Genomic DNA, 144,179 nt, shown 5'->3' with positions numbered 1-144,179 from the left:
ACAGGGACAGAGAGAGAGACAGACACAGAGACTGAGACAGAGACAGAGACAGAGATAGCGAGAGAGACAGATATAGAGACAGAGACAGAGATTGAGACAGAGACAGAGACAGACAGAGACAGAGACAGAGACAGAGACAGAGACAGAGACAGAGACAGAGACAGAGAAAGAGACAGAGACAGAGACAGAGACAGAGACAGAGACAGCGACAGAGACAGAGACAGAGACAGAGACAGAGACAGAGACAGAAACAGAGACGGAGACAGAGACAGAGACAGAGACAGAGACAGAGACAGAGACAGAGACAGAGACAGAGACAGCGACAGCGACAGAGACAGGGACAGAGAGAGAGACAGAGACAGAGACTGAGACAGAGACAGAGACAGAGATAGCGAGAGAGACAGAGATAGAGACAGAGACAGAGACAGAGACGGAGACGGAGACAGAGACCGAGACAGAGACAGGGACAGAGACAGAGACAGAGACAGACAGAGACAGAGAAAGAGACAGAGACAGAGACAGAGGCAGAGGCAGATGCAGAGACTGCGACAGAGACAGTGACGGCGAGAGAGACAGAAACAGAGACAGAAACAGAGACAGACATAGAGACAGAGACAGAGGCAGAGACATAGACAGAGACAGAGACTGCGACAGAGACAGAGACCGCGAGAGAGACAGAGATAGAGACGGAGACAGAGACAGAGACAGAGAGAGAGACAGAAACAGAGACAGAGACGGAGACAGAGACAGAGACAGAGACAGAGACAGAGACAGCGACAGCGACAGAGACAGGGACAGAGAGAGAGACAGAGACAGAGACTGAGACAGAGACAGAGCCAGAGATAGCGAGAGAGACAGAGATAGAGACAAAGACAGAGACAGAGACAGACACAGATACAGACACAGAGACAGAGACAGAAGCAGAGACAGAGACAGAGACAGAGACGGAGGCAGAGACAGAGACAGAGACAGAGACAGAGACAGAGACAGAGACAGAGGCAGAGACAGAGACAGAGACAGAGACGGAGGCAGAGACAGAGACAGAGACAGAGACAGAGACAGCGGCAGAGGCAGAGAGGTCGAGAGAGACAGAGATAGAGACGGAGACAGAGACAGAGTCAGAGACGGCGAGAGAGACAGAGACAGAGACGGAGACAGAGTCAGAGGCAGAGACAGAGACAGAGACAGCGACAGCGACAGAGACAGGGACAGAGAGAGAGACAGACACAGAGACTGAGACAGAGACAGAGACAGAGATAGCGAGAGAGACAGATATAGAGACAGAGACAGAGATTGAGACAGAGACAGAGACAGACAGAGACAGAGACAGAGACAGAGACAGAGACAGAGACAGAGACAGAGACAGAGACAGAGACCGAGACAGAGACAGAGATAGAGACGGAGACGGAGACAGAGACAGAGACAGAGACAGAGACAGAGACAGAGACAGAGACAGAGACGGAGACAGAGACAGAGACAGAGACAGAGACAGAGACAGAGACGGAGACACAGACAGAGACAGAGACAGACACAGAGACAGAGACAGAGACGGAGACGGAGACAGAGACAGAGACAGAGACAGAGACAGAGACGGAGACAGAGACAGAGACAGAGACAGAGACAGAGACAGAGACAGAGAAAGAGACAGAGACAGAGACAGCGACAGCGAAAGAGACAGATACGGCGAGAGAGACAGAGACAGCGAGAGAGACAGAGATAGAGACAGAGACAGAGACAGAGACAGAGACAGAGACAGAGACAGAGACAGAGACAGAGACAGAGACAGAGACAGAGACAGAGACAGAGACAGAGACAGAGACAGAGACAGAGACAGAGACAGAGACAGAGACAGAGACAGAGACAGAGACAGATACAGAGACAGAGACAGAGACGGAGACAGAGACAGAGACAGAGACAGAGACAGCGACGGCGACAGAGACAGGGACAGAGAGAGAGACAGAGACAGAGACTGAGACAGAGACAGAGACAGAGACAGAGATAGCGAGAGAGACAGAGATAGAGACAGAGACAGAGATTGAGACAGAGACAGAGACAGACAGAGAGAGAGACAGAGACAGAAACAGAGACAGAAACAGAGACAGACATAGAGACAGAGACAGTGGCAGGGACAGAGGCAGAGACAGAGACAGAGACAGAGACAGAGACAGAGACAGAGACAGCGACAGCGACAGAGTCAGGGACAGAGAGAGAGACAGAGATAGAGACAGAGACAGAGACAGAGACAGAGACAGAGACAGAGACAGAGACAGAGACAGAGACAGAGACAGAGACAGAGACAGAGACAGAGACAGAGACAGAGACAGAGACAGAGACAGAGACAGAGACAGATACAGAGACAGAGACAGATACAGAGACAGAGACGGAGGCAGAGACAGAGACAGAGACAGAGACAGCGACAGCGACAGAGACAGGGACAGAGAGAGAGACAGAGACAGAGACTGAGACAGAGACAGAGACAGAGACAGAGATAGCGAGAGAGACAGAGATAGAGACAGAGACAGAGATTGAGACAGAGACAGAGATTGAGACAGAGACAGAGACAGAGACAGAGACAGAGACAGAGACGGTGTGAGAGACAGAGATAGAGACATAGACAGAGACAGAGACAGAGACAGAGAGGTCGAGAGAGACAGAGATAGAGACGGAGACAGAGACAGAGACAGAGGCAGAGGCAGAGACTGCGACAGAGACAGTGACGGCGAGAGAGACAGAGATAGAGACAGAGACAGAGACAGAGACAGAGACAGAGACAGAGACGGAGACAGAGACAGAGACAGAGACAGAGACAGAGACAGCGACAGCGACAGAGACAGGGACAGAGAGAGAGACAGAGACAGAGACTGAGACAGAGACAGAGACAGAGATAGCGAGAGAGACAGAGATAGAGACAGAGACAGAGATTGATACAGAGACAGAGACAGACAGAGACAGAGACAGAGACAGAGACAGAGACAGAGACAGAGACAGAGACAGAGACAGAGACAGAGACAGAGACAGGGACAGAGACAGAGACAGAGACAGCGAGGGAGACAGAGATAGAGACAGAGACAGAGACAGAGACAGAGACTGCGACAGAGACAGAGACCGCGAGAGAGACAGAGATAGAGACAGAGACAGAGACAGAGACTGAGACAGCGAGAGAGACAGAGACAGAGACAGAGACAGAGACAGAGACAGAGACAAAGACAGAGGCAGAGACAGAGACGGCGAGAGAGACAGAGATAGAGACAGAGACAGAGACAGAGGCAGATACAGAGACAGAGACAGAGACAGAGACAGAGACAGAGACAGAGACAGAGACAGAGACAGATACAGAGGCAGAGGCAGAGGCAGAGACTGCGACTGAGACAGTGACGGCGAGAGAGACAGAGATAGAGACAGAGACAGAGACAGAGACAGAGACGGAGACAGAGACAGCGAGCGAGACAGAGACAGAGACAGCGACAGAGACAGGGACAGAGAGAGAGACAGAGACGGAGACTGAGACAGAGACAGAGATAGCGAGAGAGACAGAGATAGAGACAGAGACAGAGGCAGAGACAGAGGCAGAGACAGAGGCAGAGACAGAGACAGAGACAGAGACGGAGGCAGAGGCAGAGACAGAGACAGAGACAGAGACAGCGGCAGAGGCAGAGAGGTCGAGAGAGACAGAGATAGAGACGGAGACAGAGACAGAGACAGAGACGGCGAGAGAGACAGAGACAGAGACAGAGACAGATACAGAGACAGAGACAGAGACAGAGGCAGGGACAGAGGCAGAGACAGCGAGAGAGACAGAGACAGAGACAGAGACAGAGACAGAGACAGATACAGAGACAGAGACAGAGACAGAGACAGAGGCAGGGACAGAGGCAGAGACAGAGACAGAGACAGAGACAGCGACAGAGACAGAGACCGCGAGAGAGACAGAGATAGAGACAGAGACAGAGACAGAGACAGCGAGAGAGACAGAGATAGAGACAGAGACAGAGACAGAGACAGAGACAGAGACAGAGACAGAGACAGAGACAGGGACAGAGACAGAGACAGAGACAGCGAGGGAGACAGAGATAGAGACAGAGACAGAGACAGAGACAGAGACAGAGACTGCGACAGAGACAGAGACCGCGAGAGAGACAGAGATAGAGACAGAGACAGAGACAGAGACCGAGACAGCGAGAGAGACAGAGACAGAGACAGAGACAGAGACAGAGACAGAGACAGAGACAGAGACAGAGACAGAGACAGAGACAGAGACAGAGACAAAGACAGAGGCAGAGACAGAGACGGCGAGAGAGACAGAGATAGAGACAGAGACAGAGACAGAGACAGAGATAGAGACAGAGACAGAGACAGACACAGATACAGAGACAGAGACAGAGACAGAAGCAGAGACAGAGACAGAGACAGAGACGGAGGCAGAGACAGAGACAGAGACAGAGACAGAGACAGATACAGATACAGAGACAGAGACAGATACAGAGACAGAGACAGATGCAGAGACAGACACAGAGACAGAGACAGATACAGAGACAGAGACAGAGACAGAGACAGAGACAGAGACAGAGACAGAGACAGAGACAGAGACAGAGACAGAGGCAGAGGCAAAGGCAGAGGCAGAGACTGCGACAGAGACAGTGACGGCGAGAGAGACGGAGATAGAGACAGAGACAGAGACAGAGACAGAGACAGAGACAGAGACGGAGACAGAGTCAGAGACAGAGACAGAGACAGAGACAGCGACAGCGACAGAGACAGGGACAGAGAGAGAGACAGACACAGAGACTGAGACAGAGACAGAGACAGAGATAGCGAGAGAGACAGATATAGAGACAGAGACAGAGATTGAGACAGAGACAGAGACAGACAGAGACAGAGACAGAGACAGAGACAGAGACAGAGACAGAGACAGAGACCGAGACAGAGACAGAGATAGAGACGGAGACGGAGACAGAGACAGAGACAGAGACAGAGACAGAGACAGAGACAGAGACGGAGACAGAGACAGAGACAGAGACAGAGACAGAGACAGAGACGGAGACAGAGACAGAGACAGAGACAGACACAGAGACAGAGACAGAGACGGAGACGGAGACAGAGACAGAGACAGAGACAGAGACAGAGACGGAGACAGAGACAGAGACAGAGACAGAGACAGAGACAGAGAAAGAGACAGAGACAGAGACAGCGACAGCGACAGAGACAGAGACAGAAACAGAGACAGAGACAGAGACAGACATAGAGACAGAGACAAAGGCCAGGGACAGAGGCAGAGACGGAGACAGATACAGAGACAGAGACTGAGACAGAGACAGAGACAGAGACGGCGTGAGAGACAGAGATAGAGACCGAGACAGAGACAGAGACGGAGACAGAGACAGAGACGGAGACAGAGACAGAGAAAGAGACAGAGACAGAGACAGCGACAGAGACAGAAACAGAGACAGAGACAGAGACAGAGACAGAGACAGTGACAGAGACAGAGGCAGAGACAGAGACGGCGCGAGAGACAGAGATAGAGACAGAGACAGAGACAGAGACAGATACGGCGAGAGAGACAGAGATAGAGACAGAGACAGAGACAGAGACGGAGACGGAGACAGAGACCGAGACAGAGACAGAGACAGAGACAGAGACAGAGACAGAGACAGAGACAGAGACAGAGACAGAGACAGAGACAGAGACAGAGGCAGAGACAGAGACAGAAACAGAGACAGAGACAGCGACAGAGACAGAGACAGAGACAGAGACAGAGACAGAGACAGAGACAGAGACAGAGACAGAGATAGAGACAGAGACAGAGACAGAGACGGAGACAGAGACAGAGACGGAGACAGAGACAGAGACAGAGACAGAGACAGAGACAGCGACGGAGACAGAAACAGAGACAGAGACAGAGAGGTCGAGAGAGACAGAGATAGAGACGGAGACAGAGACAGAGACAGAGACGGCGAGAGAGACAGAGACAGACACAGAGACAGAGACAGACACAGAGACAGAGACAGAGACAGAGACAGAGACAGATACAGAGACAGAGACAGAGACAGAGACAGAGACAGAGACAGAGACAGAGACAGAGACAGAGAAAGAGACAGAGACAGAGACAGAGACAGAGACAGAGACAGCGACAGAGACAGAGACAGAGACAGAGACAGAGACAGAGACAGAAACAGAGACGGAGACAGAGACAGAGACAGAGACAGAGACAGAGACAGAGACAGAGACAGAGACAGAGACAGCGACAGCGACAGAGACAGGGACAGAGAGAGAGACAGAGACAGAGACTGAGACAGAGACAGAGACAGAGATAGCGAGAGAGACAGAGATAGAGACAGAGACAGAGACAGAGACGGAGACGGAGACAGAGACCGAGACAGAGACAGAGACAGAGACAGAGACAGAGACAGACAGAGACAGAGAAAGAGACAGAGACAGAGACAGAGGCAGAGGCAGATGCAGAGACTGCGACAGAGACAGTGACGGCGAGAGAGACAGAAACAGAGACAGAAACAGTGACAGACATAGAGACAGAGACAGAGGCAGAGACATAGACAGAGACAGAGACTGCGACAGAGACAGAGACCGCGAGAGAGACAGAGATAGAGACGGAGACAGAGACAGAGACAGAGACAGAGAGAGAGACAGAAACAGAGACAGAGACGGAGACAGAGACAGAGACAGAGACAGAGACAGAGACAGCGACAGCGACAGAGACAGGGACAGAGAGAGAGACAGAGACAGAGACTGAGACAGAGACAGAGCCAGAGATAGCGAGAGAGACAGAGATAGAGACAAAGACAGAGACAGAGACAGACACAGATACAGACACAGAGACAGAGACAGAAGCAGAGACAGAGACAGAGACAGAGACGGAGGCAGAGACAGAGACAGAGACAGAGACAGAGACAGAGACAGAGACAGAGGCAGAGACAGAGACAGAGACAGAGACGGAGGCAGAGACAGAGACAGAGACAGAGACAGAGACAGCGGCAGAGGCAGAGAGGTCGAGAGAGACAGAGATAGAGACGGAGACAGAGACAGAGACAGAGACGGCGAGAGAGACAGAGACAGAGACGAGACAGATACAGAGACAGAGACAGAGACAGAGACAGAGACAGAGACAGAGACAGAGGCAGATACAGAGACAGAGACAGAGACAGAGACAGAAACAGAGACAGATACAGAGGCAGAGGCAGAGGCAGAGACTGCGACTGAGACAGTGACGGCGAGAGAGACAGAGATAGAGACAGCGACAGAGACAGAGACAGAGACGGAGACAGAGACAGACATAGAGACAGAGACAGCGGCAGGGACAGAGGCAGAGACAGAGACAGAGACAGAGACTGCGACAGAGACAGAGACCGCGAGAGAGACAGAGATAGAGACAGCGACAGAGACAGAGACAGAGACAGCGAGAGAGACAGAGATAGAGGCAGAGACAGAGACAGAGTCAGAGATAGAGGCAGCGGCAGAGGCAGAGACTGCGACAGAGACAGTGACGGCGAGAGAGACAGAGATAGAGACAGCGACAGAGACAGAGACGGAGACAGAGACAGAGACCGAGATAGAGACAGAGACAGAGACAGAGGCAGACGCAGAGGCAGAGGCAGAGGCAGAGACTGCGACAGAGACAGTGACGGCGAGAGAGACAGAAACAGAGACAGAAACAGAGACAGACATAGAGACAGAGACAGCGGCAGGGACAGAGGCAGAGACAGAGACAGAGACAGAGACTGCGACAGAGACAGAGACCGCGAGAGAGACAGAGATAGAGACAGCGACAGAGACAGAGACAGAGACAGCGAGAGAGACAGAGATAGAGGCAGAGACAGAGACAGAGACAGAGACAGAGACAGAGACAGAGACTGCGACAGAGACAGAGACCGCGAGAGAGACAGAGGTAGAGACAGAGACAGAGACAGAGACTGAGACAGCGAGAGAGACAGAGACAGAGACAGAGGCAGAGACAGAGACAGAGACAGAGACGGAGGCAGAGACAAGGACAGAGACAGAGACAGAGACAGAGGCAGTGACAGAGACAGAGACAGAGACAGAGACAGAGACGGCGCGAGAGACAGAGATAGAGACAGAGACAGAGACAGAGACAGATACGGCGAGAGAGACAGAGATAGAGACAGAGACAGTGACAGAGACGGAGACGGAGACAGAGACCGAGACAGAGACAGAGACAGAGACAGAGACAGAGACAGAGACAGAGACAGAGACAGAGACAGAGATAGAGACAGAGACAGAGACAGAGACAGAGACAGAGACAGAGACAGAGACAGGAACAGAGACAGAGACAGCGACAGAGACAGAGACAGAGACAGAGACAGAGACAGAGACAGAGACAGAGACAGAGACGGCGCGAGAGACAGAGATAGAGACAGAGACAGAGACAGAGACAGATACGGCGAGAGAGACAGAGATAGAGACAGAGACAGTGACAGAGACGGAGACGGAGACAGAGACCGAGACAGAGACAGAGACAGAGACAGAGACAGAGACAGAGACAGAGACAGAGACAGAGACAGAGACAGAGACAGAGACAGAGACAGAGACAGAGACAGAGACAGAGACAGAGACAGAAACAGAGACAGAGACAGCGACAGAGACAGAGACAGAGACAGAGACAGAGACAGAGACGGCGTGAGAGACAGAGATAGAGACAGAGACAGAGACAGAGACGGAGACAGAGACAGAGACGGAGACAGAGAGGTCGAGAGAGAGAGAGATAGAGACGGAGACAGAGACAGAGACAGAGGCAGAGGCAGAGACTGCGACAGAGACAGTGACGGCGAGAGAGACAGAGATAGAGACAGAGACTGAGACAGAGACAGAGACAGAGACGGAGACAGAGACAGAGAGCGAGACAGAGACAGAGACAGAGACAGAGACAGAGACAGAGACAGAGACAGAGACAGATACAGAGACAGAGACAGAGACAGAGACGGAGACAGAGACAGAGACAGAGACAGAGACAGCGACAGAGACAGAGACAGCGAGAGAGACAGAGATAGAGACAGAGACGGAGACAGAGACAGAGAAAGAGACAGAGACAGATACAGAGACAGAGACAGAGACGGAGACAGAGACAGAGACGGAGACATAGACAGAGAAAGAGACAGAGACAGAGACAGCGACAGAGACAGAGACAGAGACAGAAACAGAGACAGAGACAGAGACAGACATAGAGACAGAGACGAAGGGCAGGGACAGAGGCAGAGACAGAGACAGAGACAGAGACAGACACTGCGACAGAGACAGAGCCAGCGAGAGAGACAGAGATAGAGACAGAGACAGAGACAGAGACAGAGACAGAGACAGAGACAGAGACAGAGACAGAGACAGAGACAGAGACAGATACAGGGACAGAGACAGAGACAGGGACAGAGACAGAGACAGAGACAGAGAAAGAGACAGAGACAGAGACAGAGACAGAGACAGAGACAGAGACAGAGACAGAGACAGCGACATACAGAGACAGAGACAGAGACAGAGACAGAGACAGAGACAGAGACAGAGACAGAGACGGAGACAGAGACAGAGACAGAGACAGAGACAGAGGCAGAGACAGAGACGGAGACAGAGACAGAGACAGAGACAGAGACAGAGAAAGTGACAGAGACAGAGACAGCGACAGCGACAGAGACAGAGACAGAGACAGAGACAGAGACAGACATAGAGACAGAGACAAAGGGCAGGGACAGAGGCAGAGTCAGAGACAGATACAGAGACAGAGACTGAGACAGAGACAGAGACAGAGACAGAGACAGAGACAGAGACAGCGACAGAGACAGAGACAGCGAGAGAGACAGAGATAGAGACAGAGACGGAGACAGAGACAGAGACAGAGACAGAGACAGAGACAGAGACAGAGACAGAGACAGAGACGGAGACAGAGACAGAGACGGAGACATAGACAGAGAAAGAGACAGAGACAGAGACAGCGACAGAGACAGAGACAGAGACAGAAACATAGACAGAGACAGAGACAGAGACAGAGACAGAGGCAGAGACAGAGACAGAGACAGAGACAGAGACAGAGACAGAGACAGAGACAGAGACAGAGACAGAGACAGAGACAGAGACAGAGACAGAGACAGAGCCAGAGACAGAGACAGAGACAGAGACAGAGACAGAGACAGCGACAGACACAGAGACATAGACAGAGACAGAGGCAGAGGTGGAAGCAGAGACAGAGACAGCGGGAGAGATAGAGATAGAGGCAGAGACAGAGACAGAGACAGAGATAGAGGCAGCGGCAGAGGCAGAGACTGCGACAGAGACAGTGACGGCGAGAGAGACAGAGATAGAGACAGCGACAGAGACAGAGACAGAGACGGAGACAGAGACAGAGACCGAGATAGAGACAGAGACAGAGACAGAGACAGAGGCAGAGGCAGAGGCAGAGGCAGAGACTGCGACAGAGACAGTGACGGCGAGAGAGACAGAAGCAGAGACAGAAGCAGAGGCAGACATAGAGACAGAGACAGAGGCAGGGACAGGGGTAGAGACAGAGACAGAGACAGAGACTGCGACAGAGACAGAGACAGCGAGAGAGACAGAGATAGAGACAGAGACAGAGACAGAGACAGCGAGAGAGACAGAGACAGAGCCAGATACAGAGACAGAGACAGAGGCAGAGACAGAGGCAGAGACAGAGACGGCGAGAGAGGCAGAGATAGAGACAGAGACAGAGACAGAGACGGCGAGAGAGACAGAGACAGAGACAGAGACAGATACAGAGACAGAGACAGAGACAGAGACAGAGACAGAGACAGATACAGAGACAGAGACAGAGACAGGGACAGATACAGATAAAGAGACAAAGACAGAGACGGAGGCAGAGGCAGAGGCAGAGACTGCGACAGAGACAGAGACAGAGACAGAGACAGATACAGAGGCAGAGGCAGATACTCGGCCTTTAGGATATCGGCCTTTGGGATGTCGACATTTGCTATCTCGGCCTTCGGTATTTCGACATTTGGGATTTGCACCTTTGGGATTTCGGGCTCTTGGGATTTCGGCGTTTGGAATTGCGGTCTTCGAGATTTCGGCCTATCGGATTTCGGCCTTTGGGATTTCAGCCTTTAGGATTTTTGCCCCTTGGGATTTCATCCTTTGGGATTTCGGCATTTGGGATTTCGGCCTTGGGGTTGTCGACATTTAGGATTTCGGCCTTTGGGATTTCGGGCTTTGAGATTTCGGCCTTTCGGATTTCGGACTTTCGGATTTCGGCCTTTGGTATTTCGGCCTTGAGATTTTGGCCTTAAGGATATCGGCCTTTGGGATTTCGGCCTTTGGGATTTCGGCCTTTGGGATGTCGGCCTTTCGAATTTCAGCCTCTAGGATATCTGCCTTTGGGATGTCGAACTTTGGGATCTCGGCCTTCGGTATTTCGACATTTGGGATTTCGGCCTTTGAGATTTGGACCTTTGGCACTACGGCCTTTGGGATTTCGGCCTTTGGGACGTCGGCCTTTGGAATTTCAGCCTCTAGGATATCGGCCTTTGGGATTTCGACCTTTGGGATTTCGGACATTGAGATTTCGGACTTCGGGATATCGGCCTTTGGGATGTCGACCTTTGGGATTTGAACCTTTAGGATTTCGGGCTTTAGGATTTCGGGCTTTGGGATTTCGGCCGTTGGGATTTCGGCCTTTGGGATTGTCGGCATTTAGGATTTCCGCTTTTGGGATTTCGGCCTTTGGGACGTCGGCATTTAGGATTTCGGCCTTTGGGATATCGCCATTTGGGATTTCGACCTTTGTGATTTCGGCCTTTGAGATTTCGGCCTTTGGGATATCGGCCTTTGGGACATCAGCCTATGGGATTTCGAAATTTGGGATTTCGGCCTTTGGAATTTCGCTCTTCAGGATTTCGGCCTTTGTGATTTCGGCCTTTCGGATTTCGGCCTTTGGGATTTCGGGCTTTCCGATTTCGACCTTTGGGATTTCAGCCTTTAGGATAGCGGCCTTGGGGATGTCGACCTTTGGGATTTCGACCTTCGGTATTTCAACATTTGGGATTTCGGCCTTTGGGATTGTCGGCATTTAGGATTTCGGCCTTTGGGATTTCGACCTTTGCGATTTCGGCCTTTGAGATTTCGACATTTAGGATATCAGCATTTGGGATTTCAGCCTGTAGGATATCGGCCTTTAGGATATCGGCCTTTGGGATGTCCACCTTAGGGATTTCGGCCTTTGGGATCTCGACCTTTGGGATTTCGGCCTTTGATATTTCGGCCTTCAGGATATCGGGTTTTGGGATTTGGATGCTTTGGGACTTCGCCCTTTGGGATTTCGGCGTTTGGGATTTCGACCTTTGAGATTTCGGCCATTGGGATTTCGGCCTTTGGGATTTCGGCCTTGAGATGTCGGCCTTTAAGATGTGGGCCTTTGGGATTTCGGCCTTTCGGATTTCGGCCTTTGAGATTTCGGCCTTTAGGATATTGGCCTCTGGGATTTCGGCCTGTAGGATTTAGGCCTTTGGGATTTCGCCCTTTGGGATTTCGGCATTCGGGATGTCGGCCTTTGGAATTTCGGCCTTTGGGATGTCCACCTTAGGGATTTCGGCCTTTGGGATTTCGTCCTTTCGGATTTCGACCTTTGGGATCTCGACCTTTGGGATTTCGACCTTTGTGATTTCGGCCTTTGGGATTTCGGCCTTTAGGATATCGGCCTTTGGGATTTCGGCCTTTGGGATGTCGGCATTTGGGATGTCGGCATTTGGAATTTCGGCCTTTGGGATTTCCACCTTAGGGATTTCGGCCTTTGGGATCTCGACCTTTGGGATTTCGGCCTTTGATATTTCGGCCTTCAGGATATCGGCCTTCCGGATATCGGCCTTTGGGATTTGGATCCTTTAGGACTTCGCCCTTTGGGATTTCGGCCTTTGTTATTTCAGCCTTTAGGATATCGGCCTTTGGGATGTCGTCCTTTGGGATTTCGGCCTTTGGGATTTCGACCTTTGGGATTATGGCCTTTGGGATTTCGACCTTTAGGATATCGGCCTTTCGTATGTCGGACTTTGGAATTTCAGCCTCTAGGATATCGGCCTTTGGGATGTCCACCTTAGGGATTTCGGCCTTCGGGATTTCGACATTTGGGATTTCGGCCTTTGGGATTTCGGCCTTTGGGATTTCGGCCTTTGGGATTTCGACCCTTGGGATTTCGGCCTTTGCGATTTCGGTTTTTGGGATTTCGCCCTTTGGTATTTCGGCGTTTGGGATTACGGCCTATGGGATTTCGGTATTTGGGATTTCGGCGTTTAGGATTTCGGCCTTTCGGATTTCGGCCTTTGGGATTTCGACCGTTGCGATTTCGGCCTTTGATATTTCGACTTTTAGGATATCGGCCTTTGGGATTTCGGCCTGTAGGATATCGGCCTTTAGGGTATCGGCCTTTGGGATGTCCCCCATAGGGATTGCGGCCTTTGGGATCTCGACCTTTGGGATTTCGGCCTTTGATATTTCGGCCTTCAGGATAACGGCCTATGGGATTTGGATCCTTTGGGACTTCGCCCTTTGGGATTTCGGCCTTTGGGATTTCAGCCTCTAGGATATCGGCCTTTGGGATGTCCACCTAAGGGATTTCGGCCTTTGGGATTTCGACCTTTGCGATTTCGGCCTTTGGGATTTCGGCGTTTGGGATGTCGGCCTTTGGAATTTCAGCCTCTAGGATGTCGGCCTTCGGGATCTCGACCTTTGGGATTTCGATCTTTGGTATTTCGACCTTCGGGGTATCAGCCTTTGGGATGTCGGCCTTTGGGATTCTGTCTTTTGGGATTTCGGCCTTTGAGATTTTGGCCTTCAGGATATCGGCCTTTGGGTTTGGTTCCTTTGGGACTTCGGCCTTTGGGATTTCGACATTTCGAATTTCGGCCTTTGGTATATCTGGCTTTGGGATTTCAGCCTTTGGAATTTCGGCCTTTGGGATTTCGGCCTTTGGAATTTCAGCCTCTAGGACGTCTGCCTTTGGGATGTCGACCTTTGGCATTTCGGATGTCGGCCTGTGGAATTTCAGCCCCTAAGATATCGGCCTTTGGGATGTCGACCTTTGGGATTTCGACCTTTGCGATTTCGGCCTTTGGAATTTCGGCCTCTAGGATATCGGCCTTTGGATTTCGGCCTGTAGGATTTCGGCCTTTGGGATATCGACATTTGGGATTTCGGCCTTTTGATATTTCGGCCTTTATGATATCGGCCTTTGGGATTTCGATCCTTTGAGACTTCGGCCTTTGGGATTTCGACCTTTGGCATTTCGGCCTTTGAGATTTCGGCCTTTATGATATCAGCCTTTGGGATTTGGATCCTTTGGGACTTCGGCCTTTGGGATTCCGGCCTTTCTGATTTCTACCTTTGGGATTTCGGCCTTTGGGATTTCGACCTTTGGGGTATCGGCCTTTGGGATGTCGACCTTTGGCATTTCGGCTTTTAGGATTTCGGCCTTTGGGATTTCAGCCTTTAGGATATCTGACTTTGGGATGTCGTCCTTTTGGATGTCGGCCTTAGAAACTTCAGCCTCTAGGATATCGGCCTTTCGGATTTCGGCCTTTGGGATTTCTGCCTTTAGGATATCGGCCTTTGGGATATCGACGTTTGGGATCTCGGTCTTTAGGATTTCGACATTTGGGATATCGGCCTTTGAGATTTCCGCCTTAAGGATTTCGGCCTTTGGAATCTCGACCTTTGGGATTTCGGCCTTTGAGATTTCGGCCATTAGGATATCTGCCTTTGGGATTTGGTTCCTTTGGGACTTCGGCCTTTGGGATTTCGACATTTGGGATTTCGGCCTTTGGGAATTCGGCCTTTGGGTTTTCGGCCTTTGGGTGTTCGTCTTTCGGGATTGCGGCCTTTCGGATTTCGGCCTTTTGCGATTTCGGTCTTTGGGATTTCGGCCTTTGAGATTTCGGACATTGGGATTTCGGCCTTTGGGATGTCGTCATTTGGGATTTCGGCCTGTGTGATTTCGGCCTTTGGGATTTCGGCTTTTGGGATTTCGCCCTTTGGGATTTCGGTCTTAGGGATTTCGGCCTTTGGGATTTCGGCCTTTGAGATTTCGGCCTTTGGGATTTCCACCTTAGGGATTTCGGCCTTTGGAATCTCGACCTTTGGGATTTCTGCCTTTAGGATATCGGCCTTTGGGATGTCGGCCTTTGGGATTTTGTCTTTTGGGATTTCGGCCTTTGAGATTTTGGCCTTCAGGATATCGGCCTTTGGGTTTGGTTCCTTTGGGACTTCGGCCTTTGGGATTTCGACATTTCGAATTTCGGCCTTTGGTATATCTGGCTTTGGGATTTCAGCCTTTGGAATTTCGGCCTTTGGGATTTCGGCCTTTGGAATTTCAGCCTCTAGGACGTCTGCCTTTGGGATGTCGACGTTTGGCATTTCGGATGTCGGCCTTTGGAATTTCAGCCCCTAAGATATCGGCCTTTGGGATGTCGACCTTTGGGATTTCGACCTTTGCGATTTCGGCCTTTGGAATTTCGGCCTCTAGGATATCGGCCTTTGGATTTCGGCCTGTAGGATTTCGGCCTTTGGGATATCGACATTTGGGATTTCGGCCTTTTGATATTTCGGCCTTTATGATATCGGCCTTTGGGATTTCGATCCTTTGAGACTTCGGCCTTTGGGATTTCGACCTTTGGCATTTCGGCCTTTGAGATTTCGGCCTTTATGATATCAGCCTTTGGGATTTGGATCCTTTGGGACTTCGGCCTTTGGGATTCCGGCCTTTCTGATTTCTACCTTTGGGATTTCGGCCTTTGGGATTTCGACCTTTGGGGTATCGGCCTTTGGGATGTCGACCTTTGGCATTTCGGCTTTTAGGATTTCGGCCTTTGGGATTTCAGCCTTTAGGATATCTGACTTTGGGATGTCGTCCTTTTGGATGTCGGCCTTAGAAATTTCAGCCTCTAGGATATCGGCCTTTCGGATTTCGGCCTTTGGGATTTCTGCCTTTAGGATATCGGCCTTTGGGATATCGACGTTTGGGATCTCGGTCTTTAGGATTTCGACATTTGGGATATCGGCCTTTGAGATTTCCGCCTTAAGGATTTCGGCCTTTGGAATCTCGACCTTTGGGATTTCGGCCTTTGAGATTTCGGCCATTAGGATATCTGCCTTTGGGATTTGGTTCCTTTGGGACTTCGGCCTTTGGGATTTCGACATTTGGGATTTCGGCCTTTGGGAATTCGGACTTTGGGTTTTCGGCCTTTGGGTGTTCGTCTTTCGGGATTGCGGCCTTTCGGATTTCGGCCTTTTGCGATTTCGGTCTTTGGGATTTCGGCCTTTGAGATTTCGGACATTGGGATTTCGGCCTTTGGGATGTCGTCATTTGGGATTTCGGCCTGTGTGATTTCGGCCTTTGGGATTTCGGCTTTTGGGATTTCGCCCTTTGGGATTTCGGTCTTAGGGATTTCGGCCTTTGGGATTTCGGCCTTTGAGATTTCGGCCTTTGGGATTTCCACCTTAGGGATTTCGGCCTTTGGAATCTCGACCTTTGGGATTTCGGCCGTTGAGATTTCGGCAGTTAGGATATCGGCCTTTGGGATTTGGTTCCTTTGGGACTTCGACCTTTGGGATTTCGACATTGGGAATTTCGGCCTTTGGGATTTCTGCCTTTGAGATTTCGGCCTTTGGGATTTCGGCCTTTGGGATTTCGGCCTTTTGGGATTTCGGCCTTTGGGATATCGGCCTATAGGATATCGACGTTTGGGATCTCGGCCTTTAGGATTTCGACATTTGGGACATCGGCCTTTGAGATTTCGCCCTTTATGATATCGGCCTTTGGGATTTCGGCCTTTGAGATTTCGGCCTTTGGGATTTCCACCTTAGGGATTTCGGCCTTTGGAATCTCGGCCTTTGGGATTTCGGCCTTTGAGATTTCGGCCATTGGGATTTTGGCGTTTTGGATTTAGGCCTGTAGGATTTCGGGCTTTAGAATATCGGCCTTTGGGATTTGGATCCTTTGGGACTTCGGCCTTTGGGATTTCGGTCTTTGGGATGTCGACCATTGGCATTTCGACATTTCGGATTTCGACCCTTGGGATTTCGGGCTCTGGGATTTCGGCCTTTGGGTTTTCGGCCTTTGGTATTTCGGTCTTAGGAATCTCGACCTTTGGGATTTCGGCCTTTAAGATTTCGGCCTTTTGGATATCGACCTTTGGGATTTGGTTCCTTTGGGATTTCGGCCTTTGGGATTTCGACATTTGGGATTTCGGCCTTTGGGATTTCTGCCTTTGGGATTTCGGCCTTTGGGATGTCGTACTTTGGCATTTCGACATTTGGAATTTCGGCCTTTGAGATTTCGGCCTTTAAGGTATCAGCCTTTGGGATTTCGGCCTGCAGGGTTTCGCCCTGTAGGACTTCGGCCTTCGGAATTTCAGCCACTAGGACATCTGCCTTTGGGATGTCGACCTTTGGCATTTCGACCTTTCGGATGTCGGCCTTTGGAATTTCAGCCCCTAAGATATCGGCCTTTGGGATGTCGACCTTTGGGATTTCGACCTTTGCGATTTCGGCCTTTGGAATTTCGGCCTCTAGGATATCGGCCTTTGGATTTCGGCCTGTAGGATTTCGGCCTTTGGGATATCGACATTTGGGATTTCGGCCTTTTGATATTTCGCCCTTTATGATATCGGCCTTTGGGATTTCGATCCTTTGAGACTTCGGCCTTTGGGATTTCGACCTTTGGGATTTGGGCCTTTGAGATTTCGGCCTTTATGATATCAGCCTTTGGGATTTGGATCCTTTGGGACTTCGGCCTTTGGGATTCCGGCCTTTCCGATTTCTACCTTTGGGATTTCGGCCTTTGGGATTTCGACCTTTGGGGTATCGGCCTTTGGGATGTCGACCTTTGGCATTTCGGCTTTTAGGATTTCGGCCTTTGGGATTTCAGCCTTTAGGATATCTGCCTTTCGGATGTCGTCCTTTTGGATGTCGGCCTTAGAAATTTCAGCCTCTAGGATATCGGCCTTTGGGATTTCGGCCTTTCGGATTTCGGCCTTTGGGATTTCTGCCTTTAGGATATCGGCCTTTGGGATATCGAAGTTTGGGATCTCGGCCTCTAGGATTTCGACATTTGGGATATCGGCCTTTGAGATTTCGGCCTTTATGATATTGGCCTTTGGGATTTGGATCCTTTGGGAAATCGGCCTTTGGGATTTCGACATTTGGGATTTCGGCCTTCGGGATTTCGGTCTTAGTGATTTCGGCCTTTGGGATTTCGGCCTTTGAGATTTCGGCCTTTGGGATTTCCGCCTTAAGGATTTCGGCCTTTGGAATCTCGACCTTTGGGATTTCGGCCTTTGAGATTTCGGCCTTTAGGATATCTGGCTTTGGGAATTGGTTCCTTTGGGACTTCGGCCTTTGGGATTTCGACATTTGGGATTTCGGCCTTTGGGATTTCGGCCTTTGGGTTTTCGGCCTTTTGGGAATTCGGCCTTTTGGGATTTCGGCCTTTTGGGATTTCGGCCTTTGGGATGCCGGCCTTTGGGATGTCGGCCTTTGAAATTTCAGCCTCTAGGATATCGGCGTTTGGGATTTCGGCCTTTCGGATTTCCGCCTTTGGGATTTCGCCCTTTGGGATTTCGGTCTTAGGGATTTCGGTCTTAGGGATTTCGGCCTTTGGGATTTCGGCCTTTGAGATTTCAGCCTTTGAGATATCGGCCTTTGGGATTTCGGCCTTTCGCATTTCGGCCTTTGGCATTTCGGCCTTTGAGATTTCGACCTTTAGGATATCGGCCTTTGGGATGTCGAACTTTGGGATTTCGACATTTGTAATTTCGGCCTTTGGGATTTCGGCCTTTCGGATTTCGGCCTTTGGGATTTCTGCCTTTAGGATATCGGCCTTTAGGATATCGACGTTTGGGATCTCGGCCTTTAGGATTTCGACATTTGGGACATCGGCCTTTGAGATTTCGGCCTTTATGATACCGGCCTTTGGGATTTGGATCCTTTGGGAAATCGGCCTTGGGGATTTCGACATTTGGGATTTCGACATTTGGGATTTCGGCCTTTGGGATTTCGGCCTTTATGATATTGGCCTTTGGGATTTGGATCCTTTGGGAAATCGGCCTTTGGGATTTCGACATTTGGGATTTCGGCCTTTGGGATGTCGTCATTTGGGATTTCGGCCTTTGTGATTTCGGCATTTGGGATTTCGGCTTTTACGATTTCGCCCTTTGGGATTTCGGACTTAGGGATTTCGGCCTTTGGGATTTCGGCCTTTGAGATTTCGGCCTTTGGGATTTCCACCTTAGGGATTTCGGCCTTTGGAATCTCGACCTTTCGGATTTCGGCCGTTGAGATTTCGGCCTTTAGGATATCGGCCTTTGGGATTTGGTTCCTTTGGGACTTCGACCTTTGGGATTTCGACATTGGGAATTTCGGCCTTTGGGATTTCTGCCTTTGAGATTTCGGCCTTTGGGATTTCGGCCTTTGGGATTTCGGCCTTTTGGGATTTCGGCCTTTGGGATATCGGCCTTTAGGATATCGACGTTTGGGATCTCGGCCTTTAGGATTTCGACATTTGGGATATCGGCCTTTGAGATTTCGGCCTTTATGATATTGGCCTTTGGGATTTGGATCCTTTGGGAAATCGGCCTTTGGGATTTCGACATTTCGAATTTCGGCCTTCGGGATTACGGTCTTAGTGATTTCGGCCTTTGGGATTTCGGCCTTTGAGATTTCGGCCTTTGGGATTTCCGCCTTAAGGATTTCGGCCTTTGGAATCTCGACCTTTGGGATTTCGGCCTTTGAGATTTCGGCCTTTAGGATATCCGCCTTTGGGACTTCGGCCTTTGGGATTTCGACATTTGGGATTTGGGCCTTTGGGATTTCGGCCTTTGGGTTTTCGGCCTTTTGGGATTTCGGCCTTTTGGGATTTCGGCCTTTGGGATGCCGGCCTTTGGGATGTCGGCCTTTGAAATTTCAGCCTCTAGGATATCGGCGTTTGGGATTTCGGCCTTTCGCATTTCGGCCTTTGGCATTTCGGCCTTTGAGATTTCGACCTTTAGGATATCGGCCTTTGGGATGTCGAACTTTGGGATTTCGACATTTGTAATTTCGGCCTTTGGGATTTCGGCCTTTCGGATTTCGGCCTTTGGGATTTCTGCCTTTAGGATATCGGCCTTTAGGATATCGACGTTTGGGATCTCGGCCTTTAGGATTTCGACATTTGGGACATCGGCCTTTGAGATTTCGGCCTTTAGGATACCGGCCTTTGGGATTTGGATCCTTTGGGAAATCGGCCTTTGGGATTTCGACATTTGGGATTTCGGCCTTTGGGATTTCGGCCTTTGGGTGTTCGTCTTTCGGGATTACGGCCTTTCGGATTTCGGCCTTTGGCATTTCGGTCTTTGGAATTTCAGCGTCTAGGATGTCGGCCTTTGGAATTTCAGCCTCTAGGATATCGGCCCTTGGGATGTTGACGTTTGGGATTTCGACCTTTGGGATTTCGGGCTTTGGGATTTCGGCCTTGAGATATCGACCTTTATGATATCGGCCTTTGGGATTCCGGCCTTTGGGATTTCGGCCTTTTGCGATTTCCGTCTTTGGGATTTCGGCCTTTGAGATTTCGGACTTTGGGATTTCGGCCTTTGGGATGTCGTCATTTGGGATTTCGGCCTTTGTGATTTCGGCCTTTGGGATTTCGGCTTTTACGATTTCGCCCTTTGGGATTTCGGACTTAGGGATTTCAGCCTTTGGAATTTCGGCCTTTGAGATTTCGGCCTTTGGAATCTCGACCTTTGAGATTTCGGCCGTTGAGATTTCGGCCTTTAGGATATCGGCCTTTGGGATTTGGTTCCTTTGGGACTTCGACCTTTGGGATTTCGACATTGGGAATTTCGGCCTTTGGGATTTCTGCATTTGAGATTTCGGCCTTTGGGATTTCGGCCTTTGGGATTTCGGCCTTTTGGGATTTCGGCCTTTGGGATATCGGCCTTTAGGATATCGACGTTTGGGATCTCGGCCTTTAGGATTTCGACATTTGGGACACCGGCCTTTGAGATTTCGGCCTTTATGATATCGGCCTTTGGGATTTCGGCCTTTGAGATTTCGGCCATTGGGATTTTGGCGTTTTGGATTTAGGCCTGTAAGATTTCGGGCTTTAGAGTATCGGCCTTTGGGATTTGGATCCTTTGGGACTTCGGCCTTTGGGATTTCGGTCTTTGGGATGTCGACCATTGGCATTTCGACATTTCGGATTTCGACCCTTGGGATTTCGGGCTCTGGGATTTCGGCCTTTGGGTTTTCGGCCTTTGGGATTTCGGCCTTAGGAATCTCGACCTTTGGGATTTCGGCCTTTAAGATTTCGGCCTTTAGAATATCGGCCTTTGGGATTTGGTTCCTTTGGGATTTCGGCCTTTGGGATGTCGAACTTTGGGATTTCGACATTTGGAATTTCGGCCTTTGAGATTTCGGCCATTAGGGTATCAGCCTTTGGGATTTCGGCCTGCAGGGTTTCGCCCTGTAGGATTTCGGCCTTTGGGATTTCGGCCTTTGGGATTTCGACCTTTGGGATTTGGGCCTTTGGGATTTCTGCCTTTGGGATTTCGGCCTTTCGGATTTCGGCCCTTGGGATTTCGGCGTTTCGGATTTTGGCCTGTAGGATTTCGGGCTCTAGGATATCGGCTTTTGGGATTTGGATCCTTTGGGACTTCGGCCTTTGGGATTTCGACATTTGGGATTTCGGCCTTTGGGATTTCTGCCTTTGGGTTTTCGGGCATTGGGATTTCGGCCTTTGAGATTTCGACATTTGGGATTTCGGCCTTTGGGATTTCTGCCTTTGGGATTTCGGGCTTTGGGGTTTCGGCCTTTGGGTTTCGGCCTTCGGGATTACGGACTTTCGGTTTTCGGCCTTTGGGATTTCGGCCTGTAGGATTTCGGCCTTTGGGATTTGGACCTTTGGAATTTCGGCCTTTGAGATTTGGGCCTTTATGATATCGGCCTTTTGGGATTTCGGCCTTTGGCATTTCGGCCTTAGGGATTTCGGCCTTTGGGATTTCGGCCTTTGAGATTTCGACCTTTCGGATATCGGCCTTTGAGGTGTCGAACTTTAGGATTTCGACCTTTGGGATTTCGGCCTTTGAGATTTCGGCCTTTATTGTATCGGCCTTTGTGATTTGGGCCTGTAGGATTTCGGCCTTTGGGATTTCGGCCAGTAGGATTTCGGCCTTTGGAATTTTGGACTTTGGGATTTCGGCCTTTGGAATTTCAGCCTCTAGGATATCTGCCTTTGGAATGTCGACCTTTGGCATTTCGACATTTCGGATTTCGGCCTTTGTGATTTCGGCCCTTGGGATTTCGGCGTTCTGTATTTCGGCCTTTAGGATATCGGCCTTTGGGATTTCCACCGTAGGGATTTCGGCCTTTGGAATCTCAACCTTTGGGATTTCGGCCTTTGAGATTTCGGCCTTTAGGATATCGGCCTTTGGGATATCGACGTTTGGGATCTCGGTCTTTAGGATTTCGACGTTTGCGATATCGGCCTTTAAGATTTCGGCCTTTATGATGTCGGCCTTTGGGATTTGGATCCTTTGGGACTTCGGCCTTTGGGATTTCGGAATTTGGGATTTCGGTCTTTGGGATTTCGGCCTTTGGGATTTCGGTCCTTGGGATTTCGGCCTTTGTAATTTCAGCCTCTAGGATATCTGCCTTTGAAATGTCATCCATTTGAATTTCGAACTTTGGGATTTCGACCTTTGAGATTTCGGCCTTTAGGATATCGGCCTTTGGGATGTCGAACTTTGGGATTTCGGCCATTGGGATTTCGACCCTTGGGATTTCGGCCTTTGGGATTTCGGCCTTTTTGTTTTCGGCCTTTGGGATGTCGGCCTTTGGGATGTCGTCCTTTGGGATTTCGAACATTGGGATTTCGGCCTTTGGGATTTCGGACTTTGGGATTTCGGCCTGTGAGATTTCGGCCTTTAAGATATCGGCCTTTGGGATTTCGGCCTTTGAGATTTCGGCCTTTAGGATATCGGCCTTTGGGATATCGACGTTTGGGATCTCGGCCTTTAGGATTTCGACGTTTGGGATATCGGCCTTTAAGATTTCGGCCTTTATGATATCGGCCTTTGGGATTTGGATCCTTTGGGACTTCGGCCTTTGGGATTTCGACATTTGGGATTTCGGTCTTTGGGATTTCGGCCTTTGAGATTTCGGTCCTTGGGATTTCGGCCTTTGGGATTTCAGCCTCTAGGATATCTGCCTTTGGAATGTCATCCATTTGGATTTCGACCTTTGGGATTTCGACCTTTGAGATTTCGGCCTTTAGGATATCGGCCTTTGGGATTTGGTTCCTTTGGGACTTCGGCCTTTGGTATTTCGTCATTTCGGATTTCGGCCTTTGGGATTTCTGCCTTTGGGATTTCTGCCTTTGGGATTTCGGCCTTTGGGATATCGGCCCTTGGGATGCAGGCCTTTGAGATGTTGGCCTTTGAAATTTCAGCCTCTAGGATATCGGCCTTTGGGATTTCTGCCTTTCGGATTTCGGCCTTTGGGATTTCAGCCTTTAGTATATCGGCGTTTGGGATCTCGGCCTTTAGGATTTCGACATTTGGGATATCGGCCTTTGAGATTTCGGCCTTTATGATATCGGCCTTTGGGATTTGGATCCTTTGGGACTACGGCCTTTGGGATTTCGACATTTGGGATTTCGGCCATTGGGATTTCGACCCTTGGGATTTCGGCCTTTGGGATTTCGGCCTTTTTGTTTTCGGCCTTTGGGATGTCGGCCTTTGGGATGTCGGCCTTTGGAATTTCAGCCTCTAGGATATCGGCCTGTGGTATGTCGGCATTTGGAATTTCAGCCTCTAGGATATCGGCCTTTGGGATGTGGACCTTTGCGATTTCGACCTTTGGGATTTCGGCCTTTGGGTTTTCGGCCTTTGGGATTTCGGCCTTTGAGATTTCGGACTTTGGGATTTCGGCCTTTGGGATGTCGGCCTTTGGGATGTCCACCTTAGAGATTTCGGCATTTGGGATTTTGGCCTTTGGAATTTCAGCCTCTAGGATATCTGCCTTTGGGATATCGACCTTTGGCATTTCGACCTTTCGGATTTCGGCCTTTGGGATTTCGGCCTTTGGAATTTCAGCCTCTAGGATATCGGCTTTTTGGATTTCGGCCTTTGGGATTTCGGCCCTTGGGATTTCGGCGTTTTGGATTTCAGGCCTTTGGGATTTCGGCCTGTAGGATTTCGGCCTTTAGGATATCGGCCTATGAAATCTGGATCCTTTGGGACTTCGGCCTTTGGTATTTCGGCCTTTGGAATTTCTGCCTCTAGGATATCTGCCTTTAGGATGTCGACCTTTGGGATTTCGACCTTTGGGATTTCGGCCTTTGGGATTTCTGCCTTTGGGATTTCGGCCTTTAGGATATCGGCCTGTGGGATATCGACGTTTGGGATCTCGGTCTTTAGGATTTCGACGTTTGGGATATCGGCCTTTGAGATTTCGGTCTTTATGATATCGGCCGTTGGGATTTGGATCCTTTGGGACATCGGCCTTTGGGATTTCGACATTTCGGATTTCGGCCTTTGGGATTTCTGCCTTTGGGATTTCGGCCTTTGGGATTTCGGCCTTTTGGGATTTCGGCCTTTGGGATTTCGGCCTTTGGGATATCGGCCTTTGGGATGCAGGCCTTTGAGATGTTGGCCTTTGAAATTTCAGCCTCTAGGATATCGGGCTTTGGGATTTCGACCTTTGGGATTCGACCCTTGGGATTTCGGGCTTGGGGATTTCGGCCTTTGAGATTTCGACCTTCATGATATCGGCCTTTGGGATTTCGGCCTTTTGGGATTTCGGCCTTTGGGATTTCGGCCTTTGAGATTTCGGACTTTGGGATTTCGGCCTTTGGGATGTCGGCCTTTGGGATGTCGGCCTTTGGGATTTCGAACATTGGGATTTCGGCATTTGGGATTTCGGACTTTGGGATTTCGGCGTTTGAGATTTCGGCCTTTAAGATATCGGCCTTTGGGATTTCGGCCTTTCGCATTTCGACCTTTGGGATTTCGGCCTTTGAGATTTCGACCTTTAGGATATCGGCCTTTGGGATTTCGGCCTCCAGGATTTCGGCCTGTAGGATTTCGGCCTTTGGAATTTCGGCCTTTGGGATGTCCACCTTAGGGATTTCGGCCTTTGGGATTTTGGCCTTTGGAATTTCAGCCTCTAGGATATCTGCCTTTGGGATGTCGACCTTTGGCATTTCGACCTTTCGGATTTCGGCCTTTGGAATTTCAGCCTCTATGATATCGGCTTTTTCGATTTCGGCCTTTGGGATTTAGGCCTTTGGGATTTCGGCCTGTAGGATTTCGGCCTTAAGGATATCGGCCTTTGGGATGTCCACATTAGGGATATCGGCCTTTGGGATTTCGACCTTTGGGATTTCGGCCTTTGGGATTTCGGTCTTTGGGATTTCGGCCTTTCGGATTTCGGCCTTCGGGATTTCGACCTTTGGGATTTCGACCTTTGGGAATTCGGCCGTTGGAATCTCGACCTTTTGGATTTCGGCCTTTGAGATTTCGGCCTTTAGGATATCGGCCTTTGGGATTTGGATCCTTTGGGACTTCGGCCTTTGGGATTTCGATATTTGGGATTTCGGCCTATGGGATTTCGACCTTTGGGGTATCGGCCTTTCGGATGTCGACCTTTGGGATTTCGGCCTTACGGATTTCGGCATTTTGGATTTCAGCCTTTCGGATTTCGGCCTTTGGGATTTCGACTTTTAGGATATCGGCCTTTGGGATTTCGGCCTGTCGGATTTCGGGCTTTAGGTTATCGGCCTTTGGGATGTCCACCTTAGGGATTTCGGCCTTTGGGATCTCGAACTTTGGGATTTCGGCCACTGGGATTTCGGACTTTGGGATTTGAGCCTTTCGGATGTCGGCCTTTGGGATTTCGACATTTGTGATTTCGGCCTTTGGGATTTCGGCCATTGGGATTTCGGCCTTTGGGATTTCGGCCTTTGGGATGTCGGCGTTTGGGATTTAGGCCTTTGGGACTTCGGCCTTTGGGATGTCGGCCTTTGGAATTTGAGCCTCTAGGATATCCGCCTTTGGGATGTCGATCTTTCGGATTTCGACCTCAGGGAGTTCGAACTTTGGGATTCCTGCCTTTGGAGTTTCGGCCTTTGGGATTTCGACCCTTGGGATTTCGGCCTTTTGGTATTCCGGTATTTATGATTTCGGCCTTTGGGATTTCGGCCTTCAGGATTTCGGCCTTTCGGATTTCGGCCTTCGAGATTTCGGGCTTTAGGATGTCGTCCTCCGGGATTTGGATCCTTTGGAACCTCGGCCTTTGGGATTTCGGCCTTTGGGATTTCAGCCTTTAGGATATCGGCCTTTGGGATGTCGACCTTTGGGATTTCGGCCACTGGGATATCGGACTTTGGGACTTCGGCCTTTGGGATTTCAGCCTTCAGGATATCGGCCTTTGGGATGTCAACCTTTGGGATTTCGGCCATTGGGATTTCGGCCTTTTGGTATTCCGGTATTTATGATTTCGGCCTTTGGGATTTCGGCCTTCAGGATCTCGGCCTTTCGGATTTCGGCCTTTGGGATTTCGACCTTTGGGATTTCGGCCTTTGAGATTTCGGCCTTTAGGATATCGGCCTTTGGGATGTCCACCTTAGGGATTTCGGGATTTGGGATTTCGGCCTTTCGGATTTCGGCCTTCGAGATTTCGGCCTTTAGGATGTCGGCCTCCGGGATTTGGATCCTTTGGGACCTCGGCCTTTGGGATTTCGGCCTTTGGGATTTCAGCCTTTAGGATATCGGCCTTTGGGATGTCGACCTTTGGGATTTCGGCCACTGGGATTTCGGACTTTGGGACTTCGGCCTTTGGGACTTCGGCCTTTGGGATCTCGACCTTTCGGATTTCAAACTTTAGGATATCGGCCTTTGGGATGTCAACCTTTGGGATTTCGGCCATTGGGATTTCGGCCTTTGGGTTCTCGACATTTGGGATTTCGGCCTTTGGGATTTCTGCCTTTGGGATTTCGGCCTTTGGGATGTCGAACTTTGGGATTTCGACATTTGGAATTTCGGCCTTTGAGATTTCGGCCATTAGGGTATCAGCCTTTGGGATTTCGGCCTGCAGGGTTTCGCCCTGTAGGATTTCGGCCTTTGGGATTTCGGCCTTTGGGATTTCGACCTTTGGGATTTGGGCCTTTGGGATTTCTGCCTTTGGGATTTCGGCCTTTCGGATTTCGGCCCTTGGGATTTCGGCGTTTCGGATTTTGGCCTGTAGGATTTCGGGCTCTAGGATATCGGCTTTTGGGATTTGGATCCTTTGGGACTTCGGCCTTTGGGATTTCGACATTTGGGATTTCGGCCTTTGGGATTTCTGCCTTTGGGTTTTCGGGCATTGGGATTTCGGCCTTTGAGATTTCGACATTTGGGATTTCGGCCTTTGGGATTTCTGCCTTTGGGATTTCGGGCTTTGGGGTTTCGGCCTTTGGGTTTCGGCCTTCGGGATTACGGACTTTCGGTTTTCGGCCTTTGGGATTTCGGCCTGTAGGATTTCGGCCTTTGGGATTTCGGCCAGTAGGATTTCGGCCTTTGGAATTTTGGACTTTGGGATTTCGGCCTTTGGAATTTCAGCCTCTAGGATATCTGCCTTTGGAATGTCGACCTTTGGCATTTCGACATTTCGGAATTCGGCCTTTGTGATTTCGGCCCTTGGGATTTCGGCGTTCTGTATTTCGGCCTTTAGGATATCGGCCTTTGGGATTTCCACCGTAGGGATTTCGGCCTTTGGAATCTCAACCTTTGGGATTTCGGCCTTTGAGATTTCGGCCTTTAGGATATCGGCCTTTGGGATATCGACGTTTGGGATCTCGGTCTTTAGGATTTCGACGTTTGCGATATCGGCCTTTAAGATTTCGGCCTTTATGATGTCGGCCTTTGGGATTTGGATCCTTTGGGACTTCGGCCTTTGGGATTTCGGAATTTGGGATTTCGGTCTTTGGGATTTCGGCCTTTGGGATTTCGGTCCTTGGGATTTCGGCCTTTGTAATTTCAGCCTCTAGGATATCTGCCTTTGAAATGTCATCCATTTGAATTTCGAACTTTGGGATTTCGACCTTTGAGATTTCGGCCTTTAGGATATCGGCCTTTGGGATGTCGAACTTTGGGATTTCGGCCATTGGGATTTCGACCCTTGGGATTTCGGCCTTTGGGATTTCGGCCTTTTTGTTTTCGGCCTTTGGGATGTCGGCCTTTGGGATGTCGTCCTTTGGGATTTCGAACATTGGGATTTCGGCCTTTGGGATTTCGGACTTTGGGATTTCGGCCTGTGAGATTTCGGCCTTTAAGATATCGGCCTTTGGGATTTCGGCCTTTGAGATTTCGGCCTTTAGGATATCGGCCTTTGGGATATCGACGTTTGGGATCTCGGCCTTTAGGATTTCGACGTTTGGGATATCGGCCTTTAAGATTTCGGCCTTTATGATATCGGCCTTTGGGATTTGGATCCTTTGGGACTTCGGCCTTTGGGATTTCGACATTTGGGATTTCGGTCTTTGGGATTTCGGCCTTTGGGATTTCGGTCCTTGGGATTTCGGCCTTTGGGATTTCAGCCTCTAGGATATCTGCCTTTGGAATGTCATCCATTTGGATTTCGACCTTTGAGATTTCGGCCTTTAGGATATCGGCCTTTGGGATTTGGTTCCTTTGGGACTTCGGCCTTTGGTATTTCGTCATTTCGGATTTCGGCCTTTGGGATTTCTGCCTTTGGGATTTCTGCCTTTGGGATTTCGGCCTTTGGGATATCGGCCCTTGGGATGCAGGCCTTTGAGATGTTGGCCTTTGAAATTTCAGCCTCTAGGATATCGGCCTTTGGGATTTCTGCCTTTCGGATTTCGGCCTTTGGGATTTCAGCCTTTAGTATATCGGCGTTTGGGATCTCGGCCTTTAGGATTTCGACATTTGGGATATCGGCCTTTGAGATTTCGGCCTTTATGATATCGGCCTTTGGGATTTGGATCCTTTGGGACTACGGCCTTTGGGATTTCGACATTTGGGATTTCGGCCATTGGGATTTCGACCCTTGGGATTTCGGCCTTTGGGATTTCGGCCTTTTTGTTTTCGGCCTTTGGGATGTCGGCCTTTGGGATGTCGGCCTTTGGAATTTCAGCCTCTAGGATATCGGCCTGTGGTATGTCGGCATTTGGAATTTCAGCCTCTAGGATATCGGCCTTTGGGATGTGGACCTTTGCGATTTCGACCTTTGGGATTTCGGCCTTTGGGTTTTCGGCCTTTGGGATTTCGGCCTTTGAGATTTCGGACTTTGGGATTTCGGCCTTTGGGATGTCGGCCTTTGGGATGTCCACCTTAGAGATTTCGGCATTTGGGATTTTGGCCTTTGGAATTTCAGCCTCTAGGATATCTGCCTTTGGGATATCGACCTTTGGCATTTCGACCTTTCGGATTTCGGCCTTTGGGATTTCGGCCTTTGGAATTTCAGCCTCTAGGATATCGGCTTTTTGGATTTCGGCCTTTGGGATTTCGGCCCTTGGGATTTCGGCGTTTTGGACTTCAGGCCTTTGGGATTTCGGCCTGTAGGATTTCGGCCTTTAGGATATCGGCCTATGAAATCTGGATCCTTTGGGACTTCGGCCTTTGGTATTTCGGCCTTTGGAATTTCTGCCTCTAGGATATCTGCCTTTAGGATGTCGACCTTTGGGATTTCGACCTTTGGGATTTCGGCCTTTGGGATTTCTGCCTTTGGGATTTCGGCCTTTAGGATATCGGCCTGTGGGATATCGACGTTTGGGATCTCGGTCTTTAGGATTTCGACGTTTGGGATATCGGCCTTTGAGATTTCGGTCTTTATGATATCGGCCGTTGGGATTTGGATCCTTTGGGACATCGGCCTTTGGGATTTCGACATTTCGGATTTCGGCCTTTGGGATTTCGGCCTTTGGGATTTCGGCCTTTTGGGATTTCGGCCTTTGGGATTTCGGCCTTTGGGATATCGGCCTTTGGGATGCAGGCCTTTGAGATGTTGGCCTTTGAAATTTCAGCCTCTAGGATATCGGGCTTTGGGATTTCGACCTTTGGGATTCGACCCTTGGGATTTCGGGCTTGGGGATTTCGGCCTTTGAGATTTCGACCTTCATGATATCGGCCTTTGGGATTTCGGCCTTTTGGGATTTCGGCCTTTGGCATTTCGGCCTTTGAGATTTCGGACTTTGGGATTTCGGCCTTTGGGATGTCGGCCTTTGGAATGTCGGCCTTTGGGATTTCGAACATTGGGATTTCGGCATTTGGGATTTCGGACTTTGGGATTTCGGCGTTTGAGATTTCGGCCTTTAAGATATCGGCCTTTGGGATTTCGGCCTTTCGCATTTCGACCTTTGGGATTTCGGCCTTTGAGATTTCGACCTTTAGGATATCGGCCTTTGGGATTTCGGCCTCCAGGATTTCGGCCTGTAGGATTTCGGCCTTTGGAATTTCGGCCTTTGGAATGTCCACCTTAGGGATTTCGGCCTTTGGGATTTTGGCCTTTGGAATTTCAGCCTCTAGGATATCTGCCTTTGGGATGTCGACCTTTGGCATTTCGACCTTTCGGATTTCGGCCTTTGGAATTTCAGCCTCTATGATATCGGCTTTTTCGATTTCGGCCTTTGGGATTTAGGCCTTTGGGATTTCGGCCTGTAGGATTTCGGCCTTAAGGATATCGGCCTTTGGGATGTCCACATTAGGGATATCGGCCTTTGGGATTTCGACCTTTGGGATTTCGGCCTTTGGGATTTCGGTCTTTGGGATTTCGGCCTTTCGGATTTCGGCCTTCGGGATTTCGACCTTTGGGATTTCGACCTTTGGGAATTCGGCCGTTGGAATCTCGACCTTTTGGATTTCGGCCTTTGAGATTTCGGCCTTTAGGATATCGGCCTTTGGGATTTGGATCCTTTGGGACTTCGGCCTTTGGGATTTCGATATTTGGGATTTCGGCCTATGGGATTTCGACCTTTGGGGTATCGGCCTTTCGGATGTCGACCTTTGGGATTTCGGCCTTACGGATTTCGGCATTTTGGATTTCAGCCTTTCGGATTTCGGCCTTTGGGATTTCGACTTTTAGGATATCGGCCTTTGGGATTTCGGCCTGTCGGATTTCGGGCTTTAGGTTATCGGCCTTTGGGATGTCCACCTTAGGGATTTCGGCCTTTGGGATCTCGAACTTTGGGATTTCGGCCACTGGGATTTCGGACTTTGGGATTTGAGCCTTTCGGATGTCGGCCTTTGGGATTTCGACATTTGTGATTTCGGCCTTTGGGATTTCGGCCATTGGGATTTCGGCCTTTGGGATTTCGGCCTTTGGGATGTCGGCGTTTGGGATTTAGGCCTTTGGGACTTCGGCCTTTGGGATGTCGGCCTTTGGAATTTGAGCCTCTAGGATATCCGCCTTTGGGATGTCGATCTTTGGGATTTCGACCTCAGGGAGTTCGAACTTTGGGATTCCTGCCTTTGGAGTTTCGGCCTTTGGGATTTCGACCCTTGGGATTTCGGCCTTTTGGTATTCCGGTATTTATGATTTCGGCCTATGGGATTTCGGCCTTCAGGATTTCGGCCTCTCGGATTTCGGCCTTTGGGATTTCGACCATTTGGGATTTCGGCCTTTGAGATTTCGGCCTTTAGGATATCGGCCTTTGGGATGTTCACCTTAATGATTTCGGGCTTTGGGATTTCGGCCTTTCGGATTTCGGCCTTCGAGATTTCGGCCTTTCGGATGTCGGCTTCCGGGATTTGGATCCTTTGGAACCTCGGCCTTTGGGATTTCGGCCTTTGGGATTTCGACCTTTGGGATTTGGGCTTTTGGGATTTCGGGCTTTGGGATTTCGACCTTTGGGATTTCGACGTTTGGGATTTCGGCCTTCGGGATTTCGGCCTTTGGGATTTGGATCCTTTTCAACTTCGGCCTTTGGGATGTCGATCTTTGGGATTTCGGCCTTAGGGAGTTCGAACTTTGGGATTCCTGCCTTTGGAGTTTCGGCCTTTGGGATTTCGACCCTTGGGATTTCGGCCTTTTGGTATTCCGGTATTTATGATTTCGGCCTTTGGGATTTCGGCCTTCAGGATTTCGGCCTTTCGGATTTCGGCCTTTGGGATTTCGACCTTTGGGATTTCGGCCTTTGAGACTTCGGCCTTTAGGATATCGGCCTTTGGGATGTCCACCTTAGGGATTCCGGGCTTTGGGATTTCGGCATTTCGGATTTCGGCCTTTAGGATGTCGGCCTCCGGGATTTGGATCCTTTGGGACCTCGGCCTTTGGGATTTCGGCCTTTGGGATTTCAGCCTTTAGGATATCGGCCTTTGGGATGTCGACATTTGGGATTTCGGCCACTGGGATTTCGGACTTTGGGACTTCGGCCTTTGGGATCTCGGCCTTTGGGATTTCAGCCTTTAGGATATCGGCCTTTGGGATGTCAACCTTTGGGATTTCGGCCATTGGGATTTCGGCCTTTGGGTTCTCGGCCTTTGTAATTTCGACCTTTGGGATTTCGAACTGTGGGATTTCGCATTTTGGGATTTCGGGCTTTGGGATTTTGACCTTTGGGATTTCGACCTTTGGGATTTCGGCCTTCGGGATTTCGGCCTTTGGGATTTGGATCCTTTGGGACTTCGTCCTTTGGGATTCCGGCCTTTGGGATTTCAGCCTTTAGGATATCGGCCATTGGGATTTCGGCCTTTGGAATTTCGGCCTTTGGGATTTCGGCCATTGGGATTTCGGCCTTTGCGATTTCGGCCTTTGGGATTTCGGCCTTTGAGATTTCGACCTATGGGATTTCGGCCTTTGAGATTTCGGCCTTTAGGATATCGGCCTTTGGGATTTGGATCCTTTGGGACTTCGGCCTTTGGGATTTCGATATTTGGGATTTCGGCCTATGGGATTTCGACCTTTGGGGTATCGGCCTTTCGGATGTCGACCTTTGGGATTTCGGTTTTTGGGATTTCGGCCTTTCGGATTTCGGCCTTTTGGATTTGAGCCTTTCGGATTTCGGCCTTTGGGATTTCGACTTTTAGGATATCGGCCCTTGGGATTTCGGCCTGTCGGAGTTCGGGCTTTAGGTTATCGGCCTTTGGGATGTCCACCTTAGGGATTTCGGCCTTTGGGATCTCGACCTTTGGGATTTCGGCCTTTGATATTTCGGCCTTTAGGATATCGGCCTTTGGGATGTGTATCCTTCGGGACTTCGGCCATTGCGATTTCGGCCTTTTTGGATTTCTATCTTTGGGATTTCGGCCTTTAGGATTTCGGCCTTTCGGATTTCGGCCTTTGGGATTTCGACCTTTAGTATATCGGCCTTTGGTATTTCGGCCTGTAGGATTTCGGCCTTTAGGATATCGGCCTTTGGGATGTCCACCTTAGGAATTTCGGCCTTTGGGATTTCGGCATTTGGGATTTCAGCCTTTAGGATGTCGGCCTTTGGGATTTAGGCCTTTGGGACTTCGGCCTTTGGGATGTCGGCTTTTGTAATTTGAGCCTCTAGGATATCCGCCTTTGTAATTTCGACCTTTGGGATTTCGACCTTTGGGATTTCGAACTGTGGGATTTCGCATTTTGGGATTTCGGGCTTTGGGATTTTGACCTTTGGGATTTCGACCTTTGGGATTTCGGCCTTCGGGATTTCGGCCTTTGGGATTTGGATCCTTTGGGACTTCGTCCTTTGGGATTCCGGCCTTTGGGATTTCAGCCTTTAGGATATCGGCCATTGGGATTTCGGCCTTTGGAATTTCGGCCTTTGGGATTTCGGCCATTGGGATTTCGGCCTTTGCGATTTCGGCCTTTGGGATTTCGGCCTTTGAGATTTCGACCTATGGGATTTCGGCCTTTGAGATTTCGGTCTTTAGGATATCGGCCTTTGGGATTTGGATCCTTTGGGACTTCGGCCTTTGGGATTTCGATATTTGGGATTTCGGCCTATGGGATTTCGACCTTTGGGGTATCGGCCTTTCGGATGTCGACCTTTGGGATTTCGGTTTTTGGGATTTCGGCCTTTCGGATTTCGGCCTTTTGGATTTGAGCCTTTCGGATTTCGGCCTTTGGGATTTCGACTTTTAGGATATCGGCCCTTGGGATTTCGGCCTGTCGGAGTTCGGGCTTTAGGTTATCGGCCTTTGGGATGTCCACCTTAGGGATTTCGGCCTTTGGGATCTCGACCTTTGGGATTTCGGCCTTTGATATTTCGGCCTTTAGGATATCGGCCTTTGGGATGTGTATCCTTCGGGACTTCGGCCATTGCGATTTCGGCCTTTTTGGATTTCTATCTTTGGGATTTCGGCCTTTAGGATTTCGGCCTTTCGGATTTCGGCCTTTGGGATTTCGACCTTTAGTATATCGGCCTTTGGTATTTCGGCCTGTAGGATTTCGGCCTTTAGGATATCGGCCTTTGGGATGTCCACCTTAGGAATTTCGGCCTTTGGGATTTCGGCATTTGGGATTTCAGCCTTTAGGATGTCGGCCTTTGGGATTTAGGCCTTTGGGACTTCGGCCTTTGGGATGTCGGCTTTTGTAATTTGAGCCTCTAGGATATCCGCCATTGTAATTTCGACCTTTGGGATTTCGACCTTTGGGATTTCGAACTGTGGGATTTCGCATTTTGGGATTTCGGGCTTTGGGATTTTGACCTTTGGGATTTCGACCTTTGGGATTTCGGCCTTCGGGATTTCGGCCTTTGGGATTTGGATCCTTTGGGACTTCGTCCTTTGGGATTCCGGCCTTTGGGATTTCAGCCTTTAGGATATCGGCCATTGGGATTTCGGCCTTTGGAATTTCGGCCTTTGGGATTTCGGCCATTGGGATTTCGGCCTTTGCGATTTCGGCCTTTGGGATTTCGGCCTTTGAGATTTCGACCTATGGGATTTCGGCCTTTGAGATTTCGGCCTTTAGGATATCGGCCTTTGGGATTTGGATCCTTTGGGACTTCGGCCTTTGGGATTTCGATATTTGGGATTTCGGCCTATGGGATTTCGACCTTTGGGGTATCGGCCTTTCGGATGTCGACCTTTGGGATTTCGGTTTTTGGGATTTCGGCCTTTCGGATTTCGGCCTTTTGGATTTGAGCCTTTCGGATTTCGGCCTTTGGGATTTCGACTTTTAGGATATCGGCCCTTGGGATTTCGGCCTGTCGGAGTTCGGGCTTTAGGTTATCGGCCTTTGGGATGTCCACCTTAGGGATTTCGGCCTTTGGGATCTCGACCTTTGGGATTTCGGCCTTTGATATTTCGGCCTTTAGGATATCGGCCTTTGGGATGTGTATCCTTCGGGACTTCGGCCATTGCGATTTCGGCCTTTTTGGATTTCTATCTTTGGGATTTCGGCCTTTAGGATTTCGGCCTTTCGGATTTCGGCCTTTGGGATTTCGACCTTTAGTATATCGGCCTTTGGTATTTCGGCCTGTAGGATTTCGGCCTTTAGGATATCGGCCTTTGGGATGTCCACCTTAGGAATTTCGGCCTTTGGGATTTCGGCATTTGGGATTTCAGCCTTTAGGATGTCGGCCTTTGGGATTTAGGCCTTTGGGACTTCGGCCTTTGGGATGTCGGCTTTTGTAATTTGAGCCTCTAGGATATCCGCCTTTGTAATTTCGACCTTTGGGATTTCGACCTTTGGGATTTCGACCTTTGGGATTTCGAACTGTGGGATTTCGCATTTTGGGATTTCGGGCTTTGGGATTTTGACCTTTGGGATTTCGACCTTTGGGATTTCGGCCTTCGGGATTTCGGCCTTTGGGATTTGGATCCTTTGGGACTTCGTCCTTTGGGATTCCGGCCTTTGGGATTTCAGCCTTTAGGATATCGGCCATTGGGATTTCGGCCTTTGGAATTTCGGCCTTTGGGATTTCGGCCATTGGGATTTCGGCCTTTGCGATTTCGGCCTTTGGGATTTCGGCCTTTGAGATTTCGACCTATGGGATTTCGGCCTTTGAGATTTCGGTCTTTAGGATATCGGCCTTTGGGATTTGGATGCTTTGGGACTTCGGCCTTTGGGATTTCGATATTTGGGATTTCGGCCTATGGGATTTCGACCTTTGGGGTATCGGCCTTTCGGATGTCGACCTTTGGGATTTCGGTTTTTGGGATTTCGGCCTTTCGGATTTCGGCCTTTTGGATTTGAGCCTTTCGGATTTCGGCCTTTGGGATTTCGACTTTTAGGATATCGGCCCTTGGGATTTCGGCCTGTCGGAGTTCGGGCTTTAGGTTATCGGCCTTTGGGATGTCCACCTTAGGGATTTCGGCCTTTGGGATCTCGACCTTTGGGATTTCGGCCTTTGATATTTCGGCCTTTAGGATATCGGCCTTTGGGATGTGTATCCTTCGGGACTTCGGCCATTGCGATTTCGGCCTTTTTGGATTTCTATCTTTGGGATTTCGGCCTTTAGGATTTCGGCCTTTCGGATTTCGGCCTTTGGGATTTCGACCTTTAGTATATCGGCCTTTGGTATTTCGGCCTGTAGGATTTCGGCCTTTAGGATATCGGCCTTTGGGATGTCCACCTTAGGAATTTCGGCCTTTGGGATTTCGGCATTTGGGATTTCAGCCTTTAGGATGTCGGCCTTTGGGATTTAGGCCTTTGGGACTTCGGCCTTTGGGATGTCGGCTTTTGTAATTTGAGCCTCTAGGATATCCGCCTTTGGGATGTCGATCTTTGGGATTTCGACCTTAGGGAGTTCGAACTTTGGGATTCCTGCCTTTGGAATTTCGGCCTTTGGGATTTCGACCCTTGGGATTTCGGCCTTTTGGTATTCCGGTATTTAGGATTTCGGCCTTTGGGATTTCGGCCTTTGGGATTTCGGCCTTCAGGATTTCGGCCTTTCGGATTTCGGGCTTTGGGATTTCGACCTTTGGGATTTCGGCCTTTGAGATTTCGGCCTTTAGGATATCGGCCTTTGGGATGTTCACCTTAGGGATTTCGGGCTTTGGGATTTCGGCCTTTCGGATTTCGGCCTTCGAGATTTCGGCCTTCAGGATGTCGGCCTCCGGGATTTGGATCCTTTGGGACCTCGGCCTTTGAGATTTCGGCCTTTGGGATTTCAGCCTTGAGGATATCGGTCTTTGGGATGTCGACCTTTGGGATTTCGGCCACTGGGATTTCGGACTTTGGGACTTCGGCCTTTGGGACTTCGGCCTTTGGGATCTCGACCTTCCGGATTTCAACCTTTAGGATATCGGCCTTTGGGATGTCAACCTTTGGGATTTCGGCCATTGGGATTTCGGCCTTCGGGTTCTCGGCCTTTGGGATTTCGACCATTGGGATTTCGGCCTTCGGGATTTCGGCCATTGGGATTTAGGCCTTTGGGACTTCGGCCTTTGGGATGTCGGCCTTTCGAATTTGAGCCTCTAGGATATCCGCCTTTGGGATGTCGATCTTTGGGATTTCGACCTTAGGGAGTTCGAACTTTGGGATTCCTGCCTTTGGAGTTTCGGCCTTTGGGATTTCGAGCCTTGGGATTTCGGCCTTTTGGTATTCCGGTATTTATGATTTCGGCCTTTGGGATTTCGGCCTTCAGGATTTCGGCCTTTCGGATTTCGGCCTTTGGGATTTCGACCTTTTGGGATTTCGGCCTTTGAGATTTCGGCCTTTAGGATATCGGTCTTTGGGATGTTCACCTTAATGATTTCGGGCTTTGGGATTTCGGCCTTTAGGATGTCGGCCTCCGGGATTTGGATCCTTTGGAACCTCGGCCTTTGGGATTTCGGCCTTTGGGATTTCGGCCTTTGGGATGTCGGCCATTGGGATTTCGGCCTTTGGGATTTCGGCCTTTGGGATGTCGGCCTTTGGGATTTCGACATTTGTGATTTCGGCCTTTGAGATTTCGGCTTTTGGGACCTCGGCCTTTGGGATTTCGGCCTTTGGGATTTCAGCCTTTGGGATATCGGCCTTTGGGATGTCGACATTTGCGATTTCGGCCACTGGGATTTCGGACTTTGGGACTTCGGCATTTGGGATCTCGGCCTTTGGGATTTCAGCCTTTAGGATATCGGCCTTTGGGATGCCAACCTTTGGGTTCTCGGCCTTTGGGATTTCGACCTTTGGGATTTCGACCTTTGGGATTTCGGCTTTTGGGATTTCGGGCTTTGGGATTTCGACCTTTGGTATTTCGACCTTTGGAATTTCGACCATTGGGATTTCGACCTTTGGGATTTCGGCCTTCGGGATTTCGGCCTTTGGGATTTGGATCCTTTGGGAATTCGGCCGTTGGAATCTCGACCTTTTGGATTTCGGCCTTTGAGATTTCGGCCTTTAGGATATCGGCCTTTGGGATTTGGATCCTTTGGGACTTCGGCCTTTGGGATTTCGATATTTGGGATTTCGGCCTATGGGATTTCGACCTTTGGGGTATCGGCCTTTCGGATGTCGACCTTTGGGATTTCGGCCTTACGGATTTCGGCATTTTGGATTTCAGCCTTTCGGATTTCGGCCTTTGGGATTTCGACTTTTAGGATATCGGCCTTTGGGATTTCGGCCTGTCGGATTTCGGGCTTTAGGTTATCGGCCTTTGGGATGTCCACCTTAGGAATTTCGGCCTTTGGGATCTCGAACTTTGGGATTTCGGCCACTGGGATTTCGGACTTTGGGATTTGAGCCTTTGGGATGTCGGCCTTTGGGATTTCGACATTTGTGATTTCGGCCTTTGGGATTTCGGCCATTGGGATTTCGGCCTTTGGGATTTCGGCCTTTGGGATGTCGGCGTTTGGGATTTAGGCCTTTGGGACTTCGGCCTTTGGGATGTCGGCCTTTGGAATTTGAGCCTCTAGGATATCCGCCTTTGGGATGTCGATCTTTGGGATTTCGACCTCAGGGAGTTCGAACTTTGGGATTCCTGCCTTTGGAGTTTCGGCCTTTGGGATTTCGACCCTTGGGATTTCGGCCTTTTGGTATTCCGGTATTTATGATTTCGGCCTTTGGGATTTCGGCCTTCAGGATTTCGGCCTTTCGGATTTCGGCCTTCGAGATTTCGGGCTTTAGGATGTCGTCCTCCGGGATTTGGATCCTTTGGAACCTCGGCCTTTGGGATTTCGGCCTTTGGGATTTCAGCCTTTAGGATATCGGCCTTTGGGATGTCGACCTTTGGGATTTCGGCCACTGGGATATCGGACTTTGGGACTTCGGCCTTTGGGATTTCAGCCTTCAGGATATCGGCCTTTGGGATGTCAACCTTTGGGATTTCGGCCATTGGGATTTCGGCCTTTTGGTATTCCGGTATTTATGATTTCGGCCTTTGGGATTTCGGCCTTCAGGATCTCGGCCTTTGGGATTTCGACCTTTAGTATATCGGCCTTTGGTATTTCGGCCTGTAGGATTTCGGCCTTTTGGATTTGAGCCTTTCGGATTTCGGCCTTCGAGATTTCGGGCTTTAGGATGTCGTCCTCCGGGATTTGGATCCTTTGGAACCTCGGCCTTTGGGATTTCGGCCTTTGGGATTTCAGCCTTTAGGATATCGGCCTTTGGGATGTCGACCTTTGGGATTTCGGCCACTGGGATATCGGACTTTGGGACTTCGGCCTTTGGGATTTCAGCCTTCAGGATATCGGCCTTTGGGATGTCAACCTTTGGGATTTCGGCCATTGGGATTTCGGCCTTTTGGTATTCCGGTATTTATGATTTCGGCCTTTGGGATTTCGGCCTTCAGGATCTCGGCCTTTGGGATTTCGACCTTTAGTATATCGGCCTTTGGTATTTCGGCCTGTGGGATTTCGGCCTTTTGGATTTGAGCCTTTCGGATTTCGGCCTTTGGGATTTCGACTTTTAGGATATCGGCCCTTGGGATTTCGGCCTGTCGGAGTTCGGGCTTTAGGTTATCGGCCTTTGGGATGTCCACCTTAGGGATTTCGGCCTTTGGGATCTCGACCTTTGGGATTTCGGCCTTTGATATTTCGGCCTTTAGGATATCGGCCTTTGGGATGTGTATCCTTCGGGACTTCGGCCATTGCGATTTCGGCCTTTTTGGATTTCTATCTTTGGGATTTCGGCCTTTAGGATTTCGGCCTTTCGGATTTCGGCCTTTGGGATTTCGACCTTTAGTATATCGGCCTTTGGTATTTCGGCCTGTAGGATTTCGGCCTTTAGGATATCGGCCTTTGGGATGTCCACCTTAGGAATTTCGGCCTTTGGGATTTCGGCATTTGGGATTTCAGCCTTTAGGATGTCGGCCTTTGGGATTTAGGCCTTTGGGACTTCGGCCTTTGGGATGTCGGCTTTTGTAATTTGAGCCTCTAGGATATCCGCCATTGTAATTTCGACCTTTGGGATTTCGACCTTTCGGAATTCGAACTGTGGGATTTCGCATTTTGGGATTTCGGGCTTTGGGATTTTGACCTTTGGGATTTCGACCTTTGGGATTTCGGCCTTCGGGATTTCGGCCTTTGGGATTTGGATCCTTTGGGACTTCGTCCTTTGGGATTCCGGCCTTTAGGATTTCAGCCTTTAGGATATCGGCCATTGGGATTTCGGCCTTTGGAATTTCGGCCTTTGGGATTTCGGCCATTGGGATTTCGGCCTTTGCGATTTCGGCCTTTGGGATTTCGGCCTTTGAGATTTCGACCTATGGGATTTCGGCCTTTGAGATTTCGGCCTTTAGGATATCGGCCTTTGGGATTTGGATCCTTTGGGACTTCGGCCTTTGGGATTTCGATATTTGGGATTTCGGCCTATGGGATTTCGACCTTTGGGGTATCGGCCTTTCGGATGTCGACCTTTGGGATTTCGGTTTTTGGGATTTCGGCCTTTCGGATTTCGGCCTTTTGGATTTGAGCCTTTCGGATTTCGGCCTTTGGGATTTCGACTTTTAGGATATCGGCCCTTGGGATTTCGGCCTGTCGGAGTTCGGGCTTTAGGTTATCGGCCTTTGGGATGTCCACCTTAGGGATTTCGGCCTTTGGGATCTCGACCTTTGGGATTTCGGCCTTTGATATTTCGGCCTTTAGGATATCGGCCTTTGGGATGTGTATCCTTCGGGACTTCGGCCATTGCGATTTCGGCCTTTTTGGATTTCTATCTTTGGGATTTCGGCCTTTAGGATTTCGGCCTTTCGGATTTCGGCCTTTGGGATTTCGACCTTTAGTATATCGGCCTTTGGTATTTCGGCCTGTAGGATTTCGGCCTTTAGGATATCGGCCTTTGGGATGTCCACCTTAGGAATTTCGGCCTTTGGGATTTCGGCATTTGGGATTTCAGCCTTTAGGATGTCGGCCTTTGGGATTTAGGCCTTTGGGACTTCGGCCTTTGGGATGTCGGCTTTTGTAATTTGAGCCTCTAGGATATCCGCCTTTGTAATTTCGACCTTTGGGATTTCGACCTTTGGGATTTCGAACTGTGGGATTTCGCATTTTGGGATTTCGGGCTTTGGGATTTTGACCTTTGGGATTTCGACCTTTGGGATTTCGGCCTTCGGGATTTCGGCCTTTGGGATTTGGATCCTTTGGGACTTCGTCCTTTGGGATTCCGGCCTTTGGGATTTCAGCCTTTAGGATATCGGCCATTGGGATTTCGGCCTTTGGAATTTCGGCCTTTGGGATTTCGGCCATTGGGATTTCGGCCTTTGCGATTTCGGCCTTTGGGATTTCGGCCTTTGAGATTTCGACCTATGGGATTTCGGCCTTTGAGATTTCGGCCTTTAGGATATCGGCCTTTGGGATTTGGATCCTTTGGGACTTCGGCCTTTGGGATTTCGATATTTGGGATTTCGGCCTATGGGATTTCGACCTTTGGGGTATCGGCCTTTCGGATGTCGACCTTTGGGATTTCGGTTTTTGGGATTTCGGCCTTTCGGATTTCGGCCTTTTGGATTTGAGCCTTTCGGATTTCGGCCTTTGGGATTTCGACTTTTAGGATATCGGCCCTTGGGATTTCGGCCTGTCGGAGTTCGGGCTTTAGGTTATCGGCCTTTGGGATGTCCACCTTAGGGATTTCGGCCTTTGGGATCTCGACCTTTGGGATTTCGGCCTTTGATATTTCGGCCTTTAGGATATCGGCCTTTGGGATGTGTATCCTTCGGGACTTCGGCCATTGCGATTTCGGCCTTTTTGGATTTCTATCTTTGGGATTTCGGCCTTTCGGATTTCGGCCTTTGGGATTTCGACCTTTAGTATATCGGCCTTTGGTATTTCGGCCTGTAGGATTTCGGCCTTTAGGATATCGGCCTTTGGGATGTCCACCTTAGGAATTTCGGCCTTTGGGATTTCGGCATTTGGGATTTCAGCCTTTAGGATGTCGGCCTTTGGGATTTAGGCCTTTGGGACTTCGGCCTTTGGGATGTCGGCTTTTGTAATTTGAGCCTCTAGGATATCCGCCTTTGGGATGTCGATCTTTGGGATTTCGACCTTAGGGAGTTCGAACTTTGGGATTCCTGCCTTTGGAGTTTCGGCCTTTGGGATTTCGAGCCTTGGGATTTCGGCCTTTTGGTATTCCGGTATTTATGATTTCGGCCTTTGGGATTTCGGCCTTCAGGATTTCGGCCTTTCGGATTTCGGCCTTTGGGATTTCGACCTTTTGGGATTTCGGCCTTTGAGATTTCGGCCTTTAGGATATCGGTCTTTGGGATGTTCACCTTAATGATTTCGGGCTTTGGGATTTCGGCCTTTAGGATGTCGGCCTCCGGGATTTGGATCCTTTGGAACCTCGGCCTTTGGGATTTCGGCCTTTGGGATTTCGGCCTTTGGGATGTCGGCCATTGGGATTTCGGCCTTTGGGATTTCGGCCTTTGGGATGTCGGCCTTTGGGATTTCGACATTTGTGATTTCGGCCTTTGAGATTTCGGCTTTTGGGACCTCGGCCTTTGGGATTTCGGCCTTTGGGATTTCAGCCTTTGGGATATCGGCCTTTGGGATGTCGACATTTGCGATTTCGGCCGCTGGGATTTCGGACTTTGGGACTTCGGCATTTGGGATCTCGGCCTTTGGGATTTCAGCCTTTAGGATATCGGCCTTTGGGATGCCAACCTTTGGGTTCTCGGCCTTTGGGATTTCGACCTTTGGGATTTCGGATTTTGGGATTTCGGGCTTTGGGATTTCGACCTTTGGTATTTCGACCTTTGGAATTTCGACCATTGGGATTTCGACCTTTGGGATTTCGGCCTTCGGGATTTCGGCCTTTGGGATTTGGATCCTTTGGGAATTCGGCCGTTGGAATCTCGACCTTTTGGATTTCGGCCTTTGAGATTTCGGCCTTTAGGATATCGGCCTTTGGGATTTGGATCCTTTGGGACTTCGGCCTTTGGGATTTCGATATTTGGGATTTCGGCCTATGGGATTTCGACCTTTGGGGTATCGGCCTTTCGGATGTCGACCTTTGGGATTTCGGCCTTACGGATTTCGGCATTTTGGATTTCAGCCTTTCGGATTTCGGCCTTTGGGATTTCGACTTTTAGGATATCGGCCTTTGGGATTTCGGCCTGTCGGATTTCGGGCTTTAGGTTATCGGCCTTTGGGATGTCCACCTTAGGGATTTCGGCCTTTGGGATCTCGAACTTTGGGATTTCGGCCACTGGGATTTCGGACTTTGGGATTTGAGCCTTTGGGATGTCGGCCTTTGGGATTTCGACATTTGTGATTTCGGCCTTTGGGATTTCGGCCATTGGGATTTCGGCCTTTGGGATTTCGGCCTTTGGGATGTCGGCGTTTGGGATTTAGGCCTTTGGGACTTCGGCCTTTGGGATGTCGGCCTTTGGAATTTGAGCCTCTAGGATATCCGCCTTTGGGATGTCGATCTTTGGGATTTCGACCTCAGGGAGTTCGAACTTTGGGATTCCTGCCTTTGGAGTTTCGGCCTTTGGGATTTCGACCCTTGGGATTTCGGCCTTTTGGTATTCCGGTATTTATGATTTCGGCCTTTGGGATTTCGGCCTTCAGGATTTCGGCCTTTCGGATTTCGGCCTTCGAGATTTCGGGCTTTAGGATGTCGTCCTCCGGGATTTGGATCCTTTGGAACCTCGGCCTTTGGGATTTCGGCCTTTGGGATTTCAGCCTTTAGGATATCGGCCTTTGGGATGTCGACCTTTGGGATTTCGGCCACTGGGATATCGGACTTTGGGACTTCGGCCTTTGGGATTTCAGCCTTCAGGATATCGGCCTTTGGGATGTCAACCTTTGGGATTTCGGCCATTGGGATTTCGGCCTTTGGGTATTCCGGTATTTATGATTTCGGCCTTTGGGATTTCGGCCTTCAGGATCTCGGCCTTTCGGATTTCGGCCTTTGGGATTTCGACCTTTGGGATTTCGGCCTTTGAGATTTCGGCCTTTAGGATATCGGCCTTTGGGATGTCCACCTTAGGGATTTCGGGATTTGGGATTTCGGCCTTTCGGATTTCGGCCTTCGAGATTTCGGCCTTTAGGATGTCGGCCTCCGGGATTTGGATCCTTTGGGACCTCGGCCTTTGGGATTTCGGCCTTTGGGATTTCAGCCTTTAGGATATCGGCCTTTGGGATGTCGACCTTTGGGATTTCGGCCACTGGGATTTCGGACTTTGGGACTTCGGCCTTTGGGACTTCGGCCTTTGGGATCTCGACCTTTCGGATTTCAAACTTTAGGATATCGGCCTTTGGGATGTCAACCTTTGGGATTTCGGCCATTGGGATTTCGGCCTTTGGGTTCTCGGCCTTTGGGATTTCGACCTTTGGGATTTCGGCCTATGGGATTTCGGCCTTTGGGGTATCGGCCTTTCGGATGTCGACCTTTGGGATTTCGGCCTTTCGGATTTCGGCATTTGGATTTCAGCCTTTCGGATTTCGGCCTTTGGGATTTCGACTTTTAGGATATCGGCCTTTGGGATTTCGGCCTGTCGGATTTCGGGCTTTAGGTTATCGGCCTTTGGGATGTCCACCTTAGGGATTTCGGCCTTTGGGATCTCGAACTTTGGGATTTCGGCCACTGGGATTTCGGACTTTGGGATGTCGACCTTTGGCATTTCGACCTTTCGGATTTCGGCCTTTGGGATGTCGGCGTTTGGGATTTAGGCCTTTGGGACTTCGGCCTTTGGGATGTCGGCCTTTGGGATTTCGGCCACTGGGATTTCGGACTTTGTGATTTCGGCCTTTGGGATGTCGGCCTTTGGGATTCCGACATTTGTGATTTCAGGCTTTGGGATTTCGGCCTTTGGGATTTCGGCCTTTGGGATGTCGGCCGATGGGATTTAGGCCTTTGCGACTTCGGCTTTTGGGATGTCGGCCTTTGGAATTTGAGCCTCGAGGATATCCGCGTTTGGAATGTCGATCTTTGGGATTTCGACCTTAGGGAGTTCGAACTTTGGGATTCCTGCCTTTGGAGTTTCGGCCTTTGGGATTTCGACCCTTGGGATTTCGGCCTTTTGGTATTCCGGTATTTATGATTTCGGCCTATGGGATTTCGGCCTTCAGGATTTCGGCCTCTCGGATTTCGGCCTTTGGGATTTCGACCATTTGGGATTTCGGCCTTTGAGATTTCGGCCTTTAGGATATCGGCCTTTGGGATGTTCACCTTAATGATTTCGGGCTTTGGGATTTCGGCCTTTCGGATTTCGGCCTTCGAGATTTCGGCCTTTCGGATGTCGGCTTCCGGGATTTGGATCCTTTGGAACCTCGGCCTTTGGGATTTCGGCCTTTGGGATTTCGACCTTTGGGATTTGGGCTTTTGGGATTTCGGGCTTTGGGATTTCGACCTCTGGGATTTCGACGTTTGGGATTTCGGCCTTCGGGATTTCGGCCTTTGGGATTTGGATCCTTTTCAACTTCGGCCTTTGGGATGTCGATCTTTGGGATTTCGGCCTTAGGGAGTTCGAACTTTGGGATTCCTGCCTTTGGAGTTTCGGCCTTTGGGATTTCGACCCTTGGGATTTCGGCCTTTTGGTATTCCGGTATTTATGATTTCGGCCTTTGGGATTTCGGCCTTCAGGATTTCGGCCTTTCGGATTTCGGCCTTTGGGATTTCGACCTTTGGGATTTCGGCCTTTGAGACTTCGGCCTTTAGGATATCGGCCTTTGGGATGTCCACCTTAGGGATTCCGGGCTTTGGGATTTCGGCCTTTCGGATTTCGGCCTTTAGGATGTCGGCCTCCGGGATTTGGATCCTTTGGGACCTCGGCCTTTGGGATTTCGGCCTTTGGGATTTCAGCCTTTAGGATATCGGCCTTTGGGATGTCGACATTTGGGATTTCGGCCACTGGGATTTCGGACTTTGGGACTTCGGCCTTTGGGATCTCGGCCTTTGGGATTTCAGCCTTTAGGATATCGGCCTTTGGGATGTCAACCTTTGGGATTTCGGCCATTGGGATTTCGGCCTTTGGGTTCTCGGCCTTTGTAATTTCGACCTTTGGGATTTCGACCTTTGGAATTTCGAACTGTGGGATTTCGCATTTTGGGATTTCGGGCTTTGGGATTTTGACCTTTGGGATTTCGACCTTTGGGATTTCGGCCTTCGGGATTTCGGCCTTTGGGATTTGGATCCTTTGGGACTTCGTCCTTTGGGATTCCGGCCTTTGGGATTTCAGCCTTTAGGATATCGGCCATTGGGATTTCGGCCTTTGGAATTTCGGCCTTTGGGATTTCGGCCATTGGGATTTCGGCCTTTGCGATTTCGGCCTTTGGGATTTCGGCCTTTGAGATTTCGACCTATGGGATTTCGGCCTTTGAGATTTCGGCCTTTAGGATATCGGCCTTTGGGATTTGGATCCTTTGGGACTTCGGCCTTTGGGATTTCGATATTTGGGATTTCGGCCTATGGGATTTCGACCTTTGGGGTATCGGCCTTTCGGATGTCGACCTTTGGGATTTCGGCCTTTGGGATGTCGGCCTTTGGGATTTCGACATTTGGGATTTCGGCCTTTGGGACTTCGGACATTGGGATGTCGGTCTTTAGGATTTCGGCCTTTAGGATTTCAGCCTTTAGGATATCGGTCTTCGGGATGTCCACCTTAGGGATTCCGGCCTTTGGGATCTAGACCTTTGGGATTTCGGCCTTTGAGATATCGGAATTTAGGATATCGGCCTTTGGGATGTCGGCCTTTGGGATTTCAGCCTTTGGGATTTGGATCCTTTGGGACTTCGGCCTTTGGGATTTCGGCCTTTAGGATTTCGGCCTTTGGTAATTTCAACCTTCAGGATTTCGGCCTTTCGGATTTCTTCCTTTGGGATTTCGGCCTTTGGGATTTCGGCCTTTGGGATGTCGGCCTTTGGGATTTCGGCCTTTGGGATTTCGGCCTTTGGGTTTTCGACCCTAGGGATTTCGGCCTTTTGCGAATCCGGTATTTAGGATTTCGGCCTTTGGGATTTCGGCCTTTGGGATTTCGGCCTTTGGAATTTCGGCCTTTCAGTTCTCGGCCTTTAAGATATCGGCCTTTGGGATTTCGGCCTTTCGGATTTCGGCCTTTGGGATTTCGACCTCTGGGAATTTCGGCATTTGGGATGTCGGCCTTTGGAATTTCTGCATTTGGAATTTCAGCTTCGAGGATATCTGATTTCGGGATATCGACCTTTGGGATTTCGACATTTGGGATTTCGGCTTTTGGGATTTCGGGCTTTGGGATTTCGACCTTTGGGATTTCGACCTTTGGAATTTAGACCATTGGGATTTCGACCTTTGGGATTTCGGCCTTCGGTATTTCGGCCTTTGGGATTTGGATCCTTTGGGACTTCGGCCTTTGGGATTTCGATATTTGGGATTTCGGCCTTTGGGATTTCGGCCTTTGGGATTTCGGCCTTTCGGATTTCGGCCTTTGGGATTTCGGCCTTTGGGACTTCGGCCTTTGGGATGTCGGCCTTTGGGATTTCGACATTTGGGATTTCGGCCTTTGGGATTTCGGCATTTGGGATGTCGGCCTTTGGAATTTCTGCATTTGGAATTTCAGCTTCGAGGATATCTGCTTTCGGGATATCGACCTTTGGGATTTCGACATTTGTGATTTCGGCCTTTGGGATTTCGGCCTTTGGGGTGTCGGCCTTTGGGATTTCGGCCCTTGGGATTTCGGCCTTTGTGATTTCTGCCTTTGGGACTTCGTCCTTTGGGATTCCGGCCTTTGGGATTTCAGCCTTTAGGATATCGGCCATTGGGATTTCGGCCTTTGGAATTTCGGCCTTTGGGATTTCGGCCATTGACATTTCGGCCTTTTTGATTTCGGCCTTTGGGATTTCGGCCTTTCGGATTTCGACCTTTGAGATCACGACCTTTGGGATTTCGGCCTTTGAGATTTCGGCCTTTAGGATATCGGCATTTGGGATGTTCACCTTAGGGATTTCGGCCTTTGGGATTTAGGCCTTTCGGATTTCGGCCTTTAGGATTTCAGCCTTTAGGATATCGGTCTTCGGGATGTCCACCTTAGGGATTCCGGCCTTTGGGATCTAGACCTTTGGGATTTCGGCCTTTGAGATATCGGAATTTAGGATATCGGCCTTTGGGATGTCGGCCTTTGGGATTTCAGCCTTTGGGATTTGGATCCTTTGGGACTTCGGCCTTTGGGATTTCGGCCTTTAGGATTTCGGCCTTTGGTAATTTCAACCTTCAGGATTTCGGCCTTTCGGATTTCTTCCTTTGGGATTTCGGCCTTTGGGATTTCGGCCTTTGGGATGTCGGCCTTTGGGATTTCGGCCTTTGGGATTTCGGCCTTTGGGTTTTCGACCCTAGGGATTTCGGCCTTTTGCGAATCCGGTATTTAGGATTTCGGCCTTTGGGATTTCGGCCTTTGGGATTTCGGCCTTTGGAATTTCGGCCTTTCAGTTCTCGGCCTTTAAGATATCGGCCTTTGGGATTTCGGCCTTTCGGATTTCGGCCTTTGGGATTTCGACCTCTGGGAATTTCGGCATTTGGGATGTCGGCCTTTGGAATTTCTGCATTTGGAATTTCAGCTTCGAGGATATCTGATTTCGGGATATCGACCTTTGGGATTTCGACATTTGGGATTTCGGCTTTTGGGATTTCGGGCTTTGGGATTTCGACCTTTGGGATTTCGACCTTTGGAATTTAGACCATTGGGATTTCGACCTTTGGGATTTCGGCCTTCGGTATTTCGGCCTTTGGGATTTGGATCCTTTGGGACTTCGGCCTTTGGGATTTCGATATTTGGGATTTCGGCCTTTGGGATTTCGGCCTTTGGGATTTCGGCCTTTCGGATTTCGGCCTTTGGGATTTCGGCCTTTGGGACTTCGGCCTTTGGGATGTCGGCCTTTGGGATTTCGACATTTGGGATTTCGGCCTTTGGGATTTCGGCATTTGGGATGTCGGCCTTTGGAATTTCTGCATTTGGAATTTCAGCTTCGAGGATATCTGCTTTCGGGATATCGACCTTTGGGATTTCGACATTTGTGATTTCGGCCTTTGGGATTTCGGCCTTTGGGGTGTCGGCCTTTGGGATTTCGGCCCTTGGGATTTCGGCCTTTGTGATTTCTGCCTTTGGGACTTCGTCCTTTGGGATTCCGGCCTTTGGGATTTCAGCCTTTAGGATATCGGCCATTGGGATTTCGGCCTTTGGAATTTCGGCCTTTGGGATTTCGGCCATTGACATTTCGGCCTTTTTGATTTCGGCCTTTGGGATTTCGGCCTTTCGGATTTCGACCTTTGAGATCACGACCTTTGGGATTTCGGCCTTTGAGATTTCGGCCTTTAGGATATCGGCATTTGGGATGTTCACCTTAGGGATTTCGGCCTTTGGGATTTCGGCCTTTCGGATTTCGGCCTTTAGGATTTCAGCCTTTAGGATATCGGCCTTCGGGATGTCCACCTTTGGGATTCCGGCCTTTGGGATCTAGACCTTTGGGATTTCGGCCTTTGAGATATCGGAATTTAGGATATCGGCCTTTGGGATGTCGGCCTTTGGGATTTCAGCCTTTGGGATTTGGATCCTTTGGGACTTCGGCCTTTGGGATTTCGGCCTTTAGGATTTCGGCCTTTGGGATTTCAGCCTTCAGGATTTCGGCCTTTCGGATTTCCTCCTTTGGGATTTCGTCCTTTGGGATTTCGGCCTTTGGGATGTCGGCCTTTGGGATTTCGCCTTTGGGATTTCGGCCTTTGGGTTTTCGACCCTAGGGATTTCGGCCTTTTGCGAATCCGGTATTTAGGATTTCGGCCTTTGGGATTTCGGCCTTTGGAATTTCGGCCTTTCAGTTCTCGGCCTTTAAGATATCGGCCTTTGGGATTTCGGCCTTTCGGATTTCGGCCTTTGGGATTTCGACCTTTGGGAATTTCGGGGTTTGAGACTTCGGCCTTCAGGATATCGGCCTTTGGGATTTCGGCCTGTAGTATTTCGGCCTTTGGGATTTCGCCCCTTGGGATTTCGGCATTTGGGATGTCGGCCTTTGGAATTTCAGCCTCTAGGATATCGGCCTTCGGGATGTCGAGCTTTGGGATTTCGACCTTTGGGATTTCGACCTTTGGGATGTCGGCCTTTGGGATTTCGACATTTGAGATTTTGGCCTTTGGGATTTGGACCTTTGGGACTTCGGCCTTTGGGATTTCGACATATGCGATTTCGACATATGCGATTTCGGCCTTTGGGATTTCGGCCTTTGGGATTTCGGCCTTTGGGATGTCGGCCTATGGGATTTCGGCCTTCGTGATTTCGGCCTTTGGGATTTGTCTCCTTTGGGACTTCGGCCTTTGGGATTTCGACATTTCAGATTTTGGCCTTTGGGATTTGGACCTTTGTGATTTGGACCTTTGGGACTTCGGCCTTTGGGATTTCGACCTTTAGGATGTCGGCTTTTGGGATTTCGGCCTTTGGGATTTCGGCCTTTGGGATTTCGGCCTTTGGGATTTCGGCCTTTGGGACTTCGGCCCTTGGGATTGCGGCCTTTGTGATTTCGGCCTTTAGGACTTCGTCCTTTGGGATTCCGGCCTTTGGGATTTCAGCCTTTAGGATATCGGCCATTGGGATTTCGGCCTTTGGAATTTCGGCCTTTGGGATTTCGGCCATTGGGATTTCGGCCTTTGGGATTTCGGCCTTTCGGATTTCGGCCTTTGAGATTTCGACCTTTGGGATTTCGGCCTTTGAGATTTCGACCTTTGGGATTTCGGCCTTCGGGATTTCGGCCTTTGGGATTTGGATCCTTTGGGACTTCGGCCTTTGGGATTTCGACATTTGGGATTTCGGCCTTTGGGATTTCGGCCTTTGGGATTTCGGTCTTTGGGACTTCGGCCATTGGGATGTCGGCCTTTGGGATTTCGGCCTTTAGGATTTCAGCCTTTAGGATATCGGCCTTTGGGATGTCGGCCTTCGGAATTTCAGCCTCTAGGACATCGAACTTTGGGATGTCGAACTTTGGGATTTCGATCTTTGGGATTTCGGCCTTTTGGGATCCCGGTCTTTAGGATTTCGGCCTTTGGGAGTTCAGCCTTCAGGATTTCGGCCTTTCGGATTTCCTCCTTTGGACTTCGGCCTTTGGGATATCGACATTTGGGATTTCGGCCTTCGGGATTACGGCTTTTGGGATGTCGGCCATTGGGATTTCGACATTTGAGATTTTGGATTTTGGGATTTGGACCTCTGTGATTTGGACCTTTGGGACTTCGGCCTTTGGGATTTCGACATTTGGGATTTCGGCCTTTGGGATTTCGGCCTTTGGGATGTCGGCCTTTGGGATTTCGACGTTTGGGATTTCGGACTTTATGATTTCGGCCTTTGGGATTTCGGCCTTTGGGATTTCGGCCTTTGGGTTTTCGAGCCTAGGGATTTCGGCCTTTTGCGAATCCGGTATTTAGGATTTCGGCCTTTGGGATTTCGGCCTTTGGGATTTCGGCCTTTCAGTTCTCGGCCTTTAAGATATCGGCCTTTGGGATTTCGGCCTTTCGGATTTCGGCCTTTGGGATTTCGACCTTTGGGAATTTCGGGGTTTGAGACTTCGGCCTTCAGGATATCGGCCTTTGGGATTTCGGCCTGTAGTATTTCGGCCTTTGGGATTTCGCCCCTTGGGATTTCGGCATTTGGGATGTCGGCCTTTGGAATTTCAGCCTCTAGGATATCGGCCTTCGGGATGTCGAGCTTTGGTATTTCGACCTTTGGGATGTCGGCCTTCGGGATTTCAGCCATTGGGGTTTGGATCCTTTGGGACTTCGGCCTTTGGGATTTCGACATATGCGATTTCGGCCTTTGGGATTTCGGCCTTTGGGATTTCGGCCTTTGGGATGTCGGCCTTTGGGATTTCGGCCTTTGTGATTTCGGCCTTTGGGATTTGTCTCCTTTGGGACTTCGGCCTTTGGGATTTCGACATTTCAGATTTTGGCCTTTGGGATTTGGACCTTTGTGATTTGGACCTTTGGGACTTCGGCCTTTGGGATTTCGACCTTTGGGATGTCGGCTTTTGGGATTTCGGCCTTTGGGATTTCGGCCTTTGGGATTTCGGCCTTTGGGATTTCGACCCTTGGGATTTCGGCCTTTGGGATATCGGCCTCTGGGATTTCGGCCTTTGGGATGTCGGCCTTTGGGATTTCGACATTTGAGATTTTGGCCTTTGGGATTTGGACCTTTGGGACTTCGGCCTTTGGGATTTCGACATTTGGGATTTCGGCCTTTGGGATTTCGACCTTTGGGATTTCGACCTTTGGGATTTCGGCCCTTGAGATTTCGGCCTTTAGGATATCGTCCTTTGGGATGTCCACCTTAGGGATTTCGGGCTTTGGGATTTCGGCCTTTCGGATTTCGGCCTTCGAGATTTCGGCCTTTAGGATGTCGGCCTCCGGGATTTGGATCCTTTGGGACCTCGACCTTTGGGATTTCGGCCTTTGGGATTTCGGCCTTTGGGATTTCAGCCTTTAGTATATCGGCCTTTGGGATGTCGACCTTTGGGATTTCGGCCACTGGGATTTCGGACTTTGGGACTTCGGCATTTGGGATCTCGGCCTTTGGGATTTCAGCCATTAGGATATCGGCCTTTGGGATGCCAACCTTTGGGTTCTCGGCTTTTGGGATTTCGGGCTTTGGGATTTCGACCTTTGGGATTTCGACCTTTGGAATTTCGACCATTGGGATTTCGACCTTTGGGATTTCGGCCTTCGGGATTTCGGCCTTAGGGATTTGGATCCTTTGGGACTTCGGCCTTTGGGATTTCGATATTTGGGATTTCGGCCTTTGGGATTTCGGCCTTTGGGATTTCGGCCTCTGGGATTTCGGCCTTTGGGATTTCGGCCATTGACATTTCGGCCTTTTTGATTTCGGCCTTTGGGATTTCGGCCTTTCGGATTTCGACCTTTGAGATTACGTCCTTTGGGATTTCGGCCTTTGAGATTTCGGTCTTTAGGATATCGGCATTTGGGATGTTCACCTTAGGGATTTCGGCCTTTGGGATTTCGGCCTTTCGGATTTCGGCCTTCGAGATTTCGGCCTTTAGGATATCGGCCTCCGGGATTTGGATCCTTTGGGACCTCGGCCTTTGGGATTTCGGCCTTTGGGATTTCAGCCTTTGGGATATCGGCCTTTGGGATGTCGACATTTGCGATTTCGGCCACTGGGATTTCGGACTTTGGGACTTCGGCATTTGGGATCTCGGCCTTTGGGATTTCAGCCTTTAGGATATCGGCCTTTGGGATGCCAACCTTTGGGTTCTCGGCCTTTGGGATTTCGACCTCTGGGATTTCGACCTTTGGGATTTCGGCTTTTGGGATTTCGGGCTTTGGGATTTCGACCTTTGGTATTTCGACCTTTGGAATTTCGACCATTGGGATTTCGACCTTTGGGATTTCGGCCTTCGGGATTTCGGCCTTTGGGATTTGGATCCTTTGGGACTTCGGCCTTTGGGATTTCGACATTTGGGATTTCGGCCTTTGGGATTTCGGCCTTTGGGATTTCGGCCTTTGGGATTTCGGCCATTGACATTTCGGCCTTTTTGATTTCGGCCTTTGGGATTTCGGCCTTTCGGATTTCGACCTTTGAGATCACGACCTTTGGGATTTCGGCCTTTGAGATTTCGGCCTTTAGGATATCGGCATTTGGGATGTTCACCTTAGGGATTTCGGCCTTTGGGATTTCGGCCTTTCGGATTTCGGCCTTTAGGATTTCAGCCTTTAGGATATCGGCCTTCGGGATGTCCACCTTTGGGATTCCGGCCTTTGGGATCTAGACCTTTGGGATTTCGGCCTTTGAGATATCGGAATTTAGGATATCGGCCTTTGGGATGTCGGCCTTTGGGATTTCAGCCTTTGGGATTTGGATCCTTTGGGACTTCGGCCTTTGGGATTTCGGCCTTTAGGATTTCGGCCTTTGGGATTTCAGCCTTCAGGATTTCGGCCTTTCGGATTTCCTCCTTTGGGATTTCGTCCTTTGGGATTTCGGCCTTTGGGATGTCGGCCTTTGGGATTTCGCCTTTGGGATTTCGGCCTTTGGGTTTTCGACCCTAGGGATTTCGGCCTTTTGCGAATCCGGTATTTAGGATTTCGGCCTTTGGGATTTCGGCCTTTGGAATTTCGGCCTTTCAGTTCTCGGCCTTTAAGATATCGGCCTTTGGGATTTCGGCCTTTCGGATTTCGGCCTTTGGGATTTCGACCTTTGGGAATTTCGGGGTTTGAGACTTCGGCCTTCAGGATATCGGCCTTTGGGATTTCGGCCTGTAGTATTTCGGCCTTTGGGATTTCGCCCCTTGGGATTTCGGCATTTGGGATGTCGGCCTTTGGAATTTCAGCCTCTAGGATATCGGCCTTCGGGATGTCGAGCTTTGGGATTTCGACCTTTGGGATTTCGACCTTTGGGATGTCGGCCTTTGGGATTTCGACATTTGAGATTTTGGCCTTTGGGATTTGGACCTTTGGGACTTCGGCCTTTGGGATTTCGACATATGCGATTTCGACATATGCGATTTCGGCCTTTGGGATTTCGGCCTTTGGGATTTCGGCCTTTGGGATGTCGGCCTATGGGATTTCGGCCTTCGTGATTTCGGCCTTTGGGATTTGTCTCCTTTGGGACTTCGGCCTTTGGGATTTCGACATTTCAGATTTTGGCCTTTGGGATTTGGACCTTTGTGATTTGGACCTTTGGGACTTCGGCCTTTGGGATTTCGACCTTTAGGATGTCGGCTTTTGGGATTTCGGCCTTTGGGATTTCGGCCTTTGGGATTTCGGCCTTTGGGATTTCGGCCTTTGGGACTTCGGCCCTTGGGATTGCGGCCTTTGTGATTTCGGCCTTTAGGACTTCGTCCTTTGGGATTCCGGCCTTTGGGATTTCAGCCTTTAGGATATCGGCCATTGGGATTTCGGCCTTTGGAATTTCGGCCTTTGGGATTTCGGCCATTGGGATTTCGGCCTTTGGGATTTCGGCCTTTCGGATTTCGGCCTTTGAGATTTCGACCTTTGGGATTTCGGCCTTTGAGATTTCGACCTTTGGGATTTCGGCCTTCGGGATTTCGGCCTTTGGGATTTGGATCCTTTGGGACTTCGGCCTTTGGGATTTCGACATTTGGGATTTCGGCCTTTGGGATTTCGGCCTTTGGGATTTCGGTCTTTGGGACTTCGGCCATTGGGATGTCGGCCTTTGGGATTTCGGCCTTTAGGATTTCAGCCTTTAGGATATCGGCCTTTGGGATGTCGGCCTTCGGAATTTCAGCCTCTAGGACATCGAACTTTGGGATGTCGAACTTTGGGATTTCGATCTTTGGGATTTCGGCCTTTTGGGATCCCGGTCTTTAGGATTTCGGCCTTTGGGAGTTCAGCCTTCAGGATTTCGGCCTTTCGGATTTCCTCCTTTGGACTTCGGCCTTTGGGATATCGACATTTGGGATTTCGGCCTTCGGGATTACGGCTTTTGGGATGTCGGCCATTGGGATTTCGACATTTGAGATTTTGGATTTTGGGATTTGGACCTCTGTGATTTGGACCTTTGGGACTTCGGCCTTTGGGATTTCGACATTTGGGATTTCGGCCTTTGGGATTTCGGCCTTTGGGATGTCGGCCTTTGGGATTTCGACGTTTGGGATTTCGGACTTTATGATTTCGGCCTTTGGGATTTCGGCCTTTGGGATTTCGGCCTTTGGGTTTTCGAGCCTAGGGATTTCGGCCTTTTGCGAATCCGGTATTTAGGATTTCGGCCTTTGGGATTTCGGCCTTTGGGATTTCGGCCTTTCAGTTCTCGGCCTTTAAGATATCGGCCTTTGGGATTTCGGCCTTTCGGATTTCGGCCTTTGGGATTTCGACCTTTGGGAATTTCGGGGTTTGAGACTTCGGCCTTCAGGATATCGGCCTTTGGGATTTCGGCCTGTAGTATTTCGGCCTTTGGGATTTCGCCCCTTGGGATTTCGGCATTTGGGATGTCGGCCTTTGGAATTTCAGCCTCTAGGATATCGGCCTTCGGGATGTCGAGCTTTGGTATTTCGACCTTTGGGATGTCGGCCTTCGGGATTTCAGCCATTGGGGTTTGGATCCTTTGGGACTTCGGCCTTTGGGATTTCGACATATGCGATTTCGGCCTTTGGGATTTCGGCCTTTGGGATTTCGGCCTTTGGGATGTCGGCCTTTGGGATTTCGGCCTTTGTGATTTCGGCCTTTGGGATTTGTCTCCTTTGGGACTTCGGCCTTTGGGATTTCGACATTTCAGATTTTGGCCTTTGGGATTTGGACCTTTGTGATTTGGACCTTTGGGACTTCGGCCTTTGGGATTTCGACCTTTGGGATGTCGGCTTTTGGGATTTCGGCCTTTGGGATTTCGGCCTTTGGGATTTCGGCCTTTGGGATTTCGACCCTTGGGATTTCGGCCTTTGGGATATCGGCCTCTGGGATTTCGGCCTTTGGGATGTCGGCCTTTGGGATTTCGACATTTGAGATTTTGGCCTTTGGGATTTGGACCTTTGGGACTTCGGCCTTTGGGATTTCGACATTTGGGATTTCGGCCTTTGGGATTTCGACCTTTGGGATTTCGACCTTTGGGATTTCGGCCCTTGAGATTTCGGCCTTTAGGATATCGTCCTTTGGGATGTCCACCTTAGGGATTTCGGGCTTTGGGATTTCGGCCTTTCGGATTTCGGCCTTCGAGATTTCGGCCTTTAGGATGTCGGCCTCCGGGATTTGGATCCTTTGGGACCTCGACCTTTGGGATTTCGGCCTTTGGGATTTCGGCCTTTGGGATTTCAGCCTTTAGTATATCGGCCTTTGGGATGTCGACCTTTGGGATTTCGGCCACTGGGATTTCGGACTTTGGGACTTCGGCATTTGGGATCTCGGCCTTTGGGATTTCAGCCATTAGGATATCGGCCTTTGGGATGCCAACCTTTGGGTTCTCGGCTTTTGGGATTTCGGGCTTTGGGATTTCGACCTTTGGGATTTCGACCTTTGGAATTTCGACCATTGGGATTTCGACCTTTGGGATTTCGGCCTTCGGGATTTCGGCCTTAGGGATTTGGATCCTTTGGGACTTCGGCCTTTGGGATTTCGATATTTGGGATTTCGGCCTTTGGGATTTCGGCCTTTGGGATTTCGGCCTCTGGGATTTCGGCCTTTGGGATTTCGGCCATTGACATTTCGGCCTTTTTGATTTCGGCCTTTGGGATTTCGGCCTTTCGGATTTCGACCTTTGAGATTACGTCCTTTGGGATTTCGGCCTTTGAGATTTCGGTCTTTAGGATATCGGCATTTGGGATGTTCACCTTAGGGATTTCGGCCTTTGGGATTTCGGCCTTTCGGATTTCGGCCTTCGAGATTTCGGCCTTTAGGATATCGGCCTCCGGGATTTGGATCCTTTGGGACCTCGGCCTTTGGGATTTCGGCCTTTGGGATTTCAGCCTTTGGGATATCGGCCTTTGGGATGTCGACATTTGCGATTTCGGCCACTGGGATTTCGGACTTTGGGACTTCGGCATTTGGGATCTCGGCCTTTGGGATTTCAGCCTTTAGGATATCGGCCTTTGGGATGCCAACCTTTGGGTTCTCGGCCTTTGGGATTTCGACCTCTGGGATTTCGACCTTTGGGATTTCGGCTTTTGGGATTTCGGGCTTTGGGATTTCGACCTTTGGTATTTCGACCTTTGGAATTTCGACCATTGGGATTTCGACCTTTGGGATTTCGGCCTTCGGGATTTCGGCCTTTGGGATTTGGATCCTTTGGGACTTCGGCCTTTGGGATTTCGACATTTGGGATTTCGGCCTTTGGGATTTCGGCCTTTGGGATTTCGGCCTTTGGGTTTTCGGCCTTTGGGACTTCGGCCATTGGGATGTCGGCCTTTGGGATTTCGGCCTTTAGGATTTCAGCCTTTAGGATATCGGCCTTCGGGATGTCCACCTTAGGGATTCCGGCCTTTGGGATCTAGACCTTTGGGATTTCGGCCTTTGAGATATCGGAATTTAGGATATCGGCCTTTGGGATGTCGGCCTTTGGGATTTCAACCTTTGGGATTTGGATCCTTTGGGACTTCGGCCTTTGGGATTTCGGCCTTTAGGATATCGGCCTTTGGGATGTCGGCCTTCGGAATTTCAGCCTCTAGGACATCGACCTTTGGGACGTCGAACTTTGGGATTTCGATCTTTGGGATTTCGGCCTTTTGGGATTCCGGTCTTTAGGATTTCGGCCTTTGGGATTTCAGCCTTCAGGATTTCGGCCTTTCGGATTTCCTCCTTTGGGATTTCGGCCTTTGGGATTTCGGCCTTTGGGACTTCGGCCTTTGGGATGTCGGCCTTTGGGATTTCGACATTTGGGATTTCTGCCTTTGGGATTTCGGCATTTGGGATGTCGTCCTTTGGCATTTCTGCATTTGGAATTTCAGCTTCGAGGATATCTGCTTTCGGGATATCGACCTTTGGGATTTCGACATTTGGGATTTCGGCCTTTGGGATTTCGGCCTTTGGGGTGTCGGCCTTTGGGATTTCGGCCCTTGGGATTTCGGCCTTTGGGATTTCGGCCATTGACATTTCGGCCTTTTTGATTTCGGCCTTTGGGATTTCGGCCTTTCGGATTTCGACCTTTGAGATTACGTCCTTTGGGATTTCGGCCTTTGAGATTTCGGTCTTTAGGATATCGGCATTTGGGATGTTCACCTTAGGGATTTCGGCCTTTGGGATTTCGGCCTTTCGGATTTCGGCCTTCGAGATTTCGGCCTTTAGGATATCGGCCTCCGGGATTTGGATCCTTTGGGACCTCGGCCTTTGGGATTTCGGCCTTTGGGATTTCAGCCTTTGGGATATCGGCCTTTGGGATGTCGACATTTGCGATTTCGGCCACTGGGATTTCGGACTTTGGGACTTCGGCATTTGGGATCTCGGCCTTTGGGATTTCAGCCTTTAGGATATCGGCCTTTGGGATGCCAACCTTTGGGTTCTCGGCCTTTGGGATTTCGACCTTTGGGATTTCGACCTTTGGGATTTCGGCTTTTGGGATTTCGGGCTTTGGGATTTCGACCTTTGGTATTTCGACCTTTGGAATTTCGACCATTGGGATTTCGACCTTTGGGATTTCGGCCTTCGGGATTTCGGCCTTTGGGATTTGGATCCTTTGGGACTTCGGCCTTTGGGATTTCGACATTTGGGATTTCGGCCTTTGGGATTTCGGCCTTTGGGATTTCGGCCTTTGGGATTTCGGCCTTTGGGATTTCGGCCTTTGGGATTTCGGCCTTTGGGACTTCGGCCATTGGGATGTCGGCCTTTGGGATTTCGGCCTTTAGGATTTCAGCCTTTAGGATATCGGCCTTCGGGATGTCCACCTTAGGGATTCCGGCCTTTGGGATCTAGACCTTTGGGATTTCGGCCTTTGAGATATCGGAATTTAGGATATCGGCCTTTGGGATGTCGGCCTTTGGGATTTCAACCTTTGGGATTTGGATCCTTTGGGACTTCGGCCTTTGGGATTTCGGCCTTTAGGATATCGGCCTTTGGGATGTCGGCCTTCGGAATTTCAGCCTCTAGGACATCGACCTTTGGGACGTCGAACTTTGGGATTTCGATCTTTGGGATTTCGGCCTTTTGGGATTCCGGTCTTTAGGATTTCGGCCTTTGGGATTTCAGCCTTCAGGATTTCGGCCTTTCGGATTTCCTCCTTTGGGATTTCGGCCTTTGGGATTTCGGCCTTCGGGATTTCGGCCTTTGGGGTTTCGGCCTTTAGGATTTCGGCCTTAGGGAGTTGGAACTTTGGGATGTGGGCTTTTGGGATTTCAGCCTTCGGGATTTGGATCCCTTGGGACTTCGGCCTTTGGGATTTCGGCCTTTAGGATATCGGCCTTTGGGATGTCGGCCTTCGGAATTTCAGCCTCTAGGACATCGACCTTTGGGATGTCGAACTTTGGGATTTCGATCTTTGGGATTTCGGCCTTTTGGGATCCCGGTCTTTAGGATTTCGGCCTTTGGGAGTTCAGCCTTCAGGATTTCGGCCTTTCGGATTTCCTCCTTTGGACTTCGGCCTTTGGGATATCGACATTTGGGATTTCGGCCTTCGGGATTACGGCTTTTGGGATGTCGGCCATTGGGATTTCGACATTTGAGATTTTGGATTTTGGGATTTGGACCTCTGTGATTTGGACCTTTGGGACTTCGGCCTTTGGGATTTCGGCCTTTGGGATTTCGGCCTTTGGGATGTCGGCCTTTGGGATTTCGACGTGTGGGATTTCGGACTTTATGATTTCGGCCTTTGGGATTTCGGCCTTTGGGATGTCGGCCTTTGGGATTTCGGCCTTTGGGATTTCGGCCTTTGGGTTTTCGACCCTAGGGATTTCGGCCTTTTGCGAATCCGGTATTTAGGATTTCGGCCTTTGGGATTTCGGCCTTTGGGATTTCGGCCTTTCAGTTCTCGGCCTTTAAGATATCGGCCTTTGGGATTTCGGCCTTTCGGATTTCGGCCTTTGGGATTTCGACCTTTGGGAATTTCGGGGTTTGAGACTTCGGCCTTCAGGATATCGGCCTTTGGGATTTCGGCCTGTAGTATTTCGGCCTTTGGGATTTCGCCCCTTGGGATTTCGGCATTTGGGATGTCGGCCTTTGGAATTTCAGCCTCTAGGATATCGGCCTTCGGGATGTCGAGCTTTGGGATTTCGACCTTTGGGATGTCGGCCTTCGGGATTTCAGCCTTTGGGGTTTGGATCCTTTGGGACTTCGGCCTTTGGGATTTCGACATATGCGATTTCGGCCTTTGGGATTTCGGTCTTTGGGATTTCGGCCTTTGGGATGTCGGCCTTTGGGATTTCGGCCTTTGTGATTTCGGCCTTTGGGATTTGTCTCCTTTGGGACTTCGGCCTTTGGGATTTCGACATTTCAGATTTTGGCCTTTGGGATTTGGACCTTTGGGACTTCGGCCTTTGGGATTTCGACATTTGGGATTTCGGCCTTTGGGATTTCGACCTTTGGGATTTCGACCTTTGGGATTTCGGCCCTTGAGATTTCGGCCTTTAGGATATCGGCCTTTGGGATGTCCACCTTAGGGATTTCGGGCTTTGGGATTTCGGCCTTTCGGATTTCGGCCTTCGAGATTTCGGCCTTTAGGATGTCGGCCTCCGGGATTTGGATCCTTTGGGACCTCGATCTTTGGGATTTCGGCCTTTGGGATTTCGGCCTTTGGGATTTCAGCCTTTAGGATATCGGCCTTTGGGATGTCGACCTTTGGGATTTCGGCCACTGGGATTTCGGACTTTGGGACTTCGGCATTTGGGATCTCGGCCTTTGGGATTTCAGCCATTAGGATATCGGCCTTTGGGATGCCAACCTTTGGGTTCTCGGCTTTTGGGATTTCGGGCTTTGGGATTTCGACCTTTGGGATTTCGACCTTTGGAATTTCGACCATTGGGATTTCGACCTTTGGGATTTCGGCCTTCGGGATTTCGGCCTTAGGGATTTGGATCCTTTGGGACTTCGGCCTTTGGGATTTCGATATTTGGGATTTCGGCCTTTGGGATTTCGGCCTTTGGGATTTCGGCCTTTGGGATTTCGGCCTTTGGGATTTCGGCCTTTGGGACTTCGGCCTTTCGGATTTCGGCCTTTGAGATTTCGACCTTTGGGATTTCGGCCATTGAGATTTCGGCCTTTAGGATATCGGCCTTTGGGATGCCAACCTTTGGGTTCTCGGCCTTTGGGATTTCGACCTTTGGGATTTCGACCTTTGTGATTTCGGCCTTTGGGACTCCGACCTTTAGGGGTTTCGGCCTTTGGAATTTCAGCCTCAAGGATATTGGGATGTCGACCTTTGGGATTTCGACCTTTGGGATTTCGGCCTTCGGGATTTCGGGCTTTGGGATTTGGATACTTTGGGACTTCGGCCTTTGGGACTTCGACACTTGGGATTTCGGCCTTTGGGATTTCGGCCTTTGGGATTTCGGCCTTTGGGATTTCGGCCTTTGAGTTCTCGGCCTTTAAGATATCGGCCGTTGGGATTTCGGCCTTTTGGTATTCCGGTACTTAGGATTTCGGCCTTTCGGATTTCGACCTTTGGGATTTCGGCCTTTGGGATTTCAGCCTTTAGGATATCGGCCATTGTGATTTCGGCCTTTGGAATTTCGGCCTTTGGGATTTCGGCCATTGGGATTTCGGCCTTTGGGATTTCGGCCTTTGGGATTTCGGCCTTTGGGATCTCGGCTTTTGGGATTCCGACCTTTAGGGGTTTCGGCCTTTGGAATTTCAGCCTCAAGGATATTGGGATGTCGACCTTTGGGATTTCGACCTTTGGGATTTCGGCCTACGGGATTTCGGCCTTTGGGATTTGGATACTTTGGGACTTCGGCCTTTGGGACTTCGACATTTGGGATTTCGGCCTTTGGGATTTCGGCCTTTGGGATTTCGGCCTTTGGGAATCCGGCCTTTGAGTTCTCGGCCTTTAAGATATCGGCCGTTGGGATTTCGGCCTTTCGGATTTCGGCCTTTGGGATTTCGACCTCTGGGAATTTCGGCCTTTGAGATTTCGGCCTTCAGGATATCGGCCTTTGGGATTTCGGCCTGTAGTATTTCGGCCTTTGGGATTTCGCCCTTTGGGATTTCGGCATTTGGGATGTCGGCCTTTGGAATTTCAGCCTCTAGGATATCGGCCTTCGGGATGTCGAGCTTTGGGATTTCGACCTTTGGGATTTCGACCTTTGGGATGTCGGCCTTCGGGATTTCAGCCTTTGGGGTTTGGATCCTTTGCGACTTCGGCCTTTGGGATTTCGACATATGCGATTTCGGCCTTTGGGATTTCGGCCTTTGGGATTTCGGCCTTTGGGATTTCGGCCTTTGGGATTTCGGCCTTTGGGATTTCAGCCTTCAGGATTTCGGCCTTTCGGATTTCCTCCTTTGGGATTTCGGCCTTTGGGATTTCGGCCTTCACGATTTTGGCCTTTCGGATTTCGGCCTTTGGGATTTCGACGTTGGGGATTCCGGCCTTTGAGATTTCGGCCTTTAGGATATCGGCCTTTGGGATTTGGATCCTTTGGGACTTCGGCCTTTGCGATTTCGGCATTTGGGATTTTGGGCTTTGGGATTTCGGCCTTTGGGATTTCGGCCTTTGGGATTTCGGCCTTTGGGATGTCGGCCTTTGGGATTTCGACGTTTGGGAATTTCGGCCTTTGAGATTTCGGCCTTCAGGATATCGGCCTTTGGGATTTCGGCCTGTAGTATTTCGGCCTTTGGGATTTCGCCCTTTGGGATTTCGGCATTTGGGATGTCGGCCTTTGGAATTTCAGCCTCTGGGATATCGGCCTTCGGGATGTCGAGCTTTGGGATTTCGACCTTTGGGATGTCGGCCTTCGGGATTTCTGCCTATGGGATTTGGATCCTTTGGGACTTCGGCCTTTGGGATTTCGACATGTGCGATTTCGGCCTTTGGGATTTCGGCCTTTGCGATTTCGGCCTTTGGGATGTCGGCCTTTGGGATTTCGGCCTTTGGGATTTCGGCCTTTGGGGTTTCGGCCATTGGGATTTCGGCCTTTGGGTTCTTGGCCATTGGGATTACGACCTTTGTGATTTCGACCTTTGGGATTTCGAACTTTGTGATTTCGGCCTTTGGGAGTGTCGGCATTTAGGATTTCGGCTTTTGAGATATCGGCCTTTGGGATTTCGGCCTTTGGGATGTCGGCATTTAGGATTTCGGTCTTTGGGATTTCGGCCTTTGGGATTTCGGCCTTTGAGATTTCGGCCTTCAGGATATCGGCCTTTGGGATTTCGGCCTGTAGTTTTTCGGCCTTTGGGATTTCGCCCTTTGGGATTTCGGCATTTGGGATGTCGGCCTTTGGAATTTCAGCCTCTAGGATATCGGCCTTCGGGATGTCGAGCTTTGGGATTTGGACCTTTGGGATTTCGACCTTTGGGATGTCGGCCTTCGGGATTTCTGCCTATGGGATTTGGATCCTTTGGGACTTCGGCCTTTGGGATTTCGACATATGCGATTTCGGCCTTTGGGATTTCGGCCTTTGGGATTTCGGCCTTTGGGATTTCAGCCTTCAGGATTTCGGCCTTTCGGATTTCCTCCTTTGGGATTTCGGCCTTTGGGATTTCGGCCTTTGGGATTTCGGCCTTCACGATTTTGGCCTTTCGGATTTCGGCCTTTGGGATTTCGACCTTTGGGATTTCGGCCTTTGAGATTTCGGCCTTTAGGATATCGGCCTTTGGGATTTGGATCCTTTGGGACTTCGGCCTTTGGGATTTCGGACTTTTGGATTTCAGCCTTTAGGATATCGGCCTTCGGGATGTCCACCTTAGGGATTCCGGCCTTTGGGATCTAGACCTTTGGGATTTCGGAATTTAGGATATCGGCCTTTGTGATGTCGGCCTTTGGGATTTCAGGCGTTGGGATTTGGATCCTTTGGGACTTCGGCCTTTGGGATTTCGGCATTTGGGATTTTGTGCTTTGGGATTTCGGCCTTTGGGATTTCGGCCTTCGGGATTTCGGCCTTTGGGATGTCGGCCTTTGGGATTTCGGCCTTTGGGATTTGTCTCCTTTGTCACTTCGGCCTTTGGGATTTCGACATTTCAGATTTTGGCCTTTGGGATTTGGACCTTTGTGATTTGGGCCTTTGGGACTTCGGCCTTTGGGATTTCGACCTTTGGGATGTCGGCTTTTGGGATTTCGGCCTTTGGGATTTCGGCCTTTGGGATTTCGGCCTTTGGGATTTCGGCCTTTGGGATTTCGACCCTTGGGATTTCGGCCTTTGGGATATCGGCCTCTGGGATTTCGGCCTTTGGGATGTCGGCCTTTGGGATTTCGACATTTGAGATTTTGGCCTTTGGGATATGGACCTTTGGGACTTCGGCCTTTGGGATTTCGACATTTGGGATTTCGGCCTTTGGGATTTCGACCTTTGGGATTTCGACCTTTGGGATTTCGGCCTTTGAGATTTCGGCCTTTAGGATATCGGCCTTTGGGATGTCCACCTTAGGGATTTCGGGCTTTGGGATTTCGGCCTTTCGGATTTCGGCCTTCGAGATTTCGGCCTTTAGGATGTCGGCCTCCGGGATTTGGATCCTTTGGGACCTCGACCTTTGGGATTTCGGCCTTTGGGATTTCGGCCTTTGGGATTTCAGCCTTTAGGATATCGGCCTTTGGGATGTCGACCTTTGGGATTTCGGCCACTGGGATTTCGGACTTTGGGACTTCGGCATTTGGGATCTCGGCCTTTGGGATTTCAGCCATTAGGATATCGGCCTTTGGGATGCCAACCTTTGGGTTCTCGGCTTTTGGGATTTCGGGCTTTGGAATTTCGACCTTTGGGATTTCGACCTTTGGAATTTCGACCATTGGGATTTCGACCTTTGGGATTTCGGCCTTCGGGATTTCGGCCTTAGGGATTTGGATCCTTTGGGACTTCGGCCTTTGGGATTTCGACATTTGGGATTTCGGCCTTTGGGATTTCGGCCTTTGGGGTGTCGGCCTTTGGGATTTCGGCCCTTGGGATTTCGGCCTTTGTGATTTCGGCCTTTGGGACTTCGTCCTTTGGGATTCCGGCCTTTGGGATTTCAGCCTTTAGGATATCGGCCATTGGGATTTCGGCCTTTGGAATTTCGGCCTTTGGGATTTCGGCCATTGACATTCCGGCCTTTTTGATTTCGGCCTTTGGGATTTCGGCCTTTCGGATTTCGACCTTTGAGATTACGACCTTTGGGATTTCGGCCTTTGAGATTTCGGCCTTTAGGATATCGGTATTTGGGATGTTCACCTTAGGGATTTCGGCCTTTCGGATTTCGGCCTTCGAGATTTCGGCCTTTAGGATATCGGCCTCCGGGATTTGGATCCTTTGGGACCTCGGCCTTTGGGATTTCGGCCTTTGGGATGTCAGCCTTTGGTATATCGGCCTTTGGGATGTCGACATTTGCGATTTCGGCCACTGGGATTTCGGACTTTGGGACTTCGGCATTTGGGATCTCGGCCTTTGGGATTTCAGCCTTTAGGATATCGGCCTTTGGGATGCCAACCTTTGGGTTCTCGGCCTTTGGGATTTCGACCTTTGGGATTTCGACCTTTGGGATTTCGGCTTTTGGGATTTCGGGCTTTGGGATTTCGACCTTTGGTATTTCGACCTTTGGAATTTCGACCATTGGGATTTCGACATTTGGGATTTCGGCCTTTGGGATTTCGGCCTTTGGGATTTCGGCCTTTGGGACTTCGGCCATTGGGATGTCGGCCTTTGGGATTTCGGCCTTTAGGATTTCAGCCTTTAGGATATCGGCCTTCGGGATGTCCACCTTAGGGATTCCGGCCTTTGGGATCTAGACCTTTGGGATTTGGGCCTTTGAGATATCGGAATTTAGGATATCGGCCTTTGGGATGTCGGCCTTTGGGATTTCAACCTTTGGGATTTGGATCCTTTGGGACTTCGGCCTTTGGGATTTCGGCCTTTAGGATATCGGCCTTTGGGATGTCGGCCTTCGGAATTTCAGCCTATAGGACATCGACCTTTGGGACGTCGAACTTTGGGATTTCGATCTTTGGGATTTCGGCCTTTTGGGTTTCCGGTCTTTAGGATTTCGGCCTTTGGGATTTCAGCCTTCAGGATTTCGGCCTTTCGGATTTCCTCCTTTGGGATTTCGGCCTTTGGGATTTCGGCCTTTGGGATTTCGGCCTTTAGGATTTCGGCCTTAGGGAGTTGGAACTTTGGGATGTGGGCCTTTGGGATTTCAGCCTTTGGGATTTGGATCCTTTGGGACTTCGGCCTTTGGGATTTCGGCCTTTAGGATATCGGCCTTTGGGATGTCGGCCTTCGGAATTTCAGCCTCTAGGACATCGACCTTTGGGATGTCGAACTTTGGGATTTCGATCTTTGGGATTTCGGCCTTTTGGGATCCCGGTCTTTAGGATTTCGGCCTTTGGGAGTTCAGCCTTCAGGATTTCGGCCTTTCGGATTTCCTCCTTTGGACCTCGGCCTTTGGGATATCGACATTTGGGATTTCGGCCTTCGGGATTACGGCTTTTGGGATGTCGGCCATTGGGATTTCGACATTTGAGATTTTGGATTTTGGGATTTGGACCTCTGTGATTTGGACCTTTGGGACTTCGGCCTTTGGGATTTCGACATTTGGGATTTCGGCCTTTTGGATTTCGGCCTTTGGGATGTCGGCCTTTGGGATTTCGACGTTTGGGATTTCGGACTTTATGATTTCGGCCTTTGGGATTTCGGCCTTTGGGATGTCGGCCTGTGGGATTTCGGCCTTTGGGATTTCGGCCTTTGGGTTTTCGACCCTAGGGATTTCGGCCTTTTGCGAATCCGGTATTTAGGATTTCGGCCTTTGGGATTTCGGCCTTTGGGATTTCGGCCTTTCAGTTCTCGGCCTTTAAGATATCGGCCTTTGGGATTTCGGCCTTTCGGATTTCGGCCTTTGGGATTTCGACCTTTGGGAATTTCGAGGTTTGAGACTTCGGCCTTCAGGATATCGGCCTTTGGGATTTCGGCCTGTAGTATTTCGGCCTTTGGGATTTCGCCCCTTGGGATTTCGGCATTTGGGATGTCGGCCTTTGGAATTTCAGCCTCTAGGATATCGGCCTTCGGGATGTCGAGCTTTGGGATTTCGACCTTTGGGATGTCGGCCTTAGGGATTTCAGCCTTTGGGGTTTGGATCCTTTGGGACTTCGGCCTTTGGGATTTCGACATATGCGATTTCGGCCTTTGGGATTTCGGCCTTTGGGATTTCGGCCTTTGGGATGTCGGCCTTTGGGATTTCGGCCTTTGTGATTTCGGCCTTTGGGATTTGTCTCCTTTGGGACTTCGGCCTTTGGGATTTCGACATTTCAGATTTTGGCCTTTGGGATTTAGACCTTTGTGATTTGGACCTTTGGGACTTCGGCCTTTGGGATTTCGACCTTTGGGATGTCGGCTTTTGGGATTTCGGCCTTTGGGATTTCGGCCTTTGGGATTTCGGCCTTCGAGATTTCGGCCTTTAGGATGTCGGCCTCCGGGATTTGGATCCTTTGGGACCTCGACCTTTGGGATTTCGGCCTTTGGGATTTCAGCCTTTAGGATATCGGCCTTTGGGATGTCGACCTTTGGGATTTCGGCCACTGGGATTTCGGACTTTGGGACTTCGGCATTTGGGATCTCGGCCTTTGGGATTTCAGCCATTAGGATATCGGCCTTTGGGATGCCAACCTTTGGGTTCTCGGCTTTTGGGATTTCGGGCTTTGGGATTTCGACCTTTGGGATTTCGACCTTTGGGATTTCGACCTTTGGAATTTCGACCATTGGGATTTCGACCTTTGGGATTTCGGCCTTCGGGATTTCGGCCTTAGGGATTTGGATCCTTTGGGACTTCGGCCTTTGGGATTTCGATATTTGGGATTTCGGCCTTTGGGATTTCGGCCTTTGGAATTTCGGCCTTTGGGATTTCGGCCTTTGGGATTTCGGCCTTTGGGATTTCGGCCTTTGGGACTTCGGCCTTTCGGATTTCGGCCTTTGAGATTTCGACCTTTGGGATTTCGGCCTTTGAGATTTCGGCCTTTAGGATATCGGCATTTGGGATGTTCACCTTAGGGATTTCGGCCTTTGGGATTTCGGCCTTTCGGATTTCGGCCTTCGAGATTTCGGCCTTTAGGATATCGGCCTCCGGGATTTGGATCCTTTGGGACCTCGGCCTTTGGGATTTCGGCCTTTGGGATTTCAGCCTTTAGGATATCGGCCTTTTTTATGTCGACATTTGGGATTTCGGCCACTGGGATTTCGGACTTTGGGACTTCGACATTTGCGATCTCGGCCTTTGGGATTTCAGCCTTTAGGATATCGGCCTTTGGGATGCCAACCTTTGGGTTCTCGGCCTTTGGGATATCGGACTTTGGGATTTGGGCCTTTGGGATTTCGACCCTTGGGATTTCGTCCTTTTGGTATTCCGGTATTTAGGATTTCGGTCTTTGGGATTTCGGCCTTTGGGATTTCGGCCTTTGAGATTTCGGCCTTCAGGATATCGGCCTTTGGGATTTCGGCCTGTAGTATTTCGGCCTTTGGGATTTCGCCCTTTGGGATTTCGGCATTTGGGATGTCGGCCTTTGGAATTTCAGCCTCTAGGATATCGGCCTTCGGGATGTCGAGCTTTGGGATTTCGACCTTTCGGATGTCGGCCTTCGGGATTTCAGCCTTTGGGGTTTGGATCCTTTGGGACTTCGGCCTTTGGGATTTCGACATATGCGATTTCGGCCTTTGGGATTTCGGCCTTTGGGATTTCGGCCTTTGGGATTTCAGCCTTCAGGATTTCGGCCTTTGGGATTTCGGCCTTTGGGATTTCGGCCTTCACGATTTTGGCCTTTCGGATTTCGGCCTTTGGGATTTCGACGTTGGGGATTTCGGCCTTTGAGATTTCGGCCTTTAGGATATCGGCCTTTGGGATATGGATCCTTTGGGACTTCGGCCTTTGGGATTTCGGCATTTGGGATTTTGGGCTTTGGGATTTCGGCCTTTGGGATTTCGGCCTTTGGGATTTCGGCCTTTGGGATGTCGGCCTTTGGGATTTCGACTTTTGGGAATTTCGGCCTTTGAGATTTCGGCCTTCAGGATATCGGCCTTTGGGATTTCGGCCTGTAGTATTTCGGCCTTTGGGATTTCGCCCTTTGGGATTTCGGCATTTGGGTTGTCGGCCTTTGGAATTTCAGCCTCTGGGATATCGGCCTTCGGGATGTCGAGCTTTGGGATTTCGACCTTTGGGATGTCGGCCTTCGGGATTTCTGCCTATGGGATTTGGATCCTTTGGGACTTCGGCCTTTGGGATTTCGACATGTGCGATTTCGGCCTTTGGGATTTCGGCCTTTGCGATTTCGGCCTTTGGGATGTCGGCCTTTGGGATTTCGGCCTTTGGGATTTCGGCCTTTGGGGTTTCGGCCATCGGGATTTCGGCCTTTGGGGTCTTGGCCATTGGGATTACGACCTTTGGGATTTCGAACTTTGTGATTTCGGCCTTTGGGAGTGTCGGCATTTAGGATTTCGGCTTTTGAGATATCGGCCTTTGGGATTTCGGCCTTCAGGATATCGGCCTTTGGGATATCGGCCTGTAGTATTTCGGCCTTTGGGATTTCGCCCTTTGGGATTTCGACCTTTGGAATTTCGACCATTGGGATTTCGACCTTTGGGATTTCGGCCTTCGGGATTTCGGCCTTAGGGATTTGGATCCTTTGGGACTTCGGCCTTTGGGATTTCGATATTTGGGATTTCGGCCTTTGGGATTTCGGCCTTTGGAATTTCGGCCTTTGGGATTTCGGCCTTTGGGATTTCGGCCTTTGGGATTTCGGCCTTTGGGACTTCGGCCTTTCGGATTTCGGCCTTTGAGATTTCGACCTTTGGGATTTCGGCCTTTGAGATTTCGGCCTTTAGGATATCGGCATTTGGGATGTTCACCTTAGGGATTTCGGCCTTTGGGATTTCGGCCTTTCGGATTTCGGCCTTCGAGATTTCGGCCTTTAGGATATCGGCCTCCGGGATTTGGATCCTTTGGGACCTCGGCCTTTGGGATTTCGGCCTTTGGGATTTCAGCCTTTAGGATATCGGCCTTTTTTATGTCGACATTTGGGATTTCGGCCACTGGGATTTCGGACTTTGGGACTTCGACATTTGCGATCTCGGCCTTTGGGATTTCAGCCTTTAGGATATCGGCCTTTGGGATGCCAACCTTTGGGTTCTCGGCCTTTGGGATATCGGACTTTGGGATTTGGGCCTTTGGGATTTCGACCCTTGGGATTTCGTCCTTTTGGTATTCCGGTATTTAGGATTTCGGTCTTTGGGATTTCGGCCTTTGGGATTTCGGCCTTTGAGATTTCGGCCTTCAGGATATCGGCCTTTGGGATTTCGGCCTGTAGTATTTCGGCCTTTGGGATTTCGCCCTTTGGGATTTCGGCATTTGGGATGTCGGCCTTTGGAATTTCAGCCTCTAGGATATCGGCCTTCGGGATGTCGAGCTTTGGGATTTCGACCTTTCGGATGTCGGCCTTCGGGATTTCAGCCTTTGGGGTTTGGATCCTTTGGGACTTCGGCCTTTGGGATTTCGACATATGCGATTTCGGCCTTTGGGATTTCGGCCTTTGGGATTTCGGCCTTTGGGATTTCAGCCTTCAGGATTTCGGCCTTTGGGATTTCGGCCTTTGGGATTTCGGCCTTCACGATTTTGGCCTTTCGGATTTCGGCCTTTGGGATTTCGACGTTGGGGATTTCGGCCTTTGAGATTTCGGCCTTTAGGATATCGGCCTTTGGGATATGGATCCTTTGGGACTTCGGCCTTTGGGATTTCGGCATTTGGGATTTTGGGCTTTGGGATTTCGGCCTTTGGGATTTCGGCCTTTGGGATTTCGGCCTTTGGGATGTCGGCCTTTGGGATTTCGACTTTTGGGAATTTCGGCCTTTGAGATTTCGGCCTTCAGGATATCGGCCTTTGGGATTTCGGCCTGTAGTATTTCGGCCTTTGGGATTTCGCCCTTTGGGATTTCGGCATTTGGGTTGTCGGCCTTTGGAATTTCAGCCTCTGGGATATCGGCCTTCGGGATGTCGAGCTTTGGGATTTCGACCTTTGGGATGTCGGCCTTCGGGATTTCTGCCTATGGGATTTGGATCCTTTGGGACTTCGGCCTTTGGGATTTCGACATGTGCGATTTCGGCCTTTGGGATTTCGGCCTTTGCGATTTCGGCCTTTGGGATGTCGGCCTTTGGGATTTCGGCCTTTGGGATTTCGGCCTTTGGGGTTTCGGCCATCGGGATTTCGGCCTTTGGGGTCTTGGCCATTGGGATTACGACCTTTGGGATTTCGAACTTTGTGATTTCGGCCTTTGGGAGTGTCGGCATTTAGGATTTCGGCTTTTGAGATATCGGCCTTTGGGATTTCGGCCTTCAGGATATCGGCCTTTGGGATATCGGCCTGTAGTATTTCGGCCTTTGGGATTTCGCCCTTTGGGATTTCGGCATTTGGGATGTCGGCCTTTGGAATTTCAGCCTCTAGGATATCGGCCTTCGGGATGTCGAGCTTTGGGATTTCGACCTTTGGGATTTCGACCTTTCGGATGTCGGCCTTCGGGATTTCAGCCTTTGGGGTTTGGATCCTTTGGGACTTCGGCCTTTGGGATTTCGACATATGCGATTTCGGCCTTTGGGATTTCGGCCTTTGGGATTTCGGCCTTTGGGATTTCAGCCTTCAGGATTTCGGCCTTTCGGATTTCCTCCTTTGGGATTTCGGCCTTTGGGATTTCGGCCTTTGGGATTTCGGCCTTCACGATTTTGGCCTTTCGGATTTCGGCCTTTGGGATTTCGACCTTTGGGATTTCGGCCTTTGAGATTTCGGCCTTTAGGATATCGGCCTTTGGGATTTGGATCCTTTGGGACTTCGGCCTTTGGGATTTCGGACTTTTGGATTTCAGCCTTTAGGATATCGGCCTTGGGGATGTCCACCTTAGGGATTCCGGCCTTTGGGATCTAGACCTTTGGGATTTCGGAATTTAGGATATCGGCCTTTGGGATGTCGGCCTTTGGGATTTCAGGCTTTGGGATTTGGATCCTTTGGGACTTCGGCCTTTGGAATTTCGGCATTTGGGATTTTGGGCTTTGGGATTTCGGCCTTTGGGATTTCGGCCTTTGGGATTTCGGCCTTTGGGATGTCGGCCTTTGGGATTTCGACGTTTGGGAATTTCGGCCTTTGAGATTTCGGCCTTCAGGATATCGGCCTTTGGGATTTCGGCCTGTAGTTTTTCGGCCTTTGGGATTTCGCCCTTTGGGATTTCGGCATTTGGGATGTCGGCCTTTGGAATTTCAGCCTCTGGGATATCGGCCTTCGGGATGTCGAGCTTTGGGATTTCGACCTGTGGGATGTCGGCCTTCGGGATTTCTGCCTTTGGTATTTGGATCCTTTGGGACTTCGGCCTTTGGGATTTCGACATGTGCGATTTCGGCCTTTGGGATTTCGGCCTTTGCGATTTTGGCCTTTGGGATGTCGGCCTTTGGGATTTCGGCCTTTGGGATTTCGGCCTTTGGGGTTTCGGCCATTGGGATTTCGGCCTTTGGGTTCTTGGCCATTGGGATTACGACCTTTGTGATTTCGACCTTTGGGATTTCGAACTTTGTGATTTCGGCCTTTGGGAGTGTCGGCATTTAGGATTTCGGCTTTTGGGATATCGGCCTTTGGGATTTCGGCCTTAGGGATGTCGGCATTTAGGATTTCGGTCTTTGGGATTTCGGCCATTGGGATTTCGGCCTTTGAGATATCGGCCTTTGGGATTTTGGACTTTGGGATGTCGGCATTTATGATTTCGGTCATTTGGATTTCGGCCTTTGGGATTTGGATCCCTTGGGACTTCGGCCTTTGGGATTTCGACATTTGGGATTTCGTCCTTTGGGATTTCGGCCTTTGGGATTTCGGGCTTTGGGATTTCGGCCTTTGGGATGTCGGCCTTTGGGATTTCGGCCTTTGGGATTTCGGCCTTTGAGTTCTCGGCCTTTAAGATATCGGCCTTTGGGATTTCGGCCTTTCGGATTTCGGCCTTTGCGATTTCGATCTTTGGGAATTTCGGCCTTTGAGATTTCGGCCTTCAGGATATCGGCATTTGGGATTTCGGCCTGTGGTACTTCGGCCTTTGGGATTTCGCCCCTTGGGATTTCGGCATGTGGGATGTCGGCCTTTGGAATTTCAGCCTCTAGGATATCGGCCTTCGGGATGTCGAGCTTTGGGATTTCGACCTTTGGGATTTCGACCTTTGTGATGTCGGCCTTCGGGATTTCAGCCTTTGGGATTTGGATCCTTTGGGACTTCGGCCTTTGGGATTTCGACATATGCGATTTCGACATATGCGATTTCGGCCTTTGGGATTTCGGCCTTTGGGATTTCGGCCTTTGGGATTTCGGCCTTTGGGATTTCGGCCTTTGTGATTTCGGCCTTTGGGATTTGTCTCCTTTGGGACATCGGCCTTTGGGATTTCGACATTTCAGATTTTGGCCTTTGGGATTTGGACCTTTGTGATTTGGACCTTTGGGACTTCGGCCTTTGGGATTTCTACCTTTGGGATGTCGGCTTTTGGGATTTCGGCCTTTGGGATTTCGGCGTTTGGGATTTCGACCCTTGGGATTTCGGCCTTTGGGATATCGGCCTCTGGGATTTCGGCCTTTGGGATGTCGGCCTTTGGGATTTTGACATTTGAGATTTTGGCCTTTGGGATTTGGACCTTTGTGATTTGGACCTTTTGAACTGCGGCCTTTGGGATTTCGACCTTTGGGATTTCGACCTTTGGGATGTCGGCCTTCGGGATTTCAGCCTTTGGGATTTGGATCCTTTGGGACTTCGGCCTTTGGGATTTCGACATATGCGATTTCGACTTTTGGGATTTCGGCCTTTGGGATGTCGGCCATTGGGATTTCGGCGTTTGATATTTCGTGCTTTGGGATTTCGGCCTTTGGGATTTCGGCTTTTGTTTTTTCAGTCTCCAGGATATCGGCCTTTGGGATGTCGATCTTTGGGAATTCGACATTTCAGATTTTGGCCTTTGGGATTTGGAGCTTTGTGATTTGGACCTTTTGGACTGCGGCCTTTGGGATTTCGACCTTTGGGATATCGGCTTTTGGGATTTCGGCCTTTAGGATTTCGGCCTTTGGGATTTCGACCCTTGGGATTTCGGCCTTTGGGATATCGGCCTTTTGGTATTCTGGTATTTAGGATTTCGGCCTTTGGGATTTCGGCTTTCAGGATTTCGGCCTTTCGGATTTCGTCCTTTGGGATTTCGGCCTTTGGGATTTCGGGCTTAGGGAGTACGAACTTTGGGATTTCGACATTTGGGATTTCTGCCTTTGGAGTTTCGGCCTTAGGGATTTGGATCCTTTGGAATTCGGCCTTTGGGATTTCGACATTTGGGATTTCGGCCTTTGGGATTTCGATATTTGGGATTTCGGCCTTTGGGATTTCGGCCTTTGGGATTTCGGCCTTTGGGATTTCGGCCTTTGGGACTTCGGACATTGGGATGTCGGCCTTTGGGATTTCGGCCTTTGGGATCTAGACCTTTGGGATTTCGGCCTTTGAGATATCGGAATTTAGGATATCGGCCTTTGGGATGTCGGCCTTTGGGATTTCAGCCTTTGGGATTTGGATCCTTTGGGACTTCGGCCTTTGGGATTTCGGCCTTTAGGATTTCGGCCTTTGGGATTTCAGCCTTCAGGATTTCGGCCTTTCGGATTTCCTCCTTTGGGATTTCGGCCTTTGGGATTTCGGCCTTTGGGATGTCGGCCTTTGGGATTTCGCCTTTGGGATTTCGGCCTTTGGGTTTTCGACCCTAGGGATTTCGGCCTTTTGCGAATCCGGTATTTAGGATTTCGGCCTTTGGGATTTCGGCCTTTGGAATTTCGGCCTTTCAGTTCTAGGCCTTTAAGATATCGGCCTTTGGGATTTTGGCCTTTCGGATTTCGGCCTTTGGGATTTCGCCCCTTGGGATTTCGGTATTTGGGATGTCGGCCTTTGGAATTTCAGCCTCTAGGATATCGGCCTTCGGGATGTCGAGCTTTGGGATTTCGACCTTTGGGATTTCGACCTTTGGGATGTCGGCCTTTGGGATTTCGGCCTTTGGGATTTCGACCCTTGGGATTTCGGCCTTTGGGATATCGGCCTTTGGGATTTCGGCCTTTGGGATGTCGGCCTTTGGGATTTCGACATTTGAGATTTTGGCCTTTGGGATTTGGACCTTTGGGACTTCGGCCTTTGGGATTTCGACCTTTGGGAATTTCGGCATTTGGGATGTCGGCCTTTGGAATTTCTGCATTTGGAATTTCAGCTTCGAGGATATCTGATTTCGGGATATCGACCTTTGGGATTTCGACATTTGGGATTTCGGCTTTTGGGATTTCGGGCTTTGGGATTTCGACCTTTGGGATTTCGACCTTTGGAATTTCGACCATTGGGATTTCGACCTTTGTGATTTCGGTCTTCGGTATTTCGGCCTTTGGGATTTGGATCCTTTGGGACTTCGGCCTTTGGGATTTCGATATTTGGGATTTCGGCCATTGGGATTTCGGCCTTTGGGATTTCTGCCTTTGGGATTTCGGCCTTTGGGATTTCGGCCTTTGGGACTGCGGCCTTTGGGATGTCGGCCTTTGGGATTTCGACATTTGGGATTTCGGCCTTTGGGATTTCGGCATTTGGGATGTCGGCCTTTGGAATTTCTGCATTTGGAATTTCAGCTTCGAGGATATCTGCTTTCGGGATATCGACCTTTGGGATTTCGACATTTGGGATTTCGGCCTTCGGGATTTCGGCCTTTGGGGTGTCGGCCTTTGGGATTTCGGCCCTTGGGATTTCGGCCTTTGTGATTTCTGCCTTTGGGACTTCGTCCTTTGGGATTCCGGCCTTTGGGATTTCAGCCTTTAGGATATCGGCCATTGGGATTTCGGCCTTTGGAATTTCGGCCTTTGGGATTTCGGCCATTGACATTTCGGCCTTTTTGATTTCGGCCTTTGGGATTTCGGCCTTTCGGATTTCGACCTTTGAGATTACGACCTTTGGGATTTCGGCCTTTAGGATATCGGCATTTGGGATGTTCACCTTAGGGATTTCGGCCTTTGGGATTTCGGCCTTTCGGATTTCGGCCTTCGAGATTTCGGCCTTTAGGATATCGGCCTCCGGGATTTGGATCCTTTGGGACCTCGGCCTTTGGGATTTCGGCCTTTGGGATTTCAGCCTTTGGGATATCGGACTTTGGGATGTCGACATTTGCGATTTCGGCCACTGGGATTTCGGACTTTGGGACTTCGGCATTTGGGATCTCGGCCTTTGGCATTTCAGCCTTTAGGATATCGGCCTTTGGGATGCCAACCTTTGGGTTCTCGGCCTTTGGGATTTCGACCTTTGGGATTTCGACCTTTGGGATTTCGGCTTTTGGGATTTCGGGCTTTGGGATTTCGACCTTTGGTATTTCGACCTTTGGGATTTCGACATTTGGGATTTCGGCCTTTGGGATTTCGGCCTTTGGGATTTCGGCCTTTGGGATTTCGGCCTTTGGGACTTCGGACATTGGGATGTCGGCCTTTGGGATTTCGGCCTTTAGGATTTCAGCCTTTAGGATATCGGCCTTCGGGATGTCCACCTTAGGGATTCCGGCCTTTGGGATCTAGACCTTTGGGATTTCGGCCTTTGAGATATCGGAATTTAGGATATCGGCCTTTGGGATGTCGGCCTTTGGGATTTCAGCCTTTGGGATTTGGATCCTTTGGGACTTCGGCCTTTGGGATTTCGGCCTTTGGGATTTCGACCTTTGGGAATTTCGGGGTTTGAGACTTCGGCCTTCAGGATATCGGCCTTTGGGATTTCGGCCCGTAGTATTTCGGCCTTTGGGATTTCGCCCCTTGGGATTTCGGCATTTGGGATGTCGGCCTTTGGAATTTCAGCCTCTACGATATCGGCCTTCGGGATGTCGAGCTTTGGGATTTCGACCTTTGGGATTTCGACCTTTGGGATGTCGGCCTTTGGGATTTCGGCCTTTGGGATTTCGACCCTTGGGATTTCGGCCTTTGGGATATCGGCCTTTGGGATTTCGGCCTTTGGGATGTCGGCCTTTGGGATTTCGACATTTGAGATTTTGGCCTTTGGGATATGGACCTTTGGGACTTCGGCCTTTCGGATTTCGGCCTTTGGGATTTCGACCTTTGGGAATTTCGGCATTTGGGATGTCGGCCTTTGGAATTTCTGCATTTGGAATTTCAGCTTCGAGGATATCTGATTTCGGGATATCGACCTTTGGGATTTCGACATTTGGGATTTCGGGTTTGGGATTTCGGGCTTTGGGATTTCGACCTTTGGGATTTCGACATTTGGGATTTCGGCCTTTGGGATTTCGGCCTTTGGGGTGTCGGCCTTTGGGATTTCGGCCCTTGGGATTTCGGCCTTTGTGATTTCTGCCTTTGGGACTTCGTCCTTTGGGATTCCGGCCTTTGGGATTTCAGCCTTTAGGATATCGGCCATTGGGATTTCGGCCTTTGGAATTTCGGCCTTTGGGATTTCGGCCATTGACATTTCGGCCTTTTTGATTTCGGCCTTTGGGATTTCGGCCTTTCGGATTTCGACCTTTGAGATTACGACCTTTGGGATTTCGGCCTTTAGGATATCGGCATTTGGGATGTTCACCTTAGGGATTTCGGCCTTTTGGATTTCGGCCTTTCGGATTTCGGCCTTCGAGATTTCGGCCTTTAGGATATCGGCCTCCGGGATTTGGATCCTTTGGGACCTCGGCCTTTGGGATTTCGGCCTTTGGGATTTCAGCCTTTGGGATATCGGACTTTGGGATGTCGACATTTGCGATTTCGGCCACTGGGATTTCGGACTTTGGGACTTCGGCATTTGGGATCTCGGCCTTTGGCATTTCAGCCTTTAGGATATCGGCCTTTGTGATGCCAACCTTTGGGTTCTCGGCCTTTGGGATTTCGACCTTTGGGATTTCGACCTTTGGGATTTCGGCTTTTGGGATTTCGGGCTTTGGGATTTCGACCTTTGGTATTTCGACCTTTGGGATTTCGACATTTGGGATTTCGGCCTTTGGGATTTCGGCCTTTGGGATTTCGGCCTTTGGGACTTCGGACATTGGGATGTCGGCCTTTGGGATTTCGGCCTTTAGGATTTCAGCCTTTAGGATATCGGCCTTCGGGATGTCCACCTTAGGGATTCCGGCCTTTGGGATCTAGACCTTTGGGATTTCGGCCTTTGAGATATCGGAATTTAGGATATCGGCCTTTGGGATGTCGGCCTTTGGGATTTCAGCCTTTGGGATTTGGATCCTTTGGGACTTCGGCCTTTGGGATTTCGGCCTTTGGGATTTCGACCTTTGGGAATTTCGGGGTTTGAGACTTCGGCCTTCAGGATAACGGCCTTTGGGATTTCGGCCCGTAGTATTTCGGCCTTTGGGATTTCGCCCCTTGGGATTTCGGCATTTGGGATGTCGGCCTTTGGAATTTCAGCCTCTACGATATCGGCCTTCGGGATGTCGAGCTTTGGGATTTCGACCTTTGGGATTTCGACCTTTGGGATGTCGGCCTTTGGGATTTCGGCCTTTGGGATTTCGACCCTTGGGATTTCGGCCTTTGGGATATCGGCCTTTGGGATTTCGGCCTTTGGGATGTCGGCCTTTGGGATTTCGACATTTGAGATTTTGGCCTTTGGGATTTGGACCTTTGGGACTTCGGCCTTTCGGATTTCGGCCTTTGGGATTTCGACCTTTGGGAATTTCGGCATTTGGGATGTCGGCCTTTGGAATTTCTGCATTTGGAATTTCAGCTTCGAGGATATCTGATTTCGGGATATCGACCTTTGGGATTTCGACATTTGGGATTTCGGGTTTGGGATTTCGGGCTTTGGGATTTCGACCTTTGGGATTTCGACCTTTGGAATTTCGACCATTGGGATTTCGACCTTTGGGATTTCGGCCTTCGGTATTTCGGCCTTTGGGATTTCGGCCTTTGGGTTTTCGGCCTTTGGGATTTCGGCCTTTGGGATTTCGGCCTTTGGGACTTCGGCCTTTGGGATGTCGGCCTTTGGGATTTCGACATTTGGGATTTCGGCCTTTGGGATTTCGGCATTTGGGATGTCGGCCTTTGGAATTTCTGCATTTGGAATTTCAGCTTCGAGGATATCTGCTTTCGGGATATCGACCTTTGGGATTTCGACATTTGGGATTTCGGCCTTTGGGATTTCGGCCTTTGGGATTTCGGCCTTTGGGGTGTCGGCCTTTGGGATTTCGGCCCTTGGGATTTCGGCCTTTGTGATTTCTGCCTTTGGGACTTCGTCCTTTGGGATTCCGGCCTTTGGGATTTCAGCCTTTAGGATATCGGCCATTGGGATTTCGGCCTTTGGAATTTCGGCCTTTGGAATTTCGGCCATTGACATTTCGGCCTTTTTGATTTCGGCCTTTGGGATTTCGGCCTTTCGGATTTCGACCTTTGAGATTACGACCTTTGGGATTTCGGCCTTTAGGATATCGGCATTTGGGATGTTCACCTTAGGGATTTCGGCCTTTGGGATCTCGGCCCTTCGGATTTCGGCCTTCGAGATTTCGGCCTTTAGGATATCGGCCTCCGGGATTTGGATCCTTTGGGACCTCGGCCTTTGGGATTTCGGCCTTTGGGATTTCAGCCTTTGGGATATCGGACTTTGGGATGTCGACATTTGCGATTTCGGCCACTGGGATTTCGGACTTTGGGACTTCGGCATTTGGGATCTCGGCCTTTGGCATTTCAGCCTTTAGGATATCGGCCTTTGGGATGCCAACCTTTGGGTTCTCGGCCTTTGGGATTTCGACCTTTGGGATTTCGACCTTTGGGATTTCGGCTTTTGGGATTTCGGGCTTTGGGATTTCGACCTTTGGTATTTCGACCTTTGGGATTTCGACATTTGGGATTTCGGCCTTTGGGATTTCGGCCTTTGGGATTTCGGCCTTTGGGACTTCGGACATTGGGATGTCGGCCTTTGGGATTTCGGCCTTTAGGATTTCAGCCTTTAGGATATCGGCCTTCGGGATGTCCACCTTAGGGATTCCGGCCTTTGGGATCTAGACCTTTGGGATTTCGGCCTTTGAGATATCGGAATTTAGGATATCGGCCTTTGGGATGTCGGCCTTTGGGATTTCAGCCTTTGGGATTTGGATCCTTTGGGACTTCGGCCTTTGGGATTTCGGCCTTTAGGATTTCGGCCTTTGGGATTTCAGCCTTCAGGATTTCGGCCTTTCGGATTTCCTCCTTTGGGATTTCGGCCTTTGGGATTTCGGCCTTTGGGATGTCGGCCTTTGGGATTTCGCCTTTGGGATTTCGGCCTTTGGGTTTTCGACCCTAGGGATTTCGGCCTTTTGCGAATCCGGTATTTAGGATTTCGGCCTTTGGGATTTCGGCCTTTGGAATTTCGGCCTTTCAGTTCTCGGCCTTTAAGATATCGGCCTTTGGGATTTCGGCCTTTCGGATTTCGGCCTTTGGGATTTCGACCTTTGGGAATTTCGGGGTTTGAGACTTCGGCCTTCAGGATATCGGCCTTTGGGATTTCGGCCTGTAGTATTTCGGCCTTTGGGATTTCGCCCCTTGGGATTTCGGCATTTGGGATGTCGGCCTTTGGAATTTCAGCCTCTAGGATATCGGCCTTCGGGATGTCGAGCTTTGGGATTTCGACCTTTGGGATTTCAACCTTTGGGATTTCGACCTTTGGGATGTCGGCCTTTGGGATTTCGGCCATTGGGATTTCGACCCTTGGGATTTCGGCCTTTGGGGTATCGGCCTTTGGGATTTCGGCCTTTGGGATGTCGGCCTTTGGGATTTCGACATTTGAGATTTTGGCCTTTGGGATTTGGACCTTTGGGACTTCGGCCTTTGGGATTTCGACATATGCGATTTCGACATATGCGATTTCGGCCTTTGGGATTTCGGCATTTGGGATTTGTCTCCTTTGGGACTTCGGCCTTTGGGATTTCGACATTTCAGATTTTGGCCTTTGGGATTTGGACCTTTGTGATTTGGACCTTTGGGACTTCGGCCTTTGGGATTTCGATCTTTGGGATGTCGGCTTTTGGGATTTCGGCCTTTGGGATTTCGGCGTTTGGGATTTCGGCCTTTGGGATTTCGGCCTTAGGAATTTCGGCCTTTGGGACTTCGGCCTTTGGGATGTCGGCCTTTGGGATATCGACATTTGGGATTTCTGCCTTTGTTATTTCGGCATTTGGGATGTCGGCCTTTGGAATTTCTGCATTTGGAATTTCAGCTTCGAGGATATCTGCTTTCGGGATATCGACCTTTGGGATTTCGACACTTGGGATTTCGGCCTTTGGGATTTCGGCCTTTGGGGTGTCGGCCTTTGGGATTTCGGCCCTTGGGATTTCGGCCTTTGTGATTTCGGCCTTTGGGACTTCGTCCTTTGGGATTCCGGCCTTTGGGATTTCAGCCTTTAGGATATCGGCCATTGGGATTTCGGCCTTTGGAATTTCGGCCTTTGGGATTTCGGCCATTGGGATTTCGGCCTTTGGGATCTCGGCTTTTGGGATTCCGACCTCTAGGGGTTTCGGCCTTTGGAATTTCAGCCTCAAGGATATTGGGATGTCGACCTTTGGGATTTCGACCTTTGGGATTTCGGCCTTCGGGATTTCGGCCTTTGGGATTTGGATACTTTGGGACTTCGGCCTTTGGGACTTCGACATTTGGGATTTCGGCCTTTGGGATTTCGGCCTTTGGGATTTCGGCCTTTGGGATTTCGGCCTTTGAGTTCTCGGCCTTTAAGATATCGGCCTTTGGGATTTCGGCCTTTCGGATTTCGGCCTTTGGGATTTCGACCTCTGGGAATTTCGGCCTTTGAGATTTCGGCCTTCAGGATATCGGCCTTTGGGATTTCGGCCTGTAGTATTTCGGCCTTTGGGATTTCGCCCTTTGGGATTTCGGCATTTGGGATGTCGGCCTTTGGAATTTCAGCCTCTAGGATATCGGCCTTCGGGATGTCGAGCTTTGGGATTTCGACCTTTGGGATTTCGACCTTTGGGATGTCGGCCTTCGGGATTTCAGCCTTTGGGGTTTGGATCCTTTGGGACTTCGGCCTTTGGGATTTCGACATATGCGATTTCGGCCTTTGGGATTTCGGCCTTTGGGATTTCGGCCTTTGGGATTTCAGCCTTCAGGATTTCGGCCTTTCGGATTTCCTCCTTTTGGATTTCGGCCTTTGGGATTTGGACCTTTGTGATTTGGACCTTTGGGATTTCGGCCTTTGGGATTTCGACCTTTGGGATGTCGGCTTTTTGGATTTCGGCCTTTGGGATTTCGGCCTTTGGGATTTCGGCCTTTGGGATTTCGGCCTTTGGGATTTCGACCCTTGGGATTTCGGCCTTTGGGATATCGGCCTCTGGGATTTCGGCCTTTGGGATGTCGGCCTTTGGGATTTTGACATTTGAGATTTTGGCCTTTGGGATTTGGACCTTTGTGATTTGGACCTTTTGGACTGCGGCCTTTGGGATTTCGACCTTTGGGATTTCGACCTTTGGGATGTCGGCCTTCGGGATTTCAGCCTTTGGGATTTGGATCCTTTGGGACTTCGGCCTTTGGGATTTCGACATATGCGATTTCGACTTTTGGGATTTCGGCCTTTGGGATGTCGGCCATTGGGATTTCGGCGTTTGGGATTTCGTGCTTTGGGATTTCGGCCTTTGGGATTTCGGCATTAGTTTTTTCAGTCTCCAGGATATCGGCCTTTGGGATGTCGATCTTTGGGAACTCGACATTTCAGATTTTGGCCTTTGGGATTTGGACCTTTGTGATTTGGACCTTTTGGACTGCGGCCTTTGGGATTTCGACCTTTGGAATGTCGGCTTTTGGGATTTCGGCCTTTGGGTTCTCGGCCTTTGGGTCTTCGACCTTTGTGATTTCGACCTTTGGCATTTCGACCTTAGGGATTTCGGCCTTTGGGATATCGGCCTTTGGGATTTCGGCCTTTGGGATTTCGGCCTTTGGTATGTCGGCCTTTGGGATTTCGACATTTGAGATTTTGGCCATTGGGATTTGGACCTTTGTGATTTGGACCTTTGGGACTTCGGCCTTTGGGATTTCGACATTTGGGATTTCGGCCTTTGGGATATCGGCCTTTGGGATTTCGGCCTTTGGGATTTCGGCCTTTGGGATGTCGACCTTTGGGATTTCGGCCACTGGGATTTCGGACTTTGGGACTTTCGCCTTTGGGATCTCGGCCTTTGGGATTTCAGCCTTTAGGATATCGGCCTTTGGGATGTCAACCTTTGGGATTTCGGCCTTTGTAATTTCGACCTTTGGGATTTCGACCTTTGGGATTTCGAACTTTGGGATTTCGCATTTTGGGATTTCGGGCTTTGGGATTTTGACCTTTGGGACTTCGACCTTTGGGATTTCGGCCTTCGGGATTTCGGCCTTTGGGATTTGGATCCTTTGGGACTTCGTCCTTTGGGATTCCGGCCTTTGGGATTTCAGCCTTTAGGATATCGGCCATTGGGATTTCGTCCTTTGGAATTTCGGCCTTTGGGATTTCGGCCATTGGGATTTCGGCCTTTGGGATTTCGGCCTTTCGGATTTCGGCCTTTGAGATTTCGAATTTTGGAATTTCGGCCTTTGAGATTTCGGCATTTAGGATATCGGCATTTGGGATGTTCACCTTAGGGATTTCGGCCTTTGGGATTTCGGCCTTTGGGATTTCGGCCTTTGGGATTTCGGCCTTTCGGATTTCGGCCTTCGAGATTTCGGCCTTTAGGATATCGGCCTCCGGGATTTGGATACTTTGGGACCTCGGCCTTTGGGATTTCAGCCTTTAGGATATCGGCCTTTGGGATGTCTACCTTTGGGATTTCGGCCACTGGGATTTCGGACTTTGGGATTTCGGCCTTTGGGATTTCGACCCTTGGGATTTCGGCCTTTGGGATATCGGCCTTTGGGATTTCGGCCTTTGGGATGTCGGCCTTTGGGATTTCGAACTTTGGGATTTCGACCTTTGGGATTTCGGCTTTTGGGATTTCGGGCTTTGGGATTTCGACCTTTGGGATTTCGACCTTTGGAATTTCGACCATTGGGATTTCGACCTTTGGTATTTCGGCCTTCGGGATTTCGATATTTGGGATTTCGGCCTTTGGGATTTCGGCCTTTGGGACTTCGGCCTTTGGGATTTCGACATTTCAGATTTTGGCCTTTGGGATTTGGACCTTTGTGATTTGGACCTTTGGGATGTCGGCTTTTGGGATTCCGGCCTTTGGGATTTCGGCCTTTGGGATTTCGACCCTTGGGATTTCGGCCTTTGGGATATCGGCCTTTGGGATTTCGGCCTTTGGGATGTCGGCCTTTGGGATTTCGACATTTGAGATTTTGGCCTTTGGGATTTGGACCTTTGTGATTTGGACCTTTGGGATGTCGGCTTTTGGGATTTCGGCCTTTGGGATTTCGGCCTTTGGGATTTCGCCCCTTGGGATTTCGGCATTTGGGATGTCGGCCTTTGGAATTTCAGCCTCTAGGATATCGGCCTCCGGGATGTCGGGCTTTGGGATTTCGACCTTTGGGATTTCGACCTTTGGGATGTCGGCCTTCGGGATTTCAGCCTTTGGGATTTGGATCCTTTGGGACTTCGGCCTTTGCGATTTCGACATATGCGATTTCGGTCTTTGGGATTTCGGCCTTTGGGATTTCGGCCTTTGGGATGTCGGCCTTTGGGATTTCGGCCTTTGTGATTTCGGCCTTTGGGATTTGTTTCCTTTGGGACTTCGGCCTTTGGGATTTCGACATTTGGGATTTCGTCCTTTGGGATTTCGACTTTTGGGATTTCGGCCTTTGGGATGTCGGCCATTGGGATTTCGGCGTTTGGGATTTCGTGCTTTGGGATTTCGGCCTTTGGGATTTCGGCTTTTGTTTTTTCAGTCTCTAGGATATCGGCCTTTGGGATTTCGGGCTTAGGCAGTTCGGACTTTGGGATTTCGAAATTTGGAATTTCTGCCTTTGGAGTTTCGGCCTTAGGGATTTGGATCGTTTGGACTTCGGCCTTTGGGATTTCGACATTTGGGATTCCGGCCTTTGGGATTTCGGCCATTGGGTTCTCGGCCTTTGGGTCTTCGACCTTTGTGATTTCGACCTTTGGCATTTCGACCTTAGGGATTTCGGCCTTTGGGATATCGGCCTTTGGGATTTCGGCCTTTGGGATTTCGGCCTTTGGTATGTCGGCCTTTGGGATTTTGGCCTTTGGGATTTGGACCTTTGGGACTTCGGCCTTTGGGATTTCGACATTTGGGATTTCGGCCTTTGGGATTTCGACCTTCGAGATTTCGGCCTTTAGGATATCGGCCTCCGGGATTTGGATACTTTGGGACCTCGGCCTTTGGGATTTCGGCCTTTGGGATTTCAGCCTTTAGGATATCGGCCTTTGGGATGTCTACCTTTGGGATTTCGGCCACTGGGATTTCGGACTTTGGGATTTCGGCCTTTGGGATTTCGACCCTTGGGATTTCGGCCTTTGGGATATCGGCCTTTGGGATTTCGGCCTTTGGGATGTCGGCCTTTGGGATTTCGAGCTTTGGGATTTCGACCTTTGGGATTTCGGCTTTTGGGATTTCGGGCTTTGGGATTTCGACCTTTGGGATTTCGACCTTTGGAATTTCGACCATTGGGATTTCGACCTTTGGTATTTCGGCCTTCGGGATTTCGATATTTGGGATTTCGGCCTTTGGGATTTCGGCCTTTGGGACTTCGGCCTTTGGGATTTCGACATTTCAGATTTTGGCCTTTGGGATTTGGACCTTTGTGATTTGGACCTTTGGGATGTCGGCTTTTGGGATTTCGGCCTTTGGGATTTCGGCCTTTGGGATTTCGACCCTTGGGATTTCGGCCTTTGGGATATCGGCCTTTGGGATTTCGGCCTTTGGGATGTCGGCCTTTAGGATTTCAGCCTTTAGGATATCGGCCTTCGGGATGTCCACCATAGGGATTCCGGCCTTTGGGATCTAGACCTTTGGGATTTCGGCCTTTGAGATATCGGAATTTAGGATATCGGCCTTTGGGATGTCGGCCTTTGGGATTTCAGCCTTTGGGATTTGGATCCTTTGGGACTTCGGCCTTTGGGATTTCGGCCTTTAGGATATCGGCCTTTGGGATGTCGGCCTTCGGAATTTCAGCCTCTAGGACATCGACCTTTGGGATATCGAAATTTGGGATTTCGATCTTTGGGATTTCGGCCTTTGGGGATTACGGTCTTTAGGATTTCGGCCTTTGGGATTTCGGCCTTTGGGATGTCGGCCTTTGGGATTTCGACATGTGAGATTTTGGCCTTTGGGATTTGGACCTTTGTGATTTGGACCTTTGGGATGTCGGCTTTTGGGATTTCGGCCTTTGGGATTTCGGCCTTTGGGATTTCGCCCCTTGGGATTTCGGCATTTGGGATGTCGGCCTTTGGAATTTCAGCCTCTAGGATATCGGCCTCCGGGATGTCGAGCTTTGGGATTTCGACCTTTGGGATTTCGACCTTTGGGATGTCGGCCTTCGGGATTTCAGCCTTTGGGATTTGGATCCTTTGGGACTTCGGCCTTTGCGATTTCGACATATGCGATTTCGGTCTTTGGGATTTCGGTCTTTGGGATTTCGGCCTTTGGGATTTCGGCCTTTGGGATGTCGGCCTTTGGGATTTCGGCCTTTGTGATTTCGGCCTTTGGGATTTGTTTCCTTTGGGATTTCGGCCTTTGGGATTTCGGCCTTTGGGATTTCGGCCTTTGGGATGTCGGCCTTTGGGATTTCGGCCTTTGGGATTTCGGCCTTCACGATTTCGGCTTTTCGGATTGCGGCCTTTGGGATTTCGACCTTTGGGATTTCGGCCTTTGAGATTTCGGCCTTTAGGATATCGGCCTTTGGGATGTTCACCTTAGGGATTTCGGCCTATGGGATTTCGGCATTTGGGATTTCGGCCTTTAGGATATCGGCCTCCGGGATTTGGATCCTTTGGGACTTCGGCCTTTGGGATTTCGGCCTTTAGGATTTCAGCCTTTAGGATATCGGCCTTCGGGATGTCCACCATAGGGATTCCGGCCTTTGGGATCTAGACCTTTGGGATTTCGGCCTTTGAGATATCGGAATTTAGGATATCGGCCTTTGGGATGTCGGCCTTTGGGATTTCAGCCTTTGGGATTTGGATCCTTTGGGACTTCGGCCTTTGGGATTTCGGCCTTTAGGATATCGGCCTTTGGGATGTCGGCCTTCGGAATTTCAGCCTCTAGGACATCGACCTTTGGGATATCGAACTTTGGGATTTCGATCTTTGGGATTTCGGCCTTTGGGGATTACGGTCTTTAGGATTTCGGCCTTTCGGATTTCCTCCTTTGGGATTTCGGCCTTTGGGATTTCGGCCTTTGGGATTTCGGCCTTTGGGATTTAGGGCTTTGGGTTTTCGACCCTAGGGATTTCGGCCTTTTGCGAATCCGGTATTTAGGATTTCGGCCTTTGGGATTTCGGCCTTTGGGATTTCGGCCTTTGGGATTTCGACCCTTGGGATTTCGGCCTTTGGGATATCGGCCTTTGGGATTTCGGCCTTTGGGATGTCGGCCTTTGGGATTTCGACATTTGAGATTTTGGCCCTTGGGATTTGGACCTTTGTGATTTGGACCTTTGGGATGTCGGCTTTTGGGATTTCGGCCTTTGGGATTTCGGCCTTTGGGATTTCGCCCCTTGGGATTTCGGCATTTGGGATGTCGGCCTTTGGAATTTCAGCCTCTAGGATATCGGCCTCCGGGATGTCGAGCTTTGGGATTTCGACCTTTGGGATTTCGACCTTTGGGATGTCGGCCTTCGGGATTTCAGCCTTTGGGATTTGGATCCTTTGTGACTTCGGCCTTTGCGATTTCGACATATGCGATTTCGGTCTTTGGGATTTCGGCCTTTGGGATTTCGGCCTTTGGGATGTCGGCCTTTGGGATTTCGGCCTTTGTGATTTCGGCCTTTGGGATTTGTTTCCTTTGGGACTTCGGCCTTTGGGATTTCGACATTTGGGATTTCGTCCTTTGGGATTTCGACTTTTGGGATTTCGGCCTTTGGGATGTCGGCCATTGGGATTTCGGCGTTTGGGATTTCGTGCTTTGGGATTTCGGCCTTTGGGATTTCGGCTTTTGTTTTTTCAGTCTCTAGGATATCGGCCTTTGGGATTTCGGGCTTAGGCAGTTCGGACTTTGGGATTTCGAAATTTGGAATTTCTGCCTTTGGAGTTTCGGCCTTAGGGATTTGGATCCTTTGGACTTCGGCCTTTGGGATTTCGACATTTGGGATTCCGGCCTTTGGGATTTCGGCCATTGGGTTCTCGGCCTTTGGGTCTTCGACCTTTGTGATTTCGACCTTTGGCATTTCGACCTTAGGGATTTCGGCCTTTGGGATATCGGCCTTTGGGATTTCGGCCTTTGGGATTTCGGCCTTTGGGATTTCGGCCTTTGGTATGTCGGCCTTTGGGATTTCGACATTTGAGATTTTGGCCTTTGGGATTTGGACCTTTGTGATTTGGACCTTTGGGACTTCGGCGTTTGGGATTTCGACATTTGGGATTTCGGCCTTTGGGATATCGGCCTTTGGGATTTCAGCCTTTGGGATGTCGGCCTTTGGGATTTCGACGTTTGGGATTTCGGCCTTTGTGATTTCGGCCTTTTCGATTTCAGCCTTTGGGATTTCGGCCTTTGGGATTTCGGCCTTTGGGATTTCGGCCTTTGGGATTTCGGCCTTTGGGATGTCGGCCTTTGGGATTTCGGCCTTTGGGATTTCGGCCTTCACGATTTCGGCTTTTCGGATTTCGGCCTTTGGGATTTCGACCTTTGGGATTTCGGCCTTTGAGATTTCGGCCTTTAGGATATCGGCCTTTGGGATGTTCACCTTAGGGATTTCGGCCTATGGGATTTCGGCATTTGGGATTTCGGCTTTTAGGATATCGGCCTCCGGGATTTGGATCCTTTGGGACTTCGGCCTTTGGGATTTCGGCCTTTAGGATTTCAGCCTTTAGGATATCGGCCTTCGGAATTTCAGCCTCTAGGACATCGACCTTTGGGATATCGAACTTTGGGATTTCGATCTTTGGGATTTCGGTCTTTGGGGATTACGGTCTTTAGGATTTCGGCCTTTCGGATTTCCTCCTTTGGGATTTCGGCCTTTGGGATTTCGGCCTTTGGGATTTAGGGCTTTGGGTTTTCGACCCTAGGGATTTCGGCCTTTTGCGAATCCGGTATTTAGGATTTCGGCCTTTGGGATTTCGGCCTTTGGGATTTCGGCCTTTGGAATTTCAGCCTCTAGGATATCGGCCTTCGGGATGTCGAGCTTTGGGATTTCGACCTTTGGGATTTCGACCTTTGGGATGTCGGCCTTCGGTATTTCAGCCTTTGGGATTTGGATCCTTTGGGACTTCGGCCTTTGGGATTTCGACATATGCGATTTCGGCCTTTGGGATTCCGGCCTTTGGGATGTCGGCCTTTGGGATTTCGACATTTGAGATTTTGGCCTTTGGGATTTGGACCTTTGGGACTTCGGCCTTTGGGATTTCGACATTTGGGATTTCGGCCTTTGGGATTTTGACCTTCGAAATTTCGGCCTTTAGGATATCGGCCTCCGGGATTTGGATACTTTGGGACCTCGGCCTTTGGGATTTCGGCCTTTGGGATTTCAGCCTTTAGGATATCGGCCTTTGGGATGTCTACCTTTGGGATTTCGGCCACTGGGATTTCGGACTTTGGGATTTCGGCCTTTGGGATTTCGACCCTTGGGATTTCGGCCTTTGGGATATCGGCCTTTGGGATTTCGGCCTTTGGGATGTCGGCCTTTGGGATTTCGAGCTTTGGGATTTCGACCTTTGGGATTTCGGCTTTTGGGATTTCGGGCTTTGGGATTTCGACCTTTGGGATTTCGACCTTTGGAATTTCGACCATTGGGATTTCGACCTTTGGTATTTCGGCCTTCGGGATTTCGATATTTGGGATTTCGGCCTTTGGGATTTCGGCCTTTGGGACTTCGGCCTTTGGGATTTCGACATTTCAGATTTTGGCCTTTGGGATTTGGACCTTTGTGATTTGGACCTTTGGGATGTCGGCTTTTGGGATTTCGGCCTTTGGGATTTCGGCCTTTGGGATTTCGACCCTTGGGATTTCGGCCTTTGGGATATCGGCCTTTGGGATTTCGGCCTTTGGGATGTCGGCCTTTAGGATTTCAGCCTTTAGGATATCGGCCTTCGGGATGTCCACCATAGGGATTCCGGCCTTTGGGATCTAGACCTTTGGGATTTCGGCCTTTGAGATATCGGAATTTAGGATATCGGCCTTTGGGATGTCGGCCTTTGGGATTTCAGCCTTTGGGATTTGGATCCTTTGGGACTTCGGCCTTTGGGATTTCGGCCTTTAGGATATCGGCCTTTGGGATGTCGGCCTTCGGAATTTCAGCCTCTAGGACATCGACCTTTGGGATATCGAACTTTGGGATTTCGATCTTTGGGATTTCGGCCTTTGGGGATTACGGTCTTTAGGATTTCGGCCTTTGGGATTTCGGCCTTTGGGATGTCGGCCTTTGGGATGTCGGCCTTTGGGATTTCGACATTTGAGATTTTGGCCTTTGGGATTTGGACCTTTGTGATTTGGACCTTTGGGATGTCGGCTTTTGGGATTTCGGCCTTTGGGATTTCGGCCTTTGGGATTTCGCCCCTTGGGATTTCGGCATTTGGGATGTCGGCCTTTGGAATTTCAGCCTCTAGGATATCGGCCTCCGGGATGTCGAGCTTTGGGATTTCGACCTTTGGGATTTCGACCGTTGGGATGTCGGCCTTCGGGATTTCAGCCTTTGGGATTTGGATCCTTTGGGACTTCGGCCTTTGCGATTTCGACATATGCGATTTCGGTCTTTGGGATTTCGGCCTTTGGGATTTCGGCCTTTGGGATGTCGGCCTTTGGGATTTCGGCCTTTGTGATTTCGGCCTTTGGGATTTGTTTCCTTTGGGATTTCGGCCTTTGGGATTTCGGCCTTTGGGATGTCGGCCTTTGGGATTTCGGCCTTTGGGATTTCGGCCTTCACGATTTCGGCTTTTCGGATTTCGGCCTTTGGGATTTCGACCTTTGGGATTTCGGCCTTTGAGATTTCGGCCTTTAGGATATCGGCCTTTGGGATGTTCACCTTAGGGATTTCGGCCTATGGGATTTCGGCATTTGGGATTTCGGCCTTTAGGATATCGGCCTCCGGGATTTGGATCCTTTGGGACTTCGGCCTTTGGGATTTCGGCCTTTAGGATTTCAGCCTTTAGGATATCGGCCTTCGGGATGTCCACCATAGGGATTCCGGCCTTTGGGATCTAGACCTTTGGGATTTCGGCCTTTGAGATATCGGAATTTAGGATATCGGCCTTTGGGATGTCGGCCTTTGGGATTTCAGCCTTTGGGATTTGGATCCTTTGGGACTTCGGCCTTTGGGATTTCGGCCTTTAGGATATCGGCCTTTGGGATGTCGGCCTTCGGAATTTCAGCCTCTAGGACATCGACCTTTGGGATATCGAACTTTGGGATTTCGATCTTTGGGATTTCGGCCTTTGGGGATTACGGTCTTTAGGATTTCGGCCTTTCGGATTTCCTCCTTTGGGATTTCGGCCTTTGGGATTTCGGCCTTTGGGATTTCGGCCTTTGGGATTTAGGGCTTTGGGTTTTCGACCCTAGGGATTTCGGCCTTTTGCGAATCCGGTATTTAGGATTTCGGCCTTTAGGATTTCGGCTTTTGGGATTTCGGCCTTTGGAATTTCAGCCTCTAGGATATCGGCCTTCGGGATGTCGAGCTTTGGGATTTCGACCTTTGGGATTTCGACCTTTGGGATGTCGGCCTTCGGTATTTCAGCCTTTGGGATTTGGATCCTTTGGGACTTCGGCCTTTGGGATTTCGACATATGCGATTTCGGCCTTTGGGATTCCGGCCTTTGGGATGTCGGCCTTTGGGATTTCGACATTTGAGATTTTGGCCTTTGGGATTTGGACCTTTGGGACTTCGGCCTTTGGGATTTCGACATTTGGGATTTCGGCCTTTGGGATTTCGACCTTCGAGATTTCGGCCTTTAGGATATCGGCCTCCGGGATTTGGATACTTTGGGACCTCGGCCTTTGGGATTTCGGCCTTTGGGATTTCAGCCTTTAGGATATCGGCCTTTGGGATGTCTACCTTTGGGATTTCGGCCACTGGGATTTCGGACTTTGGGATTTCGGCCTTTGGGATTTCGACCCTTGGGATTTCGGCCTTTGGGATATCGGCCTTTGGGATTTCGGCCTTTGGGATGTCGGCCTTTGGGATTTCGAGCTTTGGGATTTCGACCTTTGGGATTTCGGCTTTTGGGATTTCGGGCTTTGGGATTTCGACCTTTGGGATTTCGACCTTTGGAATTTCGACCATTGGGATTTCGACCTTTGGTATTTCGGCCTTCGGGATTTCGATATTTGGGATTTCGGCCTTTGGGATTTCGGCCTTTGGGACTTCGGCCTTTGGGATTTCGACATTTCAGATTTTGGCCTTTGGGATTTGGACCTTTGTGATTTGGACCTTTGGGATGTCGGCTTTTGGGATTTCGGCCTTTGGGATTTCGGCCTTTGGGATTTCGACCCTTGGGATTTCGGTCTTTGGGATATCGGCCTTTGGGATTTCGGCCTTTGGGATGTCGGCCTTTGGGATTTCGACATTTGAGATTTTGGCCTTTGGGATTTGGACCTTTGTGATTTGGACCTTTGGGATGTCGGCTTTTGGGATTTCGGCCTTTGGGATTTCGGCCTTTGGGATTTCGCCCCTTGGGATTTCGGCATTTGGGATGTCGGCCTTTGGAATTTCAGCCTCTAGGATATCGGCCTCCGGGATGTCGAGCTTTGGGATTTCGACCTTTGGGATTTCGACCTTTGGGATGTCGGCCTTCGGGATTTCAGCCTTTGGGATTTGGATCCTTTGGGACTTCGGCCTTTGCGATTTCGACATATGCGATTTCGGTCTTTGGGATTTCGGCCTTTGGGATTTCGGCCTTTGGGATGTCGGCCTTTGGGATTTCGGCCTTTGTGATTTCGGCCTTTGGGATTTGTTTCCTTTGGGACTTCGGCCTTTGGGATTTCGACATTTGGGATTTCGTCCTTTGGGATTTCGACTTTTGGGATTTCGGCCTTTGGGATGTCGGCCATTGGGATTTCGGCGTTTGGGATTTCGTGCTTTGGGATTTCGGCCTTTGGGATTTCGGCTTTTGTTTTTTCAGTCTCTAGGATATCGGCCTTTGGGATTTCGGGCTTAGGCAGTTCGGACTTTGGGATTTCGAAATTTGGAATTTCTGCCTTTGGAGTTTCGGCCTTAGGGATTTGGATCCTTTGGACTTCGGCCTTTGGGATTTCGACATTTGGGATTCCGGCCTTTGGGATTTCGGCCATTGGGTTCTCGGCCTTTGGGTCTTCGACCTTTGTGATTTCGACCTTTGGCATTTCGACCTTAGGGATTTCGGCCTTTGGGATATCGGCCTTTGGGATTTCGGCCTTTGGGATTTCGGCCTTTGGTATGTCGGCCTTTGGGATTTCGACATTTGAGATTTTGGCATTTGGGATTTGGACCTTTGTGATTTGGACCTTTGGGACTTCGGCGTTTGGGATTTCGACATTTGGGATTTCGGCCTTTGGGATATCGGCCTTTGGGATTTCAGCCTTTGGGATGTCGGCCTTTGGGATTTCGACGTTTGGGATTTCGGCCTTTGTGATTTCGGCCTTTGGGATTTCAGCCTTTGGGATTTCGGCCTTTGGGATTTCGGCCCTTGGGATTTCGGCCTTTGGGATTTCGGCCTTTGGGATGTCGGCCTTTGGGATTTCGGCCTTTGGGATTTCGGCCTTCACGATTTCGGCTTTTCGGATTTCGGCCTTTGGGATTTCGACCTTTGGGATTTCGGCCTTTGAGATTTCGGCCTTTAGGATATCGGCCTTTGGGATGTTCACCTTAGGGATTTCGGCCTATGGGATTTCGGCATTTGGGATTTCGGCCTTTAGGATATCGGCCTCCGGGATTTGGATCCTTTGGGACTTCGGCCTTTGGGATTTCGGCCTTTAGGATTTCAGCCTTTAGGATATCGGCCTTCGGGATGTCCACCATAGGGATTCCGGCCTTTGGGATCTAGACCTTTGGGATTTCGGCCTTTGAGATATCGGAATTTAGGATATCGGCCTTTGGGATGTCGGCCTTTGGGATTTCAGCCTTTGGGATTTGGATCCTTTGGGACTTCGGCCTTTGGGATTTCGGCCTTTAGGATATCGGCCTTTGGGATGTCGGCCTTCGGAATTTCAGCCTCTAGGACATCGACCTTTGGGATATCGAACTTTGGGATTTCGATCTTTGGGATTTCGGCCTTTGGGGATTACGGTCTTTAGGATTTCGGCCTTTCGGATTTCCTCCTTTGGGATTTCGGCCTTTGGGATTTCGGCCTTTGGGATTTCGGCCTTTGGGATTTAGGGCTTTGGGTTTTCGACCCTAGGGATTTCGGCCTTTTGCGAATCCGGTATTTAGGATTTCGGCCTTTGGTATTTCGGCCTTTGGGATTTCGGCCTTTGGAATTTCAGCCTCTAGGATATCGGCCTTCGGGATGTCGAGCTTTGGGATTTCGACCTTTGGGATTTCGACCTTTGGGATGTCGGCCTTCGGTATTTCAGCCTTTGGGATTTGGATTCTTTGGGACTTCGGCCTTTGGGATTTCGACATATGCGATTTCGGCCTTTGGGATTCCGGCCTTTGGGATGTCGGCCATTGGGATTTCGACATTTGAGATTTTGGCCTTTGGGATTTGGACCTTTGGGACTTCGGCCTTTGGGATTTCGACATTTGGGATTTCGGCCTTTGGGATTTCGACCTTTGGGAATTTCGGGGTTTGATATTTCGGCCTTCAGGATATCGGCCTTTGGGTTTCGGCCTTCGGGATTTCAGCCTTTGGGATTTGGATCCTTTGGGACTTCGGCCTTTGCGATTTCGACATATGCGATTTCGGTCTTTGGGATTTCGGCCTTTGGGATTTCGGCCTTTGGGATGTCGGCCATTGGGATTTCGGCGTTTGGGATTTCGTGCTTTGGGATTTCGGCCTTTGGGATTTCGACTTTTGTTTTTTCAGTCTCTAGGATATCGGCCTTTGGGATGTCGATCTTTGGGAATTCGACATTTCAGATTTTGGCCTTTGGGATTTGGACCTTTGTGATTTGGACCTTTGGGACTTCGGCCTTTGGGATTTCGACCTTTGGGATGTCGGCTTTTGGGATTTCGGCCTTTAGGATTTCGGCCTTTGGGATTTCGGCCTTTGGGATTTCGACCCTTGGGATTTCGGCCTTTGGGATATCGGCCTTTTGGTATTCTGGTATTTAGGATTTCGCCCTTTAGGATTTCGGCTTTCAGGATTTCGGCCTTTCGGATTTCGTCCTTTGGGATTTCGGCCTTTGGGATTTCGGGCTTAGGGATTTCGAACTTTGGGATTTCGACATTTGGAATTTCTGCCTTTGGAGCTTCGGCCTTAGGGATTTGGATCCATTGGACTTCGGCCTTTGGGATTTCGACATTTGGGATTCCGGCCTTTGGGATTTCGGCCTTTGGGTTCTCGGCCTTTGGGTCTTCGACCTTTGTGATTTCGATCTTTGGGATTTCGACCTTCGGGATTTCGGCCTTTGGGATGTCGGCCTTTGGGATTCCGGCCTTTCGGATTTCGGCCTTTGGGATGTCGGCCTTTGGGATTTCGACATTTGAGATTTTGGCCTTTGGGATTTGGATCTTTTTTGTGATTTGGACGTTTGGGACTTCAGCCTTTGGGATTTCGACATTTGGGATTTCGGTCTTTGTGATTTCGGCCTTTGGGATTTCGGCCTTTGTGATTTCGGCGATTGGGATTTCGACCTATGGGATTTCGGCCTTTGGGATTTCGGCCATTGGGATATCGGCCTTTGGAATTTCGGCGTTTGGGATTTCGTGCTTTGGTATTTCGCCCTTTGGGATATCGGCCTTTGGGATGACGGCATTTAGGTTTTCGGTCTTTGGGATTTCGGCCTTCGGTATTTCGGCCTTTGGGATTTCGGCCATTGGGATGTCGGCCTTCGGGATTTCGGCCTTTGGGATTTCTACCTTTGAGATTTCGGCCTTTGGAATTTCGACCTTTGGGGTTTCGGCCTTTGGGAATGTCGGCATTTAGGATTTCGGCTTTTGGGATATCGGCCTTTGGGATGTCGACATTTAGGATTTCGACCCTTGGGATTTCGGCCTTTGGTATTTCGGCCTTTGGGATTTCGACCTTTGAGATTTCGGCCTTTGGGATATCGGCCTTTGGGATGTTGGGCTTTGGGATTTGAGCCTTTAGGGTTTCGAAGTTTGGGATGTCGACGTTTGGGATTTCGGCCTTTGGGATTTCGGCCTTTGGAATTTCAGCCTCTAGGATGTGTGATTGTGCGATTGTGATTGTGCGATTGTGATTGTGCGATTGTGATTGTGCGATTGTGATTGTGCGATTGTGATTGTGCGATTGTGATTGTGCGATTGTGATTGTGCGATTGTGATTGTGCGATTGTGATTGTGCGATTGTGATTGTGCGATTGTGATTGTGTCTTTGTGATTGTGCGATTGGGATTGTGCGATTGTGATTGTGCGATTGTGATTGTGCGATTGTGATTGTGCGATTGTGATTGTGCGATTGTGATTGTGCGATTGTGATTGTGCGATTGTGATTGTGCGATTGTGATTGTGCGATTGTGATTGTGCGATTGTGATTGTGCGATTGTGATTGTGCGATTGTGATTGTGCGATTGTGATTGTGTGATTCTGATTGTGTGATTGTGATTGTGTGATTGTGATTGTGTGTTTGTGATTGTGTGATTGTGATTGTGTGATTATGATTCTGTGATTCTGTGATTGTGCGATTGTGATTGTGCGATTGTGATTGTGCGATTCTGATTGTGCGATTGTGATTGTGCGATTGTGATTGTGCGATTGTGATTGTGATTATGATTGTGTTTGTGTGATTGTGATTGTGCGATTGTGATTCTGCGATTGTGATTGTGTGATTCTGATTGTACGATTGTGATCGTATGAGTGTGATTGTATGATTGTGATCGTATGATTGTGATTGTATGATTGTAATTGTATGATTGTGATCGTATGATTGTGATTGTATGGTTGTGATTGTATGATTGTGATTGTATGATTGTGATTGTATGATTGTGATTGTATGATTGTGGTTGTATGATTGTGACTGTATGATTGTGATTGTATGTTTGTGATTGTATGATTGTGATACTTTGATTGCGATTGTATGAGTGTGACTGTATGATTGTGATTGTATGATTATGATTGTATGATTGTGATTGTATGATTGTGATTGTATGAGTGTGATTGTATGATTGTGATTGTACGATAGTAATTGTATGATTGTGATCGTATGATTGTGATTGTATGATTGTGATTGTATGATTGCGATCGTATGATTGTGATTGTATGATTCTTTTCGTATGATTGTGATTCTATGATAGTGATTGTATGGTTATGATTGTATGATTGCGGTCGTATGGTTGTGTTTGGGAGATTGTAATTGTATGATTGCGATTTTATGATTGTGATTGTATGATTGTGACTGTATGATAGTAATTGTATGATGGTGATCTTATGATTGTGATTGTATGATTGTGATTGTACGATTGTGATCGTATGAGTGTGATTGTATGATTGTGATTGTATGATTGTGATTGTACGATTGTGATTGTATGATTGTGATTGTATGATTGTGATTGTATGATTGTGATTGTATGATTGTGACTGTATTGTTGTGATTGTATGATTGTGATTGTATGATTGTGATTGTATGATTTGGATGGTATGATTCTTATTCTATGATTGTGATTGTATGATGGTGATCGTATGATTGTGATTGTATGATAGTAATTGTATGATTATGATCGTATGATTATGATTGTATGATTGTGATTGTATGTTTGCGATCGTATGATTGTGATTGTATGATTCTTTTTGTATGATTGTGATTCTATGATAGTGATTGTATGGTTATGATTTGTATGATTGCGACCGTATGACTGTGTTTGGGAGATTGAAATTGGATAAGTGTGATTTTATGATTGTGATCGTATGATTGTGATTGTATGATAGTAATTGTATGATTGTGATCGTATGATTGTGATTCTTTGCTTGCGATTGTATGATTGTGATTGTGTGATAGTAATTGTAGGATTGTGATCGTATGATTGTGATCGCATGATTGTGATCGTATGATTGTGATCATATGATTGTGAATGTATGATTGTGATTGTATGATTGTGATTGTATGATTGTGATTGTATGATTGTGACTGTATGATTGTGATTGTATGATTTGGATTGTATTATTCTTATTGTATGATTGTGACTGTATGATTGTGATTGTATGATTGTGATTGTATGATTGTGATTGTATGATTGTGATTGTATGATTGTGATTGTATGATTGTGATTCCTTGATTGTGATTGTTTGATTGCGATTGTATGATTGTTATTGTATGATTGTGATTGTATGACTGTGATTGTATGATTGTGATTGTATGATTATGATTCTTTGATTGCGATTATATGATTGTGATTGTATGATTGTGATTGTATGATTGTGATTGTATGATTGTGATTGTATGATTGTGATTGTATGATTGTGATTGTACGATTGTGATTGTACGATTGTGATCGCATGAGTGTGATTGTATGATTGTGATCGTATGATTGTGATTGTATGATTTGGATTGTATTATTCCTATTGTTTGATTGTGATTGTATGATTGTGATTGTATGATTGTGATTGTATGATTGTGATTCTTTGATTGTGATTCTTTGATTGCGATTGTATGATTGTTATTGTATGATTGTGATTGTATGACTGTGATTGTATGATTGTGATTGTATGATTGTGATTGTATGATTGTGATTGTATGATTGTGATTCCTTGATTGTGATTGTTTGATTGCGATTGTATGATTGTTATTGTATGATTGTGATTGTATGACTGTGATTGTATGATTGTGATTGTATGATTATGATTCTTTGATTGCGATTATATGATTGTGATTGTATGATTGTGATTGTATGATTGTGATTGTATGATTGTGATTGTATGATTGTGATTGTATGATTGTGATTGTACGATTGTGATTGTACGATTGTGATCGCATGAGTGTGATTGTATGATTGTGATCGTATGATTGTGATTGTATGATTTGGATTGTATTATTCCTATTGTTTGATTGTGATTGTATGATTGTGATTGTATGATTGTGATTGTATGATTGTGATTCTTTGATTGTGATTCTTTGATTGCGATTGTGTGATTGTTATTGTATGATTGTGATTGTATGACTGTGATTGTATGATTGTGATTGTATGATTGTGATTCTTTGATTGCGATTGTATGTTTTTGATTGTATGATTGTGATTGTATGATTGTGATTGTATGATTGTGATTGTACGATTGTGATTGTACGATTGTGATCGTATGAGTGTGATTGTATGATTGTGATCGTATGATTGTGATTCTTTGATTGTGATTGTATGATTGTGATTGTATGATTGTGATTGTATGATTGTGATTGTATGGTTGTGATTGTACGATTGTGATTGTACGATTGTGATTGTACGATTGTGATCGTATGATTGTGATTGTATGATTGTGATTGTATGACGGTGATTGTATGATTGTGATCGTATGAGTGTGATTGTATGATTTTGATCGTATGATTGTGATCGTATGATTGTGATCGTATGATTGTGATTGTATGATTGTGACTGTATTATTGTGATTGTATGATTGTGATTGTATGATTGTGATTGTATGATTGTGATTGTATGATTGTGATTGTATGATTTGGATTTTATGATTCTTATTCTATGATTGTGATTGTATGATTGTGATCGTATGGTTGTGATTGTATGATAGTAATTGTATGATTGTGATCGTATGGTTGTGATTGTATGATTATGATTGTATGATTGCGATCGTATGATTGTGTTTGGGAGATTGTAATTGTATGATTGCGATTTTATGATTTTGCCTTTATGATTGTGACTATACGGTAGTAATTGTATGATGGTGATCGTATGATTGTGATTGTATGATTGTGATTGTATGATAGTAACTGTATGATTGTGATCGTATGATTGTGTTTGTATGATTGTGATTGTATGATTGCGATCGTATGATTGTGATTGTATGATTCTTTTTGTATGATTCTGATTCTATGATAGTGATTGTATGGTTATGGTTGTATGATTGCGATCGTATGATTGTGTTTGGGAGATTGTAATTGTATGATTGCGATTTTATGATTGTGATTGTATGATTGTGAGTGTATGACAGTAATTGTATGATGGTGATCATATGATTGGGATTGTACGATTGTGATTGTACGATTGTGATCGTATGAGTGTGATTGTATGATTGTGATCGTATGATTGTGATTGTATGATAGTAATTGTATGATTGTGATCGTATGATTGTGATTCTTTGATTGCTATTGTATGATTGTGATTGTACGATTGTGATTGTACGATTGTGATCGTATGAGTGTGATCGTATGATTGTGATGGTATGATTGTGATTGTATGATTGTAATTGTATGATTGTAATTGTATGATTGTGATCGTATGATTGTGATTGTATGATTGTGATTCTATGATTGTGGTTGTATGATTGTGATTTTATGATTGTGATTGTATGATTGCGATCGTATGATTGTGATTCTTTGATTGCGATTGTATGAGTGTGATTGTATGATTCTTTTTGTATGATTGTGATTCTATGATAGTGATTGTATGGTTATGATTGTATGATTGCGATCGTATGATTGTGTTTGGGAGATTGTAATTGTATGATTGCGATTTTATGATTGTGATTGTATGATTGTGAGTGTATGACAGTAATTGAATGATGGTGATCATATGATTGGGATTGTACGATTGTGATTGTACGATTGTGATCGTATGAGTGTGATTGTATGATTGTGATCGTATGATTGTGATTGTATGATAGTAATTGTATGATTGTGATCGTATGATTGTGATTCTTTGATTGCTATTGTATGATTGTGATTGTATGATTGTGATTGTATGATTGTGATTGTACGATTGTGATCGTATGAGTGTGATCGTATGGTTGTGATGGTATGATTGTGATTGTATGATTGTAATTGTATGATTGTGATCGTATGATTGTGATTGTATGATTGTGATTGTAAGATTGTGATTGTATGATTGTGATTGTATGATTGTGATTGTATGATTGTGATTATATGATTGTGGTTGTATGATTGTGATTTTATGATTGTGATTGTATCATTGCGATCGTATGATTGTGATTCTTTGATTGCGATTGTATGAGTGTGATTGTATGATTCTTTTTGTATGATTGTGATTCTATGATAGTGATTGTATGGTTATGATTGTATGATTGCGATCGTATGATTGTGTTTGGGAGATTGTAATTGTATGAGTGCGATTTTATGATTGTGATTGTATGATTGTGACTGTATGATAGTAATTGTATGATGGTGATCTTATGAGTGTGATTGTATGATTGTGATTGTATGATTGTGATTGTATGATTGTGATTGTGCGATTGTGATTGTACGATTGTGATCGTATGATTGTGATTGTATGATTGTGACTGTATAATTGTGATTGTATGATTGTGATTTTATGACTGTGATTGTATGATTGTGACTGTATGATAGTAATTGTATGATTGTGATTGTATGATTGTGATTGTATGATTGTGATTGTATGATTGTGACTGTATGATTGTGATTGTATGATTTGGATTGTATTATTCCTATTGTTTGATTGTGATTGTATGGTTGTGATTGTATGATTGTGATTGTATGATTGTGATTGTATGATTGTGATTCTTTGATTGTGATTCTTTGATTGCGATTGTATGATTGTTATTGTATGATTGTGATTGTATGACTGTGATTGTATGATTGTGATGGTATGATTGTGATTCTTTGATTGCGATTGTATGATTGTGATTGTATGATTGTGATTGTATGATTGTGATTGTATGATTGTGATTGTACGATTGTGATTGTACGATTGTGATCGTATGAGTGTGATTGTATGATTGTGATCGTATGATTGTGATTCTTTGATTGTGATTGTATGATTGTGGTTGTATGATTGTGATTGTATGATTGTGATTGTATGGTTGTGATTGTACGATTGTGATTGTATGATTGTGATTGTACGATTGTGATCGTATGATTGTGATTGTATGATTGTGATTGTATGACTGTGATTGTATGATTGTGATCGTATGAGTGTGATTGTATGATTTTGATCGTATGATTGTGATCGTATGATTGTGATTGTATGATAGTAATTGTATGATTGTGATCGTATGATTGTGATTCTTTGATTGCTATTGTATGATTGTGATTGTATGATTGTGATTGTATGATTGTGATTGTACGATTGTGATTGTACGACTGTGATCGTATGAGTGTGATCGTGTGATTGTGATGGTATGATTGTGATTGTATGATTGTAATTGTATGAGTGTGATCGTATGATTGTGATTGTATGGTTGTAATTGTAAGATTGTGATTGTATGATTGTGATTGTATGATTGTGATTGTATGATTGTGATTGTATGATTGTGATTATATGATTGTGGTTGTATGATTGTGATTTTATGATTGTGATTGTATGATTGCGATCGTATGATTGTGATTCTTTGATTGCGATTGTATGAGTGTGATTGTATGATTCTTTTTGTATGATTGTGATTCTATGATAGTGATTGTATGGTTATGATTGTATGATTGCGATCGTATGATTGTGTTTGGGGGATTGTAATTGTATGATTGCGATTTTATGATTGTGATTGTATGATTGTGACTGTATGATAGTAATTGTATGATGGTGATCTTATGAGTGTGATTGTATGATTGTGATTGTATTATTGTGATTGTATGATTGTGATTGTGCGATTGTGATTGTGCGATTGTGATTGTGCGATTGTGATTGTGTGATTCTGTGATTGTGCGGTTGTGACTGTGCGATTGTGATTGTGCGATTGTTATTTTGCGATTGTGATTGAGCGATTGTGATTGTGTGATTGTGATTGTAATTGTGATTGTGTGATTGTGTGATTGTGATTGTGTGATTGTTATTGTCTGATTGTGCGATTGTGATTGTGTGATTGAGATTGTGCGATTGTGATTTTGCGATTGTGATTGTGCGATTGTGATTGTGTGATTCTGTGATTGTGCGATTGTGACTGTGCGATTGTGATTGTGCGATTGTGATTGTGCTATTGTGATTGAGCGATTGTGATTGTGTGATTGTGATTGTAATTGTGATTGTGTGATTGTGATTGTGTGATTGTGATTGTGCGATTGTGATTTTGCGATTGTGATTTTGCGATTGTGATTGTGCGATTGTGATTGTGCGATTGTGATTGTGCGATTGTGATTGTGCGATTGTGATTGTGCGATTGTGATTGTGCGATTGTGATTGTGCGATTGTGATTGTGCGATTGTGACTGTGCGATTGTGATTGTGCGATTGTGATTGTGTGATTGTGATTGTGTGATTGTGATTGTGTGATTGTGATTGTGTGATTGTGACTGTGTGATTGTGATTGTGTGTTTGTGATTGTGTGATTGTGATTGTGTGATTGTGATTGTGTGATTGTGATTGTGTGATTGTGATTGTGCGATTGTGATTGTGCGATTGTCATTGTGATTATGATTGTGTTTGTGTGATTGTGATTGTATGATTGTGATTGTATGATTGTGATTGTATGGTTGTGTTTGTAGGATTGTGATTGTACGATTGTGATCGTATGATTGTGATTGTATGATTGTGATTGTATGATTGTGATTGTATGATAGTAATTGTATGATTGTGATCGTATGATTGTGTTTGTATGATTGTGATTGTATGATTGCGATCGTATGATTGTGATTGTATGATTCTTTTTGTATGATTGTGATTCTATGATAGTGATTGTATGGTTATGATTGTATGATTGCGATCGTATGATTGTGTTTGGGAGATTGTAATTGTATGATTGCGATTTTATGATTGTGATTGTATGATTGTGAGTGTATGACAGTAATTGTATGATGGTGATCATATGATTGGGATTGTACGATTGTGATTGTACGATTGTGATCGTACGAGTGTGATTGTATGATTGTGATCGTATGATTGTGATTGTATGATAGTAATTGTATGATTGTGATCGTATGATTGTGATTCTCTGATTGCTATTGTATGATTGTGATTGTATGAGTGTGATCGTATGATTGTGATGGTATGATTGTGATTGTATGATTGTAATTGTATGATTGTGATCGTATGATTGTGATTGTATGGTTGTGATTGTAAGATTGTGATTGTGTGATTGTGATTGTGTGATTGTGATTGTGTGATTGTGATTGTGTGATTGTGATTGTGTGATTGTGATTGTGTGATTGTGATTGTGTGATTGTGATTGTGTGATTGTGATTGTGTGATTGTGATTGTGTGATTGTGATTGTGTGATTGTGATTGTGTGATTGTGATTGTGTGATTGTGATTGTGTGATTGTGATTGTGTGATTGTGATTGTGTGATTGTGATTGTGTGATTGTGATTGTGTGATTGTGATTGTGTGATTGTGATTGTGTGATTGTGATTGTGTGATTGTGATTGTGTGATTGTGATTGTGTGATTGTGATTGTGTGATTGTGATTTTGTGATTGTGATTGTGTGATTGTGTGATTGTGATTGTGATTGTGATTGTGATTGTGTGATTGTGATTGTGTGATTGTGATTGTGTGATTGTGATTTTATGATTGTGATTGTATGATTGCGATCGTATGATTGTGATTCTTTGATTGCGATTGTATGAGTGTGATTGTATGATTCTTTTTGTATGATTGTGATTCTATGATAGTGATTGTATGGTTAGGATTGTATGATTGCGATCGTATGATTGTGTTTGGGAGATTGTAATTGTATGATTGCGATTTTATGATTGTGATTGTATGATTGTGACTGTATGATAGTAATTGTATGATGGTGATCTTATGAGTGTGATTGTATGATTGTGATTGTATGATTGTGATTGTATGAGTGTGATTGTATGATTTTGATCGTATGATTGTGATCGTATGATTGTGATTGTATGATTGTGATTGTAGGACTGTGATTGTAAGGTTGTGATCGTATGAGTGTGATTGTATGATTGTGATTGTATGATTTTGATTGTATAATTGTGATTGTATGATTGTGATTGTATGATTGTGATTGTATGATTGTGATCGTATGATTGCGATTCTTTGATTGCGATTGTATGATTTTGATTGTCTGATTGTGATTGTATGTTTGGATTGTATGATTGTGATTGTATGATTGTGATTGTATGATTGTGATTGTATGATTGTGATTGTATGATTGTGATTGTATGATTACGATTGTATGATTGTGATTGTATGATTGTGATTGTACGATTGTGATTGTACGACTGTGATCGTATGAGTGTGATCGTATGATTGTGATGGTATGATTGTGATTGTATGATTGTAATTGTATGAGTGTGATCGTATGATTGTGATTGTATGGTTGTAATTGTAAGATTGTGATTGTAGGATTGTGATTGTATGATTGTGATTGTATGATTGTGATTGTATGATTGTGATTATATGATTGTGGTTGTATGGTTGTGATTTTATGATTGTGATTGTATGATTGCGATCGTATGATTGTGATTCTTTGATTGCGATTGTATGAGTGTGATTGTATGATTCTTTTTGTATGATTGTGATTCTATGATAGTGATTGTATGGTTATGATTGTATGATTGCGATCGTATGATTGTGTTTGGGAGATTGTAATTGTATGATTGCGATTTTATGATTGTGATTGTATGATTGTGACTGTATGATAGTAATTGTATGATGGTGATCTTATGAGTGTGATTGTATGATTGTGATTGTATTATTGCGATTGTATGATTGTGATTGTGCGATTGTGATTGTGCGATTGTGATTGTGCGATTGTGATTGTGTGATTCTGTGATTGTGCGGTTGTGACTGTGCGATTGTGATTGTGCGATTGTTATTTTGCGATTGTGATTGAGCGATTGTGATTGTGTGATTGTGATTGTAATTGTGATTGTGTGATTGTGATTGTGTGATTGAGATTGTGCGATTGTGATTTTGCGATTGTGATTGTGCGATTGTGATTGAGCGATTGTGATTGTGTGATTGTGAATGTAATTGTGATTGCGTGATTGTGATTATGCGATTGCGATTGTGTGATTGCGGTTGAGTGATTATGATTGGGTGATTGTGATTGTGTGATTGTGATTGTGTGATTGTGATTGTGTGATTGTGATTGTGTGATTGTGATTGTGTGATTGTGATTGTGTGATTGTGATTGTGTGATTGTGATTGTGCGATTGTTATTTTGCGATTGTGATTGAGCGATTGTGATTGTGTGATTGTGATTGTAATTGTGATTGTGTGATTGTGTGATTGTGATTGTGTGATTGTTATTGTCTGATTGTGTGATTGTGATTGTCTGATTGTGATTGTGTGATTGTGATTGTGTGATTGTGATTGTGTGATTGAGATTGTGCGATTGTGATTTTGCGATTGTGATTGTGCGATTGTGATTGAGCGATTGTGACTGTGTGATTGTGAATGTAATTGTGATTGCGTGATTGTGATTATGTGATTGCGATTGTGTGATTGCGGTTGAGTGATTATGATTGGGTGATTGTGATTGTGTGATTGTGATTGTGTGATTGTGATTGTGTGATTGTGATTGTGTGATTGTGATTGTGTGATTGTGATTGTGTGATTGTGATTGTGTGATTGTGATTGTGTGATTGTGATTGTGTGATTGTGATTGTGTGATTGTGATTGTGTGATTGGGATTGTGTGATTGTGATTGTGTGATTGTGATTGTGTGATTGTGATTGTGTGATTGTGATTGTGTGATTGTGATTGTGTGATTGTGATTGTGTGATTGTGATTGTGTGATTGTGATTGTGTGATTGTGATTGTGTGATTGTGATTGTGATTGTGTGATTGTGATTGTGTGATTGTGATTGTGTGATTGTGATTGTGTGATTGTGATTGTGTGATTGTGATTGTGATTGTGATTGTGTGATTGTGATTGTGCGATTGTGATTGTGCGATTGTGATTGTGCGATTGTGATTGTGCGATTGTGATTGTGCGATTGTGATTGTGCGATTGTGATTGTGCGATTGTGATTGTGTGATTCTGTGATTGTGCGATTGTGACTGTGCGATTGTGATTGTGCGTTTGTGATTGTGCTATTGTGATTGAGCGATTGTGATTGTGTGATTGTGATTGTAATTGTGATTGTGTGATTGTGATTGTGTGATTGTGATTGTGCGATTGTGATTTTGCGATTGTGATTTTGCGATTGTGATTGTGCGATTGTGATTGTGCGATTGTGATTGTGCGATTGTGATTGTGCGATTGTGATTGTGCGATTGTGATTGTGCGATTGTGATTGTGTGATTGTGATTGTGTGATTGTGATTGTGATTGTGATTGTGTGATTGTGATTGTGTGATTGTGATTGTGTGATTCTGATTGTGTGATTGTGATTGTGTGATTGTGATTGTGTGATTGTGATTGTGTGATTGTGATTGTGTGATTGTGATTGTGTGTTTGTGATTGTGCGATTGTGATTGTGTGATTGTGATTGTGTGATTGTGATTGTGTGATTGTGATTGTGCGATTGTGATTGTGCGATTGTCATTGTGATTATGATTGTGTTTCTGTGATTGTGATTGTATGATTGTGATTGTATGATTGTGATTGTATGGTTGTGTTTGTAGGATTGTGATTGTACGATTGTGATCGTATGATTGTGATTGTATGATTGTGATTGTATGATTGTGATTGTATGATAGTAATTGTATGATTGTGATCGTATGATTGTGATTCTCTGATTGCTATTGTATGATTGTGATTGTATGATTGTGATTGTATGATTGTGATTGTATGATTGTGATTGTATGATTGTGATTGTACGATTGTGATTGTATGATTGTGATTGTATGATTACGATTGTATGATTGTGATTGTATGATTGTGATTGTACGATTGTGATTGTACGACTGTGATCGTATGAGTGTGATCGTATGATTGTGATGGTATGATTGTGATTGTATGATTGTAATTGTATGAGTGTGATCGTATGATTGTGATTGTATGGTTGTAATTGTAAGATTGTGATTGTATGATTGTGATTGTATGATTGTGATTGTATGATTGTGATTGTATGATTGTGATTGTATGATTGTGATTATATGATTGTGGTTGTATGATTGTGATTTTATGATTGTGATTGTATGATTGCGATCGTATGATTGTGATTCTTTGATTGCGATTGTATGAGTGTGATTGTATGATTCTTTTTGTATGATTGTGATTCTATGATAGTGATTGTATGGTTATGATTGTATGATTGCGATCGTATGATTGTGTTTGGGAGATTGTAATTGTATGATTGCGATTTTATGATTGTGATTGTATGATTGTGACTGTATGATAGTAATTGTATGATGGTGATCTTATGAGTGTGATTGTATGATTGTGATTGTATTATTGCGATTGTATGATTGTGATTGTGCGATTGTGATTGTGCGATTGTGATTGTGCGATTTTGATTGTGTGATTCTGTGATTGTGCGGTTGTGACTGTGCGATTGTGATTGTGCGATTGTTATTTTGCGATTGTGATTGAGCGATTGTGATTGTGTGATTGTGATTGTAATTGTGATTGTGTGATTCTGTGATTGTGATTGTGTGATTGTTATTGTCTGATTGTGTGATTGTGATTGTGTGATTGCGATTGTGTGATTGTGATTGTGTGATTGTGATTGTGTGATTGAGATTGTGCGATTGTGATTTTGCGATTGTGATTGTGCGATTGTGATTGAGCGATTGTGATTGTGTGATTGTGAATGTAATTGTGATTGCGTGATTGTGATTATGTGATTGCGATTGTGTGATTGCGGTTGAGTGATTATGATTGGGTGATTGTGATTGTGTGATTGTGATTGTGTGATTGTGATTGTGTGATTGTGATTGTGTGATTGTGATTGTGTGATTGTGATTGTGTGATTGTGATTGTGTGATTGTGATTGTGCGATTGTGATTGTGCGATTGTGATTGAGCGATTGTGACTGTGTGATTGTGAATGTAATTGTGATTGCGTGATTGTGATTATGTGATTGCGATTGTGTGATTGCGGTTGAGTGATTATGATTGGGTGATTGTGATTGTGTGATTGTGATTGTGTGATTGTGATTGTGTGATTGTGATTGTGTGATTGTGATTGTGTGATTGTGATTGTGTGATTGTGATTGTGTGATTGTGATTGTGTGATTGTGATTGTGTGATTGTGATTGTGTGATTGTGATTATGTGATTGGGATTGTGTGATTGTGATTGTGTGATTGTGATTGTGTGATTGTGATTGTGTGATTGTGATTGTGTGATTGTGATTGTGTGATTGTGATTGTGTGATTGTGATTGTGTGATTGTGATTGTGTGATTGTGATTGTGATTGTGTGATTGTGATTGTGTGATTGTGATTGTGTGATTGTGATTGTGTGATTGTGATTGTGTGATTGTGATTGTAATTGTGATTGTGTGATTGTGATTGTGTGATTGTGATTGTGCGATTGTGATTTTGCGATTGTGATTTTGCGATTGTGATTGTGCGATTGTGATTGTGCGATTGTGATTGTGCGATTGTGATTGTGCGATTGTGATTGTGCGATTGTGATTGTGCGATTGTGATTGTGATTGTGATTGTGTGATTGTGATTGTGTGATTGTGATTGTGTGATTGTGATTGTGTGATTGTGATTGTGTGATTGTGATTGTGTGATTGTGATTGTGTGATTGTGATTGTGTGATTGTGATTGTGTGATTGTGATTGTGTGTTTGTGATTGTGCGATTGTGATTGTGCGATTGTGATTGTGTGATTGTGATTGTGTGATTGTGATTGTGCGATTGTGATTGTGCGATTGTGATTGTGCGATTGTGATTGTGCGATTGTCATTGTGATTATGATTGTGTTTGTGTGATTGTGATTGTATGATTGTGATTGTATGATTGTGATTGTATGGTTGTGTTTGTAGGATTGTGATTGTACGATTGTGATCGTATGATTGTGACTGTATGATTGTGATTGTATGATTGTGATTGTATGATAGTAATTGTATGATTGTGATCGTATGATTGTGTTTGTATGATTGTGATTGTATGATTGCGATCGTATGATTGTGATTGTATGATTCTTTTTGTATGATTGTGATTCTATGATAGTGATTGTATGGTTATGATTGTATGATTGCGATCGTATGATTGTGTTTGGGAGATTGTAATTGTATGATTGCGATTTTATGATTGTGATTGTATGATTGTGAGTGTATGACAGTAATTGTATGATGGTGATCATATGATTGGGATTGTACGATTGTGATTGTACGATTGTGATCGTACGAGTGTGATTGTATGATTGTGATCGTATGATTGTGATTGTATGATAGTAATTGTATGATTGTGATCGTATGATTGTGATTCTCTGATTGCTATTGTATGATTGTGATTGTATGATTGTGATTGTATGATTGTGATTGTATGATTGTGGTTGTATGATTGTGATTGTACGATTGTGATTGTACGATTGTGATCGTATGAGTGTGATCGTATGATTGTGATGGTATGATTGTGATTGTATGATTGTAATTGTATGATTGTGATCGTATGATTGTGATTGTATGGTTGTGATTGTAAGATTGTGATTGTGTGATTGTGATTGTGTGATTGTGATTGTGTGATTGTGATTGTGTGATTGTGATTGTGTGATTGTGATTGTGTGATTGTGATTGTGTGATTGTGATTGTGTGATTGTGATTGTGTGATTGTGATTGTGTGATTGTGATTGTGTGATTGTGATTGTGTGATTGTGATTGTGTGATTGTGATTGTGTGATTGTGATTGTGTGATTGTGATTGTGTGATTGTGATTGTGTGATTGTGATTGTGTGATTGTGATTGTGTGATTGTGATTGTGTGATTGTGATTGTGTGATTGTGATTGTGTGATTGTGATTGTGTGATTGTGATTGTGTGATTGTGATTGTGTGATTGTGATTGTGTGATTGTGATTGTGTGATTGTGATTGTGTGATTGTGATTTTGTGATTGTGATTGTGTGATTGTGTGATTGTGATTGTGATTGTGATTGTGATTGTGTGATTGTGATTGTGTGATTGTGATTGTGTGATTGTGATTTTATGATTGTGATTGTATGATTGCGATCGTATGATTGTGATTCTTTGATTGCGATTGTATGAGTGTGATTGTATGATTCTTTTTGTATGATTGTGATTCTATGATAGTGATTGTATGGTTAGGATTGTATGATTGCGATCGTATGATTGTGTTTGGGAGATTGTAATTGTATGATTGCGATTTTATGATTGTGATTGTATGATTGTGACTGTATGATAGTAATTGTATGATGGTGATCTTATGAGTGTGATTGTATGATTGTGATTGTATGATTGTGATTGTATGAGTGTGATTGTATGATTTTGATCGTATGATTGTGATCGTATGATTGTGATTGTATGATTGTGATTGTAGGACTGTGATTGTACGGTTGTGATCGTATGAGTGTGATTGTATGATTGTGATTGTATGATTTTGATTGTATGATTGTGATTGTATGATTGTGATTGTATGATTGTGATTGTATGATTGTGATCGTATGATTGCGATTCTTTGATTGCGATTGTATGATTTTGATTGTCTGATTGTGATTGTATGTTTGGATTGTATGATTGTGATTGTATGATTGTGATTGTATGATTGTGATTGTATGATTACGATTGTATGATTGTGATTGTATGATTGTGATTTTATGATTGTGATTGTGTGATTGTGATGGTATGATTGTAATTATATGATTGTGATTGTATGATTGTGATTATATGATGGTGATTGTATGATTGTGATTGTATGATGGTAATTGTATGATTGTGATCGTATGATTGTGATCGCATGATTGTGATCGTATGATTGTGATTGTTTGATTGTGATTGTATGATTGTGATTGTATTATTGTGATTGTATGATTGTGATTGTATGATTGTGGTTTTATGATTGTGATTGTATGATTGTGATTGTATGATTGTGATTGCATGATTGTGATTGTATGATTGTGATTGTGTGATTGTGATTGTGTGATTGTGATTGTATGATTGTGATTTTATGATTGTGATTGTATGATTGCGATCGTATGATTGTGATTCTTTGATTGCGATTGTATGAGTGTGATTGTATGATTCTTTTTGTATGATTGTGATTCTATGATAGTGATTGTATGGTTAGGATTGTATGATTGCGATCGTATGATTGTGTTTGGGAGATTGTAATTATATGATTGCGATTTTATGATTGTGATTGTATGATTGTGACTGTATGATAGTAATTGTATGATTGTGATTGTATGATTGTGATTGTATGATTGTGATTGTATGATTGTGACTGTATGATTGTGATTGTATGATTTGGATTGTATTATTCCTATTGTTTGATTGTGATTGTATGGTTGTGATTGTATGATTGTGATTGTATGATTGTGATTGTATGATTGTGATTCTTTGATTGTGATTCTTTGATTGCGATTGTATGATTGTTATTGTATGATTGTGATTGTATGACTGTGATTGTATGATTGTGATGGTATGATTGTGATTCTTTGATTGCGATTGTATGATTGTGATTGTATGATTGTGATTGTATGATTGTGATTGTATGATTGTGATTGTACGATTGTGATTGTACGATTGTGATCGTATGAGTGTGATTGTATGATTGTGATCGTATGATTGTGATTCTTTGATTGTGATTGTATGATTGTGGTTGTATGATTGTGATTGTATGATTGTGATTGTATGATTGTGATTGTATGATTGTGATTGTATGATTGTGATTGTATGATTACGATTGTATGATTGTGATTGTATGATTGTGATTTTATGATTGTGATTGTGTGATTGTGATGGTATGATTGTAATTATATGATTGTGATTGTATGATTGTGATTATATGATGGTGATTGTATGATTGTGATTGTATGATGGTAATTGTATGATTGTGATCGTATGATTGTGATCGCATGATTGTGATCGTATGATTGTGATTGTTTGATTGTGATTGTATGATTGTGATTGTATTATTGTGATTGTATGATTGTGATTGTATGATTGTGGTTTTATGATTGTGATTGTATGATTGTGATTGTATGATTGTGATTGCATGATTGTGATTGTATGATTGTGATTGTGTGATTGTGATTGTGTGATTGTGATTGTATGATTGTGATTTTATGATTGTGATTGTATGATTGCGATCGTATGATTGTGATTCTTTGATTGCGATTGTATGAGTGTGATTGTATGATTCTTTTTGTATGATTGAGATTCTATGATAGTGATTGTATGGTTAGGATTGTATGATTGCGATCGTATGATTGTGTTTGGGAGATTGTAATTATATGATTGCGATTTTATGATTGTGATTGTATGATTGTGACTGTATGATAGTAATTGTATGATTGTGATTGTATGATTGTGATTGTATGATTGTGATTGTATGATTGTGACTGTATGATTGTGATTGTATGATTTGGATTGTATTATTCCTATTGTTTGATTGTGATTGTATGGTTGTGATTGTATGATTGTGATTGTATGATTGTGATTGTATGATTGTGATTCTTTGATTGTGATTCTTTGATTGCGATTGTATGATTGTTATTGTATGATTGTGATTGTATGACTGTGATTGTATGATTGTGATGGTATGATTGTGATTCTTTGATTGCGATTGTATGATTGTGATTGTATGATTGTGATTGTATGATTGTGATTGTATGATTGTGATTGTACGATTGTGATTGTACGATTGTGATCGTATGAGTGTGATTGTATGATTGTGATCGTATGATTGTGATTCTTTGATTGTGATTGTATGATTGTGGTTGTATGATTGTGATTGTATGATTGTGATTGTATGGTTGTGATTGTACGATTGTGATTGTACGATTGTGATTGTACGATTGTGATCGTATGATTGTGATTGTATGATTGTGATTGTATGACTGTGATTGTATGATTGTGATCGTATGAGTGTGATTGTATGATTTTGATCGTATGATTGTGATCGTATGATTGTGATTGTATGATAGTAATTGTATGATTGTGATCGTATGATTGTGATTCTTTGATTGCTATTGTATGATTGTGATTGTATGATTGTGATTGTATGATTGTGATTGTATGATTGTGATTGTACGATTGTGAGTGTACGACTGCGATCGTATGAGTGTGATCGTATGATTGTGATGGTATGATTGTGATTGTATGATTGTAATTGTATGAGTGTGATCGTATGATTGTGATTGTATGGTTGTAATTGTAAGATTGTGATTGTATGATTGTGATTGTATGATTGTGATTGTATGATTGTGATTGTATGATTGTGATTATATGATTGAGGTTGTATGATTGTGATTTTATGATTGTGATTGTATGATTGCGATCGTATGATTGTGATTCTTTGATTGCGATTGTATGAGTGTGATTGTATGATTCTTTTTGTATGATTGTGATTCTATGATAGTGATTGTATGGTTATGATTGTATGATTGCGATCGTATGATTGTGTTTGGGAGATTGTAATTGTATGATTGCGATTTTATGATTGTGATTGTATGATTCTGACTGTATGATAGTAATTGTATGATGGTGATCTTATGAGTGTGATTGTATGATTGTGATTGTATTATTGTGATTGTATGATTGTGATTGTGCGATTGTGATTGTGCGATTGCGATTGTGCGATTGTGATTGTGCGATTGTGATTGTGCGATTGTGATTATGCGATTGTGATTGTGCGATTGTGATTGTGCGATTGTGATTGTGCGATTGTGATTGTGTGATTGTGGTTGTGATTGTGATTGTGGGATTGTGATTGTGTGATTGTGATTGTGTGTTTGTGTTTGTGTGATTGTGATTGTGTGATTGTGATTGTGTGATTGTGATTGTGTGATTGTGATTGTGTGATTGTGATTGTGCGATTGTGATTGTGCGATTGTCATTGTGATTATGATTGTGTTTGTGTGATTGTGATTGTATGATTGTGATTGTATGATTGTGATTGTATGGTTGTGTTTGTAGGATTGTGATTGTACGATTGTGATCGTATGATTGTGATTGTATGATTGTGATTGTATGATTGTGATTGTATGATAGTAATTGTATGATTGTGATCGTATGATTGTGTTTGTATGATTGTGATTGTATGATTGCGATCGTATGATTGTGATTGTATGATTCTTTTTGTATGATTGTGATTCTATGATAGTGATTGTATGGTTATGATTGTATGATTGCGATCGTATGATTGTGTTTGGGAGATTGTAATTGTATGATTGCGATTTTATGATTGTGATTGTATGATTGTGAGTGTATGACAGTAATTGTATGATGGTGATCATATGATTGGGATTGTACGATTGTGATTGTACGATTGTGATTGTACGATTGTGATCGAACGAGTGTGATTGTATGATTGTGATCGTATGATTGTGATTGTATGATAGTAATTGTATGATTGTGATCGTATGATTGTGATTCTCTGATTGCTATTGTATGATTGTGATTGTATGATTGTGATTGTATGATTGTGATTGTATGATTGTGATTGTACGATTGTGATTGTACGATTGTGATCGTATGAGTGTGATCGTATGATTGTGATGGTATGATTGTGATTGTATGATTGTAATTGTATGATTGTGATCGTATGATTGTGATTGTATGGTTGTGATTGTGTGATTGTGTGATTGTGATTGTGTGATTGTGATTGTGTGATTGTGATTGTGTGATTGTGATTGTGTGATTGTGATTGTGTGATTGTGATTGTGTGATTGTGATTGTGTGATTGTGATTGTGTGATTGTGATTGTGTGATTGTGATTGTGATTGTGTGATTGTGATTGTGTGATTGTGATTTTGTGATTGTGATTGTGTGATTGTGTGATTGTGATTGTGATTGTGATTGTGATTGTGATTGTGTGATTGTGATTGTGTGATTGTGATTGTGTGATTGTGATTTTATGATTGTGATTGTATGATTGCGATCGTATGATTGTGATTCTTTGATTGCGATTGTATGAGTGTGATTGTATGATTCTTTTTGTATGATTGTGATTCTATGATAGTGATTGTATGGTTAGGATTGTATGATTGTGATCGTATGATTGTGTTTGGGAGATTGTAATTGTATGATTGCGATTTTATGATTGTGATTGTATGATTGTGACTGTATGATAGTAATTGTATGATGGTGATCTTATGAGTGTGATTGTATGATTGTGATTGTATGATTGTGGTTGTATGAGTGTGATTGTATGATTTTGATCGTATGATTGTGATCGTATGATTGTGATTGTATGATTGTGATTGTAGGACTGTGATTGTACGGTTGTGATCGTATGAGTGTGATCGTATGATTGTGATTGTATGATTTTGATTGTATGATTGTGATTGTATGATTGTGATTGTATGATTGTGATTGTATGATTGTGATCGTATGATTGCGATTCTTTGATTGCGATTGTATGATTTTGATTGTCTGATTGTGATTGTATGTTTGGATTGTATGATTGTGATTGTATGATTGTGATTGTATGATTGTGATTGTATGATTGTGATTGTATGATTACGATTGTATGATTGTGATTGTATGATTGTGATTTTATGATTGTGATTGTGTGATTGTGATGGTATGATTGTAATTATATGATTGTGATTGTATGATTGTGATTATATGATGGTGATTGTATGATTGTGATTGTATGATGGTAATTGTATGATTGTGATCGTATGATTGTGATCGCATGATTGTGATCGTATGATTGTGATAGTTTGATTGTGATTGTATGATTGTGATTGTATTATTGTGATTGTATGATTGTGATTGTATGATTGTGGTTTTATGATTGTGATTGTATGATTGTGATTGTATGATTGTGATTGCATGATTGTGATTGTATGATTGTGATTGTGTGATTGTGATTGTGTGATTGTGATTGTATGATTGTGATTTTATGATTGTGATTGTATGATTGCGATCGTATGATTGTGATTCTTTGATTGCGATTGTATGAGTGTGATTGTATGATTCTTTTTGTATGATTGTGATTCTATGATAGTGATTGTATGGTTAGGATTGTATGATTGCGATCGTATGATTGTGTTTGGGAGATTGTAATTATATGATTGCGATTTTATGATTGTGATTGTATGATTGTGACTGTATGATAGTAATTGTATGATGGTGATCTTATGAGTGTGATTGTATGATTGTGATTGTATGATTGTGATTGTATGATTGTGGTTGTATGATTGTGACTGTCTGATTGTGATTGTATGATTGTGACTGCATGATTGTGATTGTATGGTTTGGATTGTATGATTCTTATTGTATGATTGTGTTTGCATGATTGTGATTGTGCGATTGTGATTGTGCGATTGTGATTGTGCGATTGTGATTGTGTGATTCTGTGATTGTGCGATTGTGACTGTGCGATTGTGATTGTGCGATTGTTATTGTGCGATTGTGATTGAGCGATTGTGATTGTGTGATTGTGATTGTAATTGTGATTGTGTGATTGTGATTGTGTGATTGTGTGATTGTGATTGTGTGATTGTTATTGTGTGATTGTGTGATTGTGATTGTGTGATTGTGATTGTGTGATTGTGATTGTGTGATTGTGATTGTGCGATTGTGATTTTGCGATTGTGATTGTGCGATTGTGATTGAGCGATTGTGATTGTGTGATTGTGATTGCGTGATTGTAATTATGTGATTGCGATTGTGTGATTGCGGTTGAGTGATTATGATTGGGTGATTGTGATTGTGTGATTGTGATTGTGTGATTGTGATTGTGTGATTGTGATTGTGTGATTGTGATTGTGTGATTGTGATTGTGTAATTGTGATTGTGTGATTGTGATTGTGTGATTGTGATTGTGTGATTGTGATTGTGTGATTGTGATTGTGTGATTGTGATTGTGTGATTGTGATTGTGTGATTGTGATTGTGTGATTGTGGTTGTGTGATTGTGATTGTGTGATTGTGATTGTGTGATTGTGATTGTGTGATTGTGATTGTGTGATTGTGATTGTGTGATTGTGATTGTGTGATTGTGATTGTGTGATTGTGATTGTGTGATTGTGATTGTGTTTGTGATTGTGTGATTGTGATTGTGTGATTGTGATTGTGTGATTGTGATTGTGTGATTGTGATTGTGTGATTGTGATTGTGTGATTGTGATTGTGTGATTGTGATTGTGTGATTGTGATTGTGTGATTGTGATTGTGTGATTGTGATTGTGTGATTGTGATTGTGTGATTGTGATTGTGTGATTGTGATTGTGTGATTGTGATTGTGTGATTGTGATTGTGTGATTGTGATTGTGTGATTGTGATTGTGTGATTGTGATTGTGTGATTGTGATTGTGTGATTGTGATTGTGTGATTGTGATTGTGTGATTGTGATTGTGTGATTGTGATTGTGTGATTGTGATTGTGTGATTGTGATTGTGTGATTGTGATTGTGTGATTGTGATTGTGTGATTGTGATTGTGTGATTGTGATTGTGTGATTGTGATTGTGTGATTGTGATTGTGTGATTGTGATTGTGTGATTGTGATTGTGTGATTGTGATTGTGTGATTGTGATTGTGTGATTGTGATTTTGTGATTGTGATTGTGTGATTGTGTGATTGTGATTGTGATTGTGATTGTGATTGTGATTGTGTGATTGTGATTGTGTGATTGTGATTGTGTGATTGTGATTTTATGATTGTGATTGTATGATTGCGATCGTATGATTGTGATTCTTTGATTGCGATTGTATGAGTGTGATTGTATGATTCTTTTTGTATGATTGTGATTCTATGATAGTGATTGTATGGTTAGGATTGTATGATTGTGATCGTATGATTGTGTTTGGGAGATTGTAATTGTATGATTGCGATTTTATGATTGTGATTGTATGATTGTGACTGTATGATAGTAATTGTATGATGGTGATCTTATGAGTGTGATTGTATGATTGTGATTGTATGATTGTGATTGTATGAGTGTGATTGTATGATTTTGATCGTATGATTGTGATCGTATGATTGTGATTGTATGATTGTGATTGTAGGACTGTGATTGTACGGTTGTGATCGTATGAGTGTGATTGTATGATTGTGATTGTATGATTTTGATTGTATGATTGTGATTGTATGATTGTGATTGTATGATTGTGATTGTATGATTGTGATCGTATGATTGCGATTCTTTGATTGCGATTGTATGATTTTGATTGTCTGATTGTGATTGTATGTTTGGATTGTATGATTGTGATTGTATGATTGTGATTGTATGATTGTGATTGTATGATTGTGATTGTATGATTGTGATTGTATGATTACGATTGTATGATTGTGATTGTATGATTGTGATTTTATGATTGTGATTGTGTGATTGCGATGGTATGATTGTAATTATATGATTGTGATTGTATGATTGTGATTATATGATGGTGATTGTATGATTGTGATTGTATGATGGTAATTGTATGATTGTGATCGTATGATTGTGATCGCATGATTGTGATCGTATGATTGTGATAGTTTGATTGTGATTGTATGATTGTGATTGTATTATTGTGATTGTATGATTGTGATTGTATGATTGTGGTTTTATGATTGTGATTGTATGATTGTGATTGTATGATTGTGATTGCATGATTGTGATTGTATGATTGTGATTGTGTGATTGTGATTGTGTGATTGTGATTGTATGATTGTGATTTTATGATTGTGATTGTATGATTGCGATCGTATGATTGTGATCCTTTGATTGCGATTGTATGAGTGTGATTGTATGATTCTTTTTGTATGATTGTGATACTATGATAGTGATTGTATGGTTAGGATTGTATGATTGCGATCGTATGATTGTGTTTGGGAGATTGTAATTATATGATTGCGATTTTATGATTGTGATTGTATGATTGTGACTGTATGATAGTAATTGTATGATGGTGATCTTATGAGTGTGATTGTATGATTGTGATTGTATGATTGTGATTGTATGATTGTGGTTGTATGATTGTGATTGTCTGATTGTGATTGTATGATTGTGACTGCATGATTGTGATTGTATGGTTTGGATTGTATGATTCTTATTGTATGATTGTGTTTGCATGATTGTGATTGTGCGATTGTGATTGTGCGATTGTGATTGTGCGATTGTGATTGTGTGATTCTGTGATTGTGCGATTGTGACTGTGCGATTGTGATTGTGCGATTGTTATTGTGCGATTGTGATTGAGCGATTGTGATTGTGTGATTGTGATTGTAATTGTGATTGTGTGATTGTGATTGTGTGATTGTGTGATTGTGATTGTGTGATTGTTATTGTGTGATTGTGTGATTGTGATTGTGTGATTGTGATTGTGTGATTGTGATTGTGTGATTGTGATTGTGTGATTGTGATTGTGTGATTGTGATTGTGTGATTGTGATTGTGTGATTGTGATTGTGTGATTGTGATTGTGTGATTGTGATTGTGTGATTGTGATTGTGTGATTGTGATTGTGTGATTGTGATTGTGTGATTGTGATTGTGTGATTGTGATTGTGTGATTGTGATTGTGTGATTGTGATTGTGTGATTGTGATTGTGTGATTGTGATTGTGTGATTGTGATTGTGTGATTGTGATTGTGTGATTGTGATTGTGTGATTGTGATTGTGTGATTGTGATTGTGTGATTGTGATTGTGTGATTGTGATTGTGTGATTGTGATTGTGTGATTGTGATTGTGTGTTTGTGATTGTGTGATTGTGTTTGTGTGATTGTGTTTGTGTGATTGTGATTGTGTGATTGTGATTGTGTGATTGTGATTGTGTGATTGTGATTGTGTGATTGTGATTGTGTGATTGTGATTGTGTGATTGTGATTGTGTGATTGTGATTGTGTGATTGTGATTGTGTGATTGTGATTGTGTGATTGTGATTGTGTGATTGTGATTGTGTGATTGTGATTGTGTGATTGTGATTGTGTGATTGTGATTGTGTGGTTGTGATTGTGTGATTGTGATTGTGTGATTGTGATTGTGTGATTGTGATTGTGTGATTGTGATTGTGTGATTGTGATTGTGTGATTGTGATTGTGTGATTGTGATTGTGTGATTGTGATTGTGTGATTGTGATTGTGTGATTGTGATTGTGTGATTGTGATTGTGTGATTGTGATTGTGTGATTGTGATTGTGTGTTTGTGATTGTGTGATTGTGATTGTGTGATTGTGTTTGTGTGATTGTGATTGTGTGATTGTGATTGTGTGATTGTGATTGTGTGATTGTGATTGTGTGATTGTGATTGTGTGATTGTGATTGTGTGATTGTGATTGTGTGATTGTGATTGTGTGATTGTGATTGTGTGATTGTGATTGTGTGATTGTGATTGTGTGATTGTGATTGTGTGATTGTGATTGTGTGATTGTGATTGTGTGATTGTGATTGTGTGATTGTGATTGTGTGATTGTGATTGTGTGATTGTGATTGTGTGATTGTGATTGTGTGATTGTGATTGTGTGATTGTGATTGTGTGATTGTGATTGTGTGATTGTGATTGTGTGATTGTGATTGTGTGATTGTGATTGTGTGATTGTGATTGTGTGATTGTGATTGTGTGATTGTGATTGTGTGATTGTGATTGTGTGATTGTGATTGTGTGATTGTGATTGTGTGATTGTGATTGTGTGATTGTGATTGTGTGATTGTGATTGTGTGATTGTGATTGTGTGATTGTGATTGTGTGATTGTGATTGTGTGATTGTGATTGTGTGATTGTGATTGTGTGATTGTGATTGTGTGATTGTGATTGTGTGATTGTGATTGTGTGATTGTGATTGTGTGATTGTGATTGTGTGATTGTGATTGTGTGATTGTGATTGTGTGATTGTGATTGTGTGATTGTGATTGTGTGATTGTGATTGTGTGATTGTGATTGTGTGATTGTGATTGTGTGATTGTGATTGTGTGATTGTGATTGTGTGATTGTGATTGTGTGATTGTGATTGTGTGATTGTGATTGTGTGATTGTGATTGTGTGATTGTGATTGTGTGATTGTGATTGTGTGATTGTGATTGTGTGATTGTGATTGTGTGATTGTGATTGTGTGATTGTGATTGTGTGATTGTGATTGTGTGATTGTGATTGTGTGATTGTGATTGTGTGATTGTGATTGTGTGATTGTGATTGTGTGATTGTGATTGTGTGATTGTGATTGTGTGATTGTGATTGTGTGATTGTGATTGTGTGATTGTGATTGTGTGATTGTGATTGTGTGATTGTGATTGTGTGATTGTGATTGTGTGATTGTGATTGTGTGATTGTGATTGTGTGATTGTGATTGTGTGATTGTGATTGTGTGATTGTGATTGTGTGATTGTGATTGTGTGATTGTGATTGTGTGATTGTGATTGTGTGATTGTGATTGTGTGATTGTGATTGTGTGATTGTGATTGTGTGATTGTGATTGTGTGATTGTGATTGTGTGATTGTGATTGTGTGATTGTGATTGTGTGATTGTGATTGTGTGATTGTGATTGTGTGATTGTGATTGTGTGATTGTGATTGTGTGATTGTGATTGTGTGATTGTGATTGTGTGATTGTGATTGTGTGATTGTGATTGTGTGATTGTGATTGTGTGATTGTGATTGTGTGATTGTGATTGTGTGATTGTGATTGTGTGATTGTGATTGTGTGATTGTGATTGTGTGATTGTGATTGTGTGATTGTGATTGTGTGATTGTGATTGTGTGATTGTGATTGTGTGATTGTGATTGTGTGATTGTGATTGTGTGATTGTGATTGTGTGATTGTGATTGTGTGATTGTGATTGTGTGATTGTGATTGTGTGATTGTGATTGTGTGATTGTGATTGTGTGATTGTGATTGTGTGATTGTGATTGTGTGATTGTGATTGTGTGATTGTGATTGTGTGATTGTGATTGTGTGATTGTGATTGTGTGATTGTGATTGTGTGATTGTGATTGTGTGATTGTGATTGTGTGATTGTGATTGTGTGATTGTGATTGTGTGATTGTGATTGTGTGATTGTGATTGTGTGATTGTGATTGTGTGATTGTGATTGTGTGATTGTGATTGTGTGATTGTGATTGTGTGATTGTGATTGTGTGATTGTGATTGTGTGATTGTGATTGTGTGATTGTGATTGTGTGATTGTGATTGTGTGATTGTGATTGTGTGATTGTGATTGTGTGATTGTGATTGTGTGATTGTGATTGTGTGATTGTGATTGTGTGATTGTGATTGTGTGATTGTGATTGTGTGATTGTGATTGTGTGATTGTGATTGTGTGATTGTGATTGTGTGATTGTGATTGTGTGATTGTGATTGTGTGATTGTGATTGTGTGATTGTGATTGTGTGATTGTGATTGTGTGATTGTGATTGTGTGATTGTGATTGTGTGATTGTGATTGTGTGATTGTGATTGTGTGATTGTGATTGTGTGATTGTGATTGTGTGATTGTGATTGTGTGATTGTGATTGTGTGATTGTGATTGTGTGATTGTGATTGTGTGATTGTGATTGTGTGATTGTGATTGTGTGATTGTGATTGTGTGATTGTGATTGTGTGATTGTGATTGTGTGATTGTGATTGTGTGATTGTGATTGTGTGATTGTGATTGTGTGATTGTGATTGTGTGATTGTGATTGTGTGATTGTGATTGTGTGATTGTGATTGTGTGATTGTGATTGTGTGATTGTGATTGTGTGATTGTGATTGTGTGATTGTGAGTGATTGATGTGATTGTGTGATTGTGTGATTGTGTGAATGTGTGATTGTGTGACCGTGATTGTGTGATTGATGATTGTGTGATTGTGTGATTGTGTGATTGTGTGATTGTGTGATTGTGTGATTGTGTGATTGTGTGATTGTGTGATTGTGTGATTGTGTGATTGTGATTGTGTGATTGTGATTGTGTGATTGTGATTGTGTGATTGTGATTGTGTGATTGTGATTGTGTGATTGTGATTGTGTGATTGTGATTGTGTGATTGTGATTGTGTGATTGTGATTGTGTGATTGTGATTGTGTGATTGTGATTGTGTGATTGTGATTGTGTGATTGTGATTGTGTGATTGTGATTGTGTGATTGTGATTGTGTGATTGTGATTGTGTGATTGTGATTGTGTGATTGTGATTGTGTGATTGTGATTGTGTGATTGTGATTGTGTGATTGTGATTGTGTGATTGTGATTGTGTGATTGTGATTGTGTGATTGTGATTGTGTGATTGTGATTGTGTGATTGTGATTGTGTGATTGTGATTGTGTGATTGTGATTGTGTGATTGTGATTGTGTGATTGTGATTGTGTGATTGTGATTGTGTGATTGTGATTGTGTGATTGTGATTGTGTGATTGTGATTGTGTGATTGTGATTGTGTGATTGTGATTGTGTGATTGTGATTGTGTGATTGTGATTGTGTGATTGTGATTGTGTGATTGTGATTGTGTGATTGTGATTGTGTGATTGTGATTGTGTGATTGTGATTGTGTGATTGTGATTGTGTGATTGTGATTGTGTGATTGTGATTGTGTGATTGTGATTGTGTGATTGTGATTGTGTGATTGTGATTGTGTGATTGTGATTGTGTGATTGTGATTGTGTGATTGTGATTGTGTGATTGTGATTGTGTGATTGTGATTGTGTGATTGTGATTGTGTGATTGTGATTGTGTGATTGTGATTGTGTGATTGTGATTGTGTGATTGTGATTGTGTGATTGTGATTGTGTGATTGTGATTGTGTGATTGTGATTGTGTGATTGTGATTGTGTGATTGTGATTGTGTGATTGTGATTGTGTGATTGTGATTGTGTGATTGTGATTGTGTGATTGTGATTGTGTGATTGTGATTGTGTGATTGTGATTGTGTGATTGTGATTGTGTGATTGTGATTGTGTGATTGTGATTGTGTGATTGTGATTGTGTGATTGTGATTGTGTGATTGTGATTGTGTGATTGTGATTGTGTGATTGTGATTGTGTGATTGTGATTGTGTGATTGTGATTGTGTGATTGTGATTGTGTGATTGTGATTGTGTGATTGTGATTGTGTGATTGTGATTGTGTGATTGTGATTGTGTGATTGTGATTGTGTGATTGTGATTGTGTGATTGTGATTGTGTGATTGTGATTGTGTGATTGTGTGATTGTGATTGTGATTGTGTGATTGTGATTGTGTGATTGTGATTGTGTGATTGTGATTGTGTGATTGTGATTGTGTGATTGTGATTGTGTGATTGTGATTGTGTGATTGTGATTGTGTGATTGTGATTGTGTGATTGTGATTGTGTGATTGTGATTGTGTGATTGTGATTGTGTGATTGTGATTGTGTGATTGTGATTGTGTGATTGTGATTGTGTGATTGTGATTGTGTGATTGTGATTGTGTGATTGTGATTGTGTGATTGTGATTGTGTGATTGTGATTGTGTGATTGTGATTGTGTGATTGTGATTGTGTGATTGTGATTGTGTGATTGTGATTGTGTGATTGTGATTGTGTGATTGTGATTGTGTGATTGTGATTGTGTGATTGTGATTGTGTGATTGTGATTGTGTGATTGTGATTGTGTGATTGTGATTGTGTGATTGTGATTGTGTGATTGTGATTGTGTGATTGTGATTGTGTGATTGTGATTGTGTGATTGTGATTGTGTGATTGTGATTGTGTGATTGTGATTGTGTGATTGTGATTGTGTGATTGTGATTGTGTGATTGTGATTGTGTGATTGTGATTGTGTGATTGTGATTGTGTGATTGTGATTGTGTGATTGTGATTGTGTGATTGTGATTGTGTGATTGTGATTGTGTGATTGTGATTGTGTGATTGTGATTGTGTGATTGTGATTGTGTGATTGTGATTGTGTGATTGTGATTGTGTGATTGTGATTGTGTGATTGTGATTGTGTGATTGTGATTGTGTGATTGTGATTGTGTGATTGTGATTGTGTGATTGTGATTGTGTGATTGTGATTGTGTGATTGTGATTGTGTGATTGTGATTGTGTGATTGTGATTGTGTGATTGTGATTGTGTGATTGTGATTGTGTGATTGTGATTGTGTGATTGTGATTGTGTGATTGTGATTGTGTGATTGTGATTGTGTGATTGTGATTGTGTGATTGTGATTGTGTGATTGTGATTGTGTGATTGTGATTGTGTGATTGTGATTGTGTGATTGTGATTGTGTGATTGTGATTGTGTGATTGTGATTGTGTGATTGTGATTGTGTGATTGTGATTGTGTGATTGTGATTGTGTGATTGTGATTGTGTGATTGTGATTGTGTGATTGTGATTGTGTGATTGTGATTGTGTGATTGTGATTGTGTGATTGTGATTGTGTGATTGTGATTGTGTGATTGTGATTGTGTGATTGTGATTGTGTGATTGTGATTGTGTGATTGTGATTGTGTGATTGTGATTGTGTGATTGTGATTGTGTGATTGTGATTGTGTGATTGTGATTGTGTGATTGTGATTGTGTGATTGTGATTGTGTGATTGTGATTGTGTGATTGTGATTGTGTGATTGTGATTGTGTGATTGTGATTGTGTGATTGTGATTGTGTGATTGTGATTGTGTGATTGTGATTGTGTGATTGTGATTGTGTGATTGTGATTGTGTGATTGTGATTGTGTGATTGTGATTGTGTGATTGTGATTGTGTGATTGTGATTGTGTGATTGTGATTGTGTGATTGTGATTGTGTGATTGTGATTGTGTGATTGTGATTGTGTGATTGTGATTGTGTGATTGTGATTGTGTGATTGTGATTGTGTGATTGTGATTGTGTGATTGTGATTGTGTGATTGTGATTGTGTGATTGTGATTGTGTGATTGTGATTGTGTGATTGTGATTGTGTGATTGTGATTGTGTGATTGTGATTGTGTGATTGTGATTGTGTGATTGTGATTGTGTGATTGTGATTGTGTGATTGTGATTGTGTGATTGTGATTGTGTGATTGTGATTGTGTGATTGTGATTGTGTGATTGTGATTGTGTGATTGTGATTGTGTGATTGTGATTGTGTGATTGTGATTGTGTGATTGTGATTGTGTGATTGTGATTGTGTGATTGTGATTGTGTGATTGTGATTGTGTGATTGTGATTGTGTGATTGTGATTGTGTGATTGTGATTGTGTGATTGTGATTGTGTGATTGTGATTGTGTGATTGTGATTGTGTGATTGTGATTGTGTGATTGTGATTGTGTGATTGTGATTGTGTGATTGTGATTGTGTGATTGTGATTGTGTGATTGTGATTGTGTGATTGTGATTGTGTGATTGTGATTGTGTGATTGTGATTGTGTGATTGTGATTGTGTGATTGTGATTGTGTGATTGTGATTGTGTGATTGTGATTGTGTGATTGTGATTGTGTGATTGTGATTGTGTGATTGTGATTGTGTGATTGTGATTGTGTGATTGTGATTGTGTGATTGTGATTGTGTGATTGTGATTGTGTGATTGTGATTGTGTGATTGTGATTGTGTGATTGTGATTGTGTGATTGTGATTGTGTGATTGTGATTGTGTGATTGTGATTGTGTGATTGTGATTGTGTGATTGTGATTGTGTGATTGTGATTGTGTGATTGTGATTGTGTGATTGTGATTGTGTGATTGTGATTGTGTGATTGTGATTGTGTGATTGTGATTGTGTGATTGTGATTGTGTGATTGTGATTGTGTGATTGTGATTGTGTGATTGTGATTGTGTGATTGTGATTGTGTGATTGTGATTGTGTGATTGTGATTGTGTGATTGTGATTGTGTGATTGTGATTGTGTGATTGTGATTGTGTGATTGTGATTGTGTGATTGTGATTGTGTGATTGTGATTGTGTGATTGTGATTGTGTGATTGTGATTGTGTGATTGTGATTGTGTGATTGTGATTGTGTGATTGTGATTGTGTGATTGTGATTGTGTGATTGTGATTGTGTGATTGTGATTGTGTGATTGTGATTGTGTGATTGTGATTGTGTGATTGTGATTGTGTGATTGTGATTGTGTGATTGTGATTGTGTGATTGTGATTGTGTGATTGTGATTGTGTGATTGTGATTGTGTGATTGTGATTGTGTGATTGTGATTGTGTGATTGTGATTGTGTGATTGTGATTGTGTGATTGTGATTGTGTGATTGTGATTGTGTGATTGTGATTGTGTGATTGTGATTGTGTGATTGTGATTGTGTGATTGTGATTGTGTGATTGTGATTGTGTGATTGTGATTGTGTGATTGTGATTGTGTGATTGTGATTGTGTGATTGTGATTGTGTGATTGTGATTGTGTGATTGTGATTGTGTGATTGTGATTGTGTGATTGTGATTGTGTGATTGTGATTGTGTGATTGTGATTGTGTGATTGTGATTGTGTGATTGTGATTGTGTGATTGTGATTGTGTGATTGTGATTGTGTGATTGTGTGATTGTGTGATTGTGTGATTGTGTGATTGAGTGATTGTGTGATTGTGATTGTGTGATTGTGATTGTGTGATTGTGATTGTGTGATTGTGATTGTGTGATTGTGATTGTGTGATTGTGATTGTGTGATTGTGATTGTGTGATTGTGATTGTGTGATTGTGATTGTGTGATTGTGATTGTGTGATTGTGATTGTGTGATTGTGATTGTGTGATTGTGATTGTGTGATTGTGATTGTGTGATTGTGATTGTGTGATTGTGATTGTGTGATTGTGATTGTGTGATTGTGATTGTGTGATTGTGATTGTGCGATTGTGTGATTGTGTGATTGTGATTGTGTGATTGTGATTGTGTGATTGTGATTGTGCGATTGTGATTGTGTGATTGTGTGATTGTGTGACTGTGTGACTGTGTGACTGTGTGACTGTGTGCTTGTGTGATTGTGTGATTGTGTGATTGTGTGATTGTGTGATTGTGTGATTGTGTGATTGTGTGATTGTGTGATTGTGTGATTGTGTGATTGTGTGATTGTGTGATTGTGTGATTGTGTGATTGTGTGATTGTGTGATTGTGTGATTGTGTGATTGTGTGATTGCGATTGTGTGATTGTGATTGTGTGATTGTGATTGTGTGATTTTGTGATTGTGTGATTGTGTGATTGAGTGATTGTGTGCTTGTGTGATTGTGTGATTGTGAGATTGTGTGAATTGTGTGGTTGTGTGATTGTGTGATTGTGTGATTGTGTGATTGCGATTGTGTGATTGCGATTGTGTGATTGTGATTGTGTGATTGTGATTGTGTGATTGTGTGATTGTGTGATTGTGTGATTGTGTGATTGTGTGATTGTGTAATTGTGATTGTGCGATTGTGATTGTGTGATTGTGTGATTGTGTGATTGTGTGATTGAGTGATTGCGTGCTTGTGTGATTGTGTGATTGTGTGATTGTGTGATTGTGTGATTGTGTGATTGTGTGATTGTGTGATTGTGTGATTGTGTGATTGTGCGATTGAGTGATTGTGTGCTTGTGTGATTGTGAGATTGTGTGATTGTGTGATTGTGTGATTGTGTGATTGTGTGATTGTGTGATTGTGTGATTGTGATTGTGTGATTGTGTGATTGTGTGATTGTGTGATTGTGAGATTGTGTGAATTGTGTGATTGTGTGATTGTGTGATTGTGTGATTGTGTGATTGTGTAAGTGTGATTGTGCGATTGTGATTGTGTGATTGTGTGATTGTGTGATTGTGAGATTGTGTGATTGTGTAATTGTGATTGTGCGATTGTGATTGTGTGATTGTGTGATTGTGTGATTGTGTGATTGTGAGATTGTGTGATTGTGTGATTGTGTGATTGTGTGATTGTGATTGTGTGATTGTGATTGTGTGATTGTGTGATTGTGAGATTGTGTGAATTGTGTGATTGTGTGATTGTGTGATTGTGTGATTGTGAGATTGTGTGAATTGTGTGATTGTGTGATTGTGTGATTGTGTGATTGTGTGATTGCGATTGTGTGATTGTGATTATGTGATTGTGATTGTGTGACTGTGATTGTGTGACCGTCATTGTGTGACCGTAATTGTGTGATCATGATTGTGTGATCGTGATTGTGTGATCGTGATTGTGTGACCGTGATTGTGTGATCGTGGTTGTGTGATTGTGTGATTGTGTGATTGTGTGAATGTGTGATTGTGTTACCGTTATTGTGTGACCGTGATTGTGTGACCGTGATTGTGTGGTTGCGACTGTGTGGTTGTGACTGTGTGATTGTGACTGTGTGATTGTGACTGTGTGATTGTGTGAGTGTGTTATTGTGTGATTGAGTGATTGTGTGACTGTGTGATTGTGTGATTGTGTGATTGTGTGATTGTGTGATTGTGTGATTGTGTGATTGTGTGATTGTGTGATTGTGTGATTGTGTGATTGTGTGATTGTGTGATTGTGTGATTGTGTGATTGTGTGATTGTGTGATTGTGTGATTGTGTGATTGTGTGATTGTGTAATTGTGATTGTGTGATTGTGTGATTGTGTGATTGTGTGATTGTGTGATTGTGTAATTGTGATTGTGTGATTGTGTGATTGTGTGATTGTGTGATTGTGTGATTATGTGATTGTGTGATTGTGTGATTGAGTGATTGTGGGCTTGTGTGATTGTGTGATTTTGTGATTGAGTGATTGTGTGATTGTGTGATTGTGTGATTGTGTGATTGTGTGATTGTGTGATTGTGTGATTGTGTGATTGTGTGATTGTGTGATTGTGTGATTGTGTGATTGTGTGATTGTGTGATTGAGTGATTGTGTGCTTGTGTGATTGTGTGATTGTGTGATTGTGTGATTGTGTGATTGTGTGATTGTGTGATTGTGTGATTGTGTGATTGTGTGATTGTGTGATTGTGTGATTGTGTGATTGTGTGATTGTGTGATTGCGATTGTGTGATTGTGATTGTGTGATTGTGATTGTGTGATTCTGTGATTGTGTGATTGTGTGATTGAGTGATTGTGTGCTTGTGTGATTGTGTGATTGTGAGATTGTGTGAATTGTGTGGTTGTGTGATTGTGTGATTGTGTGATTGTGTGATTGCGATTGTGTGATTGCGATTGTGTGATTGTGATTGTGTGATTGTGATTGTGTGATTGTGTGCTTGTGTGATTGTGTGCTTGTGTGATTGTGTGAATTGTGTCGTTGTGTGATTGTGTGATTGTGTGATTGTGTGATTGCGATTGTGTGATTGTGATTGTGTGATTGTGATTGTGTGATTCTGATTGTGTGATTGTGTGATTGTGTGATTGTGTGATTGTGTGATTGTGTGATTGTGATTGTGTGATTGTGATTGTGTGATTGTGATTGTGTGATTATGAGATTGTGTGAATGTGTGATTGTGTGATAGTGTGATTGTGTGATTGTGTGATTGTGTGATTGTGTGATTGTGTGATTGTGTGATTGTGTGATTGTGTGATTGTGTGATTGTGTGATTGTGTAATTGTGATTGTGTGATTGTGTGATTGTGTGATTGTGTGATTTTGTGATTGTGTGATTGTGTGATTGAGTGATTGTGTGCTTGTGTGATTGTGTGATTGTGAGATTGTGTGAATTGTGTGGTTGTGTGATTGTGTGATTGTGTGATTGCGATTGTGTGATTGCGATTGTGTGATTGCGATTGTGTGATTGTGATTGTGTGATTGTGATTGCGTGATTGTGATTGTGTGATTGTGATTGTGTGATTGTGATTGTGTGATTGTGATTGTGTGATTGTGATTGTGTGATTGTGACTGTGTGATTGTGTGATTGTGATTGTGTGATTGTGATTGTGTGATTGTGATTGTGTGATTGTGATTGTGTGATTGTGATTGTGTGATTGTGATTGTGTGATTGTGATTGTGTGATTGTGATTGTGTGATTGTGATTGTGTGATTGTGATTGTGTGATTGTGATTGTGTGATTGTGATTGTGTGATTGTGATTGTGTGATTGTGATTGTGTGATTGTGATTGTGTGATTGTGATTGTGTGATTGTGATTGTGTGATTGTGATTGTGTGATTGTGATTGTGTGATTGTGATTGTGTGATTGTGATTGTGCGATTGTGTGATTGTGTGATTGTGATTGTGTGATTGTGATTGTGTGATTGTGATTGTGCGATTGTGATTGTGTGATTGTGTGATTGTGTGACTGTGTGACTGTGTGACTGTGTGATTGTGTGATTGTGTGATTGTGTGATTGTGTGATTGTGTGATTGTGTGATTGTGTGATTGTGTGATTGTGTGATTGTGTGATTGTGTGATTGTGTGATTGTGTGATTGTGTGATTGCGATTGTGTGATTGTGATTGTGTGATTGTGATTGTGTGATTTTGTGATTGTGTGATTGTGTGATTGTGTGATTGAGTGATTGTGTGCTTGTGTGATTGTGTGATTGTGAGATTGTGTGAATTGTGTGGTTGTGTGATTGTGTGATTGCGATTGTGTGATTGCGATTGTGTGATTGTGATTGTGTGATTGTGATTGTGTGATTGTGTGATTGTGTGATTGTGTGATTGTGTGATTGTGTGATTGTGTGATTGTGTAATTGTGATTGTGCGATTGTGATTGTGTGATTGTGTGATTGTGTGATTGTGTGATTGTGTGATTGAGTGATTGCGTGCTTGTGTGATTGTGTGATTGTGTGATTGTGTGATTGTGTGATTGTGTGATTGTGTGATTGTGTGATTGTGTGATTGTGTGATTGTGTGATTGTGTGATTGTGCGATTGAGTGATTGTGTGCTTGTGTGATTGTGAGATTGTGTGATTGTGTGATTGTGTGATTGTGTGATTGTGTGATTGTGTGATTGTGATTGTGTGATTGTGTGATTGTGTGATTGTGTGATTGTGAGATTGTGTGAATTGTGTGATTGTGTGATTGTGTGATTGTGTGATTGTGTGATTGTGTGATTGTGTAAGTGTGATTGTGCGATTGTGATTGTGTGATTGTGTGATTGTGTGATTGTGAGATTGTGTGATTGTGTAATTGTGATTGTGCGATTGTGATTGTGTGATTGTGTGATTGTGTGATTGTGTGATTGTGAGATTGTGTGATTGTGTGATTGTGTGATTGTGTGATTGTGATTGTGTGATTGTGATTGTGTGATTGTGTGATTGTGAGATTGTGTGAATTGTGTGATTGTGTGATTGTGTGATTGTGTGATTGTGTGATTGCGATTGTGTGATTGTGATTATGTGATTGTGATTGTGTGACTGTGATTGTGTGACCGTCATTGTGTGACCGTAATTGTGTGATCATGATTGTGTGATCGTGATTGTGTGATCGTGATTGTGTGACCGTGATTGTGTGATCGTGGTTGTGTGATTGTGTGATTGTGTGATTGTGTGAATGTGTGATTGTGTTACCGTTATTGTGTGACCGTGATTGTGTGACCGTGATTGTGTGGTTGCGACTGTGTGATTGTGACGGTGTGATTGTGACTGTGTGATTGTGACTGTGTGATTGTGTGAGTGTGTTATTGTGTGATTGAGTGATTGTGTGACTGTGTGATTGTGTGATTGTGTGATTGTGTGATTGTGTGATTGTGTGATTGTGTGATTGTGTGATTGTGTGATTGTGTGATTGTGTGATTGTGCAATTGTGATTGTGTGATTGTGTGATTGTGTGATTGTGTGATTGTGTGATTGTGTGATTGTGTGATTGTGTGATTGTGTGATTGTGTGATTGTGTGATTGTGTGATTGTGTGATTGTGTGATTGTGTGATTGTGTGATTGTGTAATTGTGATTGTGTGATTGTGTGATTGTGTGATTGTGTGATTGTGTGATTGTGTGATTGTGTAATTGTGATTGTGTGATTGTGTGATTGTGTGATTGTGTGATTGTGTGATTATGTGATTGTGTGATTGTGTGATTGAGTGATTGTGGGCTTGTGTGATTGTGTGATTTTGTGATTGAGTGATTGTGTGATTGTGTGATTGTGTGATTGTGTGATTGTGTGATTGTGTGATTGTGTGATTGTGTGATTGTGTGATTGTGTGATTGTGTGATTGTGTGATTGTGTGATTGTGTGATTGAGTGATTGTGTGCTTGTGTGATTGTGTGATTGTGTGATTGTGTGATTGTGTGATTGTGTGATTGTGTGATTGTGTGATTGTGTGATTGTGTGATTGCGATTGTGTGATTGTGATTGTGTGATTGTGATTGTGTGATTTTGTGATTGTGTGAATGTGTGATTGAGTGATTGTGTGCTTGTGTGATTGTGTGATTGTGAGATTGTGTGAATTGTGTGGTTGTGTGATTGTGTGATTGTGTGATTGTGTGATTGCGATTGTGTGATTGCGATTGTGTGATTGTGATTGTGTGATTGTGATTGTGTGATTGTGATTGTGTGATTGTGATTGTGTGATTGTGTGCTTGTGTGATTGTGTGAATTGTGTCGTTGTGTGATTGTGTGATTGTGTGATTGTGTGATTGCGATTGTGTGATTGTGATTGTGTGATTGTGATTGTGTGATTCTGATTGTGTGATTGTGTGATTGTGTGATTGTGTGATTGTGTGATTGTGTGATTGTGATTGTGTGATTGTGATTGTGTGATTGTGATTGTGTGATTATGAGATTGTGTGAATGTGTGATTGTGTGATAGTGTGATTGTGTGATTGTGTGATTGTGTGATTGTGTGATTGTGTGATTGTGTGATTGTGTGATTGTGTGATTGTGTAATTGTGATTGTGTGATTGTGTGATTGTGTGATTGTGTGATTGTGTGATTTTGTGATTGTGTGATTGTGTGATTGAGTGATTGTGTGCTTGTGTGATTGTGTGATTGTGAGATTGTGTGAATTGTGTGGTTGTGTGATTGTGTGATTGTGTGATTGTGTGATTGCGATTGTGTGATTGCGATTGTGTGATTGTGATTGTGTGATTGTGATTGTGTGATTGTGATTGTGTGATTGTGATTGTGTGATTGTGATTGTGTGATTGTGATTGTGTGATTGTGTGCTTGTGTGATTGTGTGAATTGTGTCGTTGTGTGATTGTGTGATTGTGTGATTGTGTGATTGTGTGATTGCGATTGTGTGATTGCGATTGTGTGATTGTGATTGTATGATTGTGATTGTGTGTTTGTGATTGTGTGATTGTGTGATTGTGTGATTGTGTGATTGTGTGATTGTGATTGTGTGATTGTGATTGTGTGATTGTGATTGTGTGATTGTGATTGTGTGATTATGAGATTGTGTGAATTGTGTGATTGTGTGAGTGTGTGATTGTGTGATTGTGTGATTGTGTGATTGTGTGATTGTGTGATTGTGTGGTTGTGTGATGGTGTGATTGAGTGATTGTGTGTTTGTGTGATTGTATGATTGCGTGATTGTGTGATTGTGTGATTGTGATTGTGTGATTGTGTGATTGTGTGATTGTGTGATTGTGTGATTTTGTGATTGTGTGATTGTGTGATTGAGTGATTGTGTGCTTGTGTGATTGTGTGATTGTGAGATTGTGTGAATTGTGTGGTTGTGTGATTGTGTGATTGTGTGATTGTGTGATTGCGATTGTGTGATTGCGATTGTGTGATTGTGATTGTGTGATTGTGATTGTGTGATTGTGATTGTGTGATTGTGATTGTGTGATTGTGATTGTGTGATTGTGATTGTGTGATTGTGTGCTTGTGTGATTGTGTGAATTGTGTCGTTGTGTGATTGTGTGATTGTGTGATTGTGTGATTGTGTGATTGCGATTGTGTGATTGCGATTGTGTGATTGTGATTGTATGATTGTGATTGTGTGTTTGTGATTGTGTGATTGTGTGATTGTGTGATTGTGTGATTGTGTGATTGTGATTGTGTGATTGTGATTGTGTGATTGTGATTGTGTGATTGTGATTGTGTGATTATGAGATTGTGTGAATTGTGTGATTGTGTGAGTGTGTGATTGTGTGATTGTGTGATTGTGTGATTGTGTGATTGTGTGATTGTGTGGTTGTGTGATGGTGTGATTGAGTGATTGTGTGTTTGTGTGATTGTATGATTGCGTGATTGTGTGATTGTGTGATTGTGTAATTGTGATTGTGTGATTGTGATTGTGTGATTGTGTGATTATGTGATTGTGTGATTGTGTGATTGAGTGATTGTGTGATTGTGATTGTGTGATTGTGATTGTGTGATTGTGATTGTGTGATTGTGATTGTGTGATTGTGATTGTGTGATTGTGATTGTGTGATTGTGATTGTGTGATTGTGATTGTGTGATTGTGATTGTGTGATTGTGATTGTGTGATTGTGATTGTGTGATTGTGATTGTGTGATTGTGATTGTGTGATTGTGATTGTGTGATTGTGATTGTGTGATTGTGATTGTGTGATTGTGATTGTGTGATTGTGATTGTGTGATTGTGATTGTGTGATTGTGATTGTGTGATTGTGATTGTGTGATTGTGATTGTGTGATTGTGATTGTGTGATTGTGATTGTGTGATTGTGATTGTGTGATTGTGATTGTGTGATTGTGATTGTGTGATTGTGATTGTGTAATTGTGATTGTGTGATTGTGATTGTGTGATTGTGATTGTGTGATTGTGATTGTGTGATTGTGATTGTGTGATTGTGATTGTGTGATTGTGATTGTGTGATTGTGATTGTGTGATTGTGATTGTGTGATTGTGATTGTGTGATTGTGATTGTGTGATTGTGATTGTGTGATTGTGATTGTGTGATTGTGATTGTGTGATTGTGGTTGTGTGATTGTGGTTGTGTGATTGTGGTTGTGTGATTGTGTGATTGAGTGGTTGTGTGATTGTGTGATTGTGTGATTGTGTGATTGTGTAATTGTGATTGTGTGATTGTGTGATTGTGATTGTGTGATTGTGTGATTGTGTGATTGTGTAATTGTGATTGTGTGATTGTGTGATTGTGTGATTGTGTGATTGTGTGATTGTGTGATTGTGTGATTGTGTGATTGTGTGATTGTGTGATTGTGTGATTGCGATTGTGTGATTGTGATTGTGTGTTTGTGATTGTGTGATTGTGATTGTGTGATTGTGTGATTGTGTGATTGTGTAATTGTGATTGTGCGATTGTGATTGTGTGATTGTGAGATTGTGTGAATTGTGTGATTGTGTGATTGTGTGATTGATTGATTGTGTGATTGCGATTGTGTGATTGTGATTGTGTGATTGTGATTGTGTGATTGTGATTGTGTGATTGTGATTGTGTGATTGTGATTGTGTGATTGTGATTGTGTGATTGTGATTGTGTGATTGTGATTGTGTGATTGTGATTGTGTGATTGTGATTGTGTGATTGTGATTGTGTGATTGTGATTGTGTGATTGTGATTGTGTGATTGTGATTGTGTGATTGTGATTGTGTGATTGTGATTGTGTGATTGTGATTGTGTGATTGTGATTGTGTGATTGTGATTGTGTGATTGTGATTGTGTGATTGTGATTGTGTGATTGTGATTGTGTGATTGTGATTGTGTGATTGTGATTGTGTGATTGTGATTGTGTGATTGTGATTGTGTGATTGTGATTGTGTGATTGTGATTGTGTGATTGTGATTGTGTGATTGTGATTGTGTGATTGTGATTGTGTGATTGTGATTGTGTGATTGTGATTGTGTGATTGTGATTGTGTGATTGTGATTGTGTGATTGTGATTGTGTGATTGTGATTGTGTGATTGTGATTGTGTGATTGTGATTGTGTGATTGTGATTGTGTGATTGTGATTGTGTGATTGTGATTGTGTGATTGTGATTGTGTGATTGTGATTGTGTGATTGTGATTGTGTGATTGTGATTGTGTGATTGTGATTGTGTGATTGTGATTGTGTGATTGTGATTGTGTGATTGTGATTGTGTGATTGTGATTGTGTGATTGTGATTGTGTGATTGTGATTGTGTGATTGTGATTGTGTGATTGTGATTGTGTGATTGTGATTGTGTGATTGTGATTGTGTGATTGTGATTGTGTGATTGTGATTGTGTGATTGTGATTGTGTGATTGTGATTGTGTGATTGTGATTGTGTGATTGTGATTGTGTGATTGTGATTGTGTGATTGTGATTGTGTGATTGTGATTGTGTGATTGTGATTGTGTGATTGTGATTGTGTGATTGTGATTGTGTGATTGTGATTGTGTGATTGTGATTGTGTGATTGTGATTGTGTGATTGTGATTGTGTGATTGTGATTGTGTGATTGTGATTGTGTGATTGTGTGATTGTGTGATTGTGTGATTGTGTGATTGTGTGATTTTGTGATTGTGTGATTTTGTGATTGTGTGAATGTGTGATTGTGTGAATGTGTGATTGTGTGATTGATGATTGTGTGATTGTGTGATTGTGTGATTGTGTGATTGTGTGATTGTGTGATTGTGTGATTGTGTGATTGTGTGATTGTGTGATTGTGTGATTGTGTGATTGTGTGATTGTGTGATTGTGTGATTGTGTGATTGTGATTGTGTGATTGCGTGATTGTGTGATTGCGAGATTGTGTGATTGTGATTGTGCGATTGTGATTGTGTGATTGTGAGATTGTGTGAATTGTGTGATTGTGATTGTGTGATTGTGATTGTGTGATTGTGATTGTGTGATTGTGATTGTGTGATTGTGATTGTGTGATTGTGATTGTGTGATTGTGATTGTGTGATTGGGATTGTGTGATTGTGATTGTGTGATTGTGATTGTGTGATTGTGATTGTGTGATTGTGATTGTGTGATTGTGATTGTGTGCTTGTGATTGTGTGCTTGTGATTGTGTGATTGTGATTGTGTGATTGTGATTGTGTGATTGTGATTGTGTGATTGTGATTGTGTGATTGTGATTGTGTGATTGTGATTGTGTGATTGTGATTGTGTGATTGTGATTGTGTGATTGTGATTGTGTGATTGTGATTGTGTGATTGTGATTGTGTGATTGTGATTGTGTGATTGTGATTGTGTGATTGTGATTGTGTGATTGTGATTGTGTGATTGTGATTGTGTGATTGTGATTGTGTGATTGTGATTGTGTGATTGTGATTGTGTGATTGTGATTGTGTGATTGTGATTGTGTGATTGTGATTGTGTGATTGTGATTGTGTGATTGTGATTGTGTGATTGTGATTGTGTGATTGTGATTGTGTGATTGTGATTGTGTGATTGTGATTGTGTGATTGTGATTGTGTGATTGTGATTGTGTGATTGTGATTGTGTGATTGTGATTGTGTGATTGTGATTGTGTGATTGTGATTGTGTGATTGTGATTGTGTGATTGTGATTGTGTGATTGTGATTGTGTGATTGTGATTGTGTGATTGTGATTGTGTGATTGTGATTGTGTGATTGTGATTGTGTGATTGTGATTGTGTGATTGTGATTGTGTGATTGTGATTGTGTGATTGTGATTGTGTGATTGTGATTGTGTGATTGTGATTGTGTGATTGTGATTGTGTGATTGTGATTGTGTGATTGTGATTGTGTGATTGTGATTGTGTGATTGTGATTGTGTGATTGTGATTGTGTGATTGTGATTGTGTGATTGTGATTGTGTGATTGTGATTGTGTGATTGTGATTGTGTGATTGTGATTGTGTGATTGTGATTGTGTGATTGTGATTGTGTGATTGTGATTGTGTGATTGTGATTGTGTGATTGTGATTGTGTGATTGTGATTGTGTGATTGTGATTGTGTGATTGTGATTGTGTGATTGTGATTGTGTGATTGTGATTGTGTGATTGTGATTGTGTGATTGTGATTGTGTGATTGTGATTGTGTGATTGTGATTGTGTGATTGTGATTGTGTGATTGTGATTGTGTGATTGTGATTGTGTGATTGTGATTGTGTGATTGTGATTGTGTGATTGTGATTGTGTGATTGTGATTGTGTGAATGTGATTGTGTGATTGTGATTGTGTGATTGTGATTGTGTGATTGTGATTGTGTGATTGTGATTGTGTGATTGTGATTGTGTGATTGTGATTGTGTGATTGTGATTGTGTGATTGTGATTGTGTGATTGTGATTGTGTGATTGTGATTGTGTGATTGTGATTGTGTGATTGTGATTGTGTGATTGTGATTGTGTGATTGTGATTGTGTGATTGTGATTGTGTGATTGTGATTGTGTGATTGTGATTGTGTGATTGTGATTGTGTGATTGTGATTGTGTGATTGTGATTGTGTGATTGTGATTGTGTGATTGTGATTGTGTGATTGTGATTGTGTGATTGTGATTGTGTGATTGTGATTGTGTGATTGTGTGATTGTGTGATTGTGTGATTTTGTGATTGTGTGATTTTGTGATTGTGTGATTTTGTGATTGTGTGAATGTGTGATTGTGTGAATGTGTGATTGTGTGATTGATGATTGTGTGATTGTGTGATTGTGTGATTGTGTGATTGTGTGATTGTGTGATTGTGTGATTGTGTGATTGTGTGATTGTGTGATTGTGTGATTGTGTGATTGTGTGATTGTGATTGTGTGATTGCGTGATTGTGTGATTGCGAGATTGTGTGATTGTGATTGTGCGATTGTGATTGTGTGATTGTGAGATTGTGTGAATTGTGTGATTGTGATTGTGTGATTGTGATTGTGTGATTGTGATTGTGTGATTGTGATTGTGTGATTGTGATTGTGTGATTGTGATTGTGTGATTGTGATTGTGTGATTGTGATTGTGTGATTGTGATTGTGTGATTGGGATTGTGTGATTGTGATTGTGTGATTGTGATTGTGTGATTGTGATTGTGTGATTGTGATTGTGTGATTGTGATTGTGTGCTTGTGATTGTGTGATTGTGATTGTGTGATTGTGATTGTGTGATTGTGATTGTGTGATTGTGATTGTGTGATTGTGATTGTGTGATTGTGATTGTGTGATTGTGATTGTGTGATTGTGATTGTGTGATTGTGATTGTGTGATTGTGATTGTGTGATTGTGATTGTGTGATTGTGATTGTGTGATTGTGATTGTGTGATTGTGATTGTGTGATTGTGATTGTGTGATTGTGATTGTGTGATTGTGATTGTGTGATTGTGATTGTGTGATTGTGATTGTGTGATTGTGATTGTGTGATTGTGATTGTGTGATTGTGATTGTGTGATTGTGATTGTGTGATTGTGATTGTGTGATTGTGATTGTGTGATTGTGATTGTGTGATTGTGATTGTGTGATTGTGATTGTGTGATTGTGATTGTGTGATTGTGATTGTGTGATTGTGATTGTGTGATTGTGATTGTGTGATTGTGATTGTGTGATTGTGATTGTGTGATTGTGATTGTGTGATTGTGATTGTGTGATTGTGATTGTGTGATTGTGATTGTGTGATTGTGATTGTGTGATTGTGATTGTGTGATTGTGATTGTGTGATTGTGATTGTGTGATTGTGATTGTGTGATTGTGATTGTGTGATTGTGATTGTGTGATTGTGATTGTGTGATTGTGATTGTGTGATTGTGATTGTGTGATTGTGATTGTGTGATTGTGATTGTGTGATTGTGATTGTGTGATTGTGATTGTGTGATTGTGATTGTGTGATTGTGATTGTGTGATTGTGATTGTGTGATTGTGATTGTGTGATTGTGATTGTGTGATTGTGATTGTGTGATTGTGATTGTGTGATTGTGATTGTGTGATTGTGATTGTGTGATTGTGATTGTGTGATTGTGATTGTGTGATTGTGATTGTGTGATTGTGATTGTGTGATTGTGATTGTGTGATTGTGATTGTGTGATTGTGATTGTGTGATTGTGATTGTGTGATTGTGATTGTGTGATTGTGATTGTGTGATTGTGATTGTGTGATTGTGATTGTGTGATTGTGATTGTGTGATTGTGATTGTGTGATTGTGATTGTGTGATTGTGATTGTGTGATTGTGATTGTGTGATTGTGATTGTGTGATTGTGATTGTGTGATTGTGATTGTGTGATTGTGATTGTGTGATTGTGATTGTGTGATTGTGATTGTGTGATTGTGATTGTGTGATTGTGATTGTGTGATTGTGATTGTGTGATTGTGATTGTGTGATTGTGATTGTGTGATTGTGATTGTGTGATTGTGATTGTGTGATTGTGATTGTGTGATTGTGATTGTGTGATTGTGATTGTGTGATTGTGATTGTGTGATTGTGATTGTGTGATTGTGATTGTGTGATTGTGATTGTGTGATTGTGATTGTGTGATTGTGATTGTGTGATTGTGATTGTGTGATTGTGATTGTGTGATTGTGATTGTGTGATTGTGATTGTGTGATTGTGATTGTGTGATTGTGATTGTGTGATTGTGATTGTGTGATTGTGATTGTGTGATTGTGATTGTGTGATTGTGATTGTGTGATTGTGATTGTGTGATTGTGATTGTGTGATTGTGATTGTGTGATTGTGATTGTGTGATTGTGATTGTGTGATTGTGATTGTGTGATTGTGATTGTGTGATTGTGATTGTGTGATTGTGATTGTGTGATTGTGATTGTGTGATTGTGATTGTGTGATTGTGATTGTGTGATTGTGATTGTGTGATTGTGATTGTGTGATTGTGATTGTGTGATTGTGATTGTGTGATTGTGATTGTGTGATTGTGATTGTGTGATTGTGATTGTGTGATTGTGATTGTGTGATTGTGATTGTGTGATTGTGATTGTGTGATTGTGATTGTGTGATTGTGATTGTGTGATTGTGATTGTGTGATTGTGATTGTGTGATTGTGATTGTGTGATTGTGATTGTGTGATTGTGATTGTGTGATTGTGATTGTGTGATTGTGATTGTGTGATTGTGATTGTGTGATTGTGATTGTGTGATTGTGATTGTGTGATTGTGATTGTGTGATTGTGATTGTGTGATTGTGATTGTGTGATTGTGATTGTGTGATTGTGATTGTGTGATTGTGATTGTGTGATTGTGATTGTGTGATTGTGATTGTGTGATTGTGATTGTGTGATTGTGATTGTGTGATTGTGATTGTGTGATTGTGATTGTGTGATTGTGATTGTGTGATTGTGATTGTGTGATTGTGATTGTGTGATTGTGATTGTGTGATTGTGATTGTGTGATTGTGATTGTGTGATTGTGATTGTGTGATTGTGATTGTGTGATTGTGATTGTGTGATTGTGATTGTGTGATTGTGATTGTGTGATTGTGATTGTGTGATTGTGATTGTGTGATTGTGATTGTGTGATTGTGATTGTGTGATTGTGATTGTGTGATTGTGATTGTGTGATTGTGATTGTGTGATTGTGATTGTGTGATTGTGATTGTGTGATTGTGATTGTGTGATTGTGATTGTGTGATTGTGATTGTGTGATTGTGATTGTGTGATTGTGATTGTGTGATTGT

The sequence above is a fragment of the Megachile rotundata genome, chromosome 3 (genome assembly GCF_050947335.1).
Source record: "Megachile rotundata isolate GNS110a chromosome 3, iyMegRotu1, whole genome shotgun sequence".
In the NCBI taxonomy this organism is placed as follows: domain Eukaryota; kingdom Metazoa; phylum Arthropoda; class Insecta; order Hymenoptera; family Megachilidae; genus Megachile; species Megachile rotundata.
Note: the sequence above shows the minus strand (reverse complement) of the source record.